Source organism: Lynx canadensis, chromosome C1 (assembly GCF_007474595.2).
Source record: "Lynx canadensis isolate LIC74 chromosome C1, mLynCan4.pri.v2, whole genome shotgun sequence".
Taxonomy (NCBI): domain Eukaryota; kingdom Metazoa; phylum Chordata; class Mammalia; order Carnivora; family Felidae; genus Lynx; species Lynx canadensis.
Genome location: NC_044310.1, coordinates 81,756,365 through 81,900,543, shown reverse-complemented (window position 1 = coordinate 81,900,543; position 144,179 = coordinate 81,756,365). Strand labels below are relative to the sequence as shown.

Genomic DNA, 144,179 nt, shown 5'->3' with positions numbered 1-144,179 from the left:
TACAAACACAACAGATTTCTGAATATTAATTTTGCATCTGGCAACTGTACTGAATGTTATTTATTACTTCCTCAGTGTTGGGTAGAGTCTTTAGGATTTTCTATGTATATATCATGTCATTTACATATAGTGACAGTTTATTTCTTTCTTGTAAAGTTCATTATGTTTATTTGTTTTACTTGTCTGACTACTATGGCTAGGACTTCAAGTACTATGTTGAATAAAAGTGGTGAGAGTTGACATCCTTGTGTATTTCCTGACCTTAGAAGAACTAGCTCTTAGTTTTTACCTTTGAAAATGATGTAAGTTGGGTGTTCATCATATATGGACTTCATTATGTTGAGGTGCATTCCCTCTAAAAATATTTGTTGGGGCGCCTAGGTGGCGCAGTCGGTTAAGCGTCCGACTTCAGCCAGGTCACGATCTCGCGGTCCGTGAGTTCGAGCCCCGCGTCAGGCTCTGGGCTGATGGCTCAGAGCCTGGAGCCTGTTTCCGATTCTGTGTCTCCCTCTCTCTCTGCCCCTCCCCCATTCATGCTCTGTCTCTCTCTGTCCCAAAAATAAATAAAACGTTGAAAAAAAAATATTTGTTGAGAGTTTTTATTACAGATGGATGTTGAATTTTATGAAATGCTTTTGCTGCATCTATTGAGATGATCATATAATTTTTATCCTTCATATGGGTTAGTGTATTAGTTGATTGAATTTGCCATCTGCATCCTCAGAACAAATTCCACTGGATTGTGGTATTATGGTAAATGATCCTTCAATGTATTGTTGAATGCGGTTTAGTAATATTTGTTGATGATCCCTGTATCTTGTTTATCAGGGTATATGCCTATGATTTTCTTTTTTGTGTTGATCATTGTCTGGGTTGGAGCAGAGTATTCTGTCCTTGTAGAGAATATATATGGAAATTTTCCCTTCCTCTTCTAATACATTTTTAATAGTTTGGTGACAGTAGGTATTAACTCTTCTTCAATGTTTGTTAGAATCACCTGTGAATCCATCTGGTCCTGGAATTTTGTTTTTTGGGAATTATTTTTATTACTGATTCAATTTTGTTACTAGTAATTGTTCGGCTCAGATTTTCTATTTATTCCTGATTCAATTTTGGAAAATTATATTTTTCTAGGAATTTATCCATTTCTTCTAGGTTTTCCAATTAGTTGGCATATAATTTTTCATAGTAGTGTCATAATCTTTTGTATTTCTGTGGTGTTGGTTTTTTTACTTCTCCTCTTTCCTTCTAATTTAATCTATTTAGTTTACTCTATCTCTCTCTCTTTTTTTTTTTTTCTTGATACGTTGGCTAAAGTTTTACCAATTTTGTTTTTTGTTTCATTTTGTTTGTGTTTTCAGAGAATGAGACCTTGGTTTCATTAATCTTTTCTACTTTTTTATTCTCTGTGTCATTTTTCTGATCTGATATTCGCAATTTCATTCTCCTATTAACTTTGGGTTTTCTTTGTTTTTCTTTTTTAGTTCCTTTAGGTGTAAGATTATATTATTTAATCAATATTTTTCTTTTTTCTTCATGTAGGCCTATAATGCTATAAATTTCCTTCTTAGAAACTGATTTGCTATGCCCCAATATTTTTGGGACAACTGTGTTTTTCATTTTCATTTGCTTCCATGTATTTTTTTTCTTTTATTTATGGTTGGCCCAATGATTGTTTTGTAGCATGTTGTGTAGCTCCATGTGTTTTGTATTTTTCCAGTTTTTTTTCTCTTATAATTGATTTTTCTAGGTTTATACCATTGTGGTCAGAAGATACTTGATATGGTTTCTATCTTCTCAAATTTATTGAGACTGACACTGTGGCCCTAACATGTGATCTATCCTGGAGAATGTTCTGTGTGCACTTGAAAATGTGTATTCTGTTGTTTTGGATGGAATGTTCTGTATATATATCTTATGTCCATTTGTCCAGTGCATCATCCAAAGACACTGTTTCCTTATTGATTGTTTTTTGCCTGGGTGATTTATCCTTCATGTAAGTGGGGTGTTAAAGTACTATCATGTGTTATTTTCCATTTGTCCCTTTTATGGTCTGTTAATATTTGCTTTGTGCATTTAGGTGCTTCAATTTTGGGTACATATATATGTACAATTGTTTCCATCTTATTGAAGTGATCCCTTTATCATCTTGTAATGCCATTCTTTGTCTCTTATTACAATTCTTATTTATTTGTTTATTTTTATTGTTTTAGAGAATGCATGCATGGGCGGGGGAGAGGGACAGAGAAAAAGAATCCAATGCTTAACACAGAGCCTGATGGAGGGCTAGATCCCACAACCTAGGGATCATGACCTGAGTTGAAATCAAGAGTTGGATGCTCGGGGCGCCTGGGTGGCGCAGTCGGTTAAGCATCCGACTTCAGCCAGGTCACGATCTCACGGTCCGTGAGTTCGAGCCCCGCGTCAGGCTCTGGGCTGATGGCTCAGAGCCTGGAGCCTGTTTCCGATTCTGTGTCTCCCTCTCTCTCTGCCCCTCCCCCGTTCATGCTCTGTCTCTCTCTGTCCCAAAAATAAAATAAAACGTTGAAAAAAAAACTAAAAAAAAAAAAAGAGAGATGGATGCTCAACCGACTGGGCCACCTAGGTGCTTCATAGCCATGTTTTAAGGTCTCTTTTGTCTGGGGAGGAGTTAAGATGGCAGAGAAGTAAGGGGATCCTGGGCTTTCCTCATCCCTCAAATATAGTTGTATTAATGTCAGATCACTTGGAACACCCAGGAAATTGATCTGAGGACTGGAGAAGGATATCCACAGCTGGAGGGAGACAGAGTGGCAGGTGCAAGGTGTGGAAATGAATTGGGGGAGAGAAAAATAGTAGTGAAGCAGAGGGAAGGAAGCTTTTCCATGGAGATATGAAAGGGAGAGTAAGAGGAGTCTAGAGACTGTGGCATCAGGCTTGCACAAGAAGAAAACCTCTCTGGACCATGGACTAGGGAGTGAGAGGTATTGAGTGTCACAGGTTTTTGGCAAACAGCATGTGGAGCTCAAACTCTGAGGTTTTGGAAGTGTACCACTTTCTCCAGAGCTGAGCTATGGCTCCCACTCTTGGGGAGAAGGAGGGCACTGGCCCTGAAGTACATAGTGTATTGTACGAATCTCCTGAGTAACGCTGGGAGAGAACATTCCCCTTCTGGAATACATTTGGAAGAGAGTATAATGCCTCTCCAAGGACAAAAGACCCTGCAGGCACCAGCAAAAGGCCTTTCACTGGCAGGGGACAGAGATACAGAGGGCAGAAACCTGGTTGCTCCCTTTTTCAGTGCCTCACTATAGATTCCATGAACCTTTCAAGTGTAGGACTGTTTTTCTGGGACAAAGGACATAAACAGCACAGAAAAGTCTCTAATATTGGGAGGGGGCAGGTCTGCCAGGTCCACTAAGATTTCAAGGTTTGAATCCTACCAGAGTGCTGAAGATAAAACTTAGGGGAACTGTGGTACAGGGTGGACTGGCAACCCTACTTTTCTGTGAGGGCTTCCAGAACAGCAAGGGGTGTGAGATCCCATTTTCCTCCTCAATACTAACATGGTGGGACTTCAGAAAGCAACACAGAGGCTCCCAGTGGAGGTGGGACCTGCTTACACCAAACCCACACGCTGTGCCTGGCAACTGCATATTTACTGGGGCAGGACTGACTGAGCCAGTACAATGGGTGTCTCCTCCAGAAGACCAGAAATGGCAGCACACTGCATGCACCAAGCATACTGATCCTAGAATGCTTCAAAGTGTCATATGCAGTTCTGGTGTGAATAGGACTGGGCTTACTTTTATTCTTCTTTCTTCTTCCTCCTTCCTCATTCCTTTCTCCTCCTCCTCCATCCACTCCTCCTCCTCCTCCTCTTCCTCCTTCTTTTACTTTGGAATAGGATTATAGTTTTGTTAGTTTTTACATTTCATTTTCACTTTTTTTCTAAGACCAGGTTTCTTTTTTTCTTTTTTTTTTTTCTTTTTTTTTTTCCTTTTTCTTCCTTTTTTTTCTTTGGAATAAGGCTTATAGTTCCTTGATTGGGTTTTTGTTGTTCCTTTCCCTTTCCTCTCTCTCTCTCTCTCTCTCTCTTTTGATCAGGCTTTTTTTTCCTTTATTTCCAGGCATACTTTAAAAAAAATAAAAGCTAACCTAGTTAAAGGCTCAAATATTTCCCACTGCAAGCAAGGAGAAAATCTGCAGAGTACTGATCGGTGAGAAAGAGCAGCCAAAACACAACAGCAGAGTGCACACAGCATGCAGGGATTCTCCTCAAAAGAAAAGTCAAGAAAATCGTAGCAAGAAACTTGTAAACAGATATAAGCAATATATCTGAATAAAAATTTAGAGCAACAATTTCGAACACTACTCTGGGCTTTAAAAAAAAAGGATATAAGAACCAGAGAACCCCCTTGTGTGAGGAGATCAAAAGACCTAAACCTAGTCAGGCTGAAATAAAATATCCCATAACTGAAATGCAAAACTGATCGGATACATCAACAAGGACTGAAGAAGCAGAGGAGAGAATAGGTGTATAGAAAATAAAATTATGGAAAATAATGAAGCTGAAAAAAGGAGGGAAAGGAAACTATAGAGAATGAAAGTAGGAGCTAGGGAACTCAGCCTTCCATAAGTGAAACAATGTCCATATCTAGGAGTCCCAGAGAAGAAGGGGGGAAAAGGGCAGAAGGTTTATTTGAAAACAATTATTAAGCTGAACCCTAATCTGGGGAGATAAACAGACATTCAAGTCTAAGAGGGACAGAGACTCCCTCAAACATGAACAAAAATAGGTCAACACTAAACATATCATAGTGAAACTTGCAAAACACAAAGATAAAGAGAGGAATTCTGAAAGTGATAGGGACAAAAGTCCTTAGCCTACAGGGTAGACATAAGGTTAGCAGCAGACCCTGTCCACTGAAACTTGGTAGGCCAGAAGGGAGGGTGGCAGGAAATAATCAATGTGCTGAATGGGAAAAAATATGGCAGCCAAGAATTCTTTCATCAGCAAGGCGTCATCAGAGTAGAAGGATGAGATAAAGGGTTTCCCAGAGAAATAAAAACTAAAGGAGTTCGTGACCACTAAGCCAGCCCTGCAAAAATGTAAGGGGTACTCTTAACAGAGGGGAAAAAAAGAGGCCAAAGCAGCAAAGACTACAAGGACCAGAGAACATCACCAGAAAACACCAACTTTACAAAAAAAACAAAATCACTAAATGTCATATCTTTCAGTAATCACTTGAATGTAAACAGCTAAATGTCCAATCAAAAGACATAGGGAATCAGAATGCGAAAAAGCAAGATCCATGGATTATGTGCCTACGAGAGATTCTTTTAGACATAAGACACTGCAGACTGACAGTGGGGATGGAGAAATATCATCATGCTAATGGATATCAAAAGAAAGCTGGAGTAGCCACCACTTATTTCAGACAAAATAGATTTTACACCAAACGCTGTAAAAGAGATGCAGAACATTATATTATAATTAAGTGGTCTAGTCATTAATATATCTAACAATTGTAAAATATTATGCCCCCAACGTGAAAGAAACTAAATATACATCAGTTAATACAACCCATAAAAAACATCATGATAAGAATACCATAACAGTCAGAGCCTTTATACACCACTTAACACAATGGAAAGAATCTAAGCAAAAAAAAATCACCAAGGAAAAAAATGGCTTGAATGCACAATGGACAGCGGAACTTAACAGATATATGCAGAACATATTATCCTAACCAGCAGGATCTACATTTCTTTTAAGTGCACATGGAACATTCTCAGAATAGATCGCATCCTGGGTCATAAATCAGCCCTCACAGGTACAAAAAGATCGGATCATAATGTGCATATTTTGGATCGTAATGCTATGAACACTTGAAGCAACAACAAGAAAAAATTTGGAAACCCTCAAATACATGGAGGTTAAGCCAGGAAATAAAGAAGACATTAAAAAAATACATGGAAGCAAATGAAAATAAAAAAGGACAGTCTAAACTCTTGGAATGCAGCAAAGCAGTCCTAAGAGGCAAGTATATTGCAATTCAGGCCTATCTGAAGCAGGAAAGGTCCCAAATAACAACCTAATCTTACACCAAAGCGAGCTAGAAAGGAGCAGTAAAAAAAAGCCTAAAGCTAGCAAAAGGGAAATAATAAAGACTAGAGCAGAAATAAATGATAGGAAAACAAAAACCAAAACGAGTAGAACAGATTAATGAAACTAAGAGCTGGTTCTTTGAAATAATAAACAAAATTGATAAACCCCTAGTCAGACTTCTCAAAAAGAAAAGGGAGAGGACCAAAATAGATAAAATCATGTAGGAAAAAGGAGAGATCACAACCAACACCACAGAAATACAATTATAAGAGAATAGTATAAAAAATTCTATGCCAACAAATTGGACAATCTGGAAGAAATGGACAAATTCCTAGAAACTCACGCACTACCAAAACTGAAACAGGAATAAATAGAAAATTGGCACAGATCCATGATCACTAAAAAAAAAAAAAAAAAAAAAAATTAGTAATCAAAAGTCTCCCTAGAAACAAGAGTACTGAGCCAGATGGCTTTCCAGAGGAATTCTACCAGACAAATAAAGAAGAGAATACCTATTCTTCTCAAATTGTTGAAAAAAAAAAAAAGAAAGAAATGGAAGGAAAATCTCCAAACTCATTCTATGAAAACATCATTACCTTGATTCAAAAACCAGACAAGACCCCACTAAAATCAAAATTATACACCAATATCTCTGATCAACATAGATGTAAAAATTCTCAACAAGATACAAACAAATCAAAATCAACACTACATTAAAGAATTATTCACCATGATCAAGCGGGATTTATTCCTGGGCAGCAGGACTGGATTAATATTTGCAAATCAATCAACGTGATACACCACATTAACAAAAGAAAGGATAAGGACTATATGATACTCTTAACAGGTGCAGAAGAAGCATCTGGCAAGCATCCATGCTTGATAAAAAACCCTCAACAAGATAGGGATAGATGGAACATACCTCAAAATCACAAAGGCCATATAATAAGACTCACAGCAAGTATCATCCACAATTGGGAAAAACTGAGAGCCTTTCCCATATGATCAGAAGCAAGACAAGGATGTCTACTCTCACCACGGCTATTTAATATAGTACTGGAAGTCCTAGCCACAGCAATCAGACAACCAAAAGGAATAAAAGGCATAAATTGTCAAGGAACAAGTCAAATTTCCTATTTGCAGATGACATGATACTCTATGTACAAAACTCGAAGACTACACCAAAAAGTTGCTAGAATGAATATGTGAGTTCAGAAAAGTTGCATGATATAGAATTAATGTGCATAAACCTGTTGCATTTCTATACACCAATAATGAAGCAGCAGAAAAAGAAATCAAGGAATCGATTACACTTATTATTGCACCGAAAACAGATACCTAGCAATAAATCTAACCAAAGAGGCAAAAGATCTGTACTCTGAAAACTACAGAACACTTATGAAAGAAATTGAAGAGAACACAAAGAAATGGAAAAGCATTCATAGATTGGAAGAAGAAACATTGCTAAAATGTCTACACTAACCAAAGTAATCTATACATTCAACGCAATCCCTGTGAAAATAATACCAGCATTTTTTCACAAAGCTAGAATAAACAATTCTAAAATTTTTATTTAACCACAAAAAAACCCCAAATAGGCAAAGCAATCCTGAAAAAAAAAAAAAAAATGGAGGCATCACAATTCTGAATTTCAAGCTGTATTAAAGAGCTGTAGTCATCAAGACAGTATGGTACTGGCACAAAAACAGACACATAGATCATGGAACAGAATAGAAAACCCAGAAACGGACCCACAAGTATATGGTCAACTAATCTTCGACAATGCAGGAAGGAATATCTAATGGCAAAAAGAGTTTCTTCAACAAATGGTGTTGGGGAAATTGGACAGTGACATGCAGAAGGGGAAATTGGACAATGACATGCAGAAGAATGAACCTGGACCACTTTCTTACACCATACACAAAAATAAATTCAAAAATGGATGAAAGACCTAAAGGTGAGACAGGAAACCATCAAAATCCGAGAGGAGAACATGGGCAGCAACCTCTCTGACCTTGGCTGTAGCAAATTCTTACTAGACATGTCGCCTGAGGCAAGGGAAACAAAAGCGACAATAAACTATTGGGACTTCATCAAGATAAAAAGCTTCTGCACAGCAAAGGAAACAATAAACATAACTAAAAGGCAGCATACAGAATGGGAAAATATATTTACAAATGACATATTTGATAAAGGGTTAACATCCAAAATCTATAAAGAACTTATCAAACTCAACACTCCAAAACCAAATAATTCAGATAAGAAATGAGAAGTCATGAATAGACATTTTTGCAAAGAAGACCTACAGTGGCTAACAGACACATGAAAAGATGCTCAACATCACTCATCATCAGGAAAATACAAATCAAACCATGATGAGATACCACCTTAAACCTGTCAGAATGGCTAAAATTAACAACACAGGAAACAACAGATGTTGGTGAGGATGTGGAGAAAGGACACTTCTTGCACTTTTGGTGGGAATGCAAACTGGTGCAGCCACTCTGGAAAACAGTAGGGAGGTTCCTCAAAAAGTTAAAAATAGAACTGCCCTATGATCCAGCAACTGCACTACTAGATATTTACCCAAAAGATACAAAATACTGATTAGAAGGGGCATGTGCACCCCAATGTCTAGAGCAGCATTATCAACAATAATCAAACTATGGAAAGAGCCCAAATGTCCACTGACTGAGGAATGGGTAAGAAGAAGTGGTGTGTGTGTAATGGATATTATTCAGCCATCAAAAAGAATGAAATTTTGTCATTTGCAAGGACGTGGATGGAGAATGTACTATACTAAATGAAATAAGTCAATTAGAGAAAGAAAAATACCATATGATTTCATTCATGTGGATTTTAAGAAACCAAACAGATGAACATATTGGAAGAGAGGGAAAAGAGAGAAGAAAGGGAAACAAACCACAAAAGACACTAGTGATAGAGAACAAACTGAGTGTTGATGGAGAGAGGTGTTTGGGAGATAGGCTAGAGGGGTGAGGGATATTAAGGAGGGCACTTGTGATGAGTACTGGGTGTTGTGTGTAAGTGAAGAATCAATGAATCCTACTCCTGAAACTCGTATGGCACTATATGTTAACTATACATTTTTTTAAGTCTATTTTTGTCTGATACAAGTATTGCAACTCTGGCTTTTTTCTTTCTTCCTATTTACGTGGAATATCTTTTTCTCTTCCTTCAATTTCAGTCTATATGTGTCTTTAGGTCACAAGTCAGTCTCTTATAGGTAGCATATAAATGGGTCTTGGTTTTTTTAATCCAATCTGTCATCCTCTATTTTGTGATTAGACCATTGATATTTAAAGTAATTATTGATAGGTATGTTTTTATTGCCACATCTGTCATTGTTTTCTGCTTGTTTTTGTTGTTCATCTCTATTCCTTTCTTTTGCTATTCTCTTATTATTCGATGGCCTTTTTTAGTGTTATATTTGTATTCCCTTCTCTTTATTGTTTGTATATCTATTATGCATTTTTGGATTTTGCTCACCATGAGGTTCATATATAACATCCTAAATATATAGCCGTCTGTATTGACAGTCATTGAGTTTCAAACACATTCTAAAAGAACTTGATTTTTATTTTCCCCTCCACATTTTATATATATGTTGTCATATTTTACACATTTGTATTTTTTGAGTCCCCTTAAGTAACTTTTTAGATATAATTGCTTTTACTGCTTTTTCTTTTAACCTTCATACTAGCTTTATAAGTGCTATACTACCTTTCCTGTGTGTTTGCTTTTACTTATGACATTTTTTCCTTTCCTGATTTTCTTATTTCTAATTATGGCCTTTTCTTTTCTATTTTAGGAAGTTCCTTTAATATTTCTTGCAATAATGGTTTAGTGATAATAAACTCCTTTAACTTTTTTTGTCTGGGAAACTCTTCAACTCATCTTTAATTCTGAATGATAACCTTACCAGGTAGAATATTCTTGCTTTTAGTTTTTCCTACAGCACTTTGAAAATACCACAGAACTCTCTTCTGGGCTGCAGTTTCTACTGAAAAATCAGATTATTTTTTATGAGATTCCCTTGTATGTAACTAGTTGCTTCTCTCTTGCTCCTTTAAAAACTCTGTTTAATCTTTGACATTTTAATGGTTATGTGGTATGTGGACCTTCTTGAGTTCATCTTGTTTGGAGCTTTCTGTGTTTTCTGAGCCTGGATATGTGTTTCCTTCCCCAGATTAGAGTTTTCAGTTATTATTTCTTCAAGTAAGTTTTCTGCCCCTTTCTCTTTTCTCCTTCTGGGATCTCTATAATGTGAATGTTTGCTTGATTGATGTTGTCCAAGAGATCCCTTATTTTATTCTCATTTAAAAAAAATTCTTCTTTTTGCTGTTCAGATTGGGTGCTTCCCATTATCTTGTTTTCCATATCGTTGATCCAAGGTTCTGCATTTCCTAACATACTATAGATACTTTCTAGTGTATTTTTAATTTTGGTTATTGTATTCTTCAACTCTGATAGTTTTTTCTCTTTGTTGAAGTTCATCCACTTTTCTCTCCAGTCTGGTGAGCATCTATATGACCATTACTTTGAACTATTTATCAGGTAGATTGCTTATCTTAGTTTTGTCTGGTTCTTTTTTTTTCCTGAGTTCTTATTCTTTCATTTGCATATCTTATTCTTTCATAGAGCATAGTTCTCTATCTACCCATTTTGTTTGACTTTGTGTTTGTTTCTATGAATTATGTGGAACAGCTATGTCTCCTAAGCTTGAAGGAATGATCCTGTGTATGGTCGTCCCTTGACTAGACTATATGTGCCTGGTGACTTTGGGGAGATTTGGCTGACATGGGTTGGGTGTCCTAGGGCACTCTGTGCTGGAGTTTTCCTGGTGGAATGACTGCAGCTGAAGCAGGCATGGGTTGTGGCACTCTCTATGCAGGGGACACACTGGCAGGACAGCTGAAGCTGAATTGGGTACAAGATGAGGGAGAGATCCTGTGGCTCTTCATACAGAGGGGGCCCTAGAAGGACAACTGAAGGTTAAGGGGACATGGGCTGGGGTGCTCCTAAGGCTTTCTGTGAAGAAAGCAACCTGGCAGGACAGCTGAAGCTTAACTGGGTACAAGACAGGGCTCCCTGAGGCCACAGAGCCCCTATTTAAATATTCACAATTTCTATCTATAGGGAAGATTAAAATCTTCAGCATGAAAGCAGAAACTTACCAACTTTCCTAGACTTATCTCTCACTACTCCCCACCTCTCATACTGTTGCATCAATACTGCACTATTCACATACGTGGAAAATAGCATGTCTTTGCATTACTCTGTGCCTCTGCACAAATCTTTCATCATACCTAGGATTCCTTCTTTATTCATTTCTCCTGGCAAATGCTTACTTACCTTTTAATTCTCTAGTCTAATGTCACATCCCTTGTGACATTAACTTATCTTTCCCATGTGTTCTCACAGCACAATTATATATATACATCTCTATTATAACCATGGCAATATGGTTGTTTCTTCTTCATTAGAGTGTGGGTCATTTTTGTAATTTTTGCTTAAATAGAACAAATCTGGCATGTGCAGTGATAGAGATAAACAGTTGGTTAGGAGAGACAAAATACAAGTATGGGCTGAGAAATCAGGTAAGGATTTCAGTAGTACAATTCAGTTTTAAGAATAAATACAAGTCAGGGAGTCTGGCTGGCTCAGTCAGTAGAGCATGTGACTCTTGATTTCAGGGTCATCAGTCTGAGCCCCACATTGGGCATAGAGATTACTTTAAAAAATAAACACAAGTCCAGGCTAGGAACAAAGAAAGTTAGAATATCATGACAGGACAAATGTGTACCAAAAGTGAAGTTATGTTAAATGATCTCTCAGTATTTGCTGGAGGCAAAGTTGGAAATATGCAGAAAAAGAGAATTGACCTTGATCCATAAAATGATTAAAAGATGTTGCAAAGGACTCAGATAAGTTGAGCTATTATTTAAAGGTGTATGATTTTGTTCAACTATACTTGGTGAATTGAGCAAACAATTTAGATTTTGATATGGATATGAACTGGGATTTGGGCAGGTATGGCATAAGTAGACAAGTATAAGGAAAATGAAGATTTTAGTGAGAGCAGTTCAGATGACAGTTCTTGGTTTCAGATGAGGTAGAACTGGGAAGAATCAAGGCACACAGGCTGTTTTCAAAAATCACATATACAGGGACTAAGAAATTAAAAGTTGCAATTAATGGATCTAATAGATATTTATTAAGCATTTACTATGTGCCAAATACTATTTCAGGTACTGGAGATACAGCAGATTTTTAAAAAGACAACAATCCCAAGATATTTGTTGAAGTTCAAATTTTCAGAGGTAAAGTAGTTTTGAAGATTTAAAGATCAGACACGTCATGGGAAGGGATGACTGAAATGTTGTGGTCTGAGTCACTAGAGTTTAGGGGAGCAAGAAACTCTAAGGAAAATATATTCCATACGTTATAAACATGGATAGGAAATCAATCAGGACAAGTCAGCACTTGGGAGGTAAGAAAAAAAGCCAGGTGCCAAGTCTTCAATGAATGTGAAGGAGTTAACAGGAGGCTGCTACACTGTAGAGATGGAAACAGGCAGAAGGCACAGTGAGATGCAAAAGTTTCATTAGAGTAGTCATGTTTACTTGAAAGTAGAACATGGAGAGAAGTGGAGGTTGAGAGAAAAGAGCATGCCCTACCTTCTGGCCCTGTGGAATACATGTAAAATGAGAAGAATCAGGTTTTAATTAAGGAAGGGAAAAAGCATTATATGAACTCTCTAAGGCTTGTTGACCATGGATTGAGGAGTGAAGTGAGGGTTCGCACTGAAAAGAGCAAGCGCAGAAAACTATGAGGATGAGTGTATTGCAAACGATAAATGACATGAGGACTTTCACTGTGGGCAGTGTTCAAAGGATGGCCCTAGCAGACTCAAGTGTTTCAAAAAGCATAGGTACAATAGGTTGAGTCCAGGTGCTAGACAGAGACTTCCTAAGTTAGATTTCTAGCTTTACCACTTGTATATAAACTCTATAGGACTTTGGAAATTATATACATTATGTAGAGCTTACACAGAGCAATTCTTATTAGCTATTATTAGTGTTCTGAAGCCTGAGGAAGTTGTGGGAGGTTAGACGAAGATAGTCACAGGCCTGTTTTATAACTGGTATAGGCTGAGGCCCTAGAAAACAAAGGTCTGATCAATGTCAACAGACACTGAAATCAATCTAAGGTCCCTGGTGGAAATGGAGGCAAGGGTCTTGAGAAACTCACAGAAGACTTGAGGCCTCAGTACACTGATGTCAGTAAAAACTGAAATAGCCAGCTTCAAAACTTAGTAGCAAAGAATCCCATCACCTGGACTCTTAACACACTCTCACTGAAAAGTGAGCCTAGTTTTGGGTTTATTTGCCCCATCACCTGCCTCTGAACTCTAGAGCCTGAGGTAGCACAGTGACAAGACAGGCTTAAAAGTATATGGGTTGAAACGATTCATATTTATGAAGGCATATGATAGTTATCATCAAGGTCTGTAGGCCGAGATGATGGTGGATTAGCATTTAAAACAGGGGCTCAGGCTTTGCCATTTACTGTGTGATTTTGGTAGTAACATCTGATCCTCACTTTCTCTAATGTGGAAATTATTTACTTCACACTGCTACCATAGGAATCAAATGTACAAATGTATAAAGATCATTTCATATGTAAATGTTACTAGAAAATCTTTTTTGAATTCTGCCGATGATTTACTACAGGACCACAAATCTAGACCTATTGGACGTTAGAATTGTGTTTTCTGTCACCACTGCTCCAACATTTCCTAAATGTGTACTATTTCCTAAAATCCCCCATTATCTGAAAAGGGAAAACAGATGTTCTCATGCTTGACCTGTGGGAAAAAGATGGAGGACAGTTGAGAGAAAGTTCAGGCTATCTAGTGCAAAAATTCAGTTAGACCCTATGATAAAAAGATTTACATCCAAAGGACATAAAAAATGTTAATGTAATTGTGTCAGGGGTAAGAGTTATACAGATAAATAACCAAGATGGATAGATTCAATAAAGATCTTTTCTTCATCTTTCTTTGAAGAGCTATCATACAGATAATTTGCTTTTTAGTTATGGTTGTATAGACAAATTAAAGAAATTTGTCTTCTTTTGGTGCTGTGAATCTAGCAGTTAGATTAGGTCCATGGTTGGCTCTGACCATGTCTTTGTCACAGGTTCTTCAAGAATACATAACATTTTCTCCCTTCCCCCAAAGGAAGAAAGGGCAAGAAAAGGCTCACACTGATTTCAGAGCTCCATGCAGTGAAGTGTTGATTGTTGTGCATAGATACAAAACTGGAAAAAGACACACCTAACCATGTTTGTATTCTTTCAGAAGTTCTGTTACACGTTGTATGACTGCTGCTTCTGTACCTTTATAAGCTGGATTTCCTGTCATTTGCTTGCTCAATGAATTTATAAGGAACCATGTACTTCAGCTCTCCAAACCCATCAGAAGACAAGATTCTAACTCTTGAAAAAACAAAAAATTCTTGTGCTAGCATATAGTACTTGTGTATATCGTGTTCAGATTTAGAATTTAATAAAAAGTGAGATGGAAAATGAAAACAAAATTTGGATTAATTTTGCCAGTTATTATGCATTTACTAGGCCACATGTTAGACCAAGATGGTCTAACTTCTCCTTAGGTGAAACACTATTAAACTATTTACAACTAAATTACATCTGTTCAGTATGAAGTCATTTAAAATATATATCAAAAGTTTGACAGTCTTTTGGAGTTTCTAAACTGGAATTTGGCCTGGATATCAACTCTATACACCATCCCAATTAGGAATAAAATAAATAATACAATAAATAAATAATAAAATAAATAATAAAAACAAAGAGAAAAAGATACTTGAGGGAGAGAGCATATAGTAGTAAGGAACCTCTCTACAGAGTTCCAGGTTAAGTATGGTAACTCAGTGATCAGAAAGAAAGCAAATGCTGGGGCACTTGGGTGGACTCAGTCAGTTTAAGCCTCAACTTTGGCTCAAGTCATCATCTTGCAGTTGTGTGTTCGAGTCCCGCATCAGGCTCTGTGCTGACAGCTCAGAGCCTGGGGCCTGCCGTAGATACTGCATTTTTGCTCTCCCTCAAGGTGAATAAATGTTAAAAAAAATAAAAGCAAGCAAATGCTAAACAAGTATTTCTGGCAATCTCTTATCATGAAGCTCAATATTCCCATAGACATCTTGTTTTCTTGATTTCAACTAATTTTCATTAAACTCAATTACATACAGCTTTTGTATACAAAATGATAAGCCAGAGTAGATAGCAAATTCAGAGGCACAGGTGGTAAAGAAAGTATGTTGAATTTCAATCATTAAACTGGCTTTGAGTATGGTTGTAAACTCAAGAATATAATGCAAGTATAATTTTACTTGAACTAGTTAAAAGATAAAGTATGGTTAACATACTTCTATTAGGAAATAATATTTAAATTTGCTGTGAGACTTCAATTCCTTTTTGATTAACAACACTTTATTAAGGGGCCTATTTGTCTACACCAATTCTTTGACTCAACAAAATTGGCATTTCAGATTTAAAACTTCTATATTACTTAAGAGTAGGGATTCTCAGAGTTCTTCAAACCAAATAGCAGTCTAACAGCAAAGGAGAGTGAACCGATATTCCTGGATTATCGTGATGCACAACCTAAAATGGTCCTTAAAGCATGGTGGCTAAAATACCATGGTTGCTTTGAAATTTCATTTTAAATCTTATGTTGTAATTTATAAGCTTTATATTTGCATTCTTCTAATGACAGAACATGATATGTCCATGTTTAATGGGAAAATATTTTAATTACCATTTAAAAAGACAATCCAAAAATCTTGCAGCATCCCATGGCTTTGTCTAATCCTTATTATATAGAAAAGCATGGGCATAGGGTTTAAACTGTCAGGATAATGCATTAGAGTAAGCGTCTTTTAATTTATGGTATTCAACAAAAAATACTTTTGGAAGCCTTAACTTTGTATTCTTTAATTCAGTATCATTTTGTTTGAGATTCTTAGATGGAACGGTTTAAATAAACTCAGTTTTGTGTGACTTTTTTAGAATCAGGAAAAAAAAACCTTCATATGTAAAAGAAGTATTTTTTAATAAGCAGGGGTAAATTTACCAGTTTTGTCACATCAACCCTCTCTCCTCTCTCAAATCCCTTTTACCAATAATTGTGTTTAAAAATCACTGGTCTTAGATTCCAAATGCTTTATTTACCATGGCCCATAATCTGGCCTCTTACTATCATAACGCATTTCTCTATCTTCTTCTGTCTCATAATCTACAAACTAGTCATGTTAAATTTAAAATTTCTCTAGGGTGCCATAACCTTGATTCAGGTGCTTTCTTTTAAACACACTATTTTGTCTTCAACCCTTCCTTCCTCATTCCTCCTCCAACCCAGCTCTTAAGTATACTTACCTCCAAGAATCCTTACCTGATAAAGTTGAGTACGATATATATATGATCGCACCCAGTAGTTTCTCCATAAAACTCCATTAAACTATGTACGTGCTTATTTACTTATCTCACACCAGATTGAAAGCCCCATGATATGAAGAACTGTGTTTTATGTGCTGTTTCACAGCATCTAGATGGCACATGGTTAGCATGTAGTATTGTTGAATGAAAACAAATAAATGAATTCTCAAGAGGCAAAAAGATGTTAGCAGATAAAGTAGAAAATCCTTCTAAAATTGGACTTATATTTCTAGTTGGTAGAAATCATAGTTTTGGGGGCTAGTATTTCATTTGAAAGCACAATACTGGATGTTTCATACTGACAATCTTTAAAACTGGAATCTCTCTTTTCAGGTGCTCTCCTGTAGTTAAAGATAACATAAATTCAGTTATTTAAAACACACAAGTGGTATAACCACAGAAACTTACATACATTGTGTTATTACTCACTGTAGCGTAAAAGTAAGAGCATGGGCTTTGAGGTTAAAAAATATCTCCATAGCTCAGAAAATTTTTTATAATCACAACACCTTAAAATTGGCCCTTTTGGTAATCTTTGTACCATAAGACATTCCCAAAGCTCTATTTCTACAGGAATTGGTATTTTATAAAGTGCTTGCATAAATTATCTTGGTTGGAACTAAAAATAACCCCCTGAAACAGAAGAATATAGATGAGAAAATGGGCCTCAGATAACTAACTGGCCTTGCTCAAGCTACCATGATCAATAAATGGTGACGCCCAACATCAAGTCCTGTTTCCAATGTCTATTGTCTAATATTTTGCCATATACTGTCTTTGTCATAATGTGAATTAGACTAGAAGCTCCTTGAAAGTAGATAGTTCTACTATAACATAGCATAAACATTTCCAGAAACTTCCACATCATGCAAAATCACAAAATAAAAACTACAGGGCTATGGGAAAAAATGGGTTTGGAGAACAATACTCAAAAACTTCATCAGAAACTTTGCCAGAAAAATGGCAGTTTTACATATGGTAAGTGATTAAAAAGTATATACTGTTATAAATAGGACTTTATTTTGAAAAAGACTTTACATATGCTTTTGTTCAAGTGGGGATGGCAAGCAGTTTGGACCTCGTGAGTTATTATTGTACAGTGTTGGTTACCTCAAATTGGAAAAAAAGTTGACACCGATATGGGTTAAGTGTGGTACCTAATACATGTGGAGAACTGAGTATCCAATAGATAGATATCTGAGGAGTGTACATAAACACTTTTGTGTAAATTTCTACACAGATGGTTTAGCTGGTGCAGCTTTGCTTTCATCAATGTTTCCCATGATGAAATTGCACACATGTAAATGTGAAATTCACGTAATGCTTAAATTATTCCTGGAAAGTTGTTATAGAACTGACTGTATTGTGGTTCTATTTATTTTTGAATTCCCTGTAATGCCACATAGCAAGTGTCCAATAATGTCTTTTGAATAAGAAGTCCAATGTAATATTTAGGGAAAAAACTTCCATAATGGAATGCAAAAAGTCTTTCCCAAGCAATGGAAAAGAAAAACTATCCAATAGGATGGAACTGTATTCCACATACATCCCCACAGTGAACATCTGAGGTAGATATTATCCCCACTTACAGATGGGACAGTTAAGGCTTTTAAAGGTCTCACTGCTACCGGGTAGCAGAAGATAGCTTGAATACAGTTTAACTGAACATCAATGCCTACCCCTTTCCCAGAATAATAAAATATAAATACCTCACATTATAAAATTCCAAACTTATAAGAGAACTACAGTAATGTTATATCTCCCCTGGAGCTCTTTCACTTACACATCTTTAAAAAATATAAGTAATTAGCCTTTTGAACATACATGTTTACTTTCTAGTATCATGACTAAATGAACTGGAATCACCTTTAGAATTTTACAAGTCTCCTTAAAAGAACTCTTTTAACAACAATTGACAAATTCCCCTCCACCAGAACTGAACAGTGATAAACACACCCGATGCTTCCTTCATGTTTTCTGGAAGACTTCCTAGTGATTTGAATCATCTGGAATTGTTACGATCCCAAAAAACTAAAAAAGCAAATAAAATTAGTTTTAGGAGCAAAAGGAGTTTAAGCTGAACCAGACAAAAATAGGAAAACATCTAAATATTATATACAATGCACTATCATTTGTCGTTCATTAATCAGAAAAAAAGGAGTAATGTTAATGGTTGGTTATGGTTATAAAAATGAAAGTCACAGGAGCAAGAAGCTTAATCACAAAGAAGAGAGGAGGGATGAAAAATCAGAGAAATGAACAGTGTAAATGACAGCTAAAGCAGCAACAAGGTTTAGAGACAGCAATAGGGGTGGTAAGCAGGAAATATTTAGCAAGACAGGACACTGGAGAAAACAGCTAGCCAAAAGAACACTAAAAACTATACTAAGGGTAATAGTCCCCGAGGGCATGCTATGACAAAGCTAAATCTCTATTTGTACCACAGCTCTAACTATGGAGAGTACCAGCAATATCACTCAATGAGTGTTAGGTATTTCAACTATGAAACTGCTATCCAATTGGGAGTCGGGAAATGGATTGAAGAAGCATTCACTGAGTAGAAAAGCTATTTACTGAAATGACCCAAGGGCATCATTTTACTTTACCATTATTTTAATAGGGTCAACACTTAAAAGTGTTACTTTCTAATCATTTAAAATCAATTCACATGGAGTTTCTTTCCCTGTCCAGCTAAATTTGATGTTTAGTACTAAATTTAAAAAATTATATTGATTTCTACTATTAGCTTTTATTAGCTATTAACTTGTACATTATAGTTTTAACTAGCAGGCCTCTATGTCTTTTAATTGTTAGGACACACTGGAGGACTGGACTGGGAACCCAAGGACCTGTATTCTAAGTACAGGTAAGTCAATATAAATATGTTGCTAAACGATTCATTTGACCTCTCTATAAGTTTGTATTTAAAACAAGGTTAGAAACTATATACATTTGTATCTCTACATATAGATATATGTATACTACATGTGTACTATATACGTGCACACAGTCCTTTTCAGTTTTACAATTATTCCTTAGTGTTACTAACAATATGTATCTTTCAGCAACTTAAAATACTAAAAATGTTCAACAATTTTCACATCAGAAAAAAACCCACATATTTTAAGCTGATTTTTATGACTGAAAAAGTATATTCTAGAGTGCTTCTCAAACTTTAATGTCCAAATGGATCTCACCTGCCAATCTTGTCAAAATGTATTCAGCGGGTCAGGGACAGGGCCAGAGACAGTTTCTAATAAGCTCCCAGGTGATACTAATTGTTGCTGGTCTGGGGACTGCATTTTGAATGGCAAGGTTCTAGGATCTGAAGAAACTGTAATGCTGACTAGTGAGGCTGGCCCAGGTATTATAGACTAGCAACTATGACCAGGAATCAAACACTACAAGGAAAATATACCAGAGAGTCTCATGATGACATAGATATGGGATTTGTATTAGTATGGAAGGTGAGAAGCTGTGGAGGAACAAGAAAGGCTAAGTTGGCAAATGAAGCTCAATGATGGGGGCTAGTCTTCTTTTGTTTGTACATTTGAAATGTTTCACAATAAAGAGTTAAAATTCCTGGACTAAAAAATCTTATATAACAACACTAATGCCAATTAAGGGAATGAAAACAAAGATGCCAAGTACTCTTTCCATTGAAACAGGAGGGAGGCAGGAAGCTGCAAGGGTAGCTATAATGGGAAGCTAGAAAGGATGCATTTGTGTTTAAGACTCTTACACCTAATTTCAGCCTTTAAGATACTAACAATAGTTGTTTACTTTTTACATCTTTACATTAAGAGACAGTTGAAACTCTAACAGCTTACTCAACATTTATTGAAAAAGAAGTGATTTAAAAGCCTTCAAAACTGGTTAAATGTCATGAGATTTTATAAGGGGAGTATCTGAATCTTAAAAAATTATAGTTTATGTGTTGGACAACAAAATATCATCCCAACATCATGAATAATGGGAGTATTTGCAGTATTTAGATAGAAAAATAAATTTAGGCTATAGAATACACAACAAATTCCCTTTGAAAAGCAACCACTGAATTAAAAAAACACCACTAAATTCAAGGTAATGATTGAATTACCTTGTGTAATTGAATTATGTTGGGTAGGGACTAGATCAAGAAGAGGTAGTTCAATCTGTAATGTTTTACCTCAAATATTAAAATTATACATAAAGTATGGAAAATGTCAAAAGAATCAAGTGCTAAGTGCATAGGTGTTCAATACATTTTGTCTGTATTCTTCTGCAGATTTGAACACTTGTTTGTCCTTAATGTGAATAATCTGACACTTCAACATTTATGCTTTTATTTGCAAAACCTAAAATGAAAAAAAAAAAAACCTGAAAAGGTGTATATTTAGGAGAATAAAGAACTGTAAAATTAAGATTTTTTTTGATGGGGTGCCTGGGTGGCTCAAACGGCCAACTTCAGCTCAGGTCATGATCTCGCGGTTCATGGGTTTGAGCCCTGCATCGGGCTCTGTGCTGACAGCTCAAGAGCCTGGAGCCTTTGGTTTCTGTGTCTCCCTCTCTCTGCCCCTCCCCCACTTGTGTGTGTGTGCTCTCTCAAAAATAAACATTTAAGAAAAATTTTTTCTAATTAACTGATACACAGATTCCAATACTGTGGCTTAAAATCAAGATTTTCTAGAAACATTTAACTACAATAGTATACAATGTATACTCAATTTCACTAAATCTCTCAGGATTCGTGAGATCAAGACCCCAGAGTTGGGCTTTGCACTGAAAGCACAGAGCCTGCTTGGGATTTTCTCTTCCTCTCTGCCCATCCTGTTCTCTCCCTCCCTCAAAATAAATAAGCTTTAAAAAATCCAAACCAAAACACTCAATACTATACCCGCTTTTCCTGAATGAACAAACATGTTTTCAGATTTATGTTCTATTTAAAATATTAAATCAGTGAGGAAACTTTAAAGTCCTATGCTACTCATGAGAATATCCTTTCTTCCTTTCATAGCCTTTACATGTTACAATTACCTCCACATTTCACAGCAACGTTTAAAGTTGTACACATAAAAAAAAAATGTTTTAAGCGGAGCCTATAATTATAAATACATATCTATGTTTTTTTAATGTTCATTTATTTTTGCAAGAGAGAGAGGGGATGTGAATAGGGAATGAGAGAGAGAAGAGAATCCCAAAGATTCCACGCTGTCAGTGCAGCACCCAATGCAGTGCTCGAACTCAAACTGTGAGATCATGACCTGAGCTGAAATCGAGTTAGACGCTTAACCAAATGAGCCACCCAGGTACCCCTACATATCTATGTTCAATTACATAGATATTATTATAGTAATAATAATATTACTGGGATATTAAATAGTTCAAACAAAATACAAGGCTAATAATAATAAATCCAGTCTTTCATTTGGCTTTGGGATGCATTATATATTTCCATTCTCCATCCTTTTGTTTTACCAGGCTGACACTTAAAAAATAATTTTAGATCATTAAAAATACTTCCCTGTGGCAAAAAAAAAAAGGCAGTAGGGTAAGATTTATTGTGGATAAAGTATACTACTGGCAAATCTGGCAGTCCTAAAACTCTGGTGGTGTTACATTTTCTCCTATATAAGCAGTTTACCAATTACACAGTATTTCTGCTTTTGTTTGAACTTCACAATAACCCTGGTGAGGTGGGCAGAGCAGAATTACAGTCTCCACTTTATAAAGGCTACTGAGGCTTAGAAAGTAACTTGTCCCTCTAGAAACTATATGGTGATCCAAATAGAACTACAGGAACAAATTCAGTTTATTATAATTTGATTAGACTAACCTTAAATCTTAAACTGCCTCAAAAAAGCATCAGTTAATATATTCCTAACATAACTAATAGAATGATTTGTTACCCTTCCTGGTTAAGTCAAACTATTCTTAGCGACTTTCAAATGCTAAATTCCATTTCTATCGTTAAATATAACATTAGATATACATATGAATCCATTCCTTTGAAACCCATTTCCAAATAAATATTAATGTCAAAACCAAGTTTTTCTAGCTCAGTTACAGAAAAAAATTCTCTTCCTAAATCTTCAAGGTAAGGCCTCTATATTAACAAGCAGCTAAGTCTTAAGAACACTTCCCTGTTAGCCAGTTCGCTGTAAAAGACTGCAGCATATAGTGGTACTACTAGTGATGACGATGACTGGGGTTAATTTAATGTACCAAATTTTAAATATTCTAGAATGTCAAAATTACCACTTCACGGACTTGGTGCTTTGGAAGGAAGCATGGATCACAGTGTACTCTTAAGAGACTGAAGAATCTGCCACTCCCTGGGTGGGAAGAACCTTGGTTGCTAGTCATGCCTGATCAGAGGTATTGTGAACTCCCCCAGCTCGGCAACTGGAGCAACCCAGTTCCTACGTGCATTTCAGGACTTCTCTTTCTTCTTCCAACTCAAACTTCTCTTCTCAAACCACAGAAAACTACTTGAAACGTGGCAAGTACTTAATATCAGCTGTTTCGACCACCACCCAATATTTCTGAGAAAAAGTTCAGAGAAACTTTGTTCAATTACGATTCATTAACCATGGTGTTGGGTTTTTTATACACTTTAGGCACATCTGTTGCTCAGAGTGCTTTGGTAACACAATCCTATTTTAGGAAGAAAAGACACGAAGGAGATCATCTAGCTTCTAAATAACCTCAATGTTGCTGACTCACATGTAACAATTATTTTTATTTACTATATTCTTATTTCTTGGAGAGGAGTGAATTGTTGTATTAATATAGCACATTTAAAGTTACCTCCTACTCCAATTGTTGTTTATTCTCCTAAAGTAGGAGTTTTGCATTAATTCTCAGTTACTTGATAACAAAACAAATCTATGCAACATGTATAACTCCAAAGTTACCTGACACCAACATACCTACTTTTTAAAAGTGGCCAAAAATATGCTGGGTAATACAAATAGCACCCTAACTGGACTCCTTTAAAAAGTGAAAATTGTAACATCACAAATTACCCTGAAGTTTTTAAATAACCGGGCAAAAGTAGACTATATGTTACTGTTTTTCCCAACAATATCTAGTACCTTTTGTTAAAATCTCACAAGGTAATCTAAAATTAGTAGGAAATCTTTAGCAGACACAAAAGATGAGAGATGAAACTGCAGCGAGAGAGCATGGCAAATCCAAAAGGTCTAGTAGTGCATAAATCTACTGGAAAAAAAACAACAACAACAAAAGAGATAGAGAGAATTAACAAGATACAATAATAAAAGTTATGTCTTTAAAGCAGATTATAACAGGGTGGGAAATGTTTAATATGTGTCCTCCTGAAAAGCAGTTACTATCTTTTAAATTAAAAAAAAAAAAACAGCTGGTATATTTTCACAGCATCTAGATTTATTTATGGTATAAAGCCATAGAATTGTAATATTATTACTCCTTTCCCACCCTGGCAGAGAATAAACATGAATTCAGAAGCACAGTGGAGTGAAAACAAAGAAGAGGAGAGAGAAAAGGCAGCAGAGAAAGACAGAAAAGGTGAATACAGAGCTACAGAAGTGTTTATTGAGCATGCTACAGAGGTAAGCAGAGTACACACAAAAGGAAATTAAACAACCATCAAACCTCCCAACTTTGTTAGAAAATTAATTTTTAATTGTGCCGCTTTCAAACTATACTGAATTTTACATTTCTAAAGATGTAAAAACTCAACTAATAGAAAATATACATGACCATTCTGTCTACATAGATAACAGAATCTATGAATCTTGAAACTAAGTACATCAATTTCAAAAAGTATTGGTCATTTAAACAGAATCAACAATTCAGATTGACAAGAACTGTTCAAATTAATTTGACCTGTAGATTCTGAGCCATGTTTTTATTAAAGTCAGATCTATTCCTAAATACAAAATATTTTGAAGATTTATTAAAACTGAATATTACAATGCAAGGTAAATTAAGACTAAAGGCACATAAACTTTGGTCCCACCTGGTTGTCAGTTTTAGAAAACTGCCACAAAATTAATCTTCCTGCAAATTTTCGCAGTACACTTTCTTTATCTTTGAAAAATACATGCACCAGTTCCTGAACTAGCTAGACCAGTCTGCACATGCTCAGAAATCCACAACCATATTCCAAATCTTAATTACAAACTAAGGATGGCAATATATATTTAAATGCACGTAAGTCATGTCAACTTCAAAAACATCTACGAAAAATATTCAGCCACAAACAAGACATTACTTAGTGCTGACATTTATATGATACGTCCCACAAGAGTGTGTACAAAAAGGTTAAGATTCCACAATGCTTTCCACATAGGGCTCAAACTTACAGAAATCACTTTGTTGTCTTAAGAAATTAATACTCTGCATCTTGTTAATTTTAACTAATGCCTACATTCATAACTGAATCTAGACCAGAATTGTGAGATACAAAAGGCCAATGTTTTTTTAAAGCAATAAAGCCTAAGGTAGTAAAAACTAAAAAATGCTGCTTTAATTCTCTCAGTATCATGTATCTTATTTGAGTAAATAGAAAGAAATGTGACAAGCCAATAATTCAAAATAAGTTCCAAGCAGGAGAAACAAAAACTTAACCTTTTTACACACCCCTGCCTAAACATATGGTAATTCCCATATAACAATGTGCCCTAGACAACCAATTCCTTTTTCCTAGTAAATGCACAATAGCAACACTAGTTTTCCTTTTTAAGGCACGTATGTCAACTAAGTTGAAAAAGGAAAGTATAATTAAACTAAAAATTTAAACAGACAAAAATAATGGCTTCCCTATAGAACAGATGAAATATAGCAGTTAACACTCTGCCTTTACGTATGCCATTTCATTTTATAACCAAGGAATGATAACAGCATGAAAAAAAAAAAAGGAAACAAAAAAAAATCAAACTCTGGTCCCCACTTTTCTGAACAGTCAATAGGTGATGACACCAAACAATGTGATACACCCTCCATCTTCACCTCCCCCTTTTTAAATTGTTGACTTGGAGAAAGACACTCTCAGATGATGGTTTTCACCAAGGTTATAATTATGAAGATCAATCAAGGCCTGGATAGCTTCTTCCACTGTTGCCATCTGAAGAAGAGCCATTTTGTGATCTCTTCTGAAACAAAATTATAAAATTAGATACTTCATAAAAATTAGGAAGGGCTTAAATACTTGAATTTTTGCCCACTACAGAATCAAAAATTTCCATAAACAAAAAGAATAAAAACTACTTGAAGAAAATTTTTAACTTCTATCAAGTCACTAATTTAAAGATAAGAAAGCTTGCTTACTGAAAAAACTTAAATGCTTTCACAGTGCCCCCAGTGTTAGCAAACAGTGTTCGTAGATCCTCTTCTGCTACTGAAGGACTAGGAAAATTGGATGGAAAAAAGTAAAGATTAATAATAATTTTCGAATTTTATTTCTAAAATGTATACCCATTTAAAAATCTCCAGCTGTAATACTTACGGGATATTGGATAGGTGTAGGGTTGCAGAAGGAGGAAAAATGTTCTGAAAATTTTTGGATCCAGGTTTCTTAAAACGATGCAATGGGGAATTACCAAAATCCTTTGTTAGCCCTTGATCATCAAGTCCCTCTCGAGGTAGTTGTACAGTCTGATGTTTAGACAGAGTAACACGAATAATTTTGCCATACATTTTCTGTCCATTAAGATGGTTCATGGCTATAAAAAGAAAAAAAATGCCTATTAAAAAACAATATTAACAAAGTTCAAAACAAAAAGAATTCTTCTTTTGGAATAGCTGAAATAACTGAATTCCATGATTTTTAAATAAATCTTTTTTTTTTTTTTTTTTTTTTGGTTAAGCTTATTTATGTTGAGAGAGAACATGAAAGGGTGAGGGGCAAAGAGAGGCTGGCTCCATGCTGACAGTGAGGGGCTGGGACTCACGAACCGTGAGATCACAACCTGAATCAAAACCAAGACTTGGACACTTAACCTACTGAGCCACCTAGGCGCCCCATGATTTTTAAATAAATCTTGAGTTTTCAACAGTCACTGGTGACAAGATGATTTAAATTTATTTGCCCTAGACCATTTTGGCAAAAAAGCCAGCCTCTTTCACAGAATGCAAATCCTCATTATGAATCTTCTCTTCCTTGTCAATCCTGATAAATCATATACTTAGATGCCACAGAAAGAAACTTAGTACTCATCTGTAACAACTTCTCTCTCCTGCCCCATAACCTAACTGCCAAGTCCCACAATAATCTTTTCTTCCTAATTATCTCTCAATTCTCTACTTTTCACGGTCACAATTTTTTGATCTGCTAACTCTGTCTCCCAATTTGTCTTCCTGTTGGGATTTTTCCCTACTTTCTTCAAATGCATCCTATTACACAGAGCAGCTGGATGACCTCTATAAATTGCAAATCTCATGTTATTACCTGCTTAAAATCCTTAGGGTCAGACTAGGAAAGGTATAAAGCCATGTTGAAGAAATGAATTTGGACTATATCCTGATCTCCCCAGCGTCTCTGAACATATTTATTGATGATATACAAAACCAATTACTTTGTTAGTGCTGAGAATCAAGTGGTAAGACAAGAACCATCTCACCCCTCATGGAACTTACAGTATTTTAGTACTGTACTCTTTGAACTTTACCCTCCAGCTATACAAAACCCTATCTTCCTTGAAGTGCCAATTTTTCTTACCTTTTAGCCCTGTGTGCATGCTGTTCTAGCTACAGTAATTTTTCATCTGGTCATTATCCCTCCTAGTCTTTCTCACTGTTCTTCTCTGGAAAGTTTCATACTCCCCATGCAGCACTCTTTTCTTCTTCTTAAATTCATCACAATTTATTTTAATTATCTAACTACTCCTCCTTCTGACTGCAAAGGACATGAAGGTAGGAACCCCGGTCTCTATCCCAGCACACAGCACAGTGCCTAACACAGAACATTATTACATGCCTACTTTCTGCGGTAGCAGTTGGGTTATTTTTAAACTAAGCGAACTGGTCTGAGGTTACAGATAAGTTACATGTTTTATGTTTTACTCACTAGCCACAACAACTTACGACCATTTTATAAGTCATATACTTTAAACTGAAGGTCTGATTTGACTATTCCAAGTTTGTGTATTAACAGCAAAGAGATAAAGGCAAGGTGGAAGAAAAGGGAAATGAGGACAAAATCCTACTCACAACAGTACGTACACAGTCTGACACCAGAGATATGCCCAATTTATTAAATCCAAGCATCTTTTCCTACTTACTCACATAGAATATAAACCAGTTAAACCAGTTAAATATAAAACAGTTCTGAAAAGGAAAATGCTGTAGAAGTGTTAAGGTACCATTCAGAAAAGATTCAAAAGTAAATTCTTATTTCACTTACAGCTTCCCTAATTTGTAAAAACAAGTTTACTCTTCCCAATTATTTTACTGTAGTGTTATGTATTCGTAATTTTCTTTAGATTTGCAACTGAGGCCAACAGAAAAAAAAAAAAAAATCTCAGGCCTGAATTCTTTCTCACTTGTTTTACTGCATTTCACATATACTTCTAAATTTTCACTTACAAAATAAACTGCATTATTCAGAGATGGTACATAAACTCCTTTTATAAAACTTATTTGATTTATAAAATATTTTCAAAGTTCTAGAATTCTATTGTTTTAAGTGAACAGTACTTTGCTTATGAGAAAGTGCTACTACATCATATAAGGCATGGGTTATAAGGAATGAATCTGGGAATGAAGTGGTATAAAGAAGTAGACTAAGGTTGTTATAAGAAAGCTATCTTTGTTCATCTTCGAAAAATCATGAAAAGACGAAAAATCATGAGCTTTGAGATACTGAAGAGCAGATATAAGAAAACAATAAAAAGTCCTAGGAATAGCACCTGCATCAAGAGGAGATGGATAATAGACTAATGGGATTAAAATAAAGCAAAATAACCAAAAAGCTATCTCTAGAAGTAGTCAGATAATGAGAAATATGTCGAGTCAGCTGACCTGACAAAAGAATATGAAGTGGATGAGGGCCGAAGTTGAGGGGTAGAATATCAGGGTTTTTAAGTATTCAAAAAAAAAAAAAAAAAAAAAAAAGAAAAGAAAACCTTCTCAAATACTAAGGCATACATAATGATTAAGCAAAAAGCAGAAGAGTACTTGAATTACTAATTTAAGATGAATCAAGCTTAAATATTGGGACTCTGATATCTTGAAGCCTGTTACAAGAAATATGGCACAAATGGACAAAACAATCAATGAACGATAAAAGACAAAAAAGCCAATGTCGCACAGTGGAAATGGCACTTTGGGTTGAGTATAATTTTCTACTTTTCTCTTAATCTCTGAAGAAGATATTAATGAACAATGAGAAGTTAAGATGGTTAAAAAAAAGTTATATATATATATATATACTGTTTCCGATTCTGTGTCTCCCTCTCTCTCTGCCCCTCCCCCGTTCATGCTCTGTCTCTCTCTGTCCCAAAAATAAATAAACGTTGAAAAAAAAAAAAAGTTTTATATATATATATATATATATATATATATATATATATATAGCGCCACAGGACAAGTTTATATGTGGAAATGGAGTTATGTCAACAATTATACCCTTTATAATTCAAAAAACTTAGGTGTGTTGCCTCTCTCGTTATTCCAAAAAATGAATCTTAACATCTACTTGTCTATTTTATTAATCTATTCAAAAACCCAGCTTCTAGCTTTTCTTTCTTTCTCTCAACTGTCTTCTATACCAGTGATTTCTAGTCTGGTCTTTATCTTCTTCTTTTCTTGGGTTTACACCATCATTCTTAAAGTTAACCTCCTGTCACAACACTGCTTTCACTATACTACACATACCTAATTTTAGTATAGTAGTTTCATTATTTTAGTTTTAAGTATTCTAAATTCTTATTAAAGTAACTTCTTTGATCCATGAAATACTGGGAAATATAAGTGTATCTTTTTGGTATTAGCTCTAACTTGACTGTGCAACAGTGAATATGGTCTACATGATACTTCCTCTTTGCCTTATGGAGGGCTGCTTTAGTAAATGTTCCCTATGTACTTAAAAAGAATGTGTTACATGTATAATTCTATACATGTGTCATTTGTGTTGTACCATTTGTATCCTTGTTGATCATCATTTTGTATGCCTGAAATAATTCAGAAAGGTGTGTTGACAATTCTTCCTCCAGTTCTATTCATTTATGATTTACATATTTTGAGGACATTTCATTAGGGGCACACCCACATAAAACTGTTTTGTTTTCCTGGTGATCTAAATTAATCTATCTTTTCTATATCCCTTTACTTTCAATCTTTCCACATTCTTGTGCTTTATATGCTTCTTGTAAAGACTTTTTAAAAATCAGATCTGATGACCTGTCTTTCGACTGATGCATTTACTACTTTACATTTGCTGTTGTTGTTATTATTGATGTATAGGGACCTAGATTCTATCATAATTTTAAAATTTATATTTTCCCCCATTATACTCCATACCATTTGCTATTTCCCTCCATTGGATGGGGGGAATCTCTTGAAATCTCAGCAATACCTCTAAGTGTGACTTAGAGTTCTTCACTATGCAAGACAGTTCCTCTGTGAAAGCCAATATAGACATACACTTAAAAATTGCTCAAATATCATTAACACTAGAGTTACAGGATTTCCACGCACTTTACAACACGCTTTGACAGATGTAATATAGTGGCTAAAGGTCTGTTATAAAGAACTAAATAAGTTTACTTTTGAGATGGCAGTTATATAAAAATACTCTTTGGTATTTTGTTAAAATTCTGTTAAAGTTCATTTAGGATAACACGTTACTCTTAAAACAACAATTTAAGAAAACGCTAAATTAAATAAGCCATGGTAGAAAGATTATTAAAGAAACACCTTAAAGTTTGCAAATTTTAAAACTCTGGTCTAAAATGATTTAGCATGGCCTCTGAGATTTGCAGCAATCTCATTCATATTTAAACACTACTATCTCTTAATGTTCTTTATTTCCCCCATACTACTTCCTAAACATAAAAATATCTGCCTAGGGGCGCCTGGGTGGCTCAGTCAGTTGGGTGCCCGACTTCGGCTCAGGTCATGATCTTGCAGTCCCTGAGTTCGAGCCCCTCATCGGGCTCTGGGCTGACAGCTCAGAGTCTGGAGCCTGTTTCAGATTCTGTGTCTCCCTCTCTCTCTGACCCTCCCCTGCTCATGCTCTGTCTGTCTCAAAAATAAATGTTAAAAAAAAAATTAAAAAAAAAATATATGTGCCTATACCATAAAACAAGAGTGTTTCCAAATAGAGTCCTATGAAAACCAAAGGGAGAACAGGGCCCCAAAACAAAGCATACTAAATTTTTTAAATTCTCACTAATTTTTTTCAATAGCACACCTTAGTTTTCTGTGGGATTTGAGTATGTGGGTGTGTATTTTAAAGGCATTAATGGTGTGAATACATATTTTTCTGGTCATATACTTCAAAATCTACCCTAAAAGCAATGAGAAAAAATAAATTATTTGCTATTACATATGGTTTAAAAACTACAAATCATGCTATTAGACAGTCAAGGCTCTAGTAAAATATAAGTACTGTTACACACTGAGCTGTATTCTCCCAAAATTCATATATTGAAGCTCTAAGGAGATAGTGAAGGTTAAATAAGGTCACAAGGATGAGGCCCTCATCCAGTAAGACCAGTGTCCTTAGAAGAAGAGGAAGAGAAACCCAGAGAGCTCAGAGGAAAGGTTATGTGAGGAGATGCAGAGAAGGTGGCCATTTGCAAGCCAGGAAGAAAGCCCTTATCAGAAACTCAATCTACTGGCACCTGAGGAAAAAAAGTTTCTGTTGTTTAAGCCACTCTGTGGTATTGTTTTAGCAGCACAAACTGATGTAAGTATAGTAAAAACTAAAATGCCACTTATTTAAAATAGTCATTATATATATATATAATATCCAGAAGAATTTGATTAAATTCTACCTGAGGTACTTCTTAACCATGATAACTGTAAATCCTTTACATGAGGGTAATGTCATCCACAGCTCACACAGTGATGAGAAAAAAAATGAAACATTTGAGAAATATTTTTTTAAATGCTACTTACAATGTACATAAAAGCAATGCCCATGACTACCCTTACCAGAGTACAGAAGTATACACAGCAGAGGGAGAAAAAAAGATTTACGAGGACACCCAGAACATGATTAGCACTTTTTTACAGATCTTTCATTAAAGACGGGTATCTCCATTTGAAAAACCAGAGAGCCAGAGGTCTAGTTTTATACGTTGTCTGAGCTACCATGAAAGCTGGTAAGAAATAATAAAATTCAAATTTACTTCTATCTGATACCAAATGCCAAAAGGTCCATATGTCATGTTCAAGTTTATGACGTTCACTGGGCATAAGAGCAAAAATACACTAGTCATTACGTCATAAGTGACAAATTTCTAAATTAACAACGTGAAAAAAACCAACCTGAGGCACCGAATGTCAATGAACAGAATTACAAGCTAAAGATCATACTGATATTTACAGTCTTATCACACTGTGAATGTGTAGTTGTATTCCAGATTTGTGATCTGACTTTGTGTATGAAGGCAAATGATGTATTAATTAAAATACTTACCTAAGTTAAGAATGTAAGTGTAATTTGACTACAGTACATTTTAAGATTCCAAAAGGGATTAACAATGGTGTATTGTATGTGGCACAAGATTTTCATTTTGTAAAAACCCAGTACCCCTAAAATACGTTTTCCATGTGACTCTTTCTATTAAGTTTACAAAAATCTAGGAGAATTAAGATAACACCACATTAATCAGGACTCCATGGACTATATTTAGCATAGTAGTTAACTTCTATCACAGGGAGTAAGTAGGAATGAAAAACACTAGGGATCTTTAATACAAATGTCATAATTCTTATGTGAAATTATTATTGCAATTCTGGAGCCTAAACCTTTTTCCACTGGATTGTACTTGAGGAATGGTAAGAGAACAGCAGAAAACCACAAACATATTCATCATGCATTAAAATACGAAAATTAACGTGCCATTTTGAGCCTTGGCTATCCAAAATAATAAATAAATGAATGAATGAATGAGTAAATAAAGGTTCTTACTGCCATAAAGGGGTTTGATTTTATTAACAGATTCAGATTTATAGACGTATGGGTAACTGTTTAACCTTACCAAGCTGTGATTGGTTTCCATCAGCCATCTGTATCAGAGCACTGTCTTTCTTATTGTACAAAATCTTCACACGCTGCACATCTCCATAAACACCTTTTTTGGAGCCACAGAGAGGTAATCCAAAAATGGAATTAATGTTACATGCAAGTCAGCTGAAGATTATCTTTCTGACATATTAATGAAACATTCAGACATCAACATGATCACTCATTCAAACTCATCATTCTCACAAATGAATAAAGAAGATCAAGATTTTGAACAGTGAATTTTGAAAAGAATAATTTTTGATAAACCCTCAAAGCTATGTGAATGATATTAAATTAAAGACCATGCAAAATAAATCAGCATGCATTAAAACAAATTTTGTGTCTATGGAGAGTTTTAAATAGCAAAGAAAAATAGCAAAAGATTTACTATTCAACTTTAAGCCAAAGTGCTAGCTACAAATAAGAATTAAGGTGAAACAAAAATCAAATCAATAATAAAAGTATAGTGCTAACAATAACATACCGAAGAGGGTAAACAGACTTTGGGGCGTAACCATCTTTAGAAGGAGAGAAGAGCAAGCAGCGTAAGACAAGAAGAGAGAAGAGTCGAGGAAGAGCGGAGATGAACAGATCATCCATAACGAAGGGTGGTTCCCGCAGAATGGTGAGGTGGTCATGGATCATGGTTCAAGGCGGTTAATTGGGGCAAGTTGGTCCGAGGAACATTTGTTCAAGCACAGAAGCATGAACATAGGGAATGGAGACAGGGAATGAAGACAAGGACAAGGAAAATAAAGGATAAGACAGGGAAGGGAATGGGCATTTGGGAAAAGACAAGGAAAGGGAAGGTGAACACACAAGGAAAAGGATGAAATGGGGAAGGGAAACAGCAATGCAGAAGAAAAAAATAAGGAATTGGGGAACAAAAAAAAAATAAAATATAGGTCAGTACATAGGAAATGCAGGAATTTGGTCAGAAAATGGTTGGTTTATGTACTGTACAAGAAAAACTGAGTAAAATGTAGTCATCCAAGACAAATATGGGTAAAGTACATCTATATCAAAGAGTAAATTACAGCATTTCATCTCAACATAGGGAAGGAAAGCATGCACAGGAATTTTAAACTTTGAACTTTAACTGCATAAGCATGGCTGGTTATGAAATGCAGGCAAAATTCTTAAAAGAAAAACAAAGGCACTCTGATTCAAACATTTTAGCATGCAGAACTGTGAATGACAATAGTATCAAATGATAAAATAAGCTTAATGTTCGTATTAACAGAGGCCAATTAAAAATGAAACAAATATTCAAATTAGACATTGTAAACTGATACACTGAGCTTCCCACATTTCATACCAGCTTTCATAGCAATCAAAATAAAATATACCAGACATAAAATGTACAACTAAAGAAAATAACTCAGCAATAAATTTTATTTAACAAGGGGGAGGGGGAATAAAGTTGGAAAATATTTTTAGAAGACAATGACTAATAACTGCAAAGAAAAAATTACTAAGAAAGACTGGAAGAGTGCCTCGTCAAGATCTTTGGAAGAACCTTCAAAGAAAAATGTATTAGAGTAGTTCACATAAAATAAGATTTAAAAAAATGCAATGACACATAAGCATGAAATGAACAAGCAAATAATTAGAAAAGGCAAAGAACAAAATTGTTTTACAGTTAAATCTGCAAATTAGATCACATTTGCCTTTGAGAACAACAGAAAGAAAAAGCCATACTACAGTACTTCACCATATTTTTCTTAGGAAAAATAGGTAGTTAGGTTAAAATAATAATATAATAATAAATATATATATATATATATATAAAGAGATATGACTGCCTAGGGAAATATTACCTAAACAAATACATAGATTTTATTCAGAAATAGAAACGTACAGAAAATACTTTGACTAATGAATGTACATAAAAAGAAAGGCAAGTGCAAAATGAAATAAACATGAGAAACTTTCACAAATGAAATGGAGTTAAAGAATAAACATTACAAAATTATTTTACTAACCTCTTCATTTAAATTGCTAACCAACAGGACTGTATTGCCACCAGCTGAGACTCCAGGCATACCCACTCGGCCAGCAGCAGCTGCAGCAGCTGCTGCAGCAGCATTTGGAATAGCCAAAGGACTCAGAGCTCCTGGAACAGCTGCAACAGGAAGCCCTAATTTTAAAATAAAGCATATTTTACGAAACACACACAAGTCGTTTACAAAAACCAATTTAAGCACGATGGCTGCATGGCTTACGGCTGACCATTCCAAATGGTTCCTGAAAGTTAATTTTTATAACATTTAGAAAAATGGTTTACTGATAATGCATCAGAGAAAATTAACTGGTTTCAATGAAATCATTAAATATTAGGGCTAAGGTACATACCTGTATGTTAAAAAATTAAATATACCATATTCCATCTCCTATGAAAAAGCAAACAAAGCATAAAGGATGTAATATTTCTAAATCAGAGATTTGGAAAATTCACTTCCACGGTTTATAGCAAGAAGCCACATCTAAAATAAATATCATCTTCAACAAAACAGTAACTCACACTTTTTTCTACAAGTGCTATCATCTTCATAAACTCATACTTGAAACCGGACAGCTACAGCTTATGAAACAAACAGTTAAGTCCTTCAGTTCTTGGAGACCTATCACCCTGAACATCATTATTTCATTCAAATGACTTAAAGAAAATCTTACAGAAGTTTGTTTGCCTTAATTCCATACTCAAGCAGTCATAATGAACACAACAAATTTCTCAAACACATTTCCCCAGTAGAAGGAATGAGAAAACATCACCGTATCCACACAGGCTTTCTCCTTCAGTATTTTCCCACATTTTGCCTACCAGTTTTAACATTTCCTTCTCATTTCTATTGTTCTATTTTCCAGTCTTACTGTTGTTCTATCATCTTTAAGATATGCCAGTCTTCACTCTAGAGAGAATTCTCTTTTGTCTCAGCATCTTTTATCCACGTTCCAATTAAAAGAATGAACTCTAAATCCTTTCATCCCTGAAATTCTTACATACCAGCTGATTCCTCAATACATATTAGTTCACTAATGAAGTAAATTGTATGTTACTTTTATTCTTCCCATGAAAAAGGAAACATCCAACCTACATGAAGTTAATCCGTGACATACCTGGATCAAAATGGCCCTCTGCACTGTTGTCCCAAAAGTTCATGTTTTATTTCTCCTTTTCTCTTTCCATCAGCCTTCTTGTCTATGTCATAAGGATGTGCTGTTGCCTTTGGTTTCAGATCTCTCAATATTTTAGCCAAGTTTTTTTTTTTTTTAAGTCTTTTTATGTTATAGAAACTATGATGGCCTTTCACTGACAGTCTAAAGGTTAAGATTCACAATCTTAATCTCTTCAGTTTCTGACTTCTAATTTTTCCCTCCAATTTCTTTGTATCTCTTCAAGCACTCCGACAGTGGAAAGATATTTTTCTCAATCTTTCTGTGGATAAGCTTATTTTAGTGCTTTTGCCCATTTTTTGAGATTTCCCCCTTTTTTATTTCTCCATCTTTTTAGATTCTACTTTTTGTGATGGAAAATATCCAACACATAGGAAAAAGAGAGAGTCTACAATAACAAATCCCACATACCCATCACACTGGTTTACCAATTACCAACTTATGGCCAATCTTGTTCCATCCATTCACCCATTTTACTTTTAAAATAGAAACTTCTCATGTTCTTTGATGCCTTTTTGGATCCATCGGTGTGAATCTTTTTAACCAATTATTCTAAAGTGTTACAAACTTCCCCATGTCAAATACTATAGCCCTCTGATTACACTTCATAGGTTGTTTCCATTTAACATTCAATAGATATCTTAATTTGCTGCCAAAGGCAAGTATGAGGATACATTCCCAATTCTTAGATATGCACTGACAGTAATTTTGTTTTTGAATACTGTTAGAAGTGACACCTCATCTATCTTTCTTTAAATATAGTATTCCTTAAGTATTTTCAGATAGCTGTGGCTGAATGTACATACCATTCAACTAAAGTTGACAACACAATTATTTCACACTGGCAGAAACTCCAGATGCAGGCATTAAACTGTCAAATTATTTCCTCATTTCCCTGACTTTAATTGGCTACTTTTCAGGGGAAAAAGTAACTTAAAATTCTGTTAAGATTCTTGGTCTTAATGGGATCCAGTCCATGGCCCAAAACAAATTCTATCGAAAATACATGGTATGCAGAAGAGGTCAATATCAACCCTCAAATTCCCGTTTAGGAAAGAAGACTTTTTTTTTTTTTTTTTTTTTAATCCATCAAAGACATCTGAGAGCAGCTCCTTTCACAAAAATTAAATCAGCTAAATTTCTGGTTTTTCAATTCTACCAGACAAGAAACAATTTTCAGGGCCCACTAAGCCAGAAAAATTTAACTGAAGAATTAGTTACCAACATTAATATAAAAATGACCTAATCCCTAGCATCTTCCCTGTACATCTCTACTCTTCACTGCCATCTTGTTCATTAAAATACTCCTACTTATCTACTAGAATAGTCTTGAACTTTGTATCCCACAATGAAAATGTTCTTTTAGTCTCAGGACTCGTTTATACTCGTAAAATTTACTGAAGAATACAAACAGCTTTTAAATGAGTTGTATTTAACATATCAGAAATTAAAGCCAAGAACTGTTTTAAAAAGAACAAGTATACATGATCACATATTCTATTATCCTTTAAAGCAATGTATGCTAGTGAGAATAAGTCAAAAGACAACATTTTAGTAGTGTTATGGATATATAGTTTGGACTTTGTTAGAAACCCTAAGAGGCCTCCAGAGATCTCTAAACATTTTGTGAACCACTGCTATGTATTCTTGGTATGATGCTTTGTACATCTGTGGTTATCAATAAATAAGGAATTGGAAAAAAAAAAAAAAAAAGAATTCCAAAAAAGAAAATGCTGTAACATATGGTGGACACACACACACACACACACACACACACACAGAATAAGACATGCAATAGATTACACAGTACTGACACTTCCAGGATTAAGTTTGAAGTCATCTATTACTCGTCTTTCCTTGTTGACATTTCAAGCAATATTATTAATTCATGAAATATAAAATATCAATCTACCTAAATTCAATATATAAATCTAAACATGACAGTCTAAGCTTAATATTTCATTTTTTCAAAAAAGCTTCTTCTGAAATATACCTCTACAATGTCAATATACAATTCAATGATCTAATGAAAACTTCACCAATATACTCAAAGGTGATAGAAAATTTGTTCAAAGAAACTTCATTCAAGACATAATGGTTTTTGAAATACATTTCTTATTGAAATCTGGATGTTATAATGGAGTAACTTGGTGGCACATTATTTAAAACATGAAGACTTATCATGGAAAAATGATCACTGAGAATTAAAAGAGAACGGAAATTAATTTAAAATGGAAATTGAAAAAAAGAAGTCTAGTCTTTTTTTAGTGTGACAGATCTGAGAGACTTTTTAAATGCCAGGGAATGCCATCTTTTAACAAACAACATTGCACTTTGGTAAAAATAAGACTGCTAATTTTCTAGTGAGAAAATGGGCTCAAAGGAGATGCAACTACCTCCTTCTAGTACGGAGGTAACAGGAAACAAAAAGTGGAATGTAAGCTGTTGAGATCTTCACTGCTGTTACTACTATCCAAATGATATACGTCTCCCCACTTTTCTATTTATCACCAATCTGGGCCACTGTGCTATGGCAGGTGATAACGTTATTCTGCCAAATCATCTTTCTTCATTTTAGGTAGCCCAGGGTATGGCCTAAGAGTACTTTAAGAGATGAGGGCAGTCTGTCTTTAATGCCACTAGCAAGTAGTTCTCTTCCACTATATCCTCCCCCAGGCTGACAGAAAAGCTTACTTAAGCCATCTTTACATAGTTCTAAAATCACTGGAATTAGTCTTGAGTTTTTACTGGACTTTTAAAGTCTCTAACGACAGATTCTACAATTAATTTCTCAGTACACTCTTCTCTGAAAAATTACTATCAGTCAGGAAAAAAAAAATTTTTCGTTTAACCTAAATGTCTTCTACATTAAAAACAACCTACATTGGGGCGCCTGGGTGGCTCAGTCGGTTGAGCGGCTGACTTCGGCTCAGGTCATGATCTCGCGGTGAGTTCGACCCCCACATTGGGCTCTGTGCTGACAGCTCAGAGCCTGGAGTCTGTTTCAGATTCTGTGTCTCCCTCTCTCTGACCCTCCCCCGTTCATGCTGTCTCTCTCGGTCTCAAAAATAAATAAAAAAAATAAAACGTTAAAAAAAATAAAAATAAAAATAAAATAAATAAAAACCTACAAAATATTTCATGATGCACTATTTATTTACACTATAATAAATTCTGAAAAATAATTCTGTATATTTATATTAATGTTAACTCCTAGTTGTAAATCAACAAATTTACAATCTCCCCTTCATAAAAATTACATAAAACATGTTATATACATTGGCTCCAGCAAATTATTTCTAGTTGTAGAAATACTTTTAGGGGCGCCTGGGTGGCGCAGTCGGTTGAGCGTCCGACTTCAGCCAGGTCACGATCTCGCGGTCCGTGAGTTCGAGCCCCGCGTCGGGCTCTGGGCTGATGGCTCAGAGCCTGGAGCCTGTTTCCGGTTCTGTGTCTCCCTCTCTCTCTGCCCCTCCCCCATTCATGCTCTGTCTCTCTCTGTCCCAAAAATAAATAAACGTTGAAAAAAAAAAATTTAAAAATAAAAAAAAAAAAAAGAAATACTTTTAATTTTAATAATGTACATCTTTAGCTATGGCAGCAGGTATGCTGGAAAAAAATATTGACACATGTTTATGATGAGACATAAAAATGCCTGTTCTACTTCTAGGATCGTTATAAGGATAAAATAATGTCAAAGAGCTTCATAAACTGCCACACAAAGGTGTAACAGGAATCCTTTTCATATAAAGTGATCTTCATCAGGTGGGTCACCCAGATATTTTGAGTTGACTCAGCAATTTTATAGATTTCTCATGTTAGTTCTGACACATTACTAACCCTTCCACCACTGAAATGGATGAACACACAGCCATGTATATGATACAGGTTCAAAGTCCAGTGTGATGAAGTGATATTACTTATCTTAAGGTCACACAGACATCCTTAATCTTGCCCAGAAGAATTAAAAAACCTAATTTATTTTTTTATTTTTTATATTTAGTATGTATGTATGTATGTATGTATGTATGTATGTATGTATGTATGAGAGAGACAGTGTGTGAGTGCGGTAGGGGCAGAGAGAGAGGGAGACACAGAATCTGAAGCAGGCTCCAGGCTCTGAGCTGTAAGCACAGAGCCTGATGTGGGGCTTGAACTCACGAACTGTGAGATCATGACCTGAGCTGAAGTCGGATGCTTACTGACTGAACCACCCAGCTGCCCCAAAAAACTAACCTTTTTGTTAACTTCCTTTAAATCATTTACAAATTTATCTATGGTTTTTAATAAGGTTTTTATTTTAGAACAGTTTTAGATTTACAGAAAAACTGAAGCTTCTACAGAGTTCCTATATAACCTGCACACTTCCTTTTCCCATTAACATTTTATGTTAGTATAATTATTGCAATTAATCAACTAATACTGATATATTATCATCAACTGAAGTCCATACTTTGTCAGATTTCCTTGGTGTGCATCTAATATTCTTTTTTGTTCCAAGATCCTCTAATACATTTAGTCATGTCTCATCCCCTTAGGCTTCTCTTGACTTGTCCTTAGGATTATTTTACCCATGATTTTTAAGGATGCACAATTTGTTTTATCCCTTCATTTCCCATTCTAAAACTTATATCCAAAGTCCATTAAATTATTTCTCTTGGTCTTACTTCTTTACCCTGTTTAGGACATCTGGTAGTTTTAAGTCTCACATACTACTGAACACAGTATATTGGAAGGGCCTTCTAATTCATAAAATATTGGGTTTTCAGTGGGGAGGGAGGTTTTAGAACATTTTATTTCCTGATTTGAAACTAAAAATTTTGCTTTTGACAAAAATGAGAAACGCTATTCTATCCTCAATCCATGCCTCCTCTTCTACAAACCTACCCTTCAATTCCTTATTGTGCCTGCTGGAATCCATTCTTTTCTATCATTAACAATCAAATTTTTCTTTTTCAACGTGTTCCTTAGAGAAACTTTTTAATTAAAGGCTTGCTTCGTCCTCATGGAACTTCTCTTATAACCCTTTCAAAAAGTCATTTTTACCTCCCTAAACCCTGCCCCAAAGGAAAGAGAAAGGATGTATTATTCATCATTCTACCCCACCACCCAGTGTTTCTTTCAGACTGCTGTCCCACCACCATCAATTAAGACAGCTTCTGCATGAAATCATTTCTCATCAAAACAACCATCAGGTTACTGGGACATTTTCACTCATTATATAGACTTTTTAAGCACCTGGCTTTATTCCTCCTCCTCTCTCAGCCCCTATTATCATCCTGTGATATGTCAAACACTCTGGTCTCACAATTTCTTTAAAACTTCTACTTTGATAATTTTTACATCAATCCATTTCAGCAACTTCTCTTGCTACATCTTTTTTTCTTTTTGTTTTGCCATCCATTTCTAACATTTAAATCTCCTTTCCCGACTTCATTCTTCCATCTTTCTCAATTCTACCCCATACAACCAGTGAATCCACTTGTGGCCTTTATTTATTTTAGCCCTTTCTATTCTTCCTGGACTTGACTTCACAATGTAGCCTAAATTTCTTTGATATTCTTCAATGCCAGACTTGAATAAATCCAATCTTGTACTCTGGCTAAACTTTCATGTGGTTAAGTATTAGAGTGAACACAGAACACATAACATACCCCAAAACTGATTCACAAACATTATGTTATTTAACATCAGCCGACTTCCTCATCTATTTTCAAGAGTTCTCTACAAATCCACTAGACTTAAGTTCAGAAAGTCTAAAATTGAGATCAGAATCCCCTCAGGTTTTCCAACCAATTTCAGAAGTCCTCCCTTCCTTCATCTGTTTCCCCTTTTCCTTTTTTTCATAAAAACACAATGGTGAGAGGAAAGAATATAGACTACACAAATGACGACTTCAGTTCTGGCTCTAGCTCTGCCCCTACATTGTTCCCTGCCCCCCCATTTCTGTGTGAGCTTGACAATAATCCCTTGTAGTTCTCACAGTGATCTAAACAAATACCTCTTTATTTTTTAGGATCCAGCATTTTCACTATAATCTTGAGCCAATACACTACAATCAATTCTGGGACTTAATTCTATCTCAGCTCTCATTACTTCTTTTCTAAAAGAAACATCTTAAAGACTGAGAAATTAATATTTCAAAAATTCAGCCCTGAGAAAATAGAGGATAGTTCAATAATCCAAAGACTCAGGATCATTTTCTAAGAATGCACACATAGGGAGATAGGCATGTTCAACCGTAGTTTCTTACTTCTTAGATGTTAAGACAGAAATGAAATGAGAAAGCCAAAGATATGGGACAGTGAATTAGAACAGATATTCTCGTGTGATTTATGATTTACGTCTAATATGATAAAATACTGCTTTTCTAATTATATGGTTTTTAAAAAAATTTTGATGTCATGATATTCACCGATACACTTTAAAGATTTATGTAGTTTCATATTTCTGGGAAATATTTCTAGAATGTGTGTGTACTTGTAATTATCTTAGTCTTTGTTGGGTGATGACTTACAAATGTGTCTGCAGTAAATGAGTTATTTGGCTTGATTTTATGACCAGAATCTTCTTTGCTATAATTCAGTCTTATAATGGAATATTATAGACAGGCTTTGCTAAAATTAAGATTTTGGTATTTAAGTTTTAATGTGTATTTTGTAAAAACATAAAAATAGAAATTCAGTTTGCTATATTTTGGATCCACTTTTGAACGGATATATGAACAATACTTTTGTTTTTGCAATCATATAATAACCAGGTTCAACACCTAATGGGCTGGGCAACAAAAAGCCAATGTCTTGGCAACACAAAACACCTTAGTATAGGAGGGACAAAAAGGAAATTAAAACTATAGGACTTACATATTTACTATATGTATGACGTTATTCTATTTTAACTCCATGGGGGGAGTTTAGTCAGACTAAGAGGCCCAACTAATCTACTGCATATTTTATTCAATTGTCTGTTAGGAGTATGAACTCTGGAGCCAGACTGCCAGCATCCCTGAATACCTCAGCCACCCACTAATTATAAGAATCTGAGCAAACTGCTCATCTTTTTGTATTCCAGTTTCTAAATCGATAAAGCAGGCGGACAGTTAAGGGTTAACTTCATTTACGGACAATGTGAGGACTAACTCACAAGGGTTAGGAACAATGCCTGGCACATAACGCATATTCAATTAATGGCTAGTGATTAGTATCCATATGCATCAGATAATTTCATTCTAAGCCATAGTATTTCAAATATTTTTGCTACAAAATAAATGAAATGAAGAACTGCAGCAATATAGGTGGAATCTAAGTAACTACTTTTAAACTAATAATTTTCTAAATATTTATTCCTATCATGGGAATTACGCAAAAGATCTAGGCATTTTGACAGTGGAGCCATATTTTTCTAGGGAAAGCAAACAGTGTTAGGAAAAAAACAGCTGATCTCTTCTGTCAATACTCATCATCCAAAAAGACCCCACTTCTTAGAAAGTGGTATAAAGTATCCTAAAGACTCCTTTCCACAAGGATCTTTTTAAAAAAGTCTACTTAATGGCCTACATCATAATAATTAAATGAAATCAGACTAAGCTCTGAGGCTACTGAATGGTTCAGAAAAAAAAAAAAAAACACAAGAATTTCTAAATAGCATTCAACTTTGGAGGATACTGTAACAACCTAAATTTATTAAATAATATCTAAAAGAAAATAATGAGTATCTTATTTTAAAACCACACACGGGAAAACATGGGCATCACTTAAATATATTATAAGAAAATAGATGAGTATTGGTCTATTGCTCATTGCGACATACTAATTAATTTCCAATTTGTCTGGATTTGTAGTTTTCCCCCTCATCACCCTACTGAAACAGCATATTGCAATGTTGCATAAAAGATGTTTGTTTTTACTGCATATCTTATAGAACCATATTAAAAATGTATAAACAGACAGACTGCACATACACACAGGAAAAGAACACCTAAGGGATGTTAATCCTTTGAGAAAACAACTCACACTCATATCTGCGGGTCTTTTTTCCCTCATAAGTAGCTGCAGGAGAAGTGATTTATATTCTTTTGGTATTTAGTAAGGAAACACTAATGCTTCCCAGTTCTTTATTTTAGGGTGATGTATTATTTTTGGGGAGAAACATATTTAAATTTTAATTAGCTCTGTTTAGTCCTTATCCACCACCACCCTTTTCTTTTTTTGGGCCACTGGCTACAACCAAAATAAAAAATTATTATTACATAAATAAAACTGCTCACCTCTGGGCTAAGGCCATTATCTCAAACCACTCTGGGGCTACCAGAACCTACAGTTTCTGAAGTTTAAAGCAGAAGCAACCTACAGTTTCTGAAGTTTAAAGCAGAAGTTGGGAAGAATCTAGGTTGTACCCATTCATAAACTGGTTTAAATGATTAACAAAAAACAAAAGCTGGGCATCAATTTCTTCCACCTAAAACTAGTAAATAAATGCAAGAATTTAACTGTCTAGAACAAACCAATTATAAGGTAAACAGCCTTAGTTGATGAAGGAAAATTCCACAAAGATTTTCAACTAATTAATGGAAAGGGATAGGTGAATGGGGAGGAGGAAGGCAACATTTGCAACCCCCATATAGAATAAATTAAGGCAGCAATCACTGGTAGATTCTCAAACCATTAGATCAATATAATGAAGGATCATAACACCTAAACTACAATCTATTTTAAAACATGACTAAAAGTGGGATAACCAGATGTTTTATGCTTCCAATAGACATACAACAAGAAACAAGAACACCTATGAAGTATTCCTATGAATATTCTTGAGAAATAGAAATAACAGAATCTAAATTTAATCAAGCTTTTGGAGATAACTTCTGGTTCACATGGAAACAAGTTAAGATGACACTACAAAAAAGAGCCACACCAATCCAGACTGTAGGACTTTCTCAAAATAATTAGGTTTCCTCATTAAGTCAATGGATCTGAGGGTGGGCATGAAGGGAGAGTACTACTACAGATTACCAGGGTCTTAAGAGAAATAACCAGATGTCATGTATGGCCCCTGAGAGGATATTCTGAACAAAGCAACTCTTAAAATACATTTTTTGAGAAAACCGGGGAAATTTGAAGATGGATTGAGTACTCAATGACATTAAGAAGTCACTGTCAAATTTGATGGGTGTGATAATCATATTATGGTTTGGTAAGAAAATGTCATTATTTTAAAGATATTATGGTAATGTTTGAGATGACATGACATGATGTCAAGGATTTGCTTCAAAATACAATAGAAAAAATGATGAACAGATAAAAAAAAGTGTGGAAACTATTGAATCAAGATGATGGGAATGTAGGATTCACTATACTGGTATATGATGACTGAAATCTTTGATAGTAAAAAGTTTTTAAAACCTACCATATGAATAACCCATTCGAAAATAACAAAAGCTTTCAGAAATTACTTAAAAATAATTTTAAAAGAATATTTTAAAGTTTACTTGTTGATTTTATGCATCACAAACAGGAAAAAAAACTCAATTTAACAGCTAGACAACATTCTATCAGAAAAATGCCAAAATATATTTATTTGGCATGAATAAACAAAGTATTAAAATACTGTTCAATAGCTATAAAGAATTTTTTTTGAGAATTCTGTTAACTTTGCTAAAAAGCTAAATTTAGCATCTAAAAATTACTAACTCTTCTCTGTATTTATCAACTCCACTACACAGTAAAACCATCTTGGGATCTTGAAAAACTACAAACTACTGGGACACACTCCTCATTATTTTCAGTGTAAGGGTAGGGCTTGGTGATTTCGACATGCAGAAAAATTTGAGAGACACTGTCCTACAGAACTACAGATTTACCTTTATGAACAAATGTTAGATCGGTCCTCAATTATCAATTATTTTGACATCAACAGATTTCCTATAAAAAGTTTTGTATTGCCTTTTGTTAAGGCCATATGAAGAAATGGATGACAATTACTTTATTCAACTCAAAACGCATGGAAAGCTCTAAAGTACTTTGTACACAGTACCTTCCCTAATTTTTTAAATGTAGTCAACATGATCATGAAAAATTACTTCTAGCAATTTTTCTAAAAGTGATCCGCCCCTTAATAAATTAAATACACTTCTTAAACATGATAAAATGATCATAGTAACGACGTCTCAATTTATAATCTCAAGGATTTTTATCACCTTGTTCTTTGAAGTAGAATACGTGAATAACTAATAGTCTGCTGGATTTGTGATTCTGTATTTAGATGTCAGATTTCTAATTATTTACAAAGCACTAGGTCTCCCTTCTTGAAAGAAGTACATTTTCTGAGACACTGAGACACTGTAAGCCCTAGCACTAAAAGAAAAAGAAAAGCCAAGTATAAATGCTAGTCTTAATAAACCATTATGTAAAATAAACCAATTAAAATGTAGAATATTGATTCCGAATTCAGCCAAATCCTTAGATATAAAATTATACGAGGTAAAGTGAATTCCCTAAATATTTGCAGAAAATATTTAGTACTTGTGTTCTTACAGAATCTTCGAAATAAAGGGTCATCTATCAATTATTTCATTTTGAACAAGTACTGCTTGAGGAAGTCTCAGCAGGAAATGGATCAATACCATCAATACCAGTTTGTTGTTATGTTGAAGTCACCTGACATTAAATATCATTGCAGGCAAATAAACATAGAAAAGATTTAGTTACCATTCCAGAGGGCATGACCTTACTAAAGTAATATTGGATGTTGCTATAAAGGGTGCCTGAAAGCTACTATAAAAGGCAAAATAGTAAGTGGCTCCTTATAAAGATGACAATATCCACCAATGTGGGGGAAAAAATTAACTTCATGTCCGATAAATAGATATCTTTGGATTGAGATAAATTTAAAAATAATTTTTCTATAAACTGGCTAGTGTAAAATACTGTGTGAATCAAGTTGAAGACTCAGCTTATATGAAATATGGATAACCTTAAAACACATTTTACATGTACATCCCAATAGAAAGAAACCAATTCAGAGACTTCTGTCTAGTAAGCATTTAAAAATTACAAGCTAGCTCATAATAAAAAATTAAAATAACCTGACACATTCTTATCAAATTAATATCCAGTAAATCAAAAAAATAATACTCAATGCTAGTAGGGAAAAAAGTGGAATAACCAGCCTCATGTGCCATTCCTATTAGTTTAATATCACCTTTCTAGAAAGAAATTTGCAGTAAGAATCAGGAGTCTTTAACACTTTTTTTGATTTAGTAATTCTAGCTCTAGGCATCTAGTTTAAGGGAATAATTTGAAAGACAAAAAGTTATGTACAGGGTATCTGTCACATGCCATATATACTAATAAAAAGTACAGAAGATTCAATATCCAACAAAGGTACTTTCAAAAATATTAAAATTAGTTTTCAAAAAAATTCTTACAAAATAACAATTAGAACATATCACAAAACTGCAGTGTGATTTTAATTTTGTACAAAAATACATATTTACATAGAAAATAAGAGCAAAAATATTAACAGTGGTTACCTCTTGTAAATGATCAAAACTATCAGAGTCCATTCCATTATCTGATTTTTGAATCTTGTAACTCCCCTAACATTCAAAAAATATCTGGGGATACTTAAACAAAACCCAGTTATAACAAAATGCAAAACCACTGAAATAGATAAACGATGAAATCATTTAGTAAAAGGTGAATTCACATATTTCCACCACAAAACATTTCCTTTTTCCTTATCAAGCAAGAGTGCAGAAACAAAGATATATTAAAATAGTCAAAACAGAGCGAAGGAGAAGACACTAGCCACATTTATTTATTAAGGAGTGAATTTTACTCATATGCTTTTAGTGCAAAAATACACAATACCTGAAAAATGGATAATGAAAGTACAGAGGAAGACACAAGTTAATTATGCCAGTGCTTCATATTTTTTATGAGAAAAATGTTTTACTATTACTTAAAAAAAAATTTCATCAGGGCTATGAGGTTACAAGGAAAACAGTGATGAACTCCCTAGAAGAATCTTCATGACTTCTAACCTGTATTCCATCCAGAATCCAAACACACAGAGGCACATCTAACTATACCCAACTGAGCACACACACAAACTCCTTAAGAGTCCAAGGAACTGATTGTTATGGTCCTATGCTTGTCACTAGCTGGAATTTCTTGGTATTTTACCCTTAAATTGTTCAACGAGTTCCATGTGAATTTTTAAACTTCTCAAAAAAGAGACGTCATCTGCTTTGGTTATTTTAAGGATTAAATAATGTGACTGTACAGTGCGCCTAGTAGAATGCCTAGGACCTAGAAGCTATTCGATAAATGTTGATGTTTTCTCTTCTGTAAAAATCATATCATTTCTATCAGTAAAGAATTGAAGAATCTACAGTAAGGATTATAATCAAAGATCATGTATCACTCATTGTCTCACTGTTGCCTTTACCTTTAAAATGGTACATTACGAAATAATCAACTTAAGAAGCCAAGTTAAGGGAGTAAAGGCTTAAAGTAGGCCCACACTGTGATAGAGATTCTGTCAGAAAAAAATATTACCAACCTTAAGACTCTGTTAAAGTCATGATAGACAGTTAGGGCTTGTGCTAGATGTGTTAGAACATTAGAATAAAGGGTCAGTTTGGTCTGAATTCACCAGAATTAATTTCAAATGTCAACTGCTTCTCTTGTGCATTAGGGTGTCTCTGTTCACAGATGTATCACTTATACTGCACTTTCAATGGAAAACACCATTGTTACATATCCACAATAAATATAAATCTATTTATAAGAATTACTTCATTATAATATGCTTTTTCTGACTGAGGGACACAAACTAAACTGTAAGAGCTAGTTTTTAACTCCTCAATCTTGGGTTCCATACGGACACACTCTGATTTAAAGAAAATCTTACAAATATCAAATGTTAAGAATTTCTGAAACACAGCAAATAAAACTAAAATTTCATCCTAAGTTATAAATCACTCATTTTACTTACAAAGTAACATTTTCCCTTATTCTTCATTCCCTATTATCTTCATCTTTACTCCATCAACTAGTTGTTGCAAATTTTTGCGGTTTTTTTTTATGGGAGGTGACTCAAATCCATTGTAGAACAAGGTGAAATATAAATGATTGAGACAAAATGTGAATACCAGAATAAATTTTCATAGCGAATTCTTTGTTTAAATTGTTTTTTAAGAGACAGATTATAATATCATTGAAAAAACCCATATGACTAATCCCATTACATGTTTCACCTGTTCACTTTTCACCGTTTCTGTGCAGTGCTAAATTAAAGCAATCAGAATTGCTAAAGACTAAAGAATATGCACAAAGACTCTAGACATAGACCAAGACAGTGTGTAATCAAGTTTAACGTGTAAATAACTCAACAGTATTTCTTTATTAGAGCTCTTCTTTTATTTTGACAGAGAAACTGAGGATGATGAAAGGAATATAGCTGATAGAACTGTAATTAACACTTTAAGCTTTTCTCCCAACAGCATTCATATACATCATAAAAAAAAAATAATAACCTAACACAATTTCTTAAATTCCAAAATGGAGGATTATACTTACTGTAGTTTTAATAGGCACTTTCCCATTTGGCAAAATGGGAGAAAAGTGGTATAGACAATAAAAATCATACCTAAGAGAGAGGTCTCCTTGGCAAATGCTGCAGCAATAGCTGGGTCCAATGCAGGTTGTCCATCCCCAGATGGAAGATCAGGTCGAGTATAATCCCTACTTTTATCATTGTTGTATTTTACATTCAAATTCACAAGTTTGGAAAAATCAATCCTTAGTGTACAGCAAGCATTATAAATATTCTGACCATCTAGGGCCTGTAAAAGTGAATAAAGTATATCAGCAGTCTTAAGGAATGAAAATTAGTAAGAAATAGGATTTCGACAATAAAACCCAATATTGAAGACCTGCACATAAAAGCCACCAGGAAAGGGACCAAGTATCATGCATCATTCTTCGTTATCCCAGCTGTACATTATTTGTTTCCACAAATACTATCTTCTTTAAATAGAAAGTGCTACTTAAATCTAAAATACAACCAGTTGAACACATTTGCTAATGCTTTTAATTCAAAATATCTGCAAATAATTTAAAAAAATAAACAAGGATGACATTCCTGTCAAAGTCATACCATAATAGTCTGCATAATACTTTAATTTTATTATACACATTTTTTGCTGGATGGCAGTACTTAGAAGAATTGTTAGAATTTTGTAAGGTAACTTTTGTTTGATGACACATTTTATGAAGTGCCTCAAGCCAAGTAAGTATCACTATACGGCATAATAGCAAGTCCCATAAAACGGGGCAAAAACTATTATTTCCGTAACTTGAGGTGTTCAACCTGAATCAAAATAACTTGAATTAGAAAATCCAACATCATCCCAGGAAAGCTCTGGAATAGAAGAGTACAGGCTCTAGAGCTGAAAGTCTACATTCAATTACGTCATACTGAGCAAGTTACTTAACCTCTCTGAGTATCAGGATCTTTCTTAATATGGAAAACAAAGATGATAATGGCTGCCATGATCCTCATTACTTTGAGGATTAAACAAAAGATCACATATGTGTAAGTATAATGTGAGTTATAAAAGACCATGCTGCTGTTATGATTATTATGGTTTTTTTTTCCTGCTCCTATAAAATCACAATTGCTACTCCAGCTGGATGTAAGCCTAGAAGAAACTAAAGAACAAGGGAATATATTAATTTTTCATTAGAAGAACAAACATTTACTGTATAAAACAATAGTTCAGAAATGAAGAATGTTTAGCTAAATCACCATGAAAATGAAACAAGTTCTTCTGATAATAGATCAATAGATTAAGCCTGATGTTTACATAGACCAAGATCCATTATATGTATACATCTAGAACTACAGTACTTTAGTAGTAGACCAGCATTTTTTTTCTTTTTTTTTTTTTTTGCAGACTTTTGAAGACTGGACTGAAATATATATGAACCTTGGGACAAATTCAAGAGATTGTTGAATTTTTCCAACACTCACTAATGCTCCACTGTTAATCTGTTTTTTATATAGCCTTCATTGTCTTAATAAGCATAAAAATGTAGCAACTGAGGGGCGCCTGGGTGACTCAGTCCATTGAGTGCCTGACTTCGGCTCAGGTCATGATCTCATAGTTCATGAGTTCAAGCCCCATGTTGGGCTCTGTGCTGACAGCTCAGAGCTTGGAGCCTGCTTCAAATTCTGTGTCTCTCGCTCTCTCCCTGCCCCTCCCCTGCTCACACTCTGTCTTCCTCAAAAATAAATAAACATTAAAAAAAACTTTTTTAAAAATGTGGCAACTGAACTACAAAGTTTAGAACCAATTCATTTTGTAGTATACTGAGATATACAAGGATGACTGCAAAACAGGAAGAGATCTGTAGCACAGCAGGTGATGTTCCCTGCAAGTGCTAGGAGAGTTGTGACACAGTATGAAAGTTCTAATACCTACAATGTGCTATACACCGTGCTATGTTCTAGGAACAAAGCAGAAGAGCCACCCACTCTTATATAACTTATAGGAAAACAAAATATAGACATCTCACAAGTAATTACAAATTTGATGTGTGGTAGTGAGAATAAAGGAAGGGATGTGATGTAGCTGGAAGTTTACGGAAGACTTCTCAGAGACTTCTAAACCTGAAAGAGGAAGACAGGTAGAGGTGGACATAAAAAGACAAAGAGAAAGCAGTAGAAGCAAATGAAACATCAGGTTCTAAGCCTGAGAAATCAGAGAAAATACAGCATATGCAAGCTATTTTACAAAGTCCAATATAGTTGGGGTGCCTGGGTGGCTCAGTTACTTGAGTGTCCAACTCTTCATTTCAGCTTGGGTCATGATCCCAGGGTTGTGGAAATGAGTCCTGTGTTGAGCTCTGTGCTGAGCATGGAGCCTGCTTAGGATTCTCTGTCTCCTCCTCCTCCTTCTCTGTCCCACTCCCCCACCTACGCACTCTCTCTAAAATAAATAAAAGGAAAAACTTTAAAAAAAATTCCAATTTAGTTAAAAGAGGAGAGATGAGATTGGAAAGACAAACACTGAGGATTGCTTTAAAGTTCTGTAAGCCATGTTAAGGGCTGAGAAGTTTATACTAAGGACAAAAGCCAGTCACTGAAGGGCACTGAGAATGGAAGTAATAGGACTTTATGTTGAATCATCCTCAGTGCTCGGGAGAAAAATAAGTGTAGGGAAAGAACTCAAAGTGGTGAGGTGAGTCAGAGGCCTTCTGGGATTCTTGGACTAGCTGTCCAAATCACTCTGCATGAAAAGGAGTGTGTCAGAATCTGTATTAACAGCGCACTAAACACACTACTAGAAGTATGCTGACTTGTATTTTGGCAAACGCTCCTGGTACCATCAGAGACCAGCACTTTGAATAACACCTGGTTTAGACGAGGGTGGTGTGCAAGAGAGCTGGGAGACAAAAGGATAGATTCAACAGAAATTTAGGATGAGAATAAGATTTGATGGTAGGATGAAAGGGAGAGGAATAAAAGACATGTTTTCTGGCTTGTTACTGACATGGAATTCGATACCCTGAGCTTTTTACTGACACAGGTGAGGAAGGGTTTAGTTTTTTTGGGGGGGGGGGCGGGAAGAAAGTCTGAGTGGGTAGGGGACAGGAGCTGAACTGATCACACTAAGTCTGAAGGTGCTTAATGGTCCACTAAGTTCCTAGTCTGGGTCTCTCAGAAGAGATCTGAGCTAGAAAGAGCCACGTGGGCAAGTCAGAGTCATGAAGGTATAATTGAGCTATGGGAACAGGTGAAGTCCTCCAGGCAGAAAGAAAGGAAAGGATATGATGAGACAGAGAGGTGGAACATAGCTAGGCAAGAAGTGTTGAGACCAGGAGAAGAGAAGATTTTAAGAAAGAGAATGGCTCACGCTGTATCAAAGGTACCTAGAGGGTAAGGACTGAATAAGGCTGGTGAGATTTACCTACTGTAGTGATCCTGGGGACACTGGGAAGAATAATTTGAGTAAATCGGGGCTAAAACCAAATTATAGTAGGTGAGGAAATAAAAAGGGAAAAAGTATACACAGCAAACAAAGAGAGCTTATTTAGTAGGTCTGGCTATAAATGAAAAGGGAGAAGAAAGGGTGATACATATGTGGAGTTCAGGGTAAATTCACTCAAATGAGAGAAATTTAATGATGCTTGTGACACTGGTGACAAGTAGCCAACACAGAGAAAATGTAAGAGAAAGAGGGGATGAACGATAGTGCAAAAGTCTCTTGAAGGGGAGAAGAAGACAGGATCTGGTGTTTACTTGTCCTAAAGTTATCTATGCCTTTTATTAGAAGAGAAGGATAGGTGTGGTATAAGTGGATTTTGTGAGAAAAGCTGATGGGAGTTTCCATCTGATACTTTCTATTTTTTCTGAGAAATAGTAGGCAAGCTCATAAGGAGGAGTGAAGAGAGTTGGTAGACTAATTTTCTGATACAGTCTTTGTGAAAAATGGGACAGCATGCTGGAGAAATGTGGTGACATTTGTCAAGCAGAATAGAGGGCCTATTTGTAATTAATGCTGATAAACTTCAACTGGTATCAACTGCTAGATTACAGGATATTCTCTAGGTACACCCAACAGTCTGGATACAGGCATGAAGAAAGATTACTAGAGTCATCAAAAGTATATGTTTTAACAAGGAATCTGGATTACAAGATAATGGCGCAAGCAAGTTCGGGAAACGACCTCTTTTTTCCTTCTCTAATAAGTGAAACAATGTTCAGTTCAGATACCAGAATAGTTAAATAATGAATATTAAATAATTACCTAATAATTCCCTCGGAATTACAACTGTAGATCTTTGTAGAGAAGACATGATTGAGTGTAACCCTCACAAATACTTGATGCTTATTATCCTACACAGACAACTGGTTAAACCTCAAATATCTGATAACATAATTAAAGTAGAATCTTTTGTTCTCATTACTATAGATTACCTCAGACAAAACACATAAACTACTTTCCCCATTGGATTATACCCCAAATGCAGTGTAATTTCAAATTAAATTCCATTCCATTGCCTTCTACCAAATACTCTCCCCTCTCCATCAGAAGGGATGACAAAAAATATTCCACATTAAGAAAAACATGCACTATATTTAAATATTTGGAAGCTGTGAAAAGTGCCATAAACATCCTGGCTTCTAGACCATCTGCTACTGATCAAACCTCATACCACATGGATTTTGGTTACTCTTTAAATATAAAATATCTCCAAAGTTAGAGGTCAGGGACATGTAAAGACAAATCAATATGTTTGGAAAAAAGAATCCCAAGTGTTAATGTATGCCTGAAAAGGAAAATATAATAAGATTAGATCATGTAACTTAAGAACAAGTGAGTAGCAACATAATGGAGAAAATCTGATTGAAAATATGTCTACCTTACATATAGTGAACATTGTAAGTAATTTACCTCTTTAAATATTAGCACCCCTTGTAACACAAGAATAATTCCTGTTCTGTGGACTACATATTAGGAAAAAAAACGAGATAACAGCACTTGGTAAACATTTCAATTATGCCAATATAAACGGTATAGCAAAAATATCTGAAGCTATTTTGCTCCCAAATGACATGCTGAAGTTGGAAACACAATGAAACAATCAAAAATGGTCTGGGTTCAATACAATCTATCTTGATCTAGAGGAAGCACTGAAGTATTACAGACCATAATTATTTGAAAGGATGAGTAAAAGGGAAAAAAAAAGAGGTAAGACAGAAGGTAAAGGAAGAGAAGACAGCTGATGTAATGGTTTAATAATGAATATTTAATCGTTTAACAACAGAATAATATCACAATGAGATAACACGGCACAAGACTTTAAAGAGCTAGAGCAAAGGTAGATTTAAATACGATACACAAATAGAAGATTAAGGCAGTTGGTAGCAAAGATATGATATGCAGTTTTCAATAGTGGTCATGATATGGGAAGATATTTTACTTCTTTTAGTAGTTTCTTATCCTCCATACATAACAACAAAAAAAACGTAAATGATGTGAATAAAAAGCAGATCAGGAATCTATTCAAAAAAGCAGTCTTAAAAAAAAAGGCTTTAAAGAGAGTATTAAATATACTGTAGTCTTAAATACACTGAGAGCTTATCATAATATCTGAACCACATGTGTGATAATTATTTCAGCCCAAGTGTCTTGATAGCTAAATTAATTACTCTGAAACTCCCACTGGAAAACACTCAAAATCTTTACTGGTGTTCATGCACAATATATCCTGCCATATCCTCAGGAGCATAAAACTTTGGACCTAAGTCAAAAATGGACAGTAATAGAAATCAATATTATAGATAACTATAGATAGAACTATCCTTAGAAATAAACATTTCTATCACAAATACTAAGCTTTTCTAATTGTATCTAAATGACACCAATTTGTGCCATCTACAATGCTACATGGTATTGCCAAGTTATGTCCGTATTAGTAACATCAGCAATATATGTGTTTATGTGTACCCACCATTGAAAAAGATCACTATCTATAAAAAAAAAAAAAAAAAAAAAAAAAAAAAAGCAAGCTCCAGACTTACTAGTTTTGCTTGTTGAGCATTTACTGGATCACCATACTGGAGAAGAGCCTGAAACTGGTTATTTTTTGTAAATGTGATGATCTTTAATACAGCACCAAACTTTGAAAATATCTGTTAAAAAATTAAAATCAAAATATTATTTATCTACTGTTATCTTTATTTCTCCAATTTATAGGTAAACACGAAAATTAAGTTAAACTTACTTGGTGAAGAACATCAAGTGTTACAGGGTAGTACATGTTGTCAATAATTATTCTAAGCACTGGACTCTGGGCTGGAGTCACTGCACTCTCACTAACTGTGGTGCCACTAAGAGGCGTATTTGCTGTCTGGACAGCTGTCACAGCTTGAAGAACTGCTTGAGCACGCTGAAAATTAAAAGATAAGCACTTTAGAAACACACTCCGTATTTTCATTTAAACTTTGCTACATGTTACACTATTAGTTCATTTTTTTCTACAACACACACAGATTAAACAAAATTTAACAATCATTCAATAAATACTTTGGAGCTCCTACCATGAGCCAGGTATTATGGGTTTATAATTCAAGTATCCTACTGGTATTTACTTCAAAACAATTATCTAAGGTTTGGGACCTAGATAATTGAACAAACGAAGAAAGGCAACGTAATTTATTTTCAAAAGAACAAAATATAGTATGGCAGATTCATAACATCAGAAAATGTTTTAAACAGAAACTTTTAGAGAATAAAACTTCAACTTAACATTATTCACTCCGTAAAAAGGTACTCAGTAAACCTCAGCAAGGGGATTACCAGATTATCCAAAAGAACGCCTGTAAAGTTTATTATTTCTAATACAATCTTAAAGGAGGAATATTCAGGACATATATTAAGTCTTTTTCATAGTAGCATAACTTCTAAAATACTACTAATTAAACCAGACAAATCAATGACACTTAAGACACATCTTAATTTCTGAGATTTTAAAATGTGAAAAAATATACATACTAGAGTATTACTACTATGATAGATTCACCAGTAAGGAAATAGTATTTCTACCTATCTGGGGTCAAAAAACCTATATAAAGGCAAATAATTGTTAAGTAACAACAACTAGTACTACATTGTTTTACAGTTTGAAAACTGTACTGGCAGATGAATAGGAATATAAACTGAGCATGATAAATGAAAAGGAAGGCGAACACAAAAGATAGGAGAATACACAAAACTGGTAACTTTGAAAGCACATATACTATGGTAGAAATAATTTTGCAATCCGTGTGTCAAATCAACACAATATATACCTTAAACTTACACAATATATCAATTTTTATCTCAACAAAGCTGGAAACAAAAAAAAAAGTCATTTCATTGACATGTCCCATAACCAGGAGATCACGCAGTTTGGAATTCAGAGACCACATGCCCATCTGGTCAAACCTCATTATTTAAATGCTAATTAAACAATAATATGACCTACAGATCTATATATTGGCTGAGGTGACTTGAAGTATTTTAAGTAGTGTACTGCAATATTACTTCCTTCACTAGTGAAGCATGTCCTTACATATATTTATGTTATTGCAAGCATGGAAATATCACAACTTAGGAAAATACTAACATCTCCTACTTCAAATAATGGAATGTCTTTTTAAAATAGGAATCACGGGGCGCCTGGGTGGCGCAGTCGGTTAAGCGTCCGACTTCAGCCAGGTCACGATCTCGCGGTCCGGGAGTTCGAGCCCCGCATCGGGCTCTGGGCTGATGGCTCGGAGCCTGGAGCCTGCTTCCGATTCTGTGTCTCCCTCTCTCTCTGCCCCTCCCCCGTTCATGCTCTGTCTCTCTCTGTCCCAAAAAAATAAATAAACGTTGAAAAAAAAAAAAAATAAAAATAAAATAAAATAGGAATCACATGATATACTATCCAAATGGAACAAAAGGTTAAAAGTTTCCTCTGCAACCCTGTCACCCTGTATCCTTTCTCATACCCATTCCATACCGATATTATCATGGGTACCCTTCCATATATCACCTAGGTGTGTGTGTGCGATATGTCTATTACATACCTTTCCCCCCAGTACTATTCACTTTTCTCCATCTTCTCTTTTTATTTTTATTTTTTTTTTTAATTTTTTTTTTTCAACATTTATTTATTTTTGGGACAGAGAGAGACAGAACATGAACGGGGGAGGGGCAGAGAGAGAGGGAGACACAGAATCGGAAACAGGCTCCAGGCTCTGAGCCATCAGCCCAGAGCCTGACGCGGGGCTCGAACTCACGCACTGCGAGATCGTGACCTGGCTGAAGTCGGACGCTTCACCGACTGCGCCACCCAGGCGCCCCCATCTTCTCTTTTTAGCTTAACAATTAGGTTTTCTACTAGCATTAACAAATAAGTTTCCATATTTTTTTTAACTGATGAAACAGAGTTGGCTTGCCAACAAAGATTTTAACTGAACTTAGTGAACTATTACATATACATATAAAAGGACACAGATCCTAAGAGTATACAGCTCAATAAAACATCACAAATTGGACATATCTGTAAAACGACTAGATAAAAATAGAGCATTGTCAAAACCCTAGAGGCCACATTCATGCTTTCTCCCAGTTATATAAAATGGCATCATATGTGTTCTACTTTGGTCTGGCTTCTTTCACTAAACATTATTTTTATGATATACATCCATGTTTTGCAAGTATAAGTAGCTTAATCATTCTTTTTGTATTCTAAGAAATTCCAACAAATGAATATGCCACAACATATTCTGCTGCTGAACATGTAGATGATTTCTAGTTTGGGACTATTATGTATTAGTGTTCCATGAACTTTCTCATACATATCTTCTGATGCACATATTACATATTTTCTCAGGTATGTAACTAGGATAGATTTACTAAGACAAAGATTATGTATATGCTCAGCTTTACTACATATTTCAAGTTTTTAAACATAAGTCTACTAATTTACATTCTTAGCATGTATATATGAAAGTTCCAGCTTCCCAACCTTGTTACCAACATCTGGCATTACCCATCTTAATCATAGACAATCTGACACAGTACATGGTAGTAGCTCAATGTGGTTTTAATTTATGTCAAACTTTTTTTTTTTTTTTTTTTTTTATTGAGAGAGAGAGAGAAAGAGAGAAAGAGCGTACACATTCACATGCTAGCAGGGAAGGGGCAGAGAGAGAGGGCGAGAATCTCAAGCAGGCTCTCCACTGGCAGTGCAAAGCCCAACATGGGGCTCAAACTCCTGAACTGTGAAATCAGATCCTAAGCCAAAACCAAGAGTTGGATGCTTAACTGACTGAGCCACCCAGGCGCCGGTGTCAAAGTTTCTTAATGCAAACCTCACCCACACTGTGGATCAAAAGATGGCTTTCTAGAGGAAACTAAAGGGAGACCTGAAGATGTCTACCAACCGGCCATGTGAAGTGTGGGTTGGAAAAGTGGCACAAGGGTAGGCAGGCCTATTAATATTCCAGGCAAGAGTGACATCACAGAAACATAGTGGCCTCAAAAGACTGGAAATAAGAGAAAGCATGCCAGGTTGGAGGATTTACAATTACTTTTGGGTAGAAGCACAGGGAAACATACAGCCCTAAGACAGAAATAGTAACCATCTCTTCTGAAGGGCTTTATCCTGAGCATGAAAAGGATATGGCTGCAGGAGAGTAACTAAATCAGATTTGTCTGTTTTACAAAGGTATACACATACTTAGGGGCACCTGGGCAGCTCAGCTGGTTAAATACCTGACTCTTGACTTCGTCTCAGGTCATGATCTCACAGTTCATGACTTCGAGCACCACATGGAGCTCTGCACTGCCAGTGTGGAGCCTGGTTGGGATATATATTCATTCATTCATTCATTCATTCTCTCTCTCTCTCTCTCTCTCTCTCTCCCCTCCCTCTCTCTCTGTCCCTCCCCTACTTGCACACACTCTCTCCCACTCTCAAAATAAATAAACCAACTATTGAAAAAAAGTTATAAATATATATATTTAGAGAGACGGGGTGGGGGGAAAGAGACTAATAGGAAGGGGAGAGGGGGAAGTGTAGGGGAAGGGGAGAGGAAGTAGGGAGGGAGAAAGAATTCAAGAGGGGAAAGCAAAAAAGCAGATCAATAAGAGAGCTGTTATCACAGTACAGCCAAAAGGTAACTGTGTCTGAGCTACTAAAGTAGCAAGAAAGATGATGAAAACTAGGCAGATATTAACAAGAGTGAACTGGTAAGACTTGGTACTTTGAGGAAGGATCATGGAAGAATTCAAGGTTGACTCATATTTATTGGACTCTCTTCGATTTATGAAAGCCCAGAAAAATGCATATAAATGAGGTGATGGGCGGGGCGTCTGGGTGGCGCAGTCGGTTAAGCGTCCGACTTCAGCCAGGTCACAATCTCACGGTCCGTGAGTTCGAGCCCCGCGTCGGGCTCTGGGCTGATGGCTCAGAGCCTGGAGCCTGTTTCCGATTCTGTGTCTCCCTCTCTCTCTGCCCCTCCCCTGTTCATGCTCTGTCTCTCTCTGTCCCAAAAATAAATAAACGTTGAAAAAAAAAAATTTAAAAAAAAAAAATAAAAAATAAATGAGGTGATGGGGATTAAAGAGTACCCTTATCATGATAAGCACTGAGTAACATACAGAATTGCTGAATCACTATATTGTACACCTAAAACTAATTAACACTGTGTTACCTACACTGGAATTAAAATTAAAAATAAAAATGCCTATAAATTAATACCACATGGAATAAACCCAAACACTGAATAGAGAGAATGTCCTCATTAGCACAGAATACTTTTACCAAAATTCCTGGAATGCAGAAAATAAATGGAAACAAATGGGAACAAAGAAAGCTTAGTGAACACAGAACAAACAGGGTTTGCACTGTTAACCGCCACATTATGTCAGATTAGAAACTGGCAGAGTCCTAGGACGAAAATCAAAGGGTTAATGGAAAGTCTGCGTAATGAACAAATTCCTCTTTCTCCCATTTCCTCATCATCTCTCTCCCTTATCATTAAAAAAAAAAAAAAAAAAAAAATCCTCCCTTAAAAGAAAGAAATTCTAAAGAGAGTTTTACAGGCCCAGAGTAAGGACCTCTTTGGTATTTATGGGATCCCAGCTCAGTGTCCAAACTCCTTATTTTACTCCAGAGGAAAGCATACCAGTCCAATAAAACCTAATTGTCCATTCTAAAATATATAAACACAACTGGGGGGAGGAAGACAGACAGATGGACAGAAGATAAACATAACAGCTAACACTGAAAGAATGAGATAATTTAGATAGAGTGAGGTATTTTTAAAAATACTATTAATTAGTAGTATCCTTAAAGAATTGTGAAATCACAAAACACTGACCAATTGTAACCTAAAAAGGATTATCAAAAAGGATTAAAGGGCTTCTGAAAATTAAAAATACGGCTGCAAAAACAATTGTTTTGTTTTGTTTTCCCAACACAAGCAACTGTTGCATTGATTGTTCCCTATGTCTGGAATAGTCCAGGCCAGAATAAGTGTATTTATTTCCAAATCACTTTAAAGTTTGTTACTGAAATGTCACCTGTTCATGGGGTTTTCACTAAGTATTCTATTTAAAATTATAAATCCCCTTCCCTTACATGCATTTGTCTATAGATGCCTTATCTTTTTTCATGTTCCCTGCAATGGAATCTTTTAAAATGAGAATGCATTCACAAATTACTAAAAATACTAATATATAAATAAAATTGAAATACTGAATGCCATTTTAAATTCTGAGTAAAATAAATATAGAATATCTTCCTTTGGCATATTTCCTCATGATAAATTCCTAGAAGTACAATTTCTGGTTCAAAAGGAATGAAAATTATTACCAAATTAAAACAAAACCCAGCTGAAAAATCAGCCTTGTCTTTAGACAAAAAATTTTAAATATTTATTTATCAACTATCAAAATGATCTGGAAAGGTCAGTTTTTATGAAGGTTAAAATATATGAGGAATTATTTTCCATTACATTTTCAGTAAGACAAACAGCCAGATAGTTTATATTTTACTGAAACATAAAACATATAATTAGCTAAAAACTGTATTAAAAGAGCTAAAAGACCGTTCCTTAAATGCTATGTTTTTAGGTCTAAAATCATTCCTATACTATTTAAAAAATATATACATATTAATTTTAAATAATTGGTATCTGCTACATCACACTTAAAAAAATTCAATATATTCATATATTCTCAATTCTTACATTCCCAAACACCCCCACTCCCACCAGAAAACCATTCACACATCTTCAATAAAAATATTTCCATAAGACCTATAGGTCTTAAGTTTCTTATAGAAATATTTTTATTTCTAACATTTTTATTTCTAATTTTAGTTATTAATAACTAAAGGTATTAAACATACCTTAAAACTCTAAGCAACAGACCTATACAGTTTACGCTAATAGTAAGCCCAATCTCATGTACAGTTTCTATACAAAAATTTGAACTTGCAACATGAAAATGAACATTTTGACTAGAACCTTAAAGCTTTGAAAAAATATTATTTACTTCATCAAGTACCAATTTAAAACATGCACATAATAGACTTCACATACATTTTGTAAATTAACATATTTAATACTTAGGGACATACTGCAAGAAAATGTCTTTAACAAGAAAATGCCCATAGCTTCTGAATGGTTAAAAATTTTTACTTTCTGTTAATATGTTTCAGACTCTTAATATGTCCTAGGCCATTTTATTTGTGTACCTACACATACTCACTTGGTTTAATGTATTATCTGTTTTTAGTTCTTTGTGATTGGAGTACTGGATATAAATTGGTTGGTTACGGAGATGAGGTGTCACAGCAGAATAGTAATTAACCATAGTAATAGCGGCTTCCTCTGTTGCTAGTTCCAAAAATGCCTGAAAATTTAAATAGCAAATATTTTAATACCATGAATTATATTCAAATAAACGTAAGTATCTGTGTAATATATTCAGTTAATGAGAAAAATCAGTACAAGACTATAACCTTCCCAGTTACATTTAGATGTTCAGTAAGTTATCCTTACTTATCCTTATTTTCCATATACCACAAATATAGTCCCCCAACAAAAGCTAAAGAAAATAAAATCTAAACGTTTTCTAACATCAGAATTTTACCACTCTTAGAGACATAAGAAATCTCAGTCATTTTTAAAGCAGTATAACTCAAGAGAGAAAGAAAAAAATTAAGAATTAAATATCAGATTAGTGACATTCATTATATTTAAGAGCATGTTAAATTTCATAAGTTCTTCTAAATGATATCATTAGAAATTTTAAAGCAAAATTTTAATATGCCAGGGCACCTCTGCAACAGATACATTTATTAAATGAAGAGTTATCTAGGATTAATGACTATTTTCTTCTAATGCTATCAGATAAACACTTCCATGAGATAAACTTAAAGAAGATGCTACTAGTATCCACACTGTGTTCTGATATCAAAGCCACAATAAAAGAAATATTTCATTTGTATTTTCCACAATCTCATTATAACAACTGTTCAATTAGAGTCCAAAAGTGAATTCAAAAGGCGAAATTTAAAACTCATTCATTTTGGCTCCCTAGTATTAATTTCCCAAACACCATTACCAGGAAAAGTCAAGAACTTCTGTCATGCTCTTTTACAAAAGTTAGGACCTACTATATTCTACCCTTTTATTAGGAGATAGCTAATTCACACACACGGGATAGCTTGGGGCTTAACAGTTTTGTAAGTCTTGAAAGAAGCATACCTGATTTTTTCCTTTCAGCATAAGGATGTTGGTCACTTTACCAAAAGGTAAGCCTAAAGCAATAACTTCAGTTTCTGTCACTTCACCAGGTAACTTTCGAATATGAAGTACACGAGAAGGAGCACCATCCATTTTATCTTCTCCTTTAAATTTTTTACTATCATTACCATTGGCTGAAAGACATTTAAAAAAATAGTTTATTAATTTTCCCCATTTGTGTAAAAAAAAAGAAACCCCACAAAACAAAGTTTAAAAAAGAACTTAATTGAGCCCTGGGTCACATTGGGCTCTGTGCTTACAGCTCAGAGCCTGGAGCCTGCTTCGCTTTCTGTGTCTCCCTCTTTCTCCGCCCTTCCCCCGCTCATGATCTGTCTCTCTCTGTCTCAAAAATAAACATAAACATTAAAAAAAAATTTTTAAAGGAGCGCCTGGGTGGCTCCGTCCGTTGAGCATCCGACTTCAGTTCAGGTCATGATCTCACGGTTCGTGGGTTTGAGCCCCATGTCGGGCTCTGTGCTCAGAGCTCAGAGCCTTGGAGCCTGCTTTGGATTCTGTTCTCCCTCTCTCTCTCTCTCTACCCCTCCCCTGCTGTGTCTCTGTCTCTCAAAAATAAACATTTAAAAAAAAAATTTTTTTTAATTAAAAAACATAGCTGAGTATACCTGAATAATTTCTAAAAATTAAAAAACTGGGCTTTCAAAGGGAGAGAGAAAAATCACATCCACCAATTATTATCAAATAAAATTATGTTACCAATTAAGGTAACTACTGGGTAAATGTTTCTGAACAGAGTGTGTGTATGTATACACACACACACACACACACACACACGCACGTAAAGAGTAATAAATGACAAGCAAAAATTAAAATGCAATTTCAGAAAGAAATTTTCCAATGGCTAAAGAACACAATTATCTTACAATTTAATCATCTTATTACAGACTAACAGAAATACAAAAAGTGTGAAATATTGACTTAGCAAAAATTAGGGTGATAAGAAATTATTAATGGTTTAATTTGGAAAATATTGTACTCAAAAAGTGGAATCAAAGAAGGCAATGCTGTAAAAATAATCATGCAGTCAATCCACATGACAGCTTAACTACAATGAGTCTCTCCTAATTTACTAATATTATCACTTAATCCACCTAAGTATTTTGTCACTATCAACATCTATATAAAACACTCATGGACTTCATTAACTTACTGTTATTCTGACCTTTAAAATAAACTGATATATTTTTATCCAACAAATTAGTTACCTGCCTTTATTCCAAAGCCTCACCAAAAATAAAAGTCCTACTAAAGACACAAAATTGGTGATATTTTATGTAAAACTGTTTGAAGGACTTGCAATCTATCCAATATTCCACAAGAGTAGTTCCTAATTGTCTAAAGACTAAGGGATATTTCTGAAACTAACTAAAATGAAGGATCCTCAATCCACTGAGAAATATGTATACTCCACTTGTGTATAATTTTAGGTACTTCATGGTACTCCCCAAATCAACACTACCCATAAACATTATATGTGTGTGTTGTGTATGTATATATATTCAACAATATCTATAAAATTCTAAGATCAGCTTGATCTCTAAGTGGCTTTAAAATTCACTTACACACTGATTCTTTAAGAGTTACTGAGTATCAAAAAAAACCAGTTACTGAGTGTCAAGAACATGTTTAGCACTGTTTGAGGCTCTGGGAGATACAGCAGTGAACAAAATGATCAGTAAGATCCCCAATGCTCTCTTACAGTCTAGTAGGAGAGGTGGACTAACTTACATGAACAAAATATCTCTTATAGTGATTAACTGCTATGAATAAAGCAAAGCAAAATGTTGTTGATTAAAATGGACTTAGCAGAGAACTAGAAGAAGGTGGTGTGATAGTGACTTTATTGGATGATTAAAGAATATCTCTAGGAAATAATATGTGAACTCACTCGATAATTAACTTATTAAGTTAAATTTAAGTCATATTTTATGCTAAGAGCTTTACTGAAGTTTATATACACGAATGGCCAGCCAATGCCTTTAGAAATCCCCTTTGGATGGCTTTGTACAGAAGAGTAGTAGGCTCTGACCTCTGGATATATTACCATGAAAATCTTGCTGGCTAGCTCCTAATCACTCCAGAAATAAGAAAAACTAAAGGAAGCCCTCTATACTTCATAACTAAGGATGGTTTGTACATGCACAAGCATCTGAATATATTAGAAAGAAGAAAGAGGCTGAATTTTCTCTTTTGTGGCATTTTATTGAACAAAATCATGACTGGGTCTGTTAGCCGAAAATGTAAGTAAAGCAGGAATTTAAGGATACATGTATACTTTAAGACTTATAATTGGCATACAAACATATACTCTTATGTAAGACTACAGCCATTTCTTGGCAAAGCAAACGGAGTACAGAATCCTGATAGTTTGTGTTCTCATTTGTTCATTTGTTGGAATAACAAGAATGAATACTTCATAATCCAATCTAGAGCCCCAGGAGTTATAGGTTATGGTATCAGTAAATTTCAGTTTTTCCTAATTTAGTCTGTCCTTTTCTTTCTGGGGAAAAAAAAGCAAAAAAAAAAAAGTACATCACAATAAAGATACTATCTATTACTGCATACATAAAGGCTTCCCTTTTTAAATTATTTTTAGAATATGATCCTCAAAAGGTTAACAGCCTGCATTTTCTCATTATAAAGAAAATAGGATAGTTTATTGTTCTGGATTTGTGTAGGGTAATTCCTGGGCAGTGTGAATTGTGAACGTTAGTAAAACAGTTAAATAAAATGGAAAGGTGGAATCATTTTGAAAAGTCAAAGAAAATAAATAACCTTATTTTTTGAAGCTACTTTTCTTCTACATCAATATTTAACATTCCCTGCAAATTAACTACATGCCAAACACTGTACAACTCTATAGTACACTCCCATTTATGGATAAGAGCTAGTTAAGTCGACCAAGGTCAGACATTAAGTAGTAAAAGACAAGAAGTAATAGAAAAAGACTGAAACTCAGGAAATAGGACTCCACGGCCTGTGGTCTTAACCCACCACACTATACAAGGATCCCAAAGACAAATATTGCATTATACACAATTGCCAAGAGAGGATCTGTCCTTTTCTTCCAAAGACCATGTAACATCAAAACTTACACTTTTGTCACACTCTGATATTCCCTCAGTTAGTTAATAGTTTAGAAGGGGTAGCTACTAAATATTCATACTTTAGTACTAAATATTCATATTTTGGTGTGAAATATTATTAAAGTTTTCATTTTAGATAATGAGACTATGAGAACATGAAATTGGGAAATAAGGACTTCTTTAATCATATGACTAAAGCATACTTTCATCTATAAAAACACTCCAGCCCTAGAAAAGAAAAAGGGCACAAGAAAATATATAGCCCTTAGCTTATAAAACACATAGGCCATTTATTACCCTATCAGAGAAGTAAGGAAGATTGGGTCTCTCTGGGTTACAGATCTAGGATTCTTCAAAGGCAAAGAATAATTTGAACCTCTTTCCATGATCTTTTCCCTTCCACTCCTCAAGTAAATCCAGAAACTTCTGGTTTGTGTATGTAAAACCAGTAACAATTAAAATGATTTCTAAGAACTTAGGCAACAACAATATAGTAATACTTTTATTTATGCATACAGGTTGTATATAAATTGCAGAAACCTTTAATATTATTTTCCATATATTATTCAGCCTTCTTAAAGCCTTTTGCTTAAGATGTTCTTCTCAAATTTGAAACAAAATAATATGTAAAAATATGCAAAAACTGTTTCTATTTGAATACTTCCTCTGCCAAATTCAAAAGTGGTTTTCTACCACAATTCTAAAGTGACCATGTTCATTCACCTTTAATCAGTCTCTTTTTTCCCTTGACTGACCTTTGCTTTTTACTGGTGTTTATCACAGTTTTCACGTAACAGTCTCACCAAGATTCTGGGTAATGTGTTAAATCCATCCATGGCCAAAATACTGTAAGCCCTCTCATACTTACCATATCTCTGTTCTCACAGCACCCCTAACAATTCACATCTAGTTTTCTTACTTCCCCGACTCACTGTATAGTTATTTGAACTTTCTGTTAAGCACGCATTTCAGTAATGGTGGGAATTCCTCAAGCTGTACTGGCCCCAAAGTCCTATCTTTACTTGCTCATGTAAAACCTGGGTCTCAAAAACCACCTGCTCATTTAATTTGTAAATCTATTACCTTAGTCCCACTCATTCACCAATTTTCTAATTCTATACTTTCAACTGCATCAGCCTGAAGTGCAACATTACAAAACTTTATACTTCCACTTATTTATACAGTAGAAACTATTTAACAAAAGATAAGTACATTCTCATTCTCTGAAGTCTTTCAGACCCAACCATGTATAAAAAAGCATTGGTAGCATCCTTATCAAATGTGAAACTGAGAGGAAAAGCAGTTTCAATTCCAATCAGTTTTAGTTAAGGCTTCAGGGCAAAGCATGTTATAAAAGCTGTTGGCTTTAGAAAAATAAAAAATAAAAATAAACCTGACTTACGAAAAATGAATGCTCATATTCTTTACATTCCTATCTGGGAAAACAGAAAACCCACAGAAGAATTAATCAGAAATGCAGGTATATACAGAAAGACACTTCTGTTATTCTGCTAGCTTTTTAGTCAGGTCCAACAGCCACCACACAAAAAATCTTAGATTTAATGTAAAAACTGGCTATAACTCTGCATTTTCAAGAAGCTGCACTGCACAGCCTACTTGCCAGAAGTACCTTACGCATGAGCTAGGAAAAAATAGAAGGCTAAACTAGAAGACTCATGTGCTGGAATACTTCAAAGCATTATAGCAAAATGAAATGGCATTATATAAAAATGTCTTCACATAAAAATTAAAATCTCAAAGAATTCTGAGTAACATATACCAGAATCTATGGGATGATTTCAGTTTTTTCATGTAAAGCAAAATATCACACTTTTAACAATATTTAAATCCTACTATTATAGAATAACAATCAGGATTACTGACAGAAATATGTATACTTTAAAGGGACAGTCCATATCCAGAGCTATGAAGAAATGACTCAAAAAATTAGAGACCATATTTTACAATTGTCAAGCCTCCTCTCCAATGAAAAACTAGTTATTCCTTTCAATAAAAGCCAAATCCAATACTAGTCAGAGCTAGGTTTTTTTTATTTTTTTAATGTTTCACTTTTATTTCTGAAGGAATATATTACAAAATATTCTTTTTTTAAAAAATTTTTTTAACATTTATTTATTTTTGAGACAGAGAGAGACAGAGCATGAACGGGGGAGGGTCAGAGAGAGAGAGGGAGACACAGAATCTGAAACAGGCTCCAGATTCTGAGCTGTCAGCACAGAGCCCGATGCGGGGCTCAAACTCATGCACCGTGAGATCATGACCTGAGCTGAAGTCGGCCGCTTAACTGACTGAGCCACCCAGGTGCCTCTATTACAAAATATTCTTAATGCACGGACTTCTTATTTACCTGAGACTAAAATTCTAATGACTTTAACTTTTCTCACTTCTAATTTTTTTTTTTTCTGACACAAAAAACTGGCATGTATATAGAAAGAAAGTCTGGACAGATGAGGGAAAGGCCACTGAACAGACATTTTTAGAAACAGAATTCTATAGTAAAGTGATTTTGAGGAAACATTTTGGATAAAGCTGGAATAGAAGAATGAAATCCTCTTCTGTATCTGATAATCATAAAAGTTTCCTTGTAATACTGTCTGTAAAAGTACCTTTTTGAGACAATGGATGACAATGGCATTTTTTTTTAATAAATTTTTTTAATGTTTTATTTATTTTTGAGAGAGTGAGGGAGGGAGGGACAGCATGAGTGGGGAGGGGCAGAAAGAGAGGGAGACACAGAATCCCAAGCAGGCTCTAGGCTCAGAGCTGTCAGCATAGAACCCAATGCGGGGCAAGAACCCACGAACCGTGAAATCATGACCTGAACTGAAGTCAGTTGCTTAACTGAGTCACCCAGGTGCCCTGACAATGGCATATTTTTCCAGGCAAGTAGAATCACAAGTTTTTAAAGGTCTTTAATGCTGTTTGCTCCTATAAGCAATCATATTCAAATTGGGGTCTGTGAGATCATATACAGACTCTCATCTTTTTTGTTAAGGAAAAAACATCTTAAAACTCAGGGTTTCCAATGTGAATGAAGGTAAAATAAATTGAAAGCATGTAAATTTCTTATGTGAAAACAAGGCTTTAAGGAATTTTATTCCATCAGAACACAAGACTCAATCATTCTTTAGTCACTGAAGTACATTGTCTTTCCTAAAGATACTTTTAAAAAGATAGTAACAAATTATTGTTTCTTTCCACCAAAACCCAATCTCCTTTTCCATGATCTTCCCTTTGTTAATGGGACTATCATCCATCAATCTAGTGATTATCTAAGCCCAAACGAATACTGCTCCCAAACCAGTCTACTTCCAATTAACTCAGAAGTTCTAATTTCTTGATACATTATTTCTTCCATATTCTAAGAACCTAAAATTCAGAACACCTTAATATCTCTGGAGATGACAGTACAGTGTTTGTCTACCCTGTGTACAGTAGTAACCCTCACTCCATACCCCACGAAACACACATGGAAGAAAAATCTTTTCTAAAATGTAAATCTGGTAAAGTCCAAGCTCCCTAACATAACAAATCAAATCTTATATGCAAACCTCTACCTATCATAACTCAACTTTAGTCACTCCCCTTCTCATATTTCACATTCCAGCAAGATAAAACTAGGACTAGCTCATGGTTCCCAGAAGTATTCTACAGTTTCAAACGAATTTTGGACTTGTTTGAAAACTCTGTAAATCCATATAGAACATGTCCAACACCACAGAGAATTAATTCCCTTGTACTTCCTGTTCATCCGAACACCCACAGGCAACCCTTATTCTGGCTACTATACTAAAACTTGATTATCTGTTCTTTATAAAAATGGAATCACACAGTGAGTACTCTTGTGTCTAGCTTCTTTTGGTTCATAGAAGGTCTACTAATATTCACTCATGTTTTTGTGTTAATAATCATTCTTTTGTTATGAGTAAGTAGAAATCTACTGTTTGATTATACTACAATTCACTGACATTTTCCTATTTACAGACATTTGGGTAATTTCAAGTTTGGGACCATCATAAATCAAGTTTTTTATACACATTTGTACAAGTCTTACAGTGAACACGTTTACACTGGGTAAAAACCTAGACCAGAAAGTACGAGGTCATAAGCTGTGTTCATGTTTAACTTTATAAAATACTGCCAAAGTTGTTTTCCAAACTATTTTACACTTTCACCAGCAATGGCAAGTTGTTCCAGTTGCTCCACATCCTTCCTCATCAACATTTACATTGCCAATCCGTTTAATTTTAACTTAAATTCCAGTGGGTGTGACATACCTCACAGCAGTTATAACTTGTGTTTTCCTGATGACAAATATATTATTTTCGTGCATTTATCAACCATTCATATACCTTCTTTGGTCTATTTCAAAAAAAATTAGGCTGTTTGTGCTTACAGATGTGAAAGAATTCTTAAGCTATTTTGGATACAAGTCCTTTGTCAGATATATGCACAAATATGTGAATATTAGGATCTTTTCCCAACCCGTGCCTTGCCTGTTCATTGTCTTAACAGTGACTTTTGAGGAGTTTTTCATTTAGATGAAATGTCTAGTTTATAAACTATTCTTTTATGGCTAGTGGTTTTTGTGTGTTCTCTAAAAAAAATCTTCATTTACCTGAAGGTTAGATATATACTCTGTATTTTTTCAAAATGCTTTATGTATTTAGTTTTTTAGGTTTAGATATACATCCATCTAACTTTTCTGTACAGTATCAGGTAGTTTGTTTCTTTTTTTCATATGTGTTTCTGTTTTCTGGCACCATTTCCCCAAATGAATGACCAAGGCACCTTTGTAAATAATCAGTTGATCATAAATATAGGAGCTTCTTTCTGCACACTATTCTATAAATACTAATCCTGCTAATATTAAACTGTTTGATTACCACAAATTTACAGTGAATCTTGAAATCAGATAGTGTCACTTTTTTTTTTCTTTTGGAAAATGGTTTTAATCTAGGTCTTTTTATTTCCACATAAATTTTAGAATCAACTTGTTGGGGCGCCTTGGTGGCGCAATCGGTTAAGCGTCCGACTTCAGCCAGGTCACGATCTCGCGGTCCGTGAGTTCGAGCCCCGCGTCGGGCTCTGGGCTGATGGCTCAGAGCCTGGAGCCTGTTTCCGACTCTGTGTCTCCCTCTCTCTCTGCCCCTCCCCCGTTCATGCTCTGTCTCTCTCTGTCCCAAAAATAAATAAACGTTGAAAAAAAAAAATTGAAAAAAAAAAAATCAACTTGTCAATTTCAACGTAAAAGCCTGTTGAGCTTGACTGACTTATAGATTCAATTCCATCCAATTTGGGGGAAAATGACATTTTAACATATTGAGCCTTCTAATTCATGAACATGGTTTCTTCCTCATTCAGGTCTTTAATATCTCTTTGTAGCATCTTATATAGTTACTGGTATACTTGTCTCCCAACTTATTTGTTAAATGTATTCCTTGATATTTGTGTTTCTGGTATTTTTGTAAATGGATTTTTTTCATTTCACTTTCCAGTAATTTGCTAATAATATCAGGAAACAATTTTTGTATACTGAACTGGCATCATATAACCATTCTAAATTCACTGATCAGTTCTAGGCACCATTTTTTAGATTCCTTTGGGTTTTTTATTTTAAAAATTATGTTTATTGAGCAGAAGATAGTTTTACTTCTTCCTTTCTAATCTTTATGCTATTTTATTTGCCCTATGTAAACAAAAAGCAGGAGAAAATGTGAAAACAGACATTACTTCATTCCTGCTTTTAAAGAGAAAACATTCAATATTTCACCATTAAAGAATGGAATTTGTTTTAGGCTCTTACTGGATGTCCCTCACTCAATCTATGGAAGTTCCCTTACCAGTTTTCTGAGTTTTATCATGAATGAATGCTGTATCTGTCCTATTGTATCTGTCCTATTCTCCTATTGACATTTTTTCCCCTTCATTCTATTATTGTGATAAATTACACTGAGTTCACTTTGAAATGTTAAACCTTACAATCCTTGGGTCCGCCTCAATTAATAATCATGAATTATCATTTACAAACTGCTAGATATGATAATCTAACATTTTGTTAAGAATATCTGCATTTATGTTAATGAAAAATATTGGTTTGAAATCTTGATTTCTTATATCCTCTTTGTTAGGTTTTGGTATCAGTCATAGCAGCATCACAAAGTGAATTTGGAGTATTCTCTGCTTCTCTTTTTCTAAAAGCAGTATACTGAAGATGGCTATTATTTCCTACTTTGAAGTTTCATAAAATACAACAGTGAAACCACCCATATCTGAGTAAACTCACCTATGAGTGAAATCACCTATGCCTGGAGTAATCTTTGTGAGAAGATTACTAATCTAATTTTTATAATAGACATAGAGCTAATCTGTATATATTATGGAGTAACAGTTTATGTCAGTGTTTTGCTAAGTTAGGTTTGTGAAGGATCTTGTCTATATCATCTAGGTTGCTGAATTTATTGGCATTACAACTCTTTGTAGTACTGCCTTATTTTCCTGTTAGTTTCTGTAGGATCTGTAGTGGTACCTCTACTTTCATTCCTGATATTGGTAATATAGCTTTCTTTTCTTGACAGATTAAACTTTTTAAAAAAATGCTTATTTGAGAGAGACAAGGAGAGCATACATATGTACAAGCAGCGGAGGGGCAGACAGACAGGGAGAGAGAGAATCTCAAGCAAGCTCCATCCACACTGTCAACGTAGAACCTGACACAAGGCTTGAACTCCCGAACCATGAGATCCTGACCTGAGCCGAAATCAAGAGTTTGATGCTTAACTGACTGAGCCACTCAGGCACCTCTAAAGCTTTTTCTGAAGTAGGTATTTTCTAATATGGGTATATACATAGACATATTTTCCCCATGTACTTTCTCAAATGAGCCAACAAATTTTAATATATTTTCACTTTCATTCAGTCAGATGCCCTTTATATCTTCATGTATTATTCAGAATTGTGTAATTCAATTTTCAAAGATTTGGTTATTCTTACTTAAATTCTACTATGATCAGATACTATATAAGCTTTCAGTCATTTGAAATCTATTATTTTATGTCCTAATATATAGTCGATCATGGTGCTATATACACTTGAGAAGTTTTTCTGCAGTTAGGGTATAGTTTTGTGAATGTGAGTTAAGCCCAGCTGAATGTTCAGCACTGTTCAAATCCTCTATTTATTTTAAAGATCTGTCTTATCAATTACTGTAAGAAATGTTAAAATATCCAACAATGATTATAGACTGGTTTCTCTCTTTAGTTTTACACATACATGTATTTTTTCATAAACTTTGAAGCTCTGTTATTACTGGTATAAAGTGTTTTTCAATATATTAACCCTTTAAGCACTACAAAATATGATATTTTTATATCTGGTAATACTCCTGTCTTGAATTTTACTCTGAGGCTAATATAATCAGATGAACTTTCTTGTGCTTGTTGTTTGCACAGAATATTATTTTCAATCCTCTTTACTTTCAGCCTATCTGTGTACTTCAACCTGACTCTAGAAGATACTGCAGTCAGACCTTGCTTTTTAATCCAGTCTGACAATCTTTGCCTTTTAATTGGACTTCTTAGACCACTAATGTCCAAAGGAAATATTCTGCAAGTCATGTAATTTTAAATATTCTATTAACCACGTCAAAAAATGAGGAGTGAAATTAATTTAAGAATAGATTTTAGATCAATATATCTGAAATATTACCATATCAACATATAGTCAATATTTTTAAAAATGAAATATTTTACATTATTACTTTTGATACTATGTTTTTGAAACACAAAGGCATACATCTCCACACATACATCTCCATTAGGAACAGCACAGTTCATGGCCTCATACAGCTAGTGGTTACTACAGCAGATTAAAGGGTTTTTTGTGTTTTTTTGGTTTTTTTGTTTTTTTTTTTTTTTTTGCTAATTTACATTTACATATTTATGTTTAACATCTGTTTATTTTCTTATTGCCTGGTGTTTTCGTGGTGTTCTTCTCTTGCACTGCACTAACAGAATATTTGATAATATTCCATTTTAATTCCTCCATGGGCTTTTTCCTTTTAAACAGCCTTTCTGAGGTATTATTCACATGCAATAAGCTGCATACATTTAAAGTATACAATCTGACAAGTTCTGACATATGCAAACATCCATGAAATCTTCACCCTAAGAGAGCATATAAATCATTCACCCCTAAATTTCCTTGTACCCTTTGCAACCCATCCGCCTGGCTCCTCCCCACCCCCAAATCCAATCTGCTTCAGTTTGTATCTCCTTGGGTTTTATATAAATGAATTCATACAGAATGTACTCCCCCTCCCCCGCCCATTTCTTTTACACAGTAGCATTATTTGGGTATTCATCCCTGCTATTACATGCATCAATATCTTATTCCAGGAGTGGCGGCTCAGTACAGCTAAGACTCTTGATGTTGGGGTCATGAGTTCAAGCCCCACATTGGGCAGACAGCTTTCATAAAAGAAAAATAGCTTATTCTACATGTCTGAGTAGTATTTCATTGTATCCAAAGGAATACGAGGCCAAAATTGCAATCTATGTATCCATTCATCTGTTGATGGACATGTGGATTGTTTATGGCTTTGCTTATTACAAACAAGCTATTATGAACATTCAACTGAGTTTTTTAGTTTTTTGGGTTTTTTTTAAATGAACATATGCCTTCATTTTTCATGCATAAATGCCTAAGAGATAAACAGCTGACAAACGTCATTTGGTAGTTTAACTTTTTAAGAATCTGCAAGATTATTTTGTCCAAGTAGTTCTTCAAGTTTACATTCTCACCAACATGAGAGTTACAGTTCATCCACATCCTTTCCAACACTTAGTATGGTCAATCTCTTAAATATTAGCCATTATAACAGGTGCGTAATGTTATCTCACTTCAATTTGCATCTAATGATTAATGACATAGAGCATCTTTTTCATGTACTTATTTGCCATATGTTTTTGCTGAACTATCAAGTATTTTTGCCAATTTATTACACTAGGTTGTTTGTTGCCTTAAGTTTTAGCATTTATACAGTCTGAATTTATATATATTCTGGATCAAAGTTCCATATGCTCTGTAAAGATATTCTGCTACTCTATGGTTTGTGTTTTCATTCTACTATCAGTATCTGCAAAAGAACTTAGAGTCTAAAAGCTGATGAAATCCCACTTGTTCTTTTATAGTACTTTTGGGGTCCTATCAAAGAAACATCTGCCTAATCCAAGGTCACAAAATTTTTTTACTATGTTTCTTCTAGGTCCACTCAGAGTTAATTCTTCAATATGGTATGGGGTACACATCCAAGTGTGTTTTGGTGTTTTGTTTTTGGTTTTTGCATACAGATACCTTAGTCAAAAACCAGTTGTCCATAATTATGTAGGTTTATTTCTGGATTCTATTCTGTTCTATTCATCTATTTATCTTTCTTTATGCCACTATGATACTGTTTTGATTACTCAGCTTTATTGTAACTTGAAAACAGGGAATCAGTCCTCCCAACCTTTTCTCTATTCACTTTTAACTGTACTTCCTTGTATGTTTTTTTAATTATTTCAGTATGCAACCTTAATAGAATCTACTTTAAGTTAGAGTTAATATTCTATCACTTCATGTAAATAAAAACCTTATAACTGTAAAATTCTATTTATCTTCACTTAGTGCTTTTGTCATATAAACATCAACACACAGTCTCTGTGTGTTCACTCACTAATATTTTCCTTTATAGCTTTAAAAATATCTATAATCCTTGTGTGTTAATTCCACTATCTAGGTCATTTTGGTGTCCGCTCCTGTTGAATGTTTCTCTATTAGATGGAATGTTTTCATGCTTCTTTCCATAATTTGTAATTTTTGATGGTACGGGGGATATTATGAATGATAGTTCACAAAAAAAGACTGACTCATGTCTTCCTTAGGGGGTGTGGTTTTGTTTAGGCAAGCAATTAAATTACTGGTGATCCTTATTGTCTTGTCAGGCCAAACTATCTAGCTTCTTCACTCTTCGTTTTAAGGTTGGTGCTTAGTGTAATGGGTGATCCATTCTCTTAAGGACTGGGCTTTCTGTAGTCTAAATTGAATGCCTGAGGTTCTCTCCAAGATGTCTGCATTCTGACTTCCCAGAACTCCCAAGATCTCAGAGCACTACAGAACCTTGGGAATCACCACTTTAGCTCTCAACCCCAGAACAGGTCCATTCTGACAGATCATGCAGAGTTCTCAACCTGTATACAGGCAGCCCAGCTATTATTCAAAATTCTGAATCAAGTGAATCACCATACTGAATTCTGACCCCTGCAAAATGCCCAAACCCCTGGAGAGCTTCCTTTTTCAGGACCCTTCGCAAATCCCAGATGTCTGAGCAGCTTTGAATTCCAGTCTGTCTTTCCAGCTCAGTGAGACCTCCATGCTCTGCTTAGATTCTCCTTTCCTGTGCTACAAGAATAGGGTAGCCCAAGGCAGAAAGCCAAAGCGATCATGCGACTCCCCTCATGGATTTCCCTTCTCTCAGGGATCTTTATCTGGTACTGTCTGCTCATCAATTCAAGACAATATATTTTATACAGTTTTGTAGTTATTATTTTTTTTTGGAGGGCACATGGAAGGAGAAGGAAAGGGTGCTATCAGTTATTCTGTCATAGCCCTACATACTAATTTTTAAAACATTTCAACTATTCATCACTATATGAATTGTTTTAAAAAAATCAAAGTGGCAAAGCGGCGTTAGACATTTGAACCTAGTTGTTCAATTATTTGTACACAGTATTTTGACTATCAAAATCATGGCCTAGTGATTTTGTTTTGTAATCACGGAAAAGTCAATAATAATGACGTGTGGGCAAATTCATTATCACATCATTATGACTATGTTAAGTACTTCATTATAGTTTTTACTTAACTGAACTGCCAGGCATATGTATGTGTGTGCCAAGGCGCACCTATACATAAGCAATGGCTACCTGAAATAAATCAAAATGCTTCTAGTTTTTTACAACCCTTTTACTACCCAAAACAACTAATTCCTCAAGCAAGTAATTCAGGAAAGGGTTCAGAAAAAAGGAACTTCGGTTTTAGGTAAACAGTGTAAAATGCAGGGGTATAGGCAGAATAATTAATTCATCGTCATTATCATCATCATTATCCCCATATCAAATTTTGATCCATAAAACAAGAGTCTAAAAATTAGTTTATATTTGTTTAGACAGACCTTACAACCAACTTTATTTCAGACATATATACAATTTAAGAAAAATACCCTATGAAGATAATATGGAGAAAACATTAAAAAACCCAATTCAAAGAATTAAAATATTGTTATAGCAAAGAAAAAAAGGTTGAAAGCACACAGAAAACTATCTAGCTCAATCTTTTGACTTTTATTTAGTTGGGCTTTAGAGCTTATGGGATAGAGAATACTTCAAATATAGTAATTCCCTTTATCTGCTGTTTCACTTTCTATGGTTTCAGGTACCAGTAGTCAACCATGATCCAGAAGCAGATGATCCTCCTTCTAAAATACTGTCAAAAGGCCAACAGTACCCTAACACTGTATCACAATGCCTATACATCATTCACCTTGCTTCATCTCATCACACAGCCATTTTATAATCTCACACCATCACAGGAAGACAAAGGGTGAGTACAATACAATATTCTGAGAGACAGAGGGAGAGAGTATGCACATTCACATAGCTTTTATTACAGTTTATTGTTATCACTGTCCTATTTTTAGTTTTCGTTAATCTCTTAATGTGCCTAATTTATAAATTAAGCTTTATAGATATGTATGTACAGGAAAAAACACTGTATATATAGGGTTTTGTACCATCTACAGTTTCAGGCATCCACTGCAAATCTTGGAACACATGCCTAGGGAGGTGGGGGGAACTATTATGAAAAATTTTTCTGTAAGACACTCAAACACAAAAACTAAAAACAAAAGGATAAAAGGGGCAAGAATGAGGGGACTTTTAACATGAAAGGAAAAGGTTATATTTTTGTGATTAAAGAAAGGGCAAAAACACTACTTGTCCACAAAAGTCACCAATTTTAGGTATTTTACTTGACACATATATACTCTAATAAAACTTCCTCTGTAGTGTTTCAACAGAAACATTTTTTTTCTCCAACAGGAACATTTAAAACATTTAACATAAATTATAAAAGGCTATTCTGGTAAAGCAGACTAAATATTAGTTTTAATATTCTGACCCATAAAATGGCAAATAATTAAATTAAACACTGTTAAGAGAGTAACACTTACCTGTAACCACCATGCTGCTCATATTAGAGTTTGGACTACTGAGAACACTGCCTGAGAGTAGTTCGTCAGATCCTCTCTAGAAAAAACAAACACATTAACATAAGTTATCTTTAAATTTAAAAATATTAATCCATCACTTATCTGTATCTTCCAAGTATTCGCTGAAAAACAAATGTCAGGTGTTACATACACTATTGGCAGTATTTTAAAATATTTTAAAAGTTTAACCACTAAAATAGAAAATTAACTTTCTTGTCAATCTCTCTCTTTTCCACAAAGCCAACAGGGCTTCCTTTCTTCCTTTCACCTAAGTATTGGCTCACTACCAATAATAAAAATGTTTCCAAGCTTTCTTTTTTTTCTTTTAATTTTTAAGAGCAGCTTTAGGTTTGCAAGAAAATTGAGAAGGCAGCCAACAGAGACTTCTATTTACTCCCTTCCCCCATACATACATAGCCTCCCTCATGATCAACAACTCTCACCACAGTGGTACAGTTTTTACCAAGGATCAACCCGCATGGACACATCATAATCACTGAAAGTCTGCAGTTTACCGGAGGGTATTGATGTTGTACATTCAGCAGGTTTGAACAAATGTGTTAGGATGTATTTCTATCATTATAATATCATATAGAGGATTTTCATTGACCTAAGAAATTCTCTGTGCTCTGCTTTATTCATCCTTCCCCAACCCCATCCCTGGTGACCACTTAAGTTTTTACGGTCTCTAGAGTTCTGCCTTTTCCAGGACGTCATATAGTTAGAATCATACAGTATGTAGACTTCTTAGAATGGCTTCTTTCATTTAGTAACATGGATTTAAGGCTCCCCCTTATCTTTTCTTGGCTTGATAGGTCATTTTCTTTTACTTCTGAAAATTATCCCAGTGTCTAGACATACCACAAACACTTCTGGATGCTCCCAAGTTTTGACTATAAGGCTGCTATAAATATCTGTGTGCAGGGTTTTGTGTGTACATTAAGTTTTCAACTCCTCTGGGTAAATACCAAGATGCACAATTGGTGGATTGTGTGGTAAGAGTACATTTAGTTTTATAAAACTGCCAAACTGTTTTTCAAAGTGATTATACCATTTTGCATTCCCACTAACAACATATGAAAATTCCTGTTGCTTCACATCCTCGTCAGCATTAAAGATTGTCAGTGCTCCACATTTTGCCAATTCTGATAGGTGTGTATCTTGTTTTAGTTTACATTTCCTCAATGACATATTTTGTGGAATATCTTTTCATATGCTTATTTGCCATCTGTACATCGTCTTTGGTGAAGTGACTATTACGATCTTTGGTCCATTTTCTAATTGTTTTCCCACTGTTAAGTTCTAAGAGTTCTTGGTCTGTTTTGTCCTTTATCAGATGTATCTTTTGCAAATGCGTTCTCCAGTCTGGGGCTTAGCTTCTAATTCTCTTGATACTGTCTTTTAAAGAGAAGTTTTTAATTTTAATGTGGTCCAGCATATCAATTATATTTTCATGGACTGTGTCGTTGGTGTTATATCTAAAAAGGCATCATCATACCCAAGATCATATAGGTTTTCTCCTATATTATCTTCTAAGAATTTTACAGTTTTGCATTTTACATTTAGGTTTATGATATACTTTGAGTTAATTTTTCAGAAGAGTGTTAACTGCGTCTGGATTCATTCTTTTGCAAGTAGATGTCCAATTATTCCAGCAGCATTTGTTAAAACGCCATTATTTGCTCCACTGTCTTGCCTTTGCTCTGTCATCAAAGATAAGCTATGTTTACAGGGGGCTCTATACTAGGATCTCTATTCTGTTCCACTGACCTATTTGTCTATTCTTTCACCAAAACCACACTGTCTCAATTACGGCAGCTTCACAGTAAGTGCTGAAATTGGGCAGGATCAGTCCTCCGATTCTGTTCTTCAATATTGTGTTGACTATTCTGGGGTCTTCTGCCTCTCCACAGAAACTTTAGAATCTGTTCGTTGATATCCATAAAATAACTTGCTGTAATTTGGACTAGGATTGCACTAAATCTGTACGTCAAGCTGGAAAGAACCGGTATCGTGACAATACTGAGTCTTACTATCCACAAACATGGAATATCTCTCCATTTATTTTGGTTTTTGGTTCATTAATCAGAGTTTTGCGTTTTCCTCACATAGATCTTCTATATATTTTGTCAGATTTATACCTAGGTATTTCACTTTCTGCGGTTCTGTCAGTGATATTGTGTTTTTAATCTCAAATTGCACTTGTTCACCACTGATATATAGGAAAGCAGCCGATGTTTGTACATGAACCTTGAATCCTGCAACAGTGCAATTATTGCTTCTTAGTTCTAGATTTTTTTCAGTTCTTTCAGATTTTCTACATATACCATGTCACCTGTGAACAACAATTTTATCTCTTCTTTCTTGATCTGTGTACCTTTTCTCGCCCTAGCACATTAGCAAAAGCTTCCAATAGGATGTTGAAAGGAAGTGATGAGATGGAATGTCCTTTCCTTGTACCTAATCTTAGAAAGTGTTGAGTTTCTCACCATTAAGTACGATGTTACCTGTAAGTTTTTTATTTTTTGTAGATATTTTTCATCAAGTTGAGGAAGTTCTCATCTATTTCTAGCCTTTGTCATAAGTGGATATTAGATTTGTCAAATGTGATTTTTCTTTTTTCAGTCTACTGATGTAATAGATTAACCTAGTTTTCGTTGTTTTTATGACAAGTATGCAATATTGCATTAAGAAAAGGGGCTCTGTAGTCTAGTTTCCACCTACCAGCTATGTAACTAGTAAATAACTATCCTAAGTTTTAACTTCCTCATTTGTAATATGGAGAAAGTATTTACATTAAAATCCTTGGGATTAAATGCTGTAACACACAAACAGTGGTTACCAGACAGTGTGCCTAGCCCACCGCAGCAGTGTTCACTATAATATTCCAAAGTGTCAACCAAGCACAGGGTCCATATATAACTGTTGACTAATGAATGAATGCTGATTATTATTAACAGTTGCCCAAGTTCTCAGAAAACACAGACTCCCATACTTTTCAAAAGTATACTTGACCTGTTTTCATGTATATATATATTATTAGTTTACTTTTTAGATGTTTGCGGGAGTCATAATCCTTCCATACCAGTGGGGGTTCATAAGTAACTCTGGAGATAAGGGGTGAGGAATCTTAGGTCTTCTGAAGTATAAAAGCCTGTAATTCTGATGTGTGGTGTGCAGAACACTCTCCTTCCTACAATGTATGTTCATTAATGAATTAATTTTTTTTTTAACATTCTATTTGTGGTCTTGTTTCTCCCTCAAATGATTTCACACATGCTGCTAAAATACAGTAGGTTTAACAGCCTTCATAACAGAGTCAGTAGAATATAAAATTATTTGCAATTCTTGATATTTTTACCAAAATTACTGAAAATATGTTTATAAACATTATTTTTAAAAAAAGTTATGGGGTGCCTGGGTGGCTCAGTCGGTTGAGCGTCCGACTTGGGCCCAGGTCATGATCTCACAGTCTGTGAGTTCAGGCTCCGCGTTGGGCTCCAAGCTGACAGCTCAGAGCCTGGAGCCTGCTTCAGATTCTGTGTCTCCCTCTCTCTCTGCCCCTCCCCCACTCATGCTCGCTCACGCTCTGTCAAAAATAAACATTAAAAAAAAATTTTTTTTTTAAAGTTATGTCGGCTTTTCCACTGAATATAAAGCTAACCACTACTATGCCCAAAATAAGTGATTCTATAGTACTAATAACGTTAATGTTTCCACATTAACTGAAAGGACAATTTTATTTGCTATATCTTGACACTGATGCTTAACTTGGAAAAGATATAAAATCAAATGACTCAACAGAATCGTGATTGATGGTTGTTCCACAATACTGGCTATGGAAACAAACTAAATTAGAACTTAAATTCGGAATAACAATCTCTACTAAAAATACATATTTTTATAATTAATTCATCTAAGATGGATGTCAATTGATTTTAGATTCCGTTAAAAAAAGAAATGAAGTGTTAAGATACGCATTGACGTGCTTTTTAAAATCTGACCACAGAAACTTTTTCCTGTATAATGACCATTTCATGAGAAATTAGTATCCCACAAAAACAATCAGAAAAATGCTAACATGGAAAGATACAACTTATACGTCAAAGAAAAAATAAGCGTAAACATATAGGATAAGTATAAAAGCACATTTAAATGACATTTTACAATCATTCCAGTATTTGAAATTTTTTTAATTTTATTATTAGATATTATGTTCATCATAATAGTACAATCCAAGTACCATCCATCACTCCCAGGTGGAAGAGCTGCTGAAACTACCAGGAAGGCAAGCAGTAACTGCAGGCTGAGACTGACAAGAGTCCTGGGCTCTGCCAGGTTTCAGGACTAAGAACTGCCCGAAGACTTTCTTTTCTGGAGAAGAAGGAACCACGACAGAAAGTCATGGGGCAAGGATGCCAAAATCAAGTTCCTGAGAAAAACTAGATTTTCAGAAAGGAAGGAACTCACTCACATGACTATTCCTGGTGTCCTTGACAAACCTCAGGTTGAGAATGATCAAAGGAAAAAAATGAAACAAGACAGCACAATTATACATCACCAAACCATGCAGACAAGAACAAAAGCTTAGGAAATAATGAAGCCACAAGATGAAGCTGGCCTAGTGAATAACCTTTATGGAACAAACTGATACCATTTTAAGCCAGCAGGACTTTGGCTTATGAGAAATAAACTTGCCTATTTCTGCCACTATGTTCTGCATTTTATTACAGTAACTTAGCCTTCACCCTAACACATATTTACCTGTAATGTGAAGAAATGGCACTGCCATTTTTATTTAACTGGCTATCTCTATAAGGTCACAAAAATTGAAATTGGATCCCTATCTAATACAATACACAAAAAATAGTAATTTTCTGATGGGTTACAGACAAATGTAAGAGGCGTTAATTTAAAAATTTCTGTAATGTATGAAGATATCTTTATGACCCTCAGGTCATGTAAGGACTTTTTAAGTTATAACACAAGAAAATGAACCGTGTTGAGAAAATACTCCTACAGAGTGGCCACAAAATTTCTCTAAAAGAAACTGTATCCCAACAACAGATGAAAACATAAAAACTATTACTAGAGATGGCTTTAAAGATTTCCAACAATCAACAGCAAAGATATCAATAAGAACAAGTGAAAGATTCAAATGGTGGAAAAAGAACACATAAATAATTTTAATTATGATGGCAATGGGAACTCATGGCCATATTAAAACTCTATACATTAAAATTAGCAGTTTTTATTCATCAAAACACAGTATTAAGTGAAAAGGAAATCTACAAACTAGGAAATGATATGAGTAACATAAATAACAGAGAATCAATAGCAATACATAAAAAACTATAAAGTTGGTTAAATTCAAATTTTTATTAGGCAAAGACATAAATAGATATTTCATAAAATTTCACAAAAGAAACACTAATGACCATAAATATGTCGGGAGAAAATAAAGATGTAACGCCTCATTAATAATTAGGGAAATATAAAGAAAGACCAAAGAAATTATTACATACCAAGATGGCAAAAACCAAGGAATTTAACACTTGACCAAGTGCTGATGAGAATCTGAAACAGTAAGAACTCTTGTATACTACTGTTAACATTAACTGGAGCAAAACACCGACAAATAATCTGTACTACCTTATGAAGTTTAACACACTGTACATCCTAGCAATACTTGTCCTTAGATATGTACCCTCAAAAACTTTTGCACACATGAACCAAGTAGTACAAATATGTTCAGAGCAGCATTATTCTTAAAGTCAAAAACAGTAAATGACCCAGAGGAATTCCAACAAGAAAAGAGATAGATCAGGGTATTTTAACAGATGAATACTACATTGCAAAGAGTTATTACATAACTATATACAAAAGCATGGCTAATAATTAAAAACACTGTTAAAGTAAAACACAGGTGAGAGAAACAGAAAATAGGCATACCATTTTCACAAAACTAAAAATATAAAACAATACATTTTTGTCATTTACATGACAAAATATGAAAAAGATAAAATAATTCTGGGCAGTCACTACTCACAGCAGGGTAGAGGGATATTAAAAGGAACACATAAGCATATACAACAGCACTGAAAACATTCCATATTAATTAATTCCAAATATTAATTTAGAAACTTCAAGTCCAAAATGATGCAAACGTAAAGTTCTCCACAGTCCAAAATTTGTCTTTAAATTCAATACAATTCCTTTCCAAAATTTTTAATATTCATACAAAACAGAATCACACCATACCTGCTGCTTAACACCATTCTCCTTTCATTTAATAAAACAGCTTAGAGATTTTTTAAAAAAAAGATCAACACTACTAATCTAGTTCATTTTATCAACAGCTTCGTAGCATTCTAGTATATTAGTATACTACGGTTTTTTACATTCTCCAACTGATGTTTCAGTTATGTGCAATTCATCCTTGTATTTAAATACCTGTGAAAGTCTCAAAAGCAGATCATAATCTATGTAATGAGTAACTCAATAAATTCCATAAAGAAGAAATTGTGCAAACCATATTTGCTCAAACAGAATAAGATATTTTGAGGGGAAAAAAATTGAACAAAATTCAATTGTTTTATTTTACCTTTTTTTTTTTTTTTTAAATAGAGAGAGATACAGTGGGTAAGGGGCAGAAAGAGGCTCGATCTCCCCACCCTGAGATCATGACCTCAGCTGAAATCAAAGAGTCAGACACTTAACCAGCTGAGCTACCCAGGCAGCACTCTGAAAATTCAATGTTTTAATCAGATGAAATTTTGAAACAATTCCTATATAACTTGGATCTAAATGAGAATATAAACTTCAAATGCAGATGATTATAAAATTTTAGAAAGACTAGTTACCCCATTTAAAAAATTGGGCAAAAGATTAATATGAAAAGCTGTTTAACCCTGATCATAGAAAAAAACAAATTCAAATTAATACTACATTTAGGTGCCACCTCATCTATCAGACTGGCAAAACCCCAATCACTAAACAATATACTCTATTCAACAAGCTATTGGGAATAGAGGCACTCATATATTTTCTATACAGCAGTACAAAAAAAAAAAAAAAAGACAAAAATTTCCCTGTACAGCCATGGAGTGATCTCCAGGATAAACTTATCATTAAAAAGGAAGTTGTAGCTGTTATAACCTGTATACACTGTCACTCTCTCTAGGGTGATGGGAAGGAGAATGTAGGAAACAATTCACATTTGTTTACATTACACAAAAGAAGGATAAGCCAAAAATTGATGAAAATGACACCTATAATGGGATAGACAAAGCAAAGGAGAATGGACAGGAAGTATTAACCAGACTTCTATAAATGTAGTTTATTTTACTTTTGATTTGGGAAAATTTAGCCAAAAATGTTAGGGGGAAAAAAAAATCCCTAAAAATCAAAACCAAATGAAAACATGAAACCTATCAGCTTGGTAGTAGAACCACACACAGAATTCTTTCAATAAACTTTGATATTCTGTTTTTATACTATAAGGACAAAAATAACTGCAAAGAAAGTTTAAACTGTATTCAGTAATTATAATGTCAGTGTAATACTGATGTTCCTTTTTAACTAGTGTATATATATGTACATATATTACAATTTTAATGTTAGCAAGCAAAATTATTCAATTTATACAAGAGGTAGAAATATAAAATCAGAAAAGTAAAAACTGTAAAGTTAAATTGGAAATAACAAATGAGCTCACAATATTATGTCTCCAAATTATTTGCTAGCTCTGTTCACTAAAAGGGCTTTGAAGTAATGACCGCCTAACAGCAATTAGCACCTTTGCACCCACGTTACTGTGGTCTCTTAAGGACCACTACTCACCCAAAGAAACCAGGATTTTTTTTTAAAGAAATGGCTAAGATCTAGAACAAGAAATGATACTTCAAGCAAGTAAGTATCATAGCTATTGGTGTTATAAGCTCTCAATAGCTCAAAATGAAAAATTAAAGACTTCTTAAAGAATGATCATTGCAATAAGACTGGGAAATAAATGTAGAAGCCTGTTTTCTTATAAAAAGGGAATTCCAGTATGACAAAATACTGACGTAAAAAGTTAACAGAAAAATCAAAAATAGGCGGGGGCGGGGGGAGTGGATCACCATTTTTGCAATACCCAACGAAACTGCAATTATTAACTAATAAAATCAAGAAGGTATGAAAGGATAACGGGAGCACTATACTGGATACATCATGCTAACCAAACCTGAACCTCCTGATAAATGTTAACGTCACAAAAAGATAATGAGGTATGTTCCTCCTGGTGTGATACAACAGGAAAAACACACAGTGCATCTACAAAATACTCCTGCTAAAAATTAAACCTGAATCTGATCAAGCCTCACCTCAGGAAATAGGACATGAGGAACATGTAAAACAATGACATGGAAGTATAATCACCAAAATCAACAAAGTGGAAAACCGTACAGAATAGATGACCCAGTTTCTCTAATAAGCAATAGAAGAAAAAGCAATAAAGGGAATGGAAGGTAAACCGATTCATAGTTATCTTTATAGAGACTTAAAAGACGTTAACCAAACCAGCATACTGACTTTCCTTGGATCCTGATTTGAAAGAGGAAAAAAAGACATTTTTTTTTAAATGTTTATTCAGAGAGACAGCACAAGCAGGAAAGGGGCAGAGAGAGAGAGGGAGACACAGAATCTGAAGCAGGTTCTAGGTTCTGAGCTGTCTGCGCAGAGCCTGACACGGGGCTCAAACCCTGAGCCAAAGTCAGACACTTAACTGACTGAGCCACCCAGGCGCCAAGACACTTCTGAGGCAAATGGAAAATTCTTACTGTTGGAAATTAGATATTAAGAAATTATTTTTGGCACAAAAACAGACACACAGACCAATGGAATAGAATAGAAACCCCAGAACTAGACCCACAAACGTATGGCCAACTCATCTTTGACAAAGCAGGAAAGAACATCCAATGGAAAAAAGACAGCCTCTTTAACAAATGGTGCTGGGAGAACTGGACAGCAACATGCAGAAGGTTGAAACTAGACCACTTTCTCACACCATTTACAAAAATAAACTCAAAATGGATAAAGGACCTAAATGTGAGACAGGAAACCATCAAAACCTTAGAGGAGAAAGCAGGAAAAGATCTCTCTGACCTCAGCCGTAGCAATCTCTTACTCGACACATCCCCAAAGGCAAGGGAATTAAAAGCAAAAGTGAATTACTGGGACCTTATGAAGATAAAAAGCTTCTGCACAGCAAAGGAAACAACCAACAAAACTAAAAGGCAACCAACGGAATGGGAAAAGATATTTGCAAATGACATATCGGACAAAGGGCTAGTATCTAAAATCTATAAAGAGCTCACCAAACTCCACACCCGAAAAACAAATAACCCAGTGAAGAAATGGGCAGAAAACATGAATAGACACTTCTCTAAAGAAGACATCCAGATGGCCAACAGGCACATGAAAAGATGTTCAGCGTCGCTCCTTATCAGGGAAATACAAATCAAAACCACACTCAGGTATCACCTCACGCCAGTCAGAGTGGCCAAAATGAACAAATCAGGAGACTATAGATGCTGGAGAGGATGTGGAGAAACGGAACCCTCTTGCACTGTTGGTGGGAATGCAAATTGGTGCAGCCGCTCTGGAAAGCAGTGTGGAGGTTCCTCAGAAAATTAAAAATAGACCTACCCTATGACCCAGCAATAGCACTGCTAGGAATTTATCCAAGGGATACAGGAGTACTGATGCATAGGGGCACTTGTACCCCAATGTTCATAGCAGCACTCTCAACAATAGCCAAATTATGGAAAGAGCCTAAATGTCCATCAACTGATGAATGGATAAAGAAATTGTGGTATATATACACAATGGAGTACTATGTGGCAATGAGAAAAAATGAAATATGGCCTTTTGTAGCAACGTGGATGGAACTGGAGAGTGTAATGCTAAGTGAAATAAGCCATACAGAGAAAGACAGATACCATATGGTTTCACTCTTATGTGGATCCTGAGAAACTTAACAGGAACCCATGGGGGAGGGGAAGGAAAAAAAAAAAAAAAAAGAGGTTAGAGTGGGAGAGAGCCAAAGCATAAGAGACTGTTAAAAACTGAGAACAAACTGAGGGTTGATGGGGGGTGGGAGGGAGGGGAGGGTGGGTGATGGGTATTGAGGAGGGCACCTTTTGGGATGAGCACTGGGTGTTGTATGGAAACCAATTTGTCAATAAATTTCATAAAAAAAAAATTATTTTAAATTTTATTAAGGTATAATAATGGTATCAATATCATCCTTAGGAGATTAGTATGTTAGAGACACACGATAAAGTATTTAGTGAGGACATGAAATGATCTCTGAGATTTACTTTAATATTCTCCAACAAGAAGGATTTGTGTATTACTGTACCATTACCATTCACACTACTTTTTATGTATCTTGAAAGTTTAATAATGAAGTTTTTAAAAAATTTAAAAAGGGAAAAAAAATTGACACAAATAAATGGAAAGACATTCTGTGCTCCTGGTTTGGAAAAAAATCAGTATCATTAAAATGTTCATACTACCCAAAGCAATCTACAAATTCAATGCAATCCCTATCAAAATTCCAACAGCATTTTTCACAGAAATAGAACACACAATCCTACTATTTGTACAGAACCACAAAGGACCCTGAAGAGTTAAAGCAATCTTGATAAAGAAGAACAAAGCTGAAGGCATCACACTCCCTGATTTCAAACTAGTAATCAAAACACGATGGTACTGGCCTAAAAACTAGATACATAGATCAATAGAAAAGAAATGCAACCATACATACATACATACATACACACACACACACACGCACATATATATGGTCAATTAATTTATGACAAAGGAGCCAAAAATATACAATGGGGAAACGGTCTCTTCAATAAATGGTGCTGGGAAAACTGAACAGCCACATATAAAAAGAATGAAACTAGACTACTATCTCAAACTATACACAAAAACTAACTCAAAATGAATTAAATACTTGAATATAAGATCTGAAAGCATAAAACTCAAAGAAAACATAGGGGCTAAGCTCCTTAACAAGAGTCTAGGCAATGATATTTTGGATTTGACACCAAAGGCAACCTGAGGACCTACAGAATGGGAGAAAATATTTTCAAGTCATATACAGTTGTCCCCTCTTACCTATAATTTCAGTTACTCATGGCCAACCATAGCCTGGAAGTAGATGATCCTTCTTCTGAGGTATTGTCAGAAGGTCAAGAGCATCCTAATCCTACATCACAATGCACCTATGTCATTCACCTCACTTCATCTCCTCGCATAGCCATTATTTCATCACAAGGGTGAGTACAGTACTATAAGACAGTCTGAGAAAAAAAATTTTTTAATGTTTATTTAGTTTAGAGACAGAGAGAGCACGCACGCAGAGAAGGGGCAAAGAGAGGAGACACAGAATCTGAAGCAGGTTCCAGGTTCTGAGCTGTCAACACAGAGCCTGACATAGGGCTTGAACTCATGAACCGTGAGATCATGACCTGAGCCAAAATCGTACGCTCACCAGACTGAGCGTTCCCTGAATCCACTTTTAAACAAGAAAGTCAATGAGTTCAGGATCTCAAGTAGACTAAAAGACAATAAAATAAATTTCATGTGAGGCAGAAAAATAAGGATAAAAGCACAGATTAATCAATTACAGAAACAAAAAAAAAATAAGAAAAGCTGATTCTTTTTACAGACCAGTAAAATAAGGTCTCTGACAAGAGAAATAAACAGAATACAAATGATCAAAATTAGCAATAAAAAGGAATTTAAAAATGCTATAGAATTCTGAGATATCTGAAACCCAGTAAAATATAATTTTCTAAGAAAGCAGTAAATAAACTAGTAACTTTGGAAGAAATTGAACTATTTATCAAAGACGTGTCCCTCTTTCCTCACCCTTTATATATAAGCTGCTTAAAATCTTTGTAATATATAGAGGAAATGATGGGAAGTACATACAGTGCTGATTAACTTTGGTAAAATCACTGGTGATTTAATTTACTTTCCTTTTTGGCTAGCGCATTAAGCATAACCTCTATAATTGCAGAAAATATTATGGGGAAGAAAGAGGTAAATTTTTCAAATGTTATAGTTTCCTACCTTTGAGCTCAAGCACTGCCATCTTATTTTATTGATAATGTAAATATAATATTACAATTATCCTATAAACTTCTTTAAATGTTTGAGAGACAGAGGGAGAGCATGCACGGGAGCAGGGGAGGGGCAGAAAGAGAATCCCAAGCACGCTGTGCAGTCAGTGCAGAGCCTTGCACAGGGCTCCATCTCACGAACCATGAGATCATGACCTGAGCCGAATCAAGAGTCAGATGCTTAACCGACTGAACCAGTCAAGCTCCCCAAACTTAGTGCAATTTAATCCAAACCAAAAAGTCTTCATGGAACTCAGCCGACTGATCTTAAAATACACATGGTAAAGAAAGTGCCAAGACAATTTTGAAGAACAAAGTTGTGAAATTCACTCTACAAGGTTCCAAGACTTACTGTGACGTTACACTAAATTAAGACACTGTGGTACTGGTACAGGACAGACAAACAATGAAACAGAACAGATAGCCCAGAAACAGTTCCATCCATCTATGGAAATCTGACAGCTGACACTGCAGATCAGTGGGGAAAAAACATGAACTATTCAATTAAGTTGGTACTAAATGGGTTATTCATAAGGGGGGAAAAATCATTAAACCTTTATCATATACTAAAGTTAAATTCCAGGTAGACTGAGGCCCTAAATGTGAAAACCAAAATTTCAAAACTTTCATGATAAAAACCACTATATATAAGATCTTGAGTTAAAGAAAAATTTCTTAGAACTAAAACATAAATGTGACATTAAAATTTCCAAATTCTATTCAATAAAAAAAAAAAAAAACACAAGCCACAGACAGGAGTTAATGTATGTAAGTAACATGGCTTTAGGACCCATAATGTATAAAACTCCTAGGAAACAATTTAAAAAAGGATAAAAACTACATTAAAAAGAAAATGGACAGACTATATCCATGAACAGGTATTTAACAAGAATGGCCTATAAATAAGAAAATGTATCCATTTTCAGGAAATTCAAACTAAAACAAGAGATCTATTCACGTGTTCCTCAGTCTGACAATTAAAAATTCCAACAACGCCAATTATCAGAGAAGACGTACAGAAACAAGAATTCCCATACACTGCTAGTAAAGTATAAATTAGCACAACCATTTAGGAATGCAACGTATCAATATCAACTTGCAAACAGACACATAATATAATCCAGCAATTCCACTTCCAGAGAAACCTGAATAGTGGCATTTATTAATGCATGCACAAGAATACTCACAGCAGTAATTTATAACAGGAAAAAATTAGAAACAACCTCAATATTTGTCAGTAGGGTAAGGTATATTCACATAATCATACACCATATGGCAATGAAAATGAATTAGAGCCACATGTAAACCTGGGTTAAAAAAAACAAAAATGGGGACCTGGGTGGCTCAGTTGGTTAAGCGTCTGACTTTGGCTCAGGTCATGACCTATCTCACAGTCAGAGTTCGAGCCCTGCATCAGGTTCTGGGCTGACAGCTCAGAGCCTGGAGCCTGCTTCAGATTCTGTTTCTCCCTCTCTCTCTGCCCCTCCCCTGTTTGTGCTCTCTCAAAAGTAAACAAACGTTAAAAAATTAAATAATAACATTGAACAAAAAGAACAAGTTAGAGAATACAAGCAGCATGCGGCACATATACATAGTTTAAATATGTAGAACAAAACCATATATTGCTTATGACACAAAACATAAATAACACACACAGGGAAAGTACAGACATTCACAGGAATGGCAAACACCAAATTCAAGATAGTGGTTACCTGGGGTGGAAGTGGAGGGAAATATAGGATGCAACGAACTGAATGTTAATGACCACCAAAATTCATACATTCAAATTGTAATTCCCAATGTGATGGTATTTGAAAATGGAGACTTTGGGAGATAATTAGGGTTAAATTAAGTCCAACTCCATACCTTCAAAATTCTACATTTAAAGGCTGAAAGGAACCCTCCAACGAACCTTTCCTAACACCATTAAAATGAGTTCACTTTGTGACCTTTTTTACTTTTTCCCCCCCTGAATTCTTTTGGATTAGATGTCTTTAATTTTAGTCACCCCCATTCTCCAATTATTTTAGAAGTTATATATTCTGTCCCTATGTTTACTGTGTTGACCCTTACAATTTTAAAATACAAATTTATCTGATTCACTTTAGTCTTAAAATTTCCACCCTCCAGACTGGTACAGTCCAAAAGAAATGTAAGATGAGCATATAGGATGATCTTATAATGTAAGACGATCTTTTAAATGTTCTAATAACCGTATTTTTAAAAGACAAAAAAAGAACACAATTTTATTGAACACAAAATAATACTAACATTTAATAAATATAAAATTACTTTTTTTATCATACTAAGTCTTGGAAGTTTATGTACATTCTACCTGGCACATGTGTGCATACACTCTCTCTCAAAAATAAATAAACTTTTTAAAAATTTTAACTGGAGATCAATTTAGACTAGCCATATGTCAAGTGCTCAATGACTACATATGACTAGTGGCTACTATAATGGACACCATAGCTCAAAACAATATTAGAAGCATCAGAACTTAAACATCAGTTACTCAACTACTCTCTTACATGTTGTTATAATATTTTTAGTTCAACTTTTTAAAGCCCAAATCAAACAATCACTGCTATCACTTTCTCATACTGTCAATAATTATATTTACCCACAGGCCTACCAACTTCTTGGTTAACCTTACTTTTCCTACCCCAAACCTCCTTTCTGGAGTCATCAGCTTTCTTCCTACCGCATAAACTCTAGAAATTCTTCACTGTTGATGAATTTCCTCAATTGCCTTTTTTGGGGGAGGGTGAAGGGAAAAGGGGTTTCTGAAATAACTATTTTGTTCTTCTCTTTAAGTGATAATTTAGCGGACTACAAAATAACAGGTAGGTAGTTATTTTCATTCAACACCTTGAAGATACTATTTCACCATCTTCTGGACCCCCATGTTGCTGAAGAAACATATTGTATCTTTACAGTTGTTACTCCTTCTTGGGAAATCTGGTTTTTCTATGGCTGCTTTAAAGCTCTTCCGTGTGTCTAATGGCTTGCTCTTTCACTGTGATGTGGCTAGGTTTTCTTGTGATTCCTAAATCTAAGAATTCATGAAGCTCATCAATTTTGGTAAATTAGTTTTTAAACTTTCATATTCCACTTCCCTGCAATCTTTAACTTTCACTTTCTGGTAGTCTAGATAATTTGTTATTAGAATTTCTCTTCCTTTCCTCTTTTAACCTCTGCTTTTTTGTTGCTCTGTGTTAAATTCTGAGTAATTTTTGTTTTAATTTACTAATTCTCTCTGTAGGGTTATCTGCCCAGCTATTTTTAACCTGGACTCAAAGCTCTCTTAAAAACTTATGTACAGGGGCGCCTGGGTGGCTCAGTCGGTTAAGCATCCGACTTCGGCTCAGGTCATGATCTCGCGGTCTGTGGGTTCGAGCCCCGCGTCGGGCTCTGTGCTGACAGCTCAGAGCCTGGAGCCTGTTTCAGATTCTGTGTCTCCCTCTTCCTCTGACCCTCCCCTGTTCATGCTCTCTCTCTCTCTCAAAGATAAATAAATGTTAAAAAAAAAAACAAAAAAAAACAACTTATGTACACTTGAGGGGATACCTGGCTGGCTCAGCTTGGAAAAGCATGCGACTCCTTTGATTTCGGGGTCTTGAGATTACTAAAGATTACTTGAGATTACAGAGATTACTAAAAAAACATTAGTAAGCTATTGAAAAAAATTATGTACACCTGAAACTAATACTATGTATGTCAACTATACTTCAATAAAAAATTTAATTTGGGGGCACCAGTGTGGTTCAGTCAGTTAAGCATTTGACTTCAGCTCAGATAATGATCTTGTGGCTCATGAGTTTGAGCCCTGCATCAGAGACTCTGCTGTCAGCGGGGAGCTGGCTTCAGATCCTCATCTCCCTCTCTCTCTGCCCCTCCCCTACCTGGCACATGTGTGCATACACTCTCTCTCAAAAATAAATAAACTTTTTAAAAATTTTAATTTTAATTTTTAAAGAAAAAATTTTGTCTCTAACAGCCAGTTAAAAAAGTTCATATCTGGGAGTCCACTGTGGTGTTCCTCCCAAATCAGGTGTACACAGTAAAGAGCTACAGTAACAACCATGATCCTCATTTGAGCACTTATGTGCCATTCTGTGCTAAATCTTACATGTTATTTCATTTAATCTCCAAAATAATTTTTGAGGTAAGTCCTATTAAGACCATTTAAAAATTTGTTAAACTAAAGCTCAGAAATTACCTTCAATGTTATAGAGAGGCCATACTCTAGCCTGCTAGCAAATTCTAAATCACATGCTCTTGACAAGACCTCCACTAAAAAATTCTTGTCTACCATCAATAACTACAATTTAAGTTGAACTTTAATACTGTCTTTCCATCATATAAATTTTAAGTGAACTTTAAGATACATTTCTTTTACATATCCTTCAAGAATACTGATAACAGCTGTCTACTGAACTATGCTGAGCAGACAATGATGAACACAAAAAAGGTGAAAGAAGTTATTATAAGAAATATTATTGGGAATAACATTACAGACACACACAAAAATCAAATGTCTTCTAATGTAAAAACATACCACCACTTATAAAATATTACCAAAAACAAACAAAAAAGAATATGATAGTCTCTAGATCCAACACCAATTGACAGATACATGAACATTTTAAATTATAACATCAGAACACAATTAGTAGATGTAGACTCGGGGGGCAATTCTGTGGAATCAACAAGTTTTCTTCAAAAATAAAATGCAATGAGACGCCTGGGTGGCTTAGCTGGTTAAGCATCCGACTTCATCTCAGGTCATGATCTTACTGCCTGTGATTTCCAGCCCCGCATCAGGCTCTGTGCAGGGCTCTGTGCTGACAGCTCAGAGCCTGAAGCCTGATTCAGATTCTTTGTCCCTCCCCTGCTCCCTCTCTGTCTCTCTCTCTCTCAAAAATAAAATAAAACATGAAAAAAAATGTTTAATAAAATGCAATGTTAAAAAAAAAACAAACTTCACGAAAGGATAACATGCAGATTAAAAAAAAAACTAAAAAAAGGCTTATCAACCTATTGAATTTGCTCATCTTGTTTCATCCTGATCTCTCCTTCTCACAAAAAAAAAAAAAAAAAAAAACAACAAAAAACCCTGTAACAAATACTTTGACCTTTATGAGACAATTAAAATGTTTTTTTATTCAATTTTCTTTTTATGTTTTTATTCAGTTTTTGAGAGAGAGACACAGAGCACAAGAGGTGGAAGGGCAGAGAGAGGGGGATCCACAGAATCAGAAGCAGACCTCAGGCTCTGAGCTGTCAGCACAGAACCGGACACATGACTCGAACTCACAGACCATGAGATCATGACCTAAGCTAAAGTCGGATGCTCAACTGACTGAGCCACCCAGGCACCCCAAAAATTAAAAATTGTAACATTAATTTGGCACTTGATAACATTAAGGAATGTTTTTTTTTTCTGTCCTTAACAGTATTCTGGTTATATCAAAAAAAAAAAAATTCTTATCTTTATGAGACACACCAAAACATTACAAGTAAAATACTGTATCTGCTACTCATCTCAAAATAACATAGGAGAGGGGCGCCTGGGAGGCTCAGTCAGTTAAGCATCCGACTTCGGCTCAGGTCATGATCTCGCAGTTCGTGACTTCGAGCCCCACGTCGGGCTCTGTGCTGACAGCTCAGAGCCTGGAGCCTGTTTCAGTTTCTGTGTCCCCCTTTCTCTCCGCCCCACCCCTGATTGTGCTCTCTCTGTCTTTCAAAAATGAATAAACATAAAAAAAATTTTTTTTTAAATAACATAGGAGAAAAGTACAGTGAATATCACAAATTCTAGCAATGGTTTATTGATGATTATTGGGACTATGTGACAAATAGTGGTTCATAACTATCAGGTCTTTTTCTATGTTCAAATTTCACAATAGGTATAAAAAAATCATTGCTCAAAAACACATCTTTCATGATAAGTTTCTGTGATACTTTTACCACTTCTAAAGTAAAAATATTACTTAACCACCTTACGCCCCTAATGCATTATGTCCAAAACTAAATATTACACTTTAGCAACACAAAGAGACCACATAAGAGTTTAAATTTTAAATTTAGAGAGACTCATGATTCTAATTTATAGCACCCCACGTAATACCAAAGCCAGTCTTCTTGGAGTTAATTCTCCAAATTCTAACAAGAGGATAATAATGAGCTACTTTTTATGTATGGGAACTTACCAGTATTTACAGAATAGTGCCTACCAGATGAAGTACAGATTTCATAACCTGCACTTGAGACCTTCTACAACCTGTGTGCCATCTTTCTCTCAAATTCATATACAAATCTACTGACACAAAAGCTATTCAGTGGTTCTCAATTTGTGCCAGCCCATCAACACAACTCTGGCCATGTCATTCCCTCAATATACACTACTCACCTCCTCTCCCCAAATATTTTTAATGTACAGGTCACAACTCACTACTTTCGTGAGGTCTACTCTGATCCTACCAAACCAGACTAATCTCTTTTATAACAGCCATAGGCACTTGCTTAAACCTTGTGTTATCTCTTTAACCAGATGAGGTCCTAGAAGACACAGCTCTTTTGGATCTCCAGCAAAAAGGAAGAATGTTATGAAATAAAATTGATGTTTATCTTTTCACTGATAAGTGGCTTGAGATGATAAGCATACTGAAGCCAGACCCATTAGGAGTTATTAAATATTTAGTGTGTATGTACTACTTAACACATACTACTGATGATGGAAGAGCAATAAAACAAATAAGGTCCCTACCTCTACCCTCAAAGAGCACATATTCTCAGTGTTTCTGAATTGCCAGTTAACAGTGTTGGCATTTTGTAGACACACTATAAATGTCTGTAACTTGCAATTCAAATATAAACACCTAAGCATGCATATGTAGCATTTTAAGAAAAATCACACTCTAAAAGCCCAAACAGAAGTTTTTAATAACATACTTACTATAAACAACCAGTTATATTCAATCGTTACAAAAAGTAACATCTAGCATTATTTCATTGCAATTATCTAAAAAGCCCATGTTGGTGAATTCACATCTCAAACAGTTAAGTTCAGCAATTTACAAACAGTGCTTTCTAAATACCAGTGAGATCCAACGTGGAAAATGCTAATAATTTATTTTAACAAATATGTCCTCTGTTGTCCAGTTTTAAAGGCTTCATTTAGTAGTTAATTTAGTATGAGAGGTAGCACCAATTTCACTGTTTAAAATATCCATCCAAAAAGTTAACATTTTACCACAAGGAGTATAATCTTGAATTACTGTGCAATCACTTCATTCATTTCTGTTTTCCTCAGTAAAAGGCCGATTATACTGCGATTTCAGTGTCAAATTGGTTAAGAGTATAGAAATGAAACCATGAAGTTAATTACAAATTACAAAGAACAAAAAAACCATTTTACAGAAATGCAACAAATCTCTTCATTAAAAATTCACAAATTTCTGAGGCGCCTGGATGGCTCAGTTGGTTAAGCACCCAACTTGTGATTTCAGCTCAGATCGTGATCTCCTGATCATGAGATTAAGCCCCTTGTCAGACTCTGTGCTGAGTGTGGAGCCTGCTAAGAATTCTCTCTCCCTCTCTTTCTGCCCCCACCCAGAATAAATAAATAAATTTTTTAAAAAATCTTTAAAAAAAACTCACAAATTTCTTTTTATACTCTCAGTAAGCTAACCAAAAAGAAGTCTAAAATCAACTGAGTAGCTACATCAAATTTATATGGGTAATGAAAAATGAAATTTCAACAAATCCTAAAGTTATAAAATTCAGATATTCTATATGTAGTGCAAATCAGTTAATATTAACTGAGGACCTGGTTTGTGAAAAATACTTTTTATGCATAATCACATTTAATCTTCAAAACTATTATAATCTCATCTAAAAATAAAGGACCTGAAGCTAAAACATTTAAGATCAAATAAAAAAAAACTATACTCCTTAATAATACAAATAAATCTATATGTCCAACACTACATGAAGAAATTCAAAGTAATAATCTGTAAGAAAATGTACCTACAATGTGTACAGGAAATCAATTTTACACAGAAGTGCAACAAAGATGATCATTAAAATAGGTCAGGTATACAAAAAGGCAGTTCACAGGACAAGATATATAAAGTCAAATTCTCAAAATCTCACCCATTTCAAAATATAAATTGTAAAACAATTTTTTAGCCTAAAATTAGGTGATACTCTAAATTGTTCAAAACCCAGAATTAATAAGGGTGTGGAGAAACAGGCATTCCCATACATAGTTGTGGAAAGAATCCTTTTGGCATTCTGGTTTTCATAAACTTTTAAACTGTAAATTTCATTTGACACAGGATTTTTACTTCCATTGTAAATATTTCCACATACTCTTTAACTGCAAACTAGAATCAAACTATGTCATCAACAGAGAAACGACATTGTGGTGTAGCCATATAACAAAGAATGAGGCAGATCTAGAACTACAGACCACATTATGTAATTTTTTTTTGAAAAAAGGAGAAAGTAGGTGGACTTGTACTTCCAGGCAAGATGGTGTAATATGCACGAGTTTCCCACTGAAACTTTAAAAAAAAAAAAAAAAAATTACACAGGACATGTGTAACAATGGTTTTCAAGAACCAGACAATGATGGACAATGATCCCTGAAATTCAGAAAACAAGTAAGGTCAGTCCATGATTGCCCCAGCTTACTATCTTGAAAGACCAGGCCATGGCACAGCCCAGGTGGAGAAAATGGCCAAACTTCAAAAACTCCCTAAGAGGACATGAGTCCAAGGAGACCAAAGCAAGTAGGGTTTCTGCAGCAAAGTACCAAAGAGAGTTGCACAGAGGCAGCTCTGGGAATCTGTGGAAAATCCCCCCGAATATTCAATGCATGCACACAACTGTGTTGTAATATAGAAAATATTTTTCTTATTGTTTAAGTAGTATTTAAAAGATAATTGGCTGTTTCAACAAATAATATATGACTTGTAACATATACAAAAGTAAAATATATGATACCAATAGTACAGAGGCCAAGAGAGAAGAAATAAGTCTTGAAGGAAGACTGTAAGTTAGAGATGTATGATACAACTCCTAAAACCAGCCACCAATATAACCAGAGTTATAAGCTAATCAGTTAACAAGAGATATAATGGAATTAAAACAGTATCCATCCAAAAGATAGCAGAAAAAGGGAACAAAGAACACAAAGCACAAACAGAAAAACAGCAAAGTAGTAGTTTTAAAACTAATCTTATTAGTCAAAACAAGAGAGTGTAAGTTGGATGTAAAAATGGAATTCCAACTTTATGCTATCTACAAAAAACACATTTTAAATCTAAGGACACAAATAGGTTGAAAGTAAAAGAATGGAAAAAGATATACCATGTGAACCCTATTCAAAAGAAAGCCAGAATGGCTATACCATAAAAGTAGATTTTAAAGTAAAGAGTATTACCAAGGATAAAATGGTCACTACATAATAAAAAAGGAGTCAATGCACAAAGAAGACATAGTAATCCTAAACATTCATGTACTAATCATAAACTTAAAAAACATAAATAAATAAATAAATAAATAAATAAATAAAAACTGGAACTGCAAGGAGAAACTTAGACATGCACAGGTAAAAGAGGAAATTTCAATATCCTTCTCTCAATGTGATAGCACAATACACAGAAAATCAAGAAGGACAGAGATCACTTCAACAACATTATCAATAAACAAATGACATTTATAAAACACTACCCAAGAGCAGAATACACATCTATATCAAGTGCACATAAAACTTAAGATATATGATATTTGGATCATAAAACAAGTCTCAACAAATTTACAAAGATTGAAGTCTTACAATATGTTCTCTAGCCACAATGGAATTGAATTAAAATAATAGACACATTGGGGCATCTGTTGGTTAAGCACCCAACTTCAGCCCAGGTCATTATCTCACAGTTCATGGATTCGAGCCCCGTATCAGGTTCTGTGCTGACAGCTTGGAGCTTGGAGCCTGTTTCAGAGTGTGTCTCCCTCTCTCTCTGCCCCTCTCCCACGTGCGTGTGCACGTGTGCAAGAGTACGCGAGGGCTCTAGCTCTCTCAAAAACAAACTAAAAAAAAAAATTAAACGAGAAAAGTAACAAACATCTATGGAACACTCATAATATTTGGCAATTAAATAAATAACATACTTATAACACATGGGGCAGAAAAATGTATTACAATGCATTTTGAACTGAATAAAAAGTATGCATGTCAAAATTATAGAGATGCAGGGGTGCTTAGGTAACTCAGCTAGGGTAGCTCAGTCAGTTAAGTATGCATCTCTTAATTTCAGCTCAGGTCATGATTTCACGGTTCCCAAGTTCCAGCTCCGCATTTGGCTCCGCACTGACAGTGCAGAGCCTGCTTGGGGTTCTCTCTCTCTCTTTCTCTCGAAATGAATAAACTTAAAAAAAAAAAATCTGAGAGAGGCCACGAAAGCTGTACTTAGGAGGGTAATATATAGGGGCACCTCGGTGGCTTAGTCAGTGAAGCGTCCAACTTTGGCTCAGGTCATGATCTTTCAGTTCACAAGTTCAAGCCCAGCTGTGCTAACAGTTCAAAACCTGGAGCCTGCTTCAGATTCTGTGTCTCCCTCTCTCTGCCCCTCCCCTGCTCACGCTCTGTCTCTCCAAAATAAATAAAAACATTAAAAAATTTTTAATTAAATAAAAAAAGGAAAATATATAGCACTAAACCTCTATGTTAGAAAAGTATCACGTCAACAATACCAGCTTCAACATAACTAAGTTGAAAAAGAACTAAATGCAAAGCAGAAGAAAATTAAAACAGTAGTTATCAATAAAATAGGAAATAGAAAACTCAATGAAACCAAAAGCTGATTTTTGGAGACTATTAATAAAATCAATAATCTCTAGCTAGACTGACAATGAAAAAAAGAGAAAAGACACAAATGATCAATATCAGGAATGAAAAAAGTGACAGCACTACAGATCCTACAGACATCAACAGTATAAAAAGGTAATTATCATAAACAACTCTATGCAAATACACTCAGTAACTTGGATGAAATGGACTAATTCACACGGAAGGCACAAATCACCAAAGTTCACTTAAGAAGAAATAGATAACCTGAGTAGTCCTGGATCTATTAAATAAACTAAATGTGTCATTTAAAACCTCCACAAAGAAAACAACATCAGGCCCACACAACTTCACTGGTGAACTGCCCAAACATTTAAGAAAGAATAGCATTTAGGTGTTCACCCTAATATCATCACTTCTATTCAGCACTATACTAAGATATCACAGGAAAAAAACGGCATCCAGATAGGAAAGGAAAAAGTAAGACGGTCTATGTAGAAAACCTGATAGCGTCTACAAAAAAAGCTATTATATCTTAACAAGTGAGTTTGGCAAGAGTGAATAATACAAGAACAATACACAAAATATTTGTATTTTTCTCCACTGCTAACTAGAAACTGAGATTTTAAAAATACCATTTATAACAGCACCAAAAAACACTGAAATAGGAATAAATCTGACAAAAATGTACAAAAACTGTACAATGAAAACTAAACACTGCTGGGGCGCCTGGGTGGCTCAGTGGGTTAAGCATCCAGTGCCTGATTTCGGCTCAGATCATGATCTCACGGTTTGTGGGTTCGAGCCCTGCATCGGGCTCCTCACTGTCAGTACAGAGCCTGCTTGGGATTCTCTCTCTCCCCTTCCCTCTGCCCCTCCCTCATTCCTGCACACATGTGCACTCTCACTCTCTCTCAAAATAAGTTTAAAAAAACCTAAACACTGCTATAAGAAATTAAAGAAGATCTAAGTAAATGGATAAATTGTGTTCATGAGTGGGAAACTTCAACGTTGTCATGATGTCAATTTACCTCAAATTGCTTTTTACATTCAAGTTACTTCCAATAAAATCCCAGCAAGCTTTTCTGTAGAAACTGACTCCTATAAAAACATGAAGGACATAGAAGAGCCAAAACAACTTTAAAAAAAAAATAAAGAAAACCATGATTGCTTGATGTCAAGCCTTAACATAAAGTCACAGTAATTAAGACAGTATGTTTTTGGCATCTACATGGACAAAAATGGGTCAATGGAAAAGGATACAGTACAGAAATAGAACCACTCATACAGATAGCTGATTTTTGACAAAGGTGCAAAGCAATTCAATGAACAAAAGACAGCCTTTTCAACAGTGCTGGAAAAAGTTTAACTCCATACCCCCCAAAAAAGAAATGCACCATATTAAAAAAAGAAAAGAAAGAAAAAAAAAAACTCAAATGCAAAACCCAAAACTATGAAACTTCTATTACAAATCAAAGGAAAAAAATCTTTGTGACCTTGGGTTAGGCAAAGATGGCTTAGACAAGACATGAAAAGCACAAGCCATAAGAAGACAAAAATGGTAAAGGTCATCAGAATTAAAAATTGCTGTTCTTTAAAAGACACTACTGAGAGAATGAAATTACAAATGGCAAAAAAAAAAAAAAAAAAAAAATCTATGAACCATATATCTGATAAAGGACTTATAACCAGAATGAAGGCTTCTTAAAACTCAATAGTAACCCAATTTAAAAAGTAGGCAGGCAATCTCAAGAGATACTTCACCAAAGATGATATGCAGCTGGCAAAAGAAAACACATGAAAAGATATTTAACATAACAGACATTAGTGAAATGCAAATTAAAACCACAAGATTACCACTTCACCCCCTCTAGAATGTCTAGAATCAGAAAGACAAGCATTGGAAAGGATGCAGAAGGACTGGAAATCTCATACCCTATTGGTGACAATGTAAAATTATACAACCACTTTGGAAAATAGTCTGCAGTTTCCTAAAAAGTTAAGAACATATGTGTATCATATGATCTAACCATTCCCATCAAAGGTATTTCCCCAAGACAAACAAAAAGTTCACACAAAGACTTCTACAGGAATGTTCACAGCTTTATTTACAATAGTCAAAAACTGGAAAAAAACCAAATGTCCATCAAGAGTTGAATGATAAATTGCTGTATATCCATAAAATGTAATACTACTAAGCAATAAAAAGGAATGGACTATTGACAGACAACACAGGTAAATTTCAAAATAATCACAGTGAAATAAGACCAAATAAAAGGGGAGTACATACGGATTCATTTAAAATTCTATAAAATGCCAACAACCTATAGTGACAGAAAGCAGATCAGTGGTTGGAGAAAGAAAGGCAGAAGGAAGGGTTACAAAAGGGCAAAATGATATGTTCATTATCTTGATTGTGATAATGGTCTCATAGATGCTGTATACTTAAAATATGTCCAGTTTATTTTATATCAAATTGAATCTCAATAAAGTTATGTTTTTAAAAGGCAAGATGTGGGCCAGTACATGTGTTATGAATCCATCTGTGTAAGTAAGCAAGGATGCTAATGTTTGATAATATACACAATGGTAACACCTCAGAGGGAAAAAAAAGCACCAAGAAAAATTTAACATAATTACCTACACCTGAGAAACAGGACTGGGATTTGGGGAGACATACCTTCCACTTTGAATTTTTTTAAGGGCACATAGAAATATATATACAATGAGAACTTAACTACTGTACATATGCATGACTCCAAAGCAAAAATTCTTAACCACTGTCTCAGAAAAGTTCATAAAACAAAACTTGTTATTCAAAATTTATATTAAACAAAGGATTAAAAAAAATGGTTGGCAATTATTTTTAAATCATTTTCCATTTTTTTCTCCTCAAACCACTAATACAGAAACTGGTAGAACCAATAAACCATACCTGGACATCCAATCCTGAGTCTCCTCCTATCTCTGGGCCTACTCATGGTGGCTCCTGTCTGAATTCCTTCTCTCCTCACCCACTAACAGTGAACAACTCAGACTTGGGTCATTCATTCTTTTACAAAATTCCACAGGATACCGAACTATACATTTTACATCTTGCACTCTTGAGCTATTCCCGATTTCAAATCCTGCAACTACCTCAACTTACAAAATAACACTGCCAAATAAAAATGTCTTCCCCAGAAAAAGCTCTTTCTCCCCCAATGTACATAGGTAGAAACTCAACAAATAAGCCTAAATATTAAAGCATGATAAGTGGGGAGCCTGGATGGCTTAGTTGGTTAAGCATCCAACTTTTACTCAGGTCATAACCTCAGGCTCAGGTCATGATCTCATAGTTCATAGGTTCAAGTCCCGTGTTAGGCTCTGTGCTGACAGCTCAGAGCCTGGAGCCTGCTTTAGATTCTGTCTGTCTGTCTGTCTGTCTCTCTCTCTCTGCCCCACACTCCAATGGTGCTCTGTCTCCCTCCCTCTCTCTCTCAAAAATAAATAAAACATTAAAAAAAAAATTTAAAGCATGGAAAAGTATCCAGTGTACTACAGGGCAGAGGACAGAAAATAAGCAAGGAAATACAAAATATTCCCTAAAGTATTCTAAAGACTATCACAAAAAATACTGTGAATGGTCACCATCACTATACTAAGGACACAGCCTCTCAAGACTACTCACATTTGAAAGGGGGAAATGTTACTGCATCCAACAAGTATTTGTATATCAGGTTTGGAGTATGTTGTGCCAGGCTTGAAAAATTAAAAAGACAGAAGACAAGGACCATGCCCAAACACAGCAGACAGGTTTGCAAACAAAAATTTTAACATATTATGCTGTTAAAATGTGCAACGATTCAAGGAAATCAGAGGCCTAAGTATTAGAACTAAGGTCTAAAGGAGTAGTTTTCCTGGCCAAAAAGTGAGGGAAAGATTCCAAATGATCTGTACCATAACAGCTATTTTCCTTTAATAGAAAGACAAACCAGCTCTTAACTTCTGACTCGAATTTGAAGCTAATTACTGAAACAAGTTTCGCTTGTTTTAAAGATCAAGATAACTGATTTCTAATGTGGCTCACTACTGACACATTTTAGTCTTCATAATCAAAAGTTAAAAAACACTTAGATTAATAAAATTATATGATTTATGTCAAATCACTTCTCTGCCCACTTAAAACCATAACTTCCCCTCAGAAAATTGGGATATCATTTTTATATTCACAAGTCATGTCTGAAAGCATTTTTCATTCCCTGAACACCATTCATACCTAGTTTAGAATGTTCTCACAGACTTTCTAGAAAAACTTAGTTTTGTCTATTTAGATTGTAAATTATATAACCCAACTTTTAAAATTAAATGAAACACTTTACACTTGGGTTTTGTTAACTCTAACTTTCAAAAGCTAACTTAAAAATTTCCATTGACGGTAATAGTAGATTCAGCCATTGTTTTCATTAGTTGCAAACAATTTTTTCCTACCTTGACGCCAACTGCAACCTCAGTGACAATTCTGTAAAGAAAAAAAAATAGTTTCAACCTCTTATTCTTTTAATGATCACTGTTGGTCTCTAAAACTTTAGGGTAGTTAACCATTCATAAATCTTCCACTAACCATGCAAATGGAAAACAGATACACAGATGGTCAGTGACAATTCTTCGTACTATTTTAAACTCAGTTTTCTAAAAATTGCTTTCAAACTTAAGATGAAATCACTAAACTCCTGGTATTTTTTAATAACCTATTAAATACCAAAAAGAACAAAACCCCAAGAAACTATAATGCCATTTCCACAAAGCTAGTATACTTAGATTAATAGTTTAAAACTTAAAACAATTCTTTAGTTATCCTGACAGAATCAGAAAACATGAATTCCAGTGCCAACTTTTGCCGTCAATTTTCATGTTAACCTGGGGAAATAGCAAACTTCTTTAGATCTAGATTTCATGTGGAAAATTATCTCTAGATAACCTCTCGGACAACTTAAGTTTGGTGACTTTGTTCACTTTGATATGGTCTTCCCTTAATATCTTTTAAAAACACCAAACTCCAAACACTTAATTAAAATAAACTCATATCTTACAGGACTCTTCATATACTGCCGCTGATTCTAATAGATGTACTTTTTAAATGATTCGTTTTTATACCCCCAAATGGGCCCAATACAGCTCTCTTTTCGCCCTCAAGGGTGCCTCCTTTTCAACAATTAAATCATTGAGTCTTTTCAGATGTAGAGCATTAAGTACCAGGGAGACCCCGGTCCCGGTCGTTTCCCAAAGCCCTTGCCCTCACCTCACTCAGCATTCTATCTGCACTAGGGCTCTCAAGGATGCAGCACGGTTCTGGCTTTTTGTTTTTCCCGAAACCGGTCAAAGTGGCTAAAAAAAAATGGCCCTGTGTTGACTATCTGCTCTTGTTTCTGCCATGGCTGTTGGCCTTTGCCCATGTGACTGATGCCGACCACAAACACTTGGGTTTTTCAGATGATTTAATTTCTGGGCCCTTTTGCCAAGCCTTGAACGTTTAGGCCCCCACAAAAAGGCATTTTTTTCGGTCTCCCGCCCCCACTACCAGACTCAAGTGAAAACAAAGGAGTATGACATCTGCCTTCCCCCTTCCTCCCGCCGCCGCACGCCCTCCCCGCCCCCCCCCTTCCCCAGCGGCTCCCACTTAGCTTTCCCCCGAGCTCCCGCCACCGGCATCTCCCCCAGCCTGGGCCCGCCGGGCGAGGCCCGGCAGGTGGAGGACGGCTGGGGTGCACACAGACGCCTTTCTCCCATCCCCTAACAACCCCCACACAGGCCTCTCTCTTTGGCCACAACATTCGCTCCCACAGCCGCGGCTACCCAGGGTTCGGGTCCCAGGTTACGGATCGAAATGGCTCCTAGAGGGGGCAGGGACGGGCCAGACGTTCTGGGGTTCCCACCCCATCCCCCGCCGCCAAGTCCGTGCCCGCTCCCTCTCCGGGGTCGTCGCCCCCGCCATCGCCCCAATGCCTCTCCAGTCTACGAGCCCGCTTTCTTCTCATTTTCTCGACCAGAGCCCGCCGGGGGAAGCGAAGGGAGGGGTGTGTGCGATGGGGCGGGGGTTGGGTAACGGCAGCCTAGCCCTGGGAGGGGCCGCCGGAGGGTTTCTGGCCGACCCCGAACCGGGCCGAAGGAGGGTCCAAATCCCCTCTCACACACTTCCTTCCCGGCCCCATTACATACCCGTCCATTGCCGAACCGGACAAAGCTTCGCTCACAAGAACCGAGCCACGCAGCCAGCGAGACACACAAGCGGCTAGAAAATGGCGGCCAGGGCCCGACGGAAATTGCCGAAGGTGTCGGAGCGCACGGGGCAGCGCGCGGCAGCGGCGGCGGCGGAAAGAGCCGAGCGCGCCGGCGCCCGGCTGCGGGAGGCGAGCGGCGGGGCGCGGGGACGAGGGGGAGTGGGCGCCGTCGCCGCCGCCTCTTCCTCCGCGCGGCCGCGCGCCTGGGGCCCTCCGCCCTCCGCCCTGTGGGCCCAGGCCTGCTGCGGTGGAGCAGGGCGGCCTAGCTTCTTTTTGCACGCGCCTCTGAGAAGTCCCTGATGTCTTTCTTGGGCAGCGTGGATGGAACACCTCTCAACCCTTCACACCCATTGCCCTGGATCTCACGGGGGTGGTCCCAGAACTGCACGACTGCCACCAAGCAGCCTCCACTTTTAACTCCAAACCAGGTCCCAACTTGGCCACCCTCGACCTACTTGGGCAAAGGAAAAACCATTTTATAGCTGTCCTCCTACGCCATCTTTTATTTGCAGACCCTCTCCATCCTCTCAAACAAACACACACACACACACACACACACACACGCACACAAAACCTTTACCCCACTAAATGAAACCATTGCTTTGTACAAATCAGACTGAACCTAGATTTTTGCTTCCAGACCCTTGTAGTTCCCTGCCAACTGGGAGAGAATGTAATTCTCACCTCAGCTAATGATAATGAGCACTTACAGGAAACAGTCACAGTACCTAGGATGGAAAAGAACACAGGTGGAGCCTTGTAATAAAGAGTAGGTATGTAAAATGCAGCGATAGTTAGGATCTACCATTTGGGAGCTCGAAAGGGAAAGTGGGGATGAGAGTGGTGCCTCAGTCTTCATTGGTTAGGGATGGAAGGAACATTGAAATGGGTCACACAAATTGACTCCCTTTTCTGTGTATCTCACAGTCTTCATTTTAATTCTAATAGTATATTGGACCTTTCCTTTAACATGTTTTTCAGGGGCTTGACAAAATTTGAACAAGCATCCATTTTGGGGAAATGTGCTTAGTGGGGTGACTCTGGCCAGCAACTTACCGTCTTCTCCATCCGTCACCCCGAACTACAACACACACACACACACACACACACACACACACACACACACACACATACACACACAGGACAAGTATTCTCTGTATTTCTCCAGTTACTCTCAGTGCCCACTCTGGGTCTATACCTCCTACATGCAACCCTGTTACTCCTTTATTGATTGGTATTTCACTGCACTAACCGGTACGTTCTATACAATTCATAAAATAATACTATTTTTAAGGTGGACAGACCTTAAAGAGCATCTTGTCCAAATATTTTGCTATAGAACTCTTAAAAGTATACAAATGTTATTTACCTCAGGGATTGGCAATCCTTTAAAAAAATCTATTTCGGGGGCGCCTGGGTGGCTCAGTCGGTGAAGTTGGGGTCATGATTCCGTTGGGGTCATGATCTCACGGTTTGTGGGTTTGAGCCCCGCATTGGGGTCCGTGCTGACAGCCCAGAGCCTGGACCCTGCTTTGAATTCTGTGTCTCCCTCTCTCTCTGCTCTCCCCCCGCTCGTGTTCTGTCTCTCTCTCTCTCTCTCTCTCTCTCTCTCTCTCTCTCTCCCCTTCAAAAATAAATAAATATTAAAAAAAAATCTATTTCCAACAATGTCTTTGCCTTCACCATTGACTTACAATATATAAAGGACCCATTATCAGTCCTATCACTTTTCATATATTTGTGGTGTTGTACATGTATTTTCCCTCAACAATTAAATATGTAAGCTCCCAAAGGACAGGAACTCTAGCATAATTTTCTATATTCTCCATATTGACTCAATCAATATTGATGCATGGTCAAAGACAAACTGTCTCCATGAGGGGAAGCTTGTCCTTAAATGGCAAAAGATATTATAATATTCACAAAACCACGTTTTTCTCTATTTTTTCTCCTAATAAAGTACAAGAATATGAACAAATAATAGTCAATATGATTGTTTATTTAAACCCTCCACTTTCTAGAAAAGATTTAAAGTTCTTTACAAGTCAAGACATACAAAATACTAGACGAAATATCAAAGTCAAATAAGAAGGAGTAAGACAAATGGACAAAAATATAACATGGAGTCAAAAAGAGGCTAATGTAACAATGTATATCACAAAAACATGTTGATTAAAAACTAGTTTCAGATTTGAGCTCTTTCATTTAGCAGCTGTGTGACATTAGGAATGTTCACTAACTCCTCCAGGAAAAAGTTTCTGTTACTGAAAATACGGGATTTATTACTGAAAATGAAAAAGGAATTTAAAATAGGGACTTCATCCTAGATGGTTGTGAGGTCTAAATGCCTTAATGTATGTAAAGTATCTCTCTAGTTCAGTGATGGGTTATGGTAAATATTCAATAAAGACTATCATCATAGTTCTTTTACTTATTAACTGTTATTCACTCGACAAGAAACCGGTAACAAATTTAGCTCTTGGATTGTTAACAATCAACAGTATTCATATAAATAAATCGATATAGAGATTTTCACAAAGGTTAAAGATGTCATTGAAGTAATTAGATTGGCTGGTATCTAGTGGAATAAATCTGGGGAAATGTCATAGATAAGTTTTGAAACCTCATCCAAATCTAAATTTACATGATTTTTATGAGTTAACCATGAGACAGATTATTAATCTCAACATTAGCACATGGCCAACCTTTGTAATATATGACAAGATTATATTAGTGTTTATGGATTCCTAAAAAAAAAAGGCAATAAAAAGTGAGTGCCTGTACAGTCTTATTTTCATACCCATATCTTTTTTCAGTGTAACAATTTGTTCTTTCCCTTCTGAGTGGTAAATGTTTTGACCTTTTACAGAGATTTACACTTATGTGAACAATGATTAAATCTAAATTTCAGTGTATGCTAAGACAAAACGAGGTCTAATATGGATGCAATAAAAGTAGGAAATAGGATCTTGTTCATAATGTTCTGATTTTATTCCTGTCTCCTCTCATCTGCATATAGTACCAAAGGCTTCCTTTAACGTTTTCATAAAGCAGTTTTTTCTTATGAGAAGAGAGAATAATAATGTGATCAGTTAGATCATTTATTTTTTTGATATGTATCTTTGAATAGGTGATATAAATTCAAAATAGATAAAGTAAATTCCAAAGGTATAAAAGCATATACAAAATGCCCAGAAAGGGTAAATACCTACAGACAAGATGGGTAATAATTGTAAATTAACATAGGTTTCTTTTTAGGCTGATGGAAATGTTCTGAAACTAGATTGTAGTGATAGTTGTACATATACCAAATATACTAAAATTTATTGAATTATATACTCAATATTGGTGAATTTCATATCATATAAATTATATATCAATAAAGCTGTTACAAAAAGAAAAAGCACCTACTTCTTCTCCCCAGCTGCTGTGTTACAGAAGCAACCCATCTTACCAGTTTATTGCATAATGTTCTAATGCATAAATTGATTAGATACATAGTATCTGTTTTTATTTCAAAGCAATAACTACAGTACACACTTCTGCAACTTATGTTTCAACTTTAAAAATATGTCATAGAAATCTTTCCTTATTGGTACATTTAGAACTGTCTCTTTCTTTGTATATGGCTGCATAATATTCCACCAAATGAGTAAATCATGATGTATTTCACTGGATCTCATTGATGAACATTTAGGTTGCCTCCAATTTTAGTATTTACAAATAATTCTGCAATCAATATTTGTGTTTCTAAGTCATTTTATACTACAAACTAAATTCCTGGGTAGAATGCATTTTTAAATTTTAAAAAATACTATCAAATTGTCTTTCAGGTTAGTGAGCCCTTGTGGGGAAATATTAGCAATTCCTATTGTAAGAAAGAGGGCTGATTTCCTTAATATATAAGGAGTTACTACAAATAAAAAAGTCAACAGCCAAATAGAAAAAATAAGTAAAGCATACAAATAGAATCTGAACAAATATTACAGAAAAATAAAAACAAAAATAAATGCTCAGCCCCACTTACAATAAGAGAAATTAGAGATAAAACTGTACTCAGGTACTCTTTTTCACCTGTCAATGCCCATCATCTCCTTCCCTAGGAAACATAGCACAAAGCTTCCTGACTACTGAGAAAAAGGATTCCTTTCAGAACTATCAATCTGTGTGAAAATAGAATAAACATGCTTCTAAATACACTAAATTTATATGTCAAAAAGTTTGTTCCCTATGCATTTCTTCTTTGATATCTTCTGGAAGATGTATTTCCCAATGAGGGAATATATCAGTAAAGAAAATATGGTATCCTGGAAGCCAGACATCCAACGTGTAAGAAAGGAGAAATAAATTAGATATTGATCAAAGAACACTCAGGCCAACAGCTACACAGCTATATAGCAGTTCTTGGGTTCCAATATGATAGGAGACCAGAGGGCCCCAGGAAAGATGTCTCTAAGACAAAACAAAGAACTTATATAGACCAAAAATGTCTGACTATATTGAGCAGTTTTGTAATGCTGTTGGCAAGCATAGGGTAAGAAATTAACTCAGATAAATAAAAAGTTGTAAGGAAATAAGTCACAGTGCACTCTATGGATCAGTTGTAAAAAATAGTTATGTCTTCACACAATGCGAGCACTGAATATTAACAAAATTAATATTATGAAACACTATCATGAGAGGATAGAAGAGAAGTATGGATGTGTGCGTGTGTGTGTGTGTGTGTGTGTGCGGTGGGAATATGAATTGTCATACTCCAAAGTAGAAAGTCAACAGATAATGTCTAGAATTGATAGGTGAGAAAATAGCAAGTGAGTATATTATTCAGAAGCATAGAGGTAAATACCAGAAAAATCAGGGAAAAGAGTTCAAAGTGGTTGTTTCTGGGGCATGGTACTTGGGGATAAGGAAAGGGTGAGACAGAAGAGTATAGTTTTGGTTTTGTTTATTTTGTGATAAATCTTCCAGAACTATTTACTTGTTAAGCTTTGTGCATGTGTTACTTTGATAAAAATACATTTTACATTAAAAAACGGAAGGATTAGATGGCAGTGAGCAAAGGACTGTCTTTGCACAAACACTGCCTCTTTTGTATTCAGCAAAAGTGACTGCTTATCTACATGCTCACTGAAAAAAGCTCAGCATAGCTGGCTGTCCTTCCTATACTGTGCATATAATAGAGATTATTCTTGGAAGAGAACACAATAGTTTGAGTGGATCAGCAGTTTTTAGAATGATCATGCATAAAGAACTAAAGTAGGGAAGAGAATGAGAAAAGTAAAGAAAAATACACAGAAAAGTAAAGGTGAAAAAACATGCTATATACAAAGGAAACAACATCATTTTGCTTTAAAATATTGTAAACTCTGAAATGTTATAAATATATTATAAAATCCGCATTATGATTCATGTAGCTTTATGTAAATAGCCACATAAATGATAACTGACAAGTGATTTGCAAATAAAAATGCAGGTTTTCAGCTCATTCCTGGAATGAGTAGCTCTTCCTGACTAAATTCTTCTTTGATAACTTCACAAAGAAAGAAACCAAATAACAGATGGAAACCATCGGCCTTTTCAAAATCTTTTAATATTTCTAAAGTTTTCTAAGTAGTTTGAATACATTTGCTCCTTAACACTGGAAATGAAAAACCGAGAAATGAGAGCTGAAAATAGTTCAGATTTGGTTAAATCTCTTAATTATTTTACAATAGATGTCTCTCTTGGAGCATTGTCACCTCCGTCCATGATCCCCGGACCCCCTACACCCACTTTCTATTAGAGAAACAAAGTGGCTTTTTAAGAAAAGAAAGAAGAATATGATTTTGTCCTTATTTAATATTCACAATGAAGTATGTTTACCAAATTTGCAAATGACAGATAACCTGTGTCAGGAAGATAGAACCCACATTCAAGATGATATTGAAAGGAATGTAAGGTCTCATATTTAGGTTAAAAGAAACAGCTAAAGGGGTGCCTGGGTGGCTCAGTTAGTTAAGTGCCCGACTCTCAGTTTCGGCTCAGGTCCTGATCTCACGGTTCATGAGTTCAAGCCCCACATGCGGCTCTGCACTTACAACACAGAGCCTGCTTGGGATTCTCTCTCTCCCTCTCTCTCTGCCCCTCCCCTGCTTGCATTCTCTCTCTGTCTCTCTCAAAATAAATAAATAAACCTTAAAAAAAATAAACAGCTGCAAAACACTCTACACATTAGGGGATATATGGTTTGATGACAGAACCTCTAAAGAAATCATAAAGCATCGAGCAAAAACAATTACGATCTTAGGATTTGTTAATGGAATGAAAGTATTCTACTCAAATTTTGCCCATAGATTATGTTTACTTAGAATAAGTGCTAAGAAAACAGTAATCATTAGACCGGTATATTTCTGGAGGGCATTACTGTTGGCAGCTCAATGTTCGTTCTATTCTCTACTGTGGAGTAGTTGAGCCTTTATTTCCAGCTTCATGGAGAAGCCAATCAAGGTAATCATTGGCCTTCCATAGTGATAGTTTCGGGTAATTCTTAGGTAAGGCCAATCAGAATATGGCATTCCTTTGAGCCCAGGGATTGGTTCAGGAGTGGGTCTATCAGCATGAAATTTGCTATCATTTGATGAGGGTAATAATCATCATCTCCCTCTTGATGGACACAAATGCGGAGGTATGCAGCTCTGATCATTGCAAACAACCACACTATAATCACAAAATGAACTTACCTAAATGTAAAACCTACAGAAAGACAGAAAGAAACTTTTACCTCCCAACAATCTATTTTGAGTAGGGGATAGGAAGACTCTTTTTAAATGTAGGTAAGGTCGTGTCACTCTTGTGCTCAGACCCCTGAAATGGAACCTGATTTCATTCTGAGTAAAAGGCAGGATCCTTATAAAAACTTATAATCCTAGATGATCTGGTCCCCTGTCCTCTGTCTTCAATCCTGATGACTTTCCCCTTCGCTCGTTCTTTGCCATGTGCTAGCCTTTTTTGCTGTTCCTGGAACATGCCAAGCACTGTCTTTCCTTAGGGCCTTCATTTAAACTGTTTCTCTGCTCTTCCTGCAAATACTTTTGCCTACTTCCCATGCCTCCCCCAATTCTCTCTTCTTTAAGCCTTTATTCAAATCTCAGGGAGATGCACCCTGATCACACTACTAAATACAACCACCTGCCACCCTGCTCCAATCATCTCAGTCCCCTTTTCCTTGCTCTACTCTTTTTATTAAAGGCACATTTATTAAAGGTACATTCTAATGTACCATGTAGTTTATTTTTTTATATGTATTGCTTACCATCTGTCCCCTTCTCATTGGAATATAAGCTCTAGAATGGCAGTTTGTTTTGGCCTTGATGTATTTCAAGCACCTAATACAAATGTCTGGCACAGAGTAGATGCTTCTCAAGCATTTGCTGAAGAATGAATGAGGAAGGGATCTGCTGGATCACCTAGTTTCTGAAGACTGACTCTAGTAGACTTGCCAGTGATGTGAGCCAGGGTGATTCCTTTATTGCTTTATACATTTAGAGTAGGAACGTCTTTTTTAGACAATCAAAAGCAAACTAGCTATTAAAATAGCAAAGGATGGGGGATCCATATCAGAAAAAGAATGTTTGAAGGAGTTGGAGATGTTGACCCTGGGGAAAACCAGTGAAGAACATGTTAGTCGTCCTCAAATAAGTGAAGGGCTGTCATGTAAAAAGAGGACTTAAGCATATTATTTATTGTTCCACAAAGTAGAAGGGATTAAAGTTATAGAGAGGCAAATTTCAGCTCAGTGCAAGAATGAGCCTTCTAACAATAAAACTGCCTCACAGTGGAATGAGCGGCCTCATGCTTTAGTCAGCTCTCTGTTATATGCTCAAGCAGAGGCTGAATGTATCCATCAGAGAGAGGATGTAAGAGATCACTGCACAGGGCAGTGGATTGAACTAGGTGATTTTTTGAGTCCCTTTCTACTGTTGAATTTGGTATGAAGTGTTTTGATGGGGGCACTTATAGAATATTTGCTTAGCCCCAAAATACATGTTCTTTCTCTATGAACTCTCTCTCTCAATTCCTTGACTCTCTTCACATGATGGGCTTTCAGCAGCCATATTTGTAATGCGAGAGCCCAGTTCCTATGGCCATAGCTAATTAGGCCAAGAATGGGCAGCCTAGCAAAGTATGTCAATCAAATTCTTCCACCTAGAAACTTAGATACAGGAGGAAAAACTCTCAGTCAGTGTTCTTAAGTGATTAGAAAGGCAACACCCTAACTCAGAAGTACTGGACAACTATATTCTACCGTGTGAGTTAGGAGTGGAGATAACTGGTCTGCATGAAGGAATAAAAGATTGAAGCTGATACAAAGAGAGAGCAACACTAACAAAGGCTATATTGCCTATCAGGCTTTCCAGTTTCTAGGTCCAGTTCTTCCTAAGGTGTAATGATGTTCTCACCCATGAGTCTAACTAACTCTTTTCACTTTCTTTCTCTTTCTTTTCTGTAAGCCATTCAAGTTGTTTCTATTACTTGCAACCAAAGGGTTATAATCAGTAAACACTTTGTTTTTAACTACTGTATCTCTGTACAGGATCCCCATTTATAAACTAAATCTTCTATCATTTATATAAAATGGGTAAAAATAAGATTCTCTCTTATTACATATTACATATATACATATACATATTACTTATTAATTGAAACTGCATACACTGTCAATTAATTGAAAAAAACAAGTTGTATGACATTTCTTTTAATGTATCAGTTGCCTAACTATCATTTCTATCATGTTAATACTTGACATAAAGCTTTAAAAACTGTGAAAACAGTTCTATTATGTTGAGTATTTTGGGACTTAACAAATGCACTGTATATTTCTATTTGGGTACCTTAACGTTATTATTGCTATTATTATGCCCTACTCACTTGGTAGTATTTTCTGTTCTTGTCCTTTACTTAGCTTTTTTATTCTTTCAGGTTTAGCTGTTGGTGGTACTGTGAACATGATAAAACAGGTGTTATCTAAACATTTTAAAAAACTGGGAGTGACACATAAGTGCAAGAGTAGGGAGGAAGGGCTTTTTCATTGATGCCATTTACCAATAACTGGGAGCAGTGACTACTAAGGTTACTCCCCCACCTCAAGTGTTGGGGTCCAGGAAGGGATAAATAAGAAACAACCAGAACCTTTTGGTTAGGTCTCCACCAAGAGAACTGATCTCACAGAAGTCAGATTTGGCCCCTAAGTAAATGGTTTCACCTCTACCAGTCTCCCCTCCCTCAGTGCATGGGAACAGAGTCTCTTTGGGAGAAAAACTCTGATTTGTTATGTTTGTTGATTTTCATGACATAAATATTTCCACAAGGTCGATTTCAAGCTACAAATGTGACTAAACATGGAAAAAGTGAGCATAGTTAGCTCTTGAGGGCATGTTCAAGCTGGCTCTAGCACACCACTGAGATAGGCTGCCTTGTATCTAGAACCCACTGCCAAAGACAGCCTCAGGCAGTGCCTTCTGTCTTGAATGCTCTTCTTCACATTTTTTAACTTAGTGTTTATTTACTTTTGAGACAGAGAGTGTAAGTTGGGGAGGGGCAGAGAGAGAGAGACAGAGAGAGACAGAGACAGACAGACAGAATCTAAAGCAGGCTCCAGGCTCTGAGCTGTCAGCACAGAGCCCAACGCAGGGCTTAAACTCACAAACCGTGAGATCATGACCTGAGCCACCCAAGCGCCCCTCTTCTTTACATCTTTACAGGGTTTTCTCCTTTATTTCATTCAAGTCTTGCTCAGAAGACTTCATTCAAGTCTTGCTCAGGTAGGCCTTCTTGGAGAGTTCTATTTAAAATACCAACTCTAAATAAATAAATAAATAAACAGGGGGCTGTATCCCATCACTCCATTTCCTTCCTCATTTTCTCTTCTTAGGAATTAACAGCCTAACATATTGTGTATCTATATGTTTAGTTGATTATTATTTGTCTCATCTCCCAAAATGCAACTGACAAGAGAGCAGTGAATTTGCATTTTTTGTTCTTTGCTGCCCTCCCAACACCTAGAACAATGCCTGACACAAAGTACATAGTCAACAATTATGGAATGAATTAATGGATAGACTTTGTTAAATCAAGTGGCAATCGTCTCTACATCCTAAGTGCTTAGCACAGTCCCTGGACCAGAATTGGCACTCCATAAAAATGTTTGAATATATGAATAAGTAATTACATAGATATATAAGACAAATGAGCAAGAGTGGGAAGTTAGAAGAAAGTTCATTTAGGAACACTATATTTCTAGTGATATGCCTGCATACCAGATGGCAAATCTGTTCTTCCTTATCCTGTTTCATAGCATGGAAGACTGACATACAGAAAAACAAGTTGACTTTACCTACATACACAAGATGTGCTGTGTTTCTGTAAGGCTAGTAGGTCAACTCAGAAATGAAAGTTTGGATTTGAACCAGTCTGATGTAATGGAAAGAGCGATGGACTGATAATTTAGGAGAGTTTGCTCCTCCTCTAGCTGCCTAAACTGAGTAGGATGAATCATTTAACTTTTTTTCTTACATTAGGTAAAATATCCCATTCAAACAAAGTAATTTTCTATTCCAAAGGTTTTCATTCATGTTGTTGTTAGTGAACTAAAGTTACTTAACTAATCCTAGTTTAAACATATATATAATATGCTTACTATATGAAATATAAGATATTCATTCATTCATTGAACAAATATGTATTATTCAATAAACATTTATTTATTCATAAACATTTATTTGACCACCCTATTTAATAGAGTAAACTGTCCCCTTCACACACCTGATCCTTTTTACTCTACATTCATTTTCTCGTAACATCTTCCAAGCTAGGAAATATTTTCCTCATTTATTATGTTGATTTTTTATTTTTTTTTCTTCCCCCACAACTTCCTCCCGCTGGCAACTCACAAGGGAAAAAACTTACTTTGTTCACTAATGTATCCTAAGCACTTAGAAGAGTACCTGGCACTCAATAAATATTTATTAAATGAATGAAATTTATACTCTCTATGTTTCAGACACGATTTTGGGGACTAGAGATACAGTAGAGAACAAAACAAAGACTCTGCTCTCAAGGAACTTACATTCCAGGGGGAGAGACAGAAAAAAAATTATATATATATGTGTATTTCAGAAAATGGTAACTGCTATGTAGAAGACTAGCAAGGCAGGGTAGAACAAGGGTAATAGATGAGAATTGAGTGATATGTTTCAATAGGGAGATTAGGAAAGGCCATTCTGATAAGATGACATTTAAGCAGAGACTTAAAAGAAGATAAAGATAGCAGAATGAGCCTGTAGGCTTGGTAATCCAGACCCATAAAGATGCAGAAATACATTCACTGTGGCTGTTCAAAATTTTTGAAAATTAAGTTATCTAATGTGTGTTTATTAAAAAACTACCATGTTTCAATCTCTGTGCAAGCTACTGAAAACAAACAAGCAAACAAAAAAATCCAACTGTTTCAGCCTCAAGTAATTAGACTTCTGGTAGAGAGAAGATATGAGGAAATCAGTCATTAAAATTCGGTGCAAAAAACCCCAAAAATTCAGTGCAGTACCAGCACAACTAGGTAAAGCACAAAGGAGGTCTCCACCACAATTTTTCCTTTTTAATGTAAGCTGGAGAGGGTTGAAGATACACGATCAGGATTTCTGGGTGATTGAAGCTTTAACTGTTAGGTTGCCAATAGATGAGGCTGGAAAGGCATCACTGATATAGAAACAGCATTTGCAAATCAGGGAGTCAGAAGAGAGAATAAAGTGCTCAGAACCGGTACACAGAGAGATGATAATAGTGTTGAAGATTTGGGTGTAAGAAATGGAGAGTGAAGAGGAAACCTGATCCTCAAATGTCTGTGTAAGACATGCTGATGAGTTTGAACCTTAAGGGAAATGCAGCAGGGAGTTGTTGGAAGGTTTTAAGCAGAGGAGGACATGAGGTCTTTATAAGATACTTGGGTAGAGATTTAGGGTACACATTGAAATTTTAACTTTTTGAAGTCATAAGACTTTCTTAAAATTGTTATCTATTTGCCACATTTGATATCTCAAAAGGGAAAAAAGCAAATACAAAGAATTTATAGTTTCTCTTTAACATTGAAATACATAAAGGATACTTAAGCTTCAAGATATTTATGTTAAAATTAATCTTTCAGGACACTTAGTATAGCCTGGAAACTATCTTTGATATGAAGCTTCTTTAATAGGCCAATAAGATATTTTCCCACCTATAGTATTCCTGATAATATGATAATATTGCCTTGATTTTACCTTGGTTAATGGGCTAATGGACTTGCTTTTGATATTAATTAGAAAAAGTTTATTTATATCTCATAAAAAGTTATCTTGTTCTCACATTTTCAAATGCAGAGAGTTTTGTTAAGTTTGGGGAGGAATAAACAAAATCTTGTCCTTTGAAGGGTAGAAGACTTTGCCACCCAAAACATGCCACTTTGGCATAAGGATGATTTTGAGCTGAAGGCAATCGAAAAAAAGCAAATATGAAAAAAAGCTCTCCTATTTATCTAAAAGCAAGACAGAAATTTACAAAGATGCCCTTCCTCCCCCTCCCCCAGGAAGAACACATAAAGAACAACTTTAGCCCCTTATCAGCCTGGAGACAGCACCTGAGGAATCTACATAACAAACTTTACTAACCAGCCTTTATCTACCATTAGTTTCCCAGATAGTTGTCTTCCCATGATTTGAGCCCTAGAATCTCGAGGTATTTTCCCTTTGTCTTGCAGCTGCTCTAAAAAAATTATTATTGCATTGTTATAATGCTATATAAACCCAAGGTCTAGCCACCCCTTTGAGTTTCTCTCAGATACATGTGAAATATACATGTTAGTAAACTTCTGTTTGTTTTTCTCTTGTTAATCTGTCTTTTGTCTGTCTGATTTACTGGGTTCCAGTTGGAGAACTTATGGTAGGCAGGGGAAGTGGTTTTCTTTCTCTTTTTCTTTTCTTTTTCTTCTTCTTTCTTTCTTTCTTTTTTTAATCTTTCCCTGTATCCCATTGGGCACAAGGATGTAGTTAAAAAGAAGCTACCAATCTGGTCATTCAGATGTTATATGTGCTATGGAATGCTTTGTGACCAATTAGGGTATATTTTAAGATAGGTTTTAATAGTTTATACAATATATCTTTGGACTTTCTTGTACTCATGTCAAGTATGGCCACATCTTCTGGAACTCCTTCCCAATATCACTAAAAAGACCAAAAAAAAAAAAAAAAAAGGAAAAAAAGAGAACTTAAAAACTACAATAAAACCTTTCAAAATACTCCTCACAATATTCCGATTTTGTGTGATTTAGAACTTCTGAGATTGAGTTAAATTGGAATAGAGTTCATCTTTGTCAAAAATAATTCCTTGCTTATGAGCAGTACAATTTAATTGTATTAGTGTTAGCAGAATGTTTAAAATAATGTAGATTATCAACTGTTTCTGAGCACCTTCAATACCCTCAAGTACTTTCAGAAGTAGTTAATTTGCATACAGTTGATATGCTAATTATAATTAATCTTTGAATAATTCTTATCTATTCGTTAAATCAGTCCTTCAAGGATTTTTATTAGTCAACATATTGTTAGCTGTAAGCTTGAGTTGCTTAAGACTTGATAGCTGAATGAGTACTGCAAAATTGTGACATGTTTTCTGCCCTTTATCTCTGTCAAATGAACTTGGATAATTTCTTTTTCTTTAGTTACTATTCCAACTTGTTTGGTACCTCTTTGTTTAGGATGCAACACCATTATGTCTGCTGAAAATATCCACCTCCAGTGTAATTTTAAAAAAAGTGTTTATTTGAGAGAGAGAGCATGAGTGAGGGAAAAGGCAGAGGGGTGGGGGCAGTGAAGAGAATCCCAAGCAGGACCCATGCTGCCGGCACAGAGCCCGACAAGGGGCTCAATCCCATGAACTGAGATCATGACCTGAGCTGAAATTAAGAGGCGGCGCTCAACCAACTGAGCCACCCAGGCAGTGCTACGGTGTAATTTTTGAAGACATAATTATTACCAAAACTAAGAAAAGTATGGTTTCCATCTTACAGGGTTCAGGACATGGTATCCCAAAATATGAGAATTCGGCATTTGAATGTCTTAAGCTGGAGGATTTTGAGAAAAGGGCAGAAGAAGGAAGATGACTTGCCACCATCGTCCTTACCCTTCTTCCCTGAAACAACTCGTGAAACTCCCATGTAAAAGATATTCTTCCTGTACAAGGAAGAAGGGTGACATTCTTATAACCAGAGATGGGGAATTTGAGGTCAAGAAATCTGTACAAACCTTGTTAAACTTATGCTTATCTTGTAGTTACTTCTTCACCACTTGCTACCCGAACCCAAACCCCTATATCTTACCAATTCTTCATGAATTCATTGCTTCATTCTTCAAAAAGGAACACCTTCCTACTCTGGTCTTTTCTTTAGGTCTTCATTCTCCTGTGAAGGCCCCCGTGTACATGTAAAATATCAATAAAATGTGTATGCTTTTCTTCTGTTAATCTGTCTTTATCAGTTTAATTGTCAGACTCAGCCAGGGATCCTAACAAGGTTGAGGAAAACTTTCCTATTCACATCTCATCAGCTCCCAGTATAATCTAAAATTAAAAAATAAAAAACAAAATACAAACTAAACCTTGCCCAACACATTTTCCTATACTTGGAAGCATTTCATTGAAAAAAAAAAATGTGGTGCCCCAGCTTTGCTGTCATCTTAAACACAAATTTAATATGATTGGTTAATCCAGCATTATCTCCAAAAGTGACCAACCTGACAAATTTTTTTCCAGATAAGGTTCTGGACCAGAGGAGAACTGAGAGCCAGCATTCACCTTTCAGAACAGATGCCTATCAGTTTTGGCACAGGGTTGTTACAAGGGTATAATAGTTCTGGAATGCACACATGTTTCTGGTTATACAGTCTCTCTTGGAAAATTTACATGTGCTATCACAGTACTCTAATGTTTGAAAATGCCGTGCCCTTGTTATTTGAAAATGACAGTGCTGAGCTGTGCTTTGTGTTGTTTATTTGAAGGCAGTGAAAGTTCAGAGATCCAGTGACTCTTTTCCTTCTGTTCTTGTAAAAGGTAGCATTCATCCTTAAGGAGGATGACTCAGAATAGAGTTATCTATTGAATGCTTTGTATGTATAAGGCATATGATAGGCAGTCAGGAGATACAGAGGGATCAGTCTGAATCCTGCCCTTTAGAAGCTACCATGGGGCTTTCCTGCCTCTGAAGGTGAACTTGTCAGGGATCGCTAATGTCCAGTCCTAGAAACTGAAATTCTCATGATCTACTCTGCTTCCAGATCCTATATCTGTATTTCCTGCATTTGTACATCTTGCATTAACCTGTATGTGAAATTCAGTCCCTTGTGTAGTTGACATGATAAATTAGTTTCCACTAAGTCTTTGTGAGAATGTCCCTGAATATTTAGCGATGACCGTGAGGAGTTGTTATATTGTATTGGGGTTAGACATCAGTAGCCCCTCTCTCTTCCTTCCTTCTTTCTTCTTGTTTTTGTACTCTTTCCTTCTCTGTTGAAGCAAACCAAAATTTCCTCCCTCTCTCATGCATATCATTTTAGTGAGCATCATTTATTGCCTCAATATACATTTGGGGGTCTCACTCACAACTCCAAGAAATAATTCTTCCAAATAATACTATACTTTGTTCTTCCCAAGAGAACCCTTGGGGGACTGATTTTACCTCTCCCCCTTATAGGAGATGAGAGAGAAGTTTTAAAAGGTGGATTTTGATTATCTAAAGAAAGCTTTGAATTGCTACTCAGAAAAACTCTGAAACCCTACCCTCTCAACTCAGTGCAACAAAAACTGAATTAGAACTTCAAACTATCATCTTCTCTTTCCTACACCTGAGCGGTTGGACACCACTAGGCAAAAAATCTCCCAGTCTTACAGATGCTGCCGCCTTAAAATCATAATTTCAAACTGCAGCGGGATCCTTGGCTTCTCCTACTAATCCCTTGAGCTTCCTTTCCCTCAACTACTACTCCAAATCTGTACAAATCTCATCCAATTCTCCACTCACTTTCAGCCCACTTTCATTGACAAAACTTAGGCCATTATGCAGAAATTCTCCGAATTTTCAGATCTCTCACCTACAAAATAATTTATATAAACCATTCACATGTATTCCTTTCCTCTAGTTTTGAGCATGAAGGGTGTCTCTTCCAGTTCCTTGATGCTATACCATCTGGGCCCTTGATCCATCAATTACTCCCTCACCTCTATCATTAAACTTTGTTTAGGGGTAGGCATCTTTTTTTTTTTTACTTTCATTCTTTTTTTTAATTAATTTTTTAAAAATTTGCATCCAAGTTAGTTAGCATATGGTGCAACAATGATTTCAGGAGTAGATTCCTTAATGCCCTTTACCCATTTAGCCCATCCCCCTTCCCACAATCCCTCCAGTAACCCTCTGTTTGTTCTCCATATTTATGAGTCTCTTCTGTTTTGTCCTCCTCCCTGTTTTTATATTATTTTTCTTTCCCTTCCCTTATGTTCATCTGTTTTGTCTCTTAAACTCTTCATATGAAGTCATATGATATTTGTCTTTGACTAATTTCACTTAGCATAATACCCTCCAGTTCCATCCACATAGCTACAAATGGCAAGATTTCATTCTTTTTGATTGCTGAGTAGTACTCCATTGTGTGTGTGTATATATATATACCACATCTTCTTTATCCATTCATCCATCGATGGACATTTGGGCTTTTTCCATGCTTTAGCTATTTTTGATAATGCTTCTATAAACATTGGGGTGCATGTGTCCCTTCAAGACAGCACACCTGTATCCCTTGGATAAATACCTAGTAGTGCAATTGCTGGGTTGTAGGGTAGTTCTATTTTTAGTTTTTTGAGGAACCTCTATACTGTGTTCCAGAGTAGCTGCACCAGCTTGCATTCCCAGGCATATAAGTTTTTATTTCTTTGTTTGTGTGCTTGCTTTTTATTTTATGGTAACACTGTGCCCACCAGAATATGTTTACCTCACAATATTTAAAATACAAAATGTGAACTTCATAATTCCAACATTTTATCCTTACTCTTAGCAAAACTGTTAATCTGTATTGTGAAATATTTCATACATACTGTATGCAGATGTTCATAAACAGTTTAGAGAATGTTAATGAAATTAAGACCTTCTGGGTTAACAAATAATGGCCAAGATCCTGAGTAAATCCCTGGTAGCAACAAGGTTCACCAGTCTGGACATCTGGCTCAGCTATACTGGGGACATGATCCTTGAGCTACAGCAGAAATAATAGCCTCAGGAAGTAGGCCATGCTATGTTTTCTTTTTCTAAGATTTCAGCGTTCTATCTCCAGCTTTCAGGAGTACATCAGACTGAACATACTTCTGTACAGTGATATCAGGGTTCTCAACTAATATAGCAGCAGTACCTGGAGGGGAAAACAGAAACTGCCCTAACAAAGAGTCAAGACAGGTCAACCACGGTTAATAATCTGAGCTAGGCTCATGAGCATCCTTGGCCATTAAAGAGTAACTGGAACCTGACTTGCCCTCCTACCATTAAAAACAACAACAACAACAACAAACAGAAAACTTGAAAAAATATATAAAGAAACAACTGTTTTCATATATTGGGCAACAGGCAGTGCATGACCGAGAAAAAAAATAAATGAGGCAAACCTTATGATCACTCCAGCTTTGTGCCTGAAGGCACTTTCTGGAATATGGTAAGGAGAAAGGTAAGCAAAACAGAAAATGACACTCTCAATAAGCTGAGGTGACAGATACGAGATTTAAGAGAGGCAAAACACCTGCAGTTTGAACTGATGAGAACTGGAAAGAAAGAAGAACAGAGAAAGAGCTCCAAAACACTTCAAGAGTTATCCTTGAGTCTACCAGTGAACACTGAGCTACACATGCATAGGGTTAAACTCCATAAGGCTGGTCAAAAATGATTGAGGATCTATAAGCTGAGCAATTCCCATTACTCACACAGGGCCAGGAGATTCACAGGACTGGGAGAGAGTTGAGTTGTAATAAGCTATAGTAGAGAGCCCTTGTTGAACTCCTTGGACATTCAATAGGAACCCCAGAAACGTCATACCTTAACAGTAGGGCTCACTAGCACTAGTGTTAAGAATACTCTTGGGGCACGTGGGTGGCTCAGTTGGTTAAGTGTCTGACTCTTGATTTTGGCTTAGGCCATGATCTCATGGTTCATGAGTTTCAGCTCTGAGTTGGGCTCTGCATTGACAGCATGGAGCCTGCTTGGGATTCTCTCTCTCCATCTCTCTGTCTGCACTTCCTGTGCTTGTGTACACATGCACATACTCTCTCTCTCAAAAAAAAAAAGATCATCCCTGCCCAAGTTACCAAAAAAAAAAAAAAAAAAAAAAAAAAAAAAAAGGAAGAGTTACACAGTTACACTGAGAGACACCTGGGTGGCTCAGTTGACTGAGCAACTAACTCTTGATTTTAGCTCAGGTCATGATCCCAGGGTTGTGGGATTGAGCCCCATATTGGGCTCTGTGCTGAGCATGGAGACTGAGATTTTCTTTTTCTCTCCCTCTCCCCCTCTCCCCTGCTTATGCTCCCTCTCTCTAAAATAAAGAAAAATCACATGAAAATTTTAGCACTGAAAAAGACAATATTTGAGATGAAAAAAAAACCTGATTTGTTGGGCTTAATGGAGTTTTTAGACACTGAAGAAGGAAAGATCAGTGAACTCGAAGACATAGAAATCAATAGAAACTCTCCCAGTTGATACACAAAAAGGAAGAAAAGACAAAAAAAAAACAAAACTGTAGAGTTTCAGTGACCTGTGGTACAATATTAAATAGTCTAAAACATGTGTAATTGAAGTTTGTATTTAGAGGGGAAGACTGGAATATTAATGACTAAAATTTTTTCCAAATTTAATAGAAACCATAAAACCACAAATCTGAAACTCAACAAACACAGCAGAATAAACACACAAAAACCCACATAAAGCCACATCATATGCAAGTTGCTAAAAATTAACGATAAGGACAAAATCTTAAAAGTATCCAGAGAAAATAAAGAATAATTGCAGATTTCTCATCAGAAAAAAATTGCAATTCAGAAATGTGATGACATCTTTAAAGTTTTGAAAAAATTGCCAAACTAGAATCTGGCTAAAAATTGTCAAACTAAGAATTCAATATCCAGGGAAAATATCTTCCAAAAATTAAAGAAAAGGAAATAATTTTTTTAGACAAACAGAGCTGAGAATATCAGCAGATCTATACAACAAGAAAAAATGATTCTCAGATAAAAGGAAAATTAAATCTAGATGGCAATTAAATCTTAATAAAGGAATGAAAAGTGTTAGAAAAAGTAAGTATGTGGGTATATTTAAATTTTTATATTATAAAATTTCTTCAAAAGACAATTGACTGCTTAAAGCAGAAATTAATAACATCTCACGGTGAGTTAAAAGAAAAGAAAGTCATTAATATTGGTTGAAATGTTATATAAAAATGATAAAATTTGTCTTTTCATGTCTTTTATTTTCAAAGTAAGATTGTTTTCCAGTGTTGCAATGATAAAAAATATCATATGTAGAAGTAAATGTATGATAACAATAACTTGTGGGGTGGAAGGGGAAGAATGGAACAACAATGTAAGCATTTTACATTATGTGAGAAATGGTATAATTTTTAAAGGGAGATTGTGATCAAAGATGCATATTGTAAAACATACAGCCACCACTCTAAAGATATAACAAAGAATTATAGCCAAAAAGTCCATAGAAAAGATAAAATGGTATCATAAAAATAATCTAAAAGAAGGCAAGAAAACTGAAAGGTAACCTGTGTTATGGGAGAAGATATTTGCAAATGACATACATGATAAAGGGTTAATATCCAAAATATACAAAGAACTTATAAAACTCAACACCAAAACCCCGAGCAATCCAATGAAAAAATGGGCAGAAGACACAAATAGACATTTTTTTAAAGAAGACATATAGATGGCTAACAGATACATGAAAAGATACTCAACATCACTCTTCATCAGGGAGATACAAATCAAAACTACAATGAGATATCACCTCACACCTGTCAGAATGGCTAAATTCAACAATATCAAGAAACAACAGGGGCTGGAGAAGATGTGGAGTAAAGGAAACCCTCTTGCAGTGTTGGTGGGAATGTAAACTCGTGCAGCCACTCTGAAAACCAGTATGGAGGTTCCTCAAAAAAGGCAAAATAGAACTACCCTTAGAATTCAACAATTTCACTACTAGGTATTTACCCAAAGAATAAGCAAATGCTAATTTAAAGGGATAAATGCACCCCAATGTTTATAGCAGCATTATCTATAGTAGCCAAATTACAGAAACAGCCCAAATGTCCATGGGCGGATGAATAGATAAAGAAGATGTGGTCTATATATATGCAATGGAATATCACCTAGCCATAAAAAGAATGAAATCTTGCCATTTGCGACAATGTGGATAAAGCTAGAGAGTATTATGCTATGTGAAATAGGTCAGTGAAAGAAAGACAAATACCGTATGATTTCACTCATATGTGGAATTTAAGAAACAAGAGAAAAAGCAAAGGGGAAAGAGAGAGAGAGGGAGGCAACCCAAGACACAAACTCTTAACTATAGAGAACAAACTGATAGTTACCAGAGAGGAGGTGTGTGAAGATGGGTGAAATAGGTGACGGGGATTAAGGAGTGCACTTGTTATGATAAGCACTGGGTGTAGTACTGAATTGATGAATAACTTCATTATACACCTGAAAGTAGTATTACACTGTATGTTAGCTAACTGGAATTTAAATAAAAAATTTAAAAAAAAAACAAAAAAAATCAGAAGAAGGCAAGAGAAGAAAAAGGAAATAATGAAGCAGCTAGGATAAAGAAGAAACAAAACTAAGGTGATAGATTTAAATCCAATTTTATCAATACTAACATTAAATATTAATGGCCTAAATAGTTCAATTAAACGACAGATATTATCAGTTTCTGGATAAAAACAGAACCAACTATATACTGTCCACCAGAAATGCACTTTAAATATAAAGATACAGCTAGGTTCAGAAAGAAAAGAAAAGAAAGTAGTTATTATTGGTTGAAATGCTACATAAAATTGATAGTAGTTGATCTTTTCAAGGTCTATTTTATTTTCAAAGTAAAATTATTTCCAATGTTGTAATGAGAAAGTATAAACCACCATTATTATTGTCATAGTTAAAACTATCTTATTTTGTAAGAAAATTATCATTCACATAAATGAGAGATCTTTTTTCTATTTTCCTAGAACTAAAGAAATAGTATCTTCACAAAAGACTGCTAATTCTAGTAATAGAAGAGGCAAATTCTACCCTGTGTTTGAGTGGCTGTTAAAAGACATGGGTTTGTTTTTAGTCTGCAATATTTTATAGAGGTACTCTCCTGGTATCCTGATCTTTAATTCATCATTGCTCAATACCTTTTGAAGCTCTAGCCAGAGGAAACAATTATTTTTTGAAGAATTGACTGTTAGCTATATCACCCGTTTCTTTCTTTATATACTATAAAATCTATCCCTGTAGTATGACAGGTAACAGAAAGCATATACACCTGGACACATTGTGTTAGCCGCATGTTATGCTGTTAGTTTCTATTAAGGCACATTGTGGGTTATGTACACAGTGACCATATAGCCTAGTTGGTCTGGGACAGTTCCTGATTCTACTTGTCCCATTGTGATTGTCATTAGTGCCCTTTCCACTCTCAAAAGTGCCTGTTTGGACAATAAATTATATGTTCATCCCAGTTACAGTCGACTTTGATTTTCCTCTTTCCTTTATTGTCAGTTTTCCTTAGTGCTCACATATGACTTTTGATACAAGAAAAAGAGCTATAAATGCTACTTTAAAGAAGAAAAAAAATCTTTCATACCATTTGTATATCCTCACAAAATACCAAACTTTTCTCAGAATTTTTCATCCTTCCAGCAGAAATTACTGAATTACTTAAAATCATAGCGTGTTAAAGTTAAGAGTTTGCTTAGAAAACACTTTGTCTAATCACTTCATCAAATAGGTAAGGGATCTAACACTAGATGGCTTCTATGACTGACTCATAGTCATTCAGCCAGCCTGGGGCATAGGTGAGATTATCAGTCAAGATGTGTGCTACAAGGCTAATCAATATCAATTGAATTGGCTATTTCAATATCAATTAAAAAAAATTGAATACTAAAAAAAATGAATACTATTAAAAGATTGTTATATATATTAGACACATTTCAGTGCTCAATAGTCACATATAACTAGTGGCTACTATTGGACAGTCCTGGTATGATGCTTCCTCTACTACAGTAGCTTAAAACAGTAAAATTTTCAGGCACCTAATAAGAGTAACTTTGAGGGACCTAAATGTGTATGTGACTCTCACTCTAGAGGAGCCCAAAATACAACTACAAAGGGGAGGCAATCATTGTATCAGTTAAAACACTGAGAGATATGAGAGATAGAAAACTAGATTTAAATAAGGTTGATTAAAAAGTGAATTTATTGTTGGGTGGCTCAGTCGGTTGAGCGTCCGACTTTGGCTCAGGTCATGATCTCATGATTCGTGGGTTCAAGCCCCCTGTCTGGCTCAGAACCTGGAGCCTGCTTCAGATTTTGTGTCTCCCTCTCTCTCTGCCCTATCCCATGCTTACACTCTGTCTGTCTCTCTGTCTCTCAAAAATGAATAAACATAAAAAAACCATTTAAAAAAGTGAATTTATTGCTTCACATAACTGTGACATCTAAGAGTAGAACTTAATTTAGGCCCATGTGGTAGATTTATTTAAAAACCAATTCTTCATGCCTCCCTGCATCCACACTCTTTCCAATGGGACTTCCATCAAGACACAGAATCTATTCCCTCCCACTTGAATCTGGGCTTCCCTGTGACCTGCCAATAGCATTTGGCAGAAGTGATGGTCCTTATACAAGAGTAAACAGTCCTTATACACTCTCTGATCCCTCCCTAAAACACTGTTATAGCCATGTGAGCAAGCATGGACTCTCCTGTCAGACAATGAAAGATCAATTATAGTTCTCTTTAGCCCCAGCCTACAGACAATTCACCACCATGAATGTAAATGAAGCTCTCATAGACCAGTCAGTCCCTAGATGACCACATACATATAAGTAAGCCTAGTCAAAATGAACTGGCCTGACCAGGTCAACATAGCTACTCAGTTGATGCATAGACTTGTGAGCAAATATAAATGCTTATTGTTTTAAGCCACTGAACTTATTTGTTTGTTTCACACACAGAAGCAGATAAATGATACAGAATAGGTGAAAACTTTGAGCACAGAACTTTAAATGATTACGTTAAGATCTGCTTTTTCTTTAACTCTTAGCTTTGTTTCTTCTGTGTTGGTCCCATTCTCACAGAGGACCTTCATCAATTATGTGAAGATGATTCTGGCCTGTATTCTTGCAACTTCATATCCAATGGAAAAAGTAAGCCTCTTCTGTATCTCCTATAAAAGTTTTGAGATTCACTCTGGATAGCTTGGGTCATATGTCCAACCCTGAACCAATCATTATGGTTATTGTAATTTGATGTGAGAATTAAATGAAAAAGTGCATGTCAAATCCTTAGGATTGCCTGGTATAACTAAAATGATAGCTAGTATTAAAAATAACACTCAGCAATTAAGTCAATATTTCTTGTATTCCTACTCGCCATGATCTTTGGTAGGTACTTTCAAATATGGTGCTTTTGGCTCCTCAAAAGAAGTATTTTAGCAAAATAAGGCACTCTGCAGTGAGTTTTCTTATTTTATCAGTTGACTGATTGTGGTTTAATTAAGATATTTTAACATAATATTCCCAAACCCAAGAATACTAAACACCAAACCCCGGAACACTAAATTCAATTGGCTTCAACAATAAATAGAACATACTCATTCATGAACTAAAAAGTCCAGAGGTAGACTATATTGATTAAAGATTAGACTTTACTTTTTCCTAATTTTCACAGCTTTGTCTTTCTCTATGTGTTGACTCTCTTCAGGCTGGCTTTCCTCATGGTAGCAAAATTGCTGCAGCAACTCCAGGTCATATAGCTGCCCACCACATCCATTCAGAAGGGCGATTTTTCTTTCTAAAACCATTGAGTGTTAAGTTCTGGTTTTCACTCTGGTTGGATCAACTAAGGCCGCACACCTATCCTTAAACTATCACTGTGAGACAAGGATTTCAAGTGCTTAAGAGTACCATAGTAGGAAGTAAGGTTGATTCTACTCAAAATGCCTGGCTAATTCAGTGTGGAGTTATAGATTTGGAAAAGGACAACAACAATGTCTACTATACAGTTAACAACAACAACAACAACAGTTAAATTTGAGAGCTATTTAAATTACCTCCACAATGAGAAATCTTGCTCGTAACTATTATGGTTTTTCAAGTGGGCCATCTACCTTATTTTTTTTTTTAACGTTTATTTATTTTTGAGACAGAGAGAGACAGAGCATGAACGGGGGAGGGGCAGAGAGAGAGGGAGACAGAATCGGAAGCAGCCTCCAGGCTCTGAGCCATCAGCGCAGAGCCGGACGCGGGGCTCGAACTCACGGACCGCGAGTTCGGTTCGGGTCATGATCCGAGCCGAAGTCAGCCACTCAACCGACTGAGCCACCCAGGCACCCCATGGGCCATCTACCTTAAAACTTGCTGCTTCAGGCAAGACTCTTGTTCACAAGTGACGGAAAACTCAAACTCTTAAACAGTGAAAGGGAATACATTGACTGCTGAAGGTGAAAAGTACAGAGATAGAAAAGGTCAGGCAGAATTGGATTCAGGTACTCAAGGTTTGGCAGGAGGCCTCAGTCTTTCTCTTGGTCAGGTCTGCTCTTTCTATGTTGGCTTTACTGATAGGGAGACCCCTCGTGACTCAGGGGAAAGAGGGCTTCTCTTTTTCTAGGAGTCACAGCAAAAATCCAAAATTGATTGTGATTTGGTCAAGTTTGGATCACGATGCCGTTCCTGAGCTAATCACTCTCAGTGTGAGGGTCAGGATGATGGGTTACATCCATTTCCCGGTGCTAGATTGCCTGCATAACTGATTGTTGCTTCTAGAAGAAAGAAAAATCCTGGTAAAGTGGAGAAAAACCAAAGAAGCTACTCTATTTGTCTAGCAAGTTTATTCCTTTATTTACTTAAACAAGAAGTGTTTATTGAGAGCCTACAGTAGACCTGAGTTTGTGTTAGGGAATTGAGGAGGGAACAAGAGGGAATACAATGCCATCCTTACTGTAAGATGTGGTAAGTGTCATGAGAGGCAAGGCATGGGGTGCCATGGTTGACTCACCTTGCATAGGAACAGAAGGAGACTTTGCAATATCTCTCTACTTTTTCAAGTGGGAAAAAAAAAAACCCACTATTATCTCCCTCTGATCTCTCAAATTTAGCTCTTTGCCCTTTGAAGCACAAACCTGAATTACTTGATATTTACATTGAATAGTTCCCTAGCAACCATCTCATGTATATGAAGAATGGTACAAAATTGCTTTAATGGAGCTGAAAATTAAGCAAATCTCAGCTGTATCAAAATATTGTTATATAAACATAAATTCAAAGATTTTTAAAAGTTTTACCATGGAATTAAATGTATAGTCACCAAACATCATTTCAAATGGCCAACAATGTGTCAGTGATTGTAAATTTTTCAAAATAATAAAAAAGAACTCAACTTATGCTAGCAAATATTCACTAAAACTGTTTACTGAACATATTGTAATGGGCTATCACCCCCAGTACAGAGTAGCAGTTGGGAAGAAGGTTGTTAGGGATCTATGGCTAGACAATCAGGAAATTTAGCTGAGCTAGAATGGTGGCTGGTCTGGAAGGATTGGGATGATAAGCTACAGAGTCCAGAAAAGGGAGAAGGTATGATTGCTGAAGGCAGCAACACTAAGGGACAGAAGAAGGGAATGAGTTTGTTGAATGATTCTGTTACAGGTGGTGTTGACCTCTGACCCCACTTTGTGTTCTTCCTGGGAATGGAAAGCTGTTGACTTGAAATAGGCACTAGGAAGAATCACAATTCTGGCTCTCAAAGTGCTGGAATTGGGGCAAAGCTTGAAAGGCTGTATGAGCATTACAGGGTGATCTTTATGCCAGCATCCTAAGAAGATGCTCTAATAAAAACGCATATATTCAGCCTTAAAAAGGAAGGAAATTCTAATACATAATACAACATAGGTGAACCTTGAAAACATTATGCTAAGTGAAATAAGCCAGACACCAAAGATAAATATTGCATAATTCCACTTATGTGAGTGATCTAGAATAGACAAATTCATAGAGACAGAAAGTGGAATAGTGATTACCAGAAACTGAGGGATGGGGTAATGGGGAGTTATTGTTTAATGGGTACAGAGGTTCAGTTTGGGATGGTGAACAAGTCTGGTGATGGATTGTGGTAATATTTGCACAACAATGGGAATGTACTAAATGCCACTGAATCCTACATTTAAAAGTGGTTAAAATGATACATTTTATGTTACATACATTGTATCACAATAAAAAAGACCACATACAAGCATTCAGTCATTCCTTTAACATTAGTGAACATCTATTAGGGTTGCCAGATAAAATATGAAATTTAGATTTCATAAAAACAATGAACATGTAAATATGTACCATGTAATACAATGTTTGGGGCCTACTCAAAAAGTTACTTGTTGCTTATTTGAAATGTGGCATGTTTATACCAAAAAAGTTCATTGTTTATCTGAAATCCAAATTTCACTGGGATTTCTGTAGTTTTCTTTATCAAATATAGCAAAATTATCTACTATGCATCAGACATTGTGCTTTGTGCTGAAATCTAACGAAGCATAATATATGATTCTGGCCTTTGAGGGGTGTTCTCGAGTTATGGTAATTCTTAAACATATTAACAATATGAATTCTACCTCTATGTACAAATTACTAAATATAACAGTGATGTAACTTTAAAAGAAGTCTCTGAGGGGAGCATGGGTGGCTCAATTGGTTAAGTGTCCTACTTCAGCTCAGGTCATGATCAAGAGGTTTGTGAATTTCAGTCCCATATCTGGCTCTCTGCTGTCAACACAGAGCCCACTTTGGATCCTCTGTCTCCCTCTCTCTCCACCTCTCCCCCACCTGTGCTTGCTGTCTCTGAAAAATAAACATTAAAATAAAATAAAAAGAAGTCTATGAGTTATAATTTCTAAATGATTAGGAAAAGGAAAGCCTAAGGCTAAAAATAAGAAAACAGGAAAAGACCTATGAATTCATTGCCAGTTTTGTAGTAGTTTGCTGGTAATTTATATGTAGTGTTGGTACAGTGTCACATCATATTGTAACTTTTTATTCTTCTTATTTGAAAGAACACAATTAAAGGGAAAGATTTTTTTAAAACTTATTTCCTTATAAGAATAATACATCTCTATTCGAGACTATAGTAATGATGTTTTACCCTTTTTTTAGATTTATATATATATTTCTTATTTTTGAAGTAACAAACACCACTCTCCTTCGGTCATTATTGCAATGTACCACTAATATCTCTCCCACTTATAATTTCTACTTCCCGCAATCTATCACTGATGGGTTAATCTTCCTACTATGTACTCTGATACTGTTACTTCCTGTCTGAAAGTCTTCAGTAGCTCCCCTCTACTTTAGAACAATACCTGAGGTCTTTGGCTTAGAGTTCAAATTCCTCCAAAAGTCACTCCTTTCCTTACCACGTATTACTTTTCCCACCTTATTTCACTCTTCTTGTGAATTCTATCTTCCAGATATTGAGCTACTTTGTACTTTAATATGTACATTTACATGTCTTTTGACTTCTGCCAAAAATGTATCCTAGCTCATTTTCCTCCTTGAAATCTTTCCCATCTTTTAACGTAGTGAGTGGCTCTCAAGTGGTTTTTGTTTGTTTTCCTTTATCTTACTGAGACTCACTGTAAGAAATGTATTTTACGTCACAACTAATACAGGCACATACATGTACTTAAAAATAAAATGCAATACAATTTTCAAGAAAGCACATTTTCCCTTACTTTGAGTGGTATAAAATTTCTTTTCTATTGTTCTGTATTCTGTTCTCTCCCATTCTGTTTCATTAAAAGAAAATGCTAGTGTTATCCCATCAGATTGAGTCTTGACCCAATTATGGGTTACTATTCTTCAATTGAAAACATTGCTTTAATGCTTATCTGAAATGTCCCTTCCTATATGAAGACTGTTATCCCTCTAATCACAAATAGCCTTTCCTTTCTCTAAACTCTGATAAGAGCTTTCTAGTATTGATACACTTATTAACACAAGACCTGAGGTTATAGTTATTTTTGTGCATTTTATGCCTTCTTGTAAGACTGTAAACTTTAGAGTGACGTTGATGTCTTATTTATTCCGTGTCCTCTTTGGCACCTAGGACATAGTAGAGTCTCACTGGCAGTTAGTCAAATGAGGGAAACCTGATATTGGTCATGATAATATGCCTCATTCGACCTACCCCAAAAGATCTTTGTCTCTTCTTTAGCTGTATATGATTTAGGGATTTTATGAAGAGATTATTCATTGATGTGTTCTCTATTACCTATAACTAATTTATAATGTTCCTGAGTAATTCATCCAGACATCACCAATTCTTATAAAACCTCCTATATGAGGTCACATTTCTGCGTTGGTTCTTTATATGGGGTAGTAATCTTTTATAGTACTTCTGATTCTGATCTGATGCAGGGTGAGACTGGGAAATCCAATTCTAGTTTTATCATATATAGGAGGAGTCCTGGTAAGGTAGCATCTTCTATCTCTCCTATTAGATCAAATAATAAAATGTATGGTAATAATGGGGGAAAATGAAAAGAGAAGCAAACCACTTGAGTAGAGAGTAACATTTTTCAGAAAAGCAGTACTTAGTAACATGAAAACATTCAAAGGGGGAAATCCTTTCAATATTGTTTTTAAAAAAAACTTCAAAGAGGATACCCAAGTCATGCAACTGTTTTTTAACATGAAAATCTTCAAAGAATACATTTCCCATGCAATGCTTAAAATTCTCAAAGGGGGCTCCCTCTGGAGTAAAACTCTTTGAAGGTGAAATCTCTTCAATCGTATGAGTTTTTTCAAAGAGAAAACCTTTTCCGAATTTTCTTTAAGCCAGGAACATTCTTTAAGGAGGAATTATTTCAGAAATAGAAAAACTGTCTTTTCAGTGATATGTGCATTTTTAGATTCCTCCAAGTGAAACGCTAAAAATAACGAAAATAAAATACTACCAATAATATATCCAACAGTTAAGTTTGGCAAGAGAAAGAAAATTCTGGTCCACACTGACCACAATACAATTTATTTCAACATAAGACATGTAAAGTCCTAGGGGCGCCTGGGTGGCGCAGTCGGTTAAGCGTCCGACTTCAGCCAGGTCACGATCTCACGGTCTGGGAGTTTGAGCCCCGCGTCAGGCTCTGGGCTGATGGCTCGGAGCCTGGAGCCTGTTTCCGATTCTGTGTCTCCCTCTTTCTCTGCCCCTCCCCCGTTCATGCTCTGTCTCTGTCCCAAAAATAAATAAAAAAGTTGAAAAAAAAAAATTAAAAAAAAAAAAAAAAGACATGTAAAGTCCTTGACTTAAGGTTGTTAGATACATAGATCTAATTAAAATAAGGAAAACACAAATATTTTTTCTAGAATTATTCCTTTTGGTTTGAAAAGAAAGCAAGAAGATGCTTATTATATGTGGCTCAACTTAATTTCTAGCTTTTATATTCAGTGTAATCTTTGATGAGATCTTTTCTCAGCTTCTCCTCAACTACCTGTTATAAAGCTAATTTTTTAGATTACTATGACCCCTAAAGAGAAAAATTGCAGATATATTGGGTCAGATCCATTGTCCTGAAAGCCTAATATTCTGTCATTGGTACCAGGAGATGTGCTTTTGTGACTTGGCTGTTTAGTCATTTACTTATAAATTCAACAAATATTTATTACGGTTACTATGTGTCAAGTATTACACCATATGTAATGCCCCATGACATCAATATAAGTAACTTGGTATATGCCACCAAGTAGGCTCTTATTTCCTCTTTTCCAGCAACTGCTGGGACCAGTAACTAAAAGGACCAAAACAGGAGTAGGTGTTTTCACCCAACCATTTAATATAGGCCTTGACCTCCACTGCAGACTAGGCTTCCAGCTTACCTTTGTACATCTAGATTATGCATTAAATTGTTCTGGTACACAAAAGAGCTATCTATTGGGATTTCTAGGCTTAGTGTAACCAGAAACTGACATCAATTTTGACACGTGATGCATGTGATACAAAATGCTCACATTGCTTTGTAAAATAGCAATATCATTTGGAATATTCAAAATTAACAGACAAATATATTTTACCTCTGTGCTGTTCTTTCCCCAAATCTATAACCTTAGTCTAATCATAACACAATAGATAATACCCAAATTCAGGTATTCTGCAGAATACCTGACCACAAATCTTCAAAAATATCTGTTAGTTGAGATTATGGAAAATGATGAAAGACTGAGAAATTGTTACAGGTTATAGGAGACTAAGAAGAAGCTGAGAAATTGTCACAGGTTATAGGAGACTAAGAAGACATTATGATTAAATGCAACATGGATCCTGGAGCTAAAAAAAAAAAAAAGGACAATGGAAAAAGTGGTGAAATACAAATACCAACTGTAGTGTACCAATGTTAATTTTGTAGTGTTGGCAAAAGGTACCATTGTTATATAAAATGTCACCATTGGGGAAAATTGGGTAAAGGGTACATGGGAACTATCTATACTATCTTAACAACTCTTCTGTAAATCTAAAATTTTTCGTAGTAAATAATTGAAAAATATATTGATGTAGCAGAGGTGCAGGGGGAAGGAGCAATTCTAGAAATGTTTGAGTTCTGGGGTGCTTGGGTAGCTCAGTTGGTTGAGCGTCGGAGTCTTGATTTCAGCCCAGGTCATAATTTCACGGTTTATGGGATCGAGCCCTACTAGGGCTCTGCTCTGACAACATAGAGCCTGCTTGGGATTCTCTTTCTTCCTCTCTCTCTACCCCTCCCCCACTTGTGCTCTCTATCTCTATCTCAAAATAAATGAACAAACATTTAAAAAAGAAAAAGAGAAAATAAATGCTTGAGTTGTGAGAAATGCCACCCTCAGTCATGCTCTGTCCTGAGAATTGCATCAGCTTCTGTCTGGATACCATAGAAAAATGAATTACATTCTCATTCTTGTTCTTGAAACTCACAACTAATTAGAAGAATTTGCAGAACACCTGACAATCCAAAGCCTTATACATGTGGCCCAAAGACAGCTTTCCAATGTGCTATCTCTGAATTGGGAGGAAAAGTTTTTTTTTTCTATTAGTTCTACTTCCAAATAATCAGTCGATTAATTCAACATGTATTCATTGATGCTGAAAAGGCCTCGGTCAGTGAACTGGATGCTGGATTTACAAAGCTCAATTAAGCATGATTCTTACTCCTAAAGGTCTGACAGTCTACTGAGGGAGGAGATTTATTCATTCGATCCAGGTATTTTTTGAATGCCTATTTTGTGCCTGTCACTATTCTTGGTGCTTGAGCACATAAGCAAACAAAATCTGCAAAGACACCTGCCCCCGAGTTTATGTTCTCTCAGGGGTGGTTTTGGGGGGAGACAACCAATTCACGATGAGTAAAATATATTAATAAATAATGGATCTTCTGATTCAAACCAGGGTTTTTCTTTGCCAGTAGCCTTTGGAGGGAGATCTGGTTAACCTGTGTCATAACTCCCTCTCACCTGCTATATTTCCATCATGTCTCATTTCCACTCACTCATACATGGCCAGGAAGAGGTATTGAGTGGGCACATTATGATATGGTCATGATTACACATCCTCCAAAGGGCACTCCTGATGGGACAAGGGAGCTCAGCCTTGTACTTGAGAAGTAGAATCTGTGATGTGTCTGGGACTTAGAAATTTGTTACCTTGATGGGTCTTTGTAGTGGCTTCCTCTATAAGCCAGCAAACCCCATACTCATTCTAAGCAGCACTAACTGGTCTCTCCATTTATTCACATCTTCTTTCAAAATTCTCAGCACTATTTTATTCTTTTCCTAGATGTCTTACAGATGTCTCAGTAATGTTCCCTGGTAGAATCAAAGAATTTTTCTTTGATAGTCTTGCATTTTTTTGAAGGTATGCAATTGTAATGATTTCAAGTAATGTGTTTTTCCTGTTTTGTCAAGCAATTCAACTATATATTGTAGTTTTTATGTTATGTGGTAACGTTTTTACAAGTTATACAGCCTATTGCTCTCCTCTTCCAGGCATTCTTTCAAAATTATTTCCATGTTTATGAAAATAAAGTAATAATGAAATAATTCAATGAAATCTGCTTCATATAAAATTATGAAAAAAAAAAAAGAATTGTCACATTGGCTAGACAAAGCACATCCGAAGCATTGCTGCCATCCTAGTGAAAATTAAATTGGATTAAAATGCAGTTTTTAAAATTAATTAACATAAGCGTATATCTGAGAGCTCCTTAGACATAAGAAATACTACTTTTTTTTTTTTTTAGAAAAAAGTCATAGCTTGACTAGTTTAATTTTCTGTGAATTCTACCAAAATAGGGTCATTTTATAAGATTTTTTAAGATAAACTTTGCTTTGAATTTCACAAATGAAGCATGGCTAACCATTACATTTTTTAAAACTACATTTTAAACTCTCTTAAAATAGTCTTTCTTGCACTTAGAGACGCAATGGCAATATCTGCTGGATCTGGTTGTGTTCAACAACCATTTTGTTCAATAACCTGAACTCACTTTGGAAGTATTTTAATTGAAATAGCAATTGAAGGTATAAGCAGGAATAGCAGTGGGGCAAAGGAGAAGTAGGCCACATTTCTCTGTCTCATCTCCTTTCTGGGGCCTAATATACATACAAACTTAGTTAAATACCAATTTTGGGGTTGCCTTGCCCTTCTGCACTTCCCATTGTAAATAAAAGTTCCACATTGTTGAAACCTATACATTTTTCAATGGTTAATTCTAATATGTTACCTGTATGGGTTAGAGTAAGAGTTCTCTAAGAGACTGCATGATCCTCAAACCCTGGAGAAGATCTTAAAGAGAAAAAAAAATCAATAAAATTTCATCTAAGTTGAATTATTCAGCTCTGTTAGGATGGTCTGAGAAACAGATGATATGGTAGGATTGGAAGTCCAAGAGATATATTGGGGGAAATCTATAAAAGATAAAGGGGACAGAGCCAGACCAAGTGGGAAGAGCATTCAAAGTGCCTTGTAGGTTTGACACCTGTGAGAGAGGAGGAAGGAAGGAAGAATTAGGAAAAAGAGTCTCAGACCAGAGCTCAGCTCTAAGAAAGTTTTAGTCAGGCTAATACAGAGCCCTTGAGCCAAAGTCATTCATTAAAGTAGTGCCAAGTCTTGTAAGATTGAGCGTATTTCCTTCACTATGTTCAGTCTTTGTCTGGAAGCCTGGCCTTGGTGTGACTGGCCCAAGGATGGGGTAGATCTAGAGAAGCATCAGCAACGGAGGCCTTCTGTGAATTTTGCTCTTAATAGTAAGAGACCTGAACAGCACACTTTCATGACCACATCAGTAAAACTCTTTCATAGAATATTTCAAAAATAAATGTATTCATTTACATACCCATAAATTTATAGAGAACACTATTTCATGATGTTCTCACATAAACATTTCTCACTAAACCTACTTTAAATGTATTCCTGACTTATACTTTAATGACAAATCAATAATTTAAAGCAGTGGTGCTGGTGAGGAACAAAAAGATTGTTCAAGAAATACATTCAGGAAAAATTTATCATATAAATCTGTATTTAAATCTTTTAAGCATTCATGTAGAAGGAATTAAATACAGATACCCATTTTCTCCTTCACCAAGTGACATTTCCAATGTTTGTGAGTTGAAATATTGTGAAATTTTAAAAAATGAGCCATATTTGTATAGGATTGGTTGTATAGGATTCATTCATTGAATCATTCAGCAAAGATTTAGTGACTACCTACTAAGCGTCATAATTGTTTGCTAAGTATTTCGCTTTCCCTATTTACGTACCAGGAAATATTATCAATTTGGCCTAGTTGTGGAAGACATGGGCCAAGTTGAATTAATGAAGGGTCCACTGATATTGCTGCCCCAAGTCATTGCTTTATTATGAAAATATAAGTCAGGAATAGATTCAAAGTGGTTTAGTGAGATTATTTTATGCAGAAGCATCATGAAAATAATGCACGGCATCTATGTAGGTTTATTAGGATGTATACACACACACATATATATATACATATACATGTGTATGGATATATATAATATGTATGTATACACACACACACATACATATATATACCTATATGTCTATCTTCCTCTCTCTTATCTGTCTATATAGCTAGTATCTAGCTATTATCTACCTATCTATTCATCCATCCATCTATCTATATGTATTTGCAGCAAATTGGAATTACTCAATTTAGGGTAAATTTTATTGATTTTTTTTTCCTTTAATAAGTTTTCTAGGGGCGCCTGGGTGGCGCAGTCGGTTAAGCGTCCGACTTCAGCCAGGTCACGATCTCGCGGTCCGTGAGTTCGAGCCCCGCGTCGGGCTCTGGGCTGATGGCTCAGAGCCTGGAGCCTGTTTCCGATTCTGTGTCTCCCTCTCTCTCTGCCCCTCCCCTGTTCATGCTCTGTCTCTCTCTGTCCCGAAAATAAATAAATGTTGAAAAAAAAAATTTAAAAAAAAAAATAAGTTTTCTAGAGTTTGAGGATCACACAAGTCTTTGTAGGACTCTTATTCTTTCTAGTACAGATAAATTAATCATTAAAATATGTGTAGGTCTTAACAGTTTTGAAATTTGGGGGGATTGGGAGATTCTAGGAAGGCAGGGCAAGAAGACCACAACAGTTATCCAACTAGGATTGCATGAGGACTTACTTTATTTCCTGGCCTGGAAATGGAGAAAGATGGTGAAAAAGAGAAACAAAGAAACATCAAGAGAAAAATGACCTACTTCTCACTTAGCTTGTTGTTGTTTCTGCCTGGAGTTTACCAGCCGATTCATTTGAAATGCTTCTAAAATGAATTTAGCTTGTTGAACATGCTGGCCAATCAACCAAATCCATATGTCTCTAGGCCTAAAATTACTGTTCTTTTTAGCTGTATCTAAATAATAAAAAAATCTTAATGGTTAGCTATGCTTCATTTGTGAAATTCAAATCAATGTTTACCTTTAAAGACTATACTATTTCTCCTTTTAAATCAAAGAAAAGATAAGTCACTGTACAATAATTTTTGGGGGGTGAAAAGTAATGTTTCTTATGATTAAAGAGCTTTTAAATATATACTAAGAAGTTCATTTGAGAACTGTTACTTTCAGTCAAACTTCACCAGACTATGTTGTGTCCAATGTGATAATTTATTTTTAATATTCCAAGTGGTAGTGCTATTCAACAGAATAAAGTAAGCATTTCCTATCAAATGCTATACAAAAAAATGCTATACATATTCTATTCACACAAAAGATGAATGTTATGTTTCTAGAATGAATATAATGTATATATAAATGTGTATGATGAGACAATGAATAAATGATACTTTTCCTTTTTGAGAATAATTTACCATGCAGTTTCTTTAGTGTCTGTCTGACTGTAGTGAGATGATAAATAATGGCTTGGTTATATATTACTCTATTAACTTAGTTTTATTGGCATCTTGACTTGTAAAGCTTTTATTGGCCTTTGAGAATACTTGAGAAACAAAGACAGGTAAAGTCTGGTTGGAATAATAATTTCCTAAAATGTATTTCTGATTGAAATCAGTAGTGCTCAATAGAAAGAAATGATTTCATCTACATGTATGTGGTAGCTTAGAAGACTGTTCAGCAAGTATTTATTCCTTTCCCTTGCCCCCATGAAAGTATATTTTCTGCCCCATTGCTGTTGAGACTGGATGTGATATGCTTTGCCCAATGGCATGAACGTAGAAGTGAAT

General features: G+C 35.4%; 1 protein-coding gene across 4 annotated transcripts; it reads right to left on the bottom strand.

Annotated features, from left to right (window-relative positions):
- Window positions 1–24,168: 24,168 nt before the first annotated feature.
- Window positions 24,169–108,136, bottom strand: PTBP2 (polypyrimidine tract binding protein 2). Of its 4 annotated transcripts, none has more exons than XM_030324326.1 (14): window positions 108,051–108,136; window positions 106,323–106,353; window positions 78,768–78,843; window positions 63,336–63,508; window positions 62,335–62,478; window positions 55,811–55,975; window positions 55,608–55,718; window positions 49,665–49,860; window positions 34,820–34,974; window positions 33,319–33,352; window positions 32,809–32,901; window positions 26,106–26,322; window positions 25,928–26,005; window positions 24,169–25,752 (listed from the first exon to the last, which is right to left on the bottom strand). In XM_030324326.1, exons 1-14 carry the CDS (start codon window positions 108,056–108,058, stop codon window positions 25,620–25,622), a joined length of 1,614 nt encoding a protein of 537 aa, XP_030180186.1. In that variant the 5' UTR covers window positions 108,059–108,136; the 3' UTR covers window positions 24,169–25,619. The 4 variants fall into 4 exon arrangements, with proteins under 4 accessions (XP_030180186.1, XP_030180187.1, XP_030180188.1 ...); XM_030324327.1 differs by having other exon boundaries at window positions 24,169–25,749; XM_030324328.1 differs by having other exon boundaries at window positions 34,820–34,959.
- Between the last annotated feature and the right edge of the window lie 36,043 nt (window positions 108,137–144,179).

What these genes read in the sequence shown, in the direction of transcription:
- PTBP2 (XM_030324326.1), bottom strand. An exon ending in TTAGCAATTTAAATGAAGAG is followed by an intron (nt 33,353 to 34,819) that starts GTTAGTAAAATA and finishes CTCCTTCTAAAG; the next exon opens with ATGGTTACGCCCCAAAGTCT. An exon ending in AAGTCTGTTTACCCTCTTCG is followed by an intron (nt 32,902 to 33,318) that starts GTATGTTATTGT and finishes GCTCCAAAAAAG; the next exon opens with GTGTTTATGGAGATGTGCAG.